Raw genomic sequence first — 138,987 nt, 5'->3', positions numbered from 1 at the left:
GTCAGATGGAATAGAAAAAAAGAAAAAAATATACCAATAGAACACGAAGATAAAAAAACAGCATTAATCGTCGGTAGTATAGTAATAGGTATTATTGCATTTTACTTTTTAAGAATATAATTTTTCGGGTTTAGGGGGTGTGGGTCCGAGTCCCGCCGGGGATAAAAAATATTTTTTTCTCGTGTCAAATCATTCTTCATTCAGAAAATAAGAAGAAAAAAAAATTTTTTTTTTAAAGGTGCCATTATGTGCGGTGTCTATTAATTTTTTTTATTTTTTAGGGGTGTGGGTTCGAATCACGCCGGGGGATAAATTTTTTTTATTTTTTTTTTTTTAGGGTGGTCTAGACTCGCCCAAGTACCGCACGTTATTTTTTAATGATTTTTTGGTTAGTGGGTATCAGTTTGTGTAATTATTTCATTATTTGATGATTTTGTTTGCTTATTGTTTGGATTGTGGTAAATATGTTAAATTATTGGGTTAGTGGAGGTGAAATGTGGTTATTATCACCTAAAAAGTAAAAAAATTAATTAAGGTGGTCTAGACTCGCCCAAGTATCATACTACTTACGCACCAGGTACAATATGCTTTGTTAAACTGTTGGAAATAACATGTGAAACAACCATATTTTCGTTTCATACCATTACAATGGTATACATGTATATACGTTTACGTATTTCTCCTGATAAACCTTATCAAAGAGGCACATAACGCCTCAGAAACGAATATATTTTACACTTTCGAAAAGGCACACAAGAGTTTCACAATTTTTTAAGTTAATGTTTTAGGTTGATTGTTACCTGAAAAGTAACCTAATTGAGAAAATTTTCGTAAATGAAACAATATGTTAACAATCATAATGATATCAACATTTAGTTTTTTTAGCAATAACAATTCAAACTTGCATGTCATTCATTTTTGATTCTTAGAAATGATGCAAATTTTGTATTGTGCGTAAAACCAAACATAAAACCTACAGATAAACAAAGCACCAGTTTAAAAGAACTTAACTGAACAGCTAGTTAAGCAAACCCAGGATGAAGGAGCTTTAAAATACCTTACAAATCGTGTAACAATGCTTGAAAAATTTGGCCGAGCTTGGTGCACTGCCAGAGAAAATTAAAAACACCCGAACAGTATAGCCGTAGATCTTTGATCCGATTTCTTAACGTCAATACTACCAGTTAACCACAGTGACTAAATCTGCAAAAAAGCACATCCCGTCACTACAACAGTTCCCCTTGGTACCCCTTCAGATCCAAATGACCCGAACACCAGGCAAGGAAAACCACGTTACGATGACATAAAACTTGACATATACAACAACAAAATAGGTGTATTACCACCAATTACCGAAGATGATATCTCACGTTGCCATTCAGTAGGACAGAAAAAAATGGTAAGTTCCAGCGTCTTTGCAAAATTAATTCAGGAATGAAAAAATAAAGCACAGGATATTTTGTCAAAAACTTAAGCTTAAAAACAAAGCACCTATCAATTTAAAAGTTTTTCTTGTTGACGATTCGACACCAAAATGTCGACAAAATGTTTTAGCCCTAATCGAGGCTAGAAAGGATGGTGTTTAAAAAAATAAGTAAGCATTTGGGTTTCTGTTCAATCCGGTGACATAACACTAACATGCATTTTAACAAGCTTTGTGATATATTTTCTTGTCTTATTCTCCATCTCGACGTTGTCCCAAAGTCACTTACATCCCTTAACGTCTGCATTTAGCAGCAAATATTCCATGAATTCACATCTTCCTAAATTTTTTCATTCAAATAGAAATTACTGTTGATTGAAAGTCAAAACCGGTGCTTGAAACAGTCACTCCGCACTTTGTACATAGTCAGCTGTTTTTGCACGCTATTTTGTTTTTGTGTGCCAATAGGTCAGACATGTATGCGTTATTGACTTAAAGGTTTATCACAACACTATATACGTTAATGATTGTTATAAATTGTTATTAATTGCTTACCACCAAAAGTGCGAAAATTTCATGAACTTTTAATGAAACCATATCATTATGTTATACTGTCCTAGGATGATAATTTGGTCTTAACGGTACATGGGAAAGTCACTTGAAAGTCTGAATATTATCCGTGAACGGAAGTGTCAACAACTATATATAGTTTCATTCTAAGAAGAATGTGTACCATATTGTTACTAAAAGTCATTTTGTATGACCAACACAAATCTAGTGCCCTGCACTATAAATGTAAGTGGGGAAAAATAACATAAGCATTTTTTGCACATTATTGAATTTCATATATTTGTTAATGTATATTATTTTAAGATGGTCATGCACATATTCGTCACTGTCATGCAAATAAAGATTATCATCACAGTCTTTGGGAATCTCCAGTTTCCTGATGCAGTACAGAACAGTGTGATCATAACTGCGTAGGCTCAATAATTGTTCAACCATGAACACTCGAGACTAGTTGGACTATTTAACAAGGAATTCCTAGTTAGCACTTCATTTGAATCCCCTGTCAGTAGTATAGGGCCAGTCAAGAACATTGTGTTGAAGAAAAATGTTAAATCTAGCTGTATCAGCTTCAAACAAAACGATCACACTTACCCAGCAGTGAAAACCTAATCAATGGTGATATTTTGATGAATTGAAGCTCCTTCATGAGACTTAGGCAACATATGACTGAACATTCCAATTTATTAAAATATTGTGTAATGTTTAGCTATGACATACAATCAGAGCTATCATACTTCATAAGTTATTAAATGTAGCTTACCTGACAGTGGTTTAATGTAAAGTAATAAATTTGGAAATTGAAACTAGAATAAATTATTTTTATTATATATAACCCCCTTCTGTTTTCACCAAAAGGGGTTTAAAGGTTGACCACTTTCTGTATGTCAATGAAGTCTGAATTCTGATATTACGCAAAAGGTGCAAAAGCAAGGTTCATCATATTGTTATCTGATATAGAACCATATGGAGATTTAGCATGTTATTATAAATTATGGTCCTAAAAGGGAGATAGTATAGTTGCTGCCTTAACAACGTGTATGTACGGTATGGATTTATATCAGTGTTCATTCCATACAGACTTGTACTTGTGGGGAAAAAGGTTGGCCATTTGAGGAAAATATGTTTCCTATGGTGTTTTTGAGATTTTTAATGATTAATGACACAAGAGGGCCAATATGGCCCTAGATCGCGCACCTGACTCATCGAACTCATCCAAACAATTACCTAGACAAACATGAAAGGTGAGTTAAAAATATGACCACTAGAGTGTTAACAAGGATTATCCATATCTTAGCAGTGTGACCTAGTTTTTGACCCCAGGTAACCCATATTCGAGCATGACCTAGAAATCATCAAAACAAACTTCAGACCAATTTCGATATTTGGATCAAAACAGTAGCCACTAGAGTGTTAACAAGATTTTTCTATTTTAAGCTCCTGTTTCCTCGTTTTTCATCCGAGATCACCCATGTTTAAACTCATCCAAGCAATTACCTAGACAAGCATCCTGACCAAGTTTGATGATAATTCAGTCAAAAGTGTGACGACTAGAGTGTTGACAAGGTTAATCTCTTTTTAGCTCCTCTGACTTAGTTTTTCATCCGAGATGTACAAGAAAAAAACACACACAAAAAGTAACAACATCAACAAAAATAAAACACAAAGAAACAAGGACGACACATGCATTCACACTCGCACTCATAACCGTATTTTTTTTTAAGAAATAGTTTCAAAAGCATCAACATTATATAAAATCTAAAGCATGATATTTTGGCTTGAATTATTTACTTATATTTACTTATTATTTACTCCAAAAACAGTACTTTTCAGTGTAGAAATAAAATTATCTCAGCTGACATTTTTCATTTTTAAAATAAAGACATACATTTTCTAAAAAGACTCCAAACATTTTCAAACTTTGGCAATCTATTATTTATGATTGCTACCTCTTTATCAGTCTTGAGCTTTTGTGTTATAAAGTTTTTGGCTGCAATCATTGATAAAGAAAGATCAAGCATTTTACACTGATAAATATACATTTTAAAGTATACTAAAAATAAGTTTTTTGCGTTAGATAAATCATCCTTTGCATTATAGCCAAACATCATTTCTTTTATACCCAAAGATAAAAAAGGTGCTTCATATATTTTACGAAATTCATTTATAAATTTTTTGACAATGGGACACGGCCAAAATAGATGTTTAATGCTTTCAACATCATTACTACAAAAAGAACATAAAGGACTTTCTTTATACTTTATTTTGTATAAAAGATGATTAGTTCCAATAATTCTGTGTAAAATTCTTGTTTGGAACCATTGCAACTTGGCACATTTTTTAATTCTAAAAGGCATTTCGATATAATTTTCCATTTATTTTCACTAAAAGCTTAATTAAGGTTATTTGTCCATTTTTCGATACATGTTGGTTTTTATTTGTTTTTATTTAATATATTATAGAAAGGTTTTGCTCCATTTATGTCTGATATAATAACTTTAAAGTATAGCGGTATGTCTGGGCCAATGCTTTTCTGTGTGATGTTATAGGTTATATTATATTTATTTAAAAATTGCTTTACTGATAATATCATACCGTTGAAAATTAAGATATTAGATTGGACATTGTATCTATTAATAAATTCATTATAAGATAAAAACTTTCCATCAGGTCATATTAGGTGTTCTATGTTATTAACTCCAGCATCGAATCACGATTTTAAATATACGCTTTTTGAACCAATTAATATGTTATTGTTATAAAATAAAAGATGTTTTACGAAAGAATGATTTTCGATTGGAATTAATTCAATATAGCGTGAAAATGCTGTAAAAGTGCCCTTCCAAAAAAATTTGTTTGTTTCTTTTGCAAGTTTATCAAAGTAATGGTTTCCGCAGTGAAAAAACTTTTGCATATCTATTTTGTCGTAAAGAATACTTTTCCAACTAGCATTTGAGATTATTCTTTTAAACCATAATATTTTTAATGACATGATAAAGGCAGAAATATTTATCATCTGCAATCCGCCCTCATCATGGTTTTTTACAATAATGGAAGACTTAATTTTTACATTTCCTTGCCAAATAAAGTCATAAAACATTTTATTTAATACACTGATTACATCTTCAAAAAGGTTTGGTAATGAAATGAATAAATGATTTAGAGATGAAGTCAAAAGAGATTTAATGACAGCAATTTTATCTATTGGTGTGAGAATTCTTCTTCTCCAATTTTAAATAACCTTTCGGATATTTTCTATTCTTTCGCTATAGTTTAAATCTATTATTTTACTTAAGTTCATTATGAAAATTTATGCCTAACATTTTAAATTGATGTTGATTCCAAGACAATTTCTATCTTGTTTTTATACTGTTTTGAGAATATTTCATTTTTCCTATCCACACAACCTTAGTTTTATCAAAACTAACATTAAGTCCCGATAGTTGTGCAAAATCTGACAAGATTTCCAAAGATTTATTTAAAGACGGACTTGATCCATTTAAAATCATTGTTGTGTCATCTGCAAATTGTGACAATTTATGTTTTACATTGTTAATGTTTATTCCTTTAATAATCTTATAATTTCTTATTTTTAAAGCTAGAACTTCAGCACATAATATAAAAATATAACATGAAAGAGGATCTCCTTGTCGGCAGCCTCTACCTATTTTTACAAAATTTGATAAAAACCCACATTGATTAACAGCAGAAGTTGCATCTTTATATAGAATATCAAACCATTTTTTTATAGACGGACCAAAGTTAAAAAAGACAGAGTATTCTTTACAAATGACCAAGAGAGTGAATCAAAAGCTTTTTCAAAATCTATTAAAAAGGAAAAGTCCAGGAATGTTATTTTCTTCAGTATACTGCATGATATCATAGATAATACGTGTATTTTCTCCAATATATCTTCCTTTGATGAAACCTGGTTGATCGTTATATATTGGTTTATCTAGAGTAAGTTTTATTCGATTTCCTATGCAACCTGCAGCAATTTTGTATACGGTATTAAGAAGTGTTATAGGTCTCAAATTTTTCACGAATTGTTTAGGTTTATTTTCTTTTGGAATACATGTTATTACACCTTGTGTTTGGGTTACTGACAATTTATTTGAAGTATAAGCATCATTGATAGCTCTTACCACAAAAGGACCTAAATTTTTATAGAAAACCTTATAAAAATCTGCACTAAAGCCTGATGTCCCCGGGCTTTTATTATTTGTCATATTTTGTAAAACTTTACTAGCCTCTTCATGTCACAGGTTCATATACGTAGTACGGTACATGTTTGTATGTGTTATTGCTTGTCCTTTAAAATGTCCTATAGCTTTAATTTTCATCATACTTTTCATTCATCCCCATATTGATCATAAACGAACCACCATTACGGGCTTTCTACTTCATTGATTCACTACACTACGCATGCGCACTATTTTGAAAGATTTTGATGGCGAGAGCCGCGATTCTTTACTGCTAATAAAATTATTTTAAAGCACATAATTTGTGTATTTACAGGTAAATTGGTAGATTGTTTTGATGCTCTGATTCATTCTTTCGATTTTGTCATTCATCATTTTTTTTGATATTTTGTATTTTGCACTATTTTCAAAGATTTTGATGGCGAGAGCCGCGATTCTTTACTGCCTAATAAAATTATTTTAAAGCGCATAATTTGTGTATTTACAGACCCTCTGTCCAGGTCCAAGTACTTTAACCACAGCGTCCATCAGAAACCCCTTATTCTTTAATCAACGGGGGACTTGGGCTGCCACAACGCTGGAGTTACTTATGGGTCGATAATTCCGGGAAGAACGTTGAGCGATGTTCAGTCAGCCATTTTGTTTGTGTACATATACATGTTGGAAATGCAGGATGTAAACAAATGGTGGAGTGTAATAAGTTTTATATTATTTCAACGTCAAGTTAACGCATCGGCAGTAATTTATTGTGATATTCGGAAATGAATTAGACCAGATATTTTGTGTGCACAATTGTTTTCTTGTAAATTATTAGCTAGAACTTGATCGATTTCTACTTTCGTTTTCTAATTGGTACCATATTTCGCGAATGACAACACGGATGACATTTTCTATTGGGAACGTTTAATTATTCATAGAAGAGTGATACATTTTTAGGAATTTGGAACTGTTTTTTGAGTTTCTGGCTTCAGTGAATTTGAAGTGTTATTCAATATAAAATAGGACTTAATAATCTAAATAGAATTTATTGTCTGCATTGTATATTGTACATGTCATGTTATTTTTTCTATTTTTGTGTTCTCAATATTTTATTTAAATTTCAGATTTGTCATTGAACTGGTTGTTTATTTTGTGTTATATTGTGTCGTGGTCCCTTGAAAGAATCACAGTTGAAGGGTTGTTCATCTTGGCCGAAAGGATCTTAGCCATGTGTTCTGTAACAGTTCTTTTTTCTGGTGATTGGTGAGAATTTACTAACATTTCCCCATCATAATATGCCCTTTAATATTATAGGGATTTTTCTTACATAAAGACCTTTTCTATTTTCCTATATGCATATTAATCTGCCCTTTCCTTGATGTCCTGTCTCTATTTGGATAATATAGCACTATTATTTATGTTTATCTATTATTGGTGATGTTTTGGAAGGGCCAGCTTTGGAAACAGAATAATTTTAATACAAACCTGGGAACACGTATAGTTTGGGTCAGTGGTACTGGTAAGTTATGGTAGTTTAAAGTGGTAGTCTTCAACCTGATCATCGGTTGTGAGTAGCAATTTAAAGTAAGAGTGCTTTGGATGGTAAAGGAACTATATTGCTTCTTCTCTTGACATCAAGACAGATTGTTGATATTTCCCTCTTTTGTTAAATTGAAAATGTGACTCAAGTGAAATTTTTATGCCTTGAAGAATTTTCTTTGAATTCCTAATCATTACAAATTATTTATCATTTAATGATTTTGACCTGTCTTTGCCCTGTCCTTTATATGTTTGGGGTCCGACCTGGGCTCCCTTGCATTGTTTTTTTGTTGCTGGGTCATATGGGGGTTGCGTTCATTGAACGCCGCCTTTTTTTGTTGATCTTGTTTATCATATTCTATAATATTTGTTTACAGGTCAATAGATGTATACTCTTTTGATAATATATGCACTGCTGTAACTGTATGCTGTTAGTGTGTATATTGGAGAAAAGTAAACTGAACTTTAGCATATTCAGATTTAATAAAAATGTGTCTGTTGCTGTATATTTTAGAGAAATAAAATTTTTGTTGTTTGTTTTATTCAAAATCTGACATCACGTTCAGATATTAGTATCTATTTAGTAACATCCGCTGTGGTTAATTCTTTAGTAACTATAAAACAAAAATTTATTCCGAACTGTGCTGAACTGGCATTTGATAAAGATAGTGTAATTGGTACTTTCAATAGATAAGAGGTGTAAATGTGTACTTTGTGAATGGAATTTGCAAACATCTAAATTTACTATTGATATTAAATTTGTGTCGGCTTATTAAAAATTAAAACTAAGGTGTGAATTTTGGTGAACATATTTCATAGATTTGGGAATTATTTGCAGAATAGAAATTAATTAGAGTTTGTGCCATATTGAAGTACCATTTTTAGGCTAACTAAAGTATGAGTGTATTTTGATAAGTGATCTATTTTACATTTTAATACGGTGGGCAGTGTAAAGGAAAGAATTGTAATAATTTCTATTTTGGAGTGTAAAATTACCCATAAAATTAGACTGTTATGACTAATATGATAAAAAGAGAAGTACTTTGTACAATAATATTGAAACCTACTTGATTTTTACTTGTTTTGAAGTGATTTGTTTTTTGGGTGTTTAATTTGTGTATGCAGAGATGGACTCTACTAAATACTCTTACAAACATTAGGGGAAGAGGAGTTAGAGTATTATTATTGAACAGATTGAGCGTTCTGGTAGATATGGCTGTAAAACCTATTACTTCTAGTACTGTTAACCTGTCACTACTAGCACTCCTGTTTCCCTCTCCATTAGCTTTTACAAGGGGATGCTACTCATACACACAATTAGAGAGTACAACAACAGACATTCAGGAACAGGCATACATCCTCAAGTGGATAATATTTGTCCACCTGCACGCCCTCACCCAAAAATCCTTATACCTTTGTATCCACCTTCTTACTTGGATACTTCTTTGTCTGTTAGTCATTCTCGTATTCAAAACCTACCCCCCAAATTTGCAGGTGAAAGTAGGCCTGGCGATTTGTGATTTCGAGGTCTGGAAATATGACTTGCGTGCATTGTTTGTTAGAGGTAACTGAATGTTATCCTGACCATATTCTCCATGAAGCTATTCGTACTAGCCTTGAACGGGGGGAAGCACGAACTGTTCTCTTGCATTTGGGCGAATGGGCTACTATTTCAGATGTTATAGCTGAATTGGAAAGCTATTTATTGCTAATGTGTCCATTCTGAAACACCTGAAAGAACAATTTTATTTTGCCAGACAGGAGCCTAATGAGTCCGTTGCTGACTATAGCCTCGGTTAGAGCAGATTCTTACCAATGCCAATCTACATTTTAGATAGATATGCCAAAAATGACATGCTTCGCAAATCGTCTTTTGGTCAGGGCTTCGGAATGATGAACTTCGTAATGTTTCACGTTACAAGTTTGAATCCATGCCAAGATTTTTAATGTTCTTCGTAGAGAACTTAGGCAAATTGAACAGGATATTACAGCCCGTAAATCTGTTCACTTTTTCTTCACCAGCTGCCACTAGTGCACCTAAGTCATCATCTTCTTCGCGTAATTCTTCATCTGGTATATCTTGTTCTGTAAAGATGTCCGTGGTTGAAAGTAAGATCCTTCAGCAGTTTAGAAGAAATATCCACACAGATGAAGAAACTCAATACCAGAGTTGAAACTGTGGAGAAAGAAGTTTGCACAGTTTTAAGAGGAAGGCTGAGCCAACAGCTAAAGCTACCCTGGAGCACAATCTCACTGGTCTGATAGAGGTAGATATAATAGATCAACCACCCCATCAGTCAACGATAAAGCCAAGGAGCCGATACCAAGTCTTTAAACGAGCAGAGACCTTCACAGAAGGGCCAGTAGAAGGTCTTGATGAATAAGAGCTCTACACTTGTACCTTTAAGTTGGTAACTTCTAATACTCTGAAGTCAATGGGAATTCTTACACAGCTCTTATTGATTCAGGTTCCACATGGTTACAACCGGGAGTGAGTCATTTTTTTCAAGAAATCTTGGATTTTCTTTCAAGCTTTGCTCTTTAGCAGACTTTTGCTTCTTGACATTTCTGGTGCTAATGACTGTAAAGTTCCTTATATTGGTTATATTATATTGGATCTTTCTGTACCTTCATTAGACTCATCTTTTATTTCAGTTTCCAGTGTTAATTGTTCCAGACACTACTTATTCTGCCTCTGTTCCTCTTATTGTTGGTACAATGTCATACGACATCTTTACTCATCCAGTAGTCAGAAGGATATTGCAGATTGTTGGCAACAAGCTTTCTCTGCTGTTTCCTGTCATCAGTCAGTACGTGTAAAATCTCTTAATCGTAGATCTTTCACAATTCCGCCGTATCAGACGATTACAGTGACTGGCAAGGTTCGTGATACTGGAGAGATGATTGTGGGTGTAACTGAAAGTCTGACTCTTCTCATTATCTAAGTGTTTGTCCTAGGGTTTGTGAATGTTAGACCAGGGAATGCTTTATCAAAGATTCCAGTTAGAATTTGTAATCTTTCAGCAAGACCTGTAAAGGTTGGCCCGAAGACGGTTTTATGTAATCTGAAGCCAGCTGAAGTTGTGCGTAACCTTGATCCGTCAGAAGGTTCTATTCCTAAAGATCACAACCAAGATAAATATCTTGAAGATTTAGGTATCAACATCCCTTCTGATAATCTTTCCCTTGAAGAACAAACCCAAGCCACTGAGTTTCTTAACAAGTGGAAATATATCTTTTCATCATGTTTAACAGATCTAGGGTGTTCAAAGTCTGTCGAACATAAGACCGAGTTGTCTGATCCTACTCCATTCAAGGATTCATATCGAAGGATAACCACCAGGGTTTTAATGAAAAAAGTGCAAAGACCCAATTTTCCAAGGGATATGTTAAAAGCTGGGCGATTGGGCCCAATCAAAACAGTCACCCCTTTCCCTCAAAATGTAGAAATTGGTCATAAAAAAGAGGGTTTTCCTCCGTTTTTGAAATAGACCCCGTCGTCTTAAAAATTTCGTAAAAGTCAAAAGGTTTGACTTTTGTTCCCCCGAAATAGATGGAAAATTAAACACTCTTTCGGGTTTTTAAAAATTTCCCCAAGCTGATCTACGTTAGGTTCCTGGCAAGGGGCCTTTAAAGGGGAAATCTGAAAAAGCTAAGCCCGGCTTTTTAAGTGGGGGTCCCCTTGGGTTTTTTGGGAGGGGTGGCGGAGGGCCCTTTGGCTTAAAATGCCCCCCAAATTTCCCAACCCCTTTTATGGAGCGTTGAATGGGTGATTTGGGCCTTTTGAAAGAATGCCTGATCTTAATTTGGATGACGTCAATTATTTTCAAGTGACAATGTCCAAAAGTTATTTTCAAGAGAACTTGAAGCTTTTTTTAAAAGGCTTGATGAATTTTGGTTTTAAATTGAAAAGGTTCAAAGTGGAAAGTTTTTTTGAAGAAGGTGAAAGTATTTTAGGTCATGGTAGTTCAGCATGGCGTAAGACTGATCAATTTAATATTTCGCAATTAATAATTGGCCTGTTCCAAAGTCTTGTTAAGATTTCTCGTTTCCAAAACTCTGTTAAAGATTTCGCTTTTCCTCGGCTTCTCTGGTTTAATTACAAGACGCTTTGGGTTCCAGGGTTCTCACAATTAGCCAAAACCATTTGAATGAATTTTGCTTTTAGGTCAGCCTACAAAAAAGAAAGGGCAAATGCATTAAAAACGTTGCGCTGCTTAAGCCAGTGCTAGGGGGCGTGGACGGTAACTTGCACTTTCCAGTACCGTCCATGAACAGGCTCAATCAAACCGAGCCTGCAACATTTTCAATTTTGCCGTGTTGGGCTTTCTTTAGGGATTCTGTATTTATCTATTGGATCTGGGGTCAAGATCAGCAACAGTCATTCGAGGCTATAATTGAAAAATTAACCTCTGCACCTGTTCTTCCTATGCTGATTTTTCCCAGCCATTTATTGTCAATAGAGGCCAGTGGTCTTGGTTTAGGAGCTATCATATACCAGAAAGTAGATGGCATGGAACGAGTTGTGGCCTATGCTAGCAGAGGTTTACGTCCAAATGAGCGAAACTACCCAGCTCACAAACTCGAATTTCTTTCTTTAAAATGGGCTGTGGTAGATAAGTTCCACGATTATCTGTATAGGGTAACCAATTTCTGGTGCGTACAGATAATAACCCTTTAAACATACGTTTTTCAAAACTGCCAAGCTCGATTGCTCAATCTCATCGTTGGTTAGCATACTCTTTCTGCTTAAAAAATTTCCCTTTAAAAAATCGTCGGGGAAAACCCAAAATATTGATGTTTGATATCTTGTCTAAGTTCCCAAAAGGGTATTACAAAATGTGTAAATGAAAAAAAAAATTTTTCCTCTACCCTAAATTTAAAAGGCTTTTTTTTAAGCTGTCTTGCTGATTTTAGGAGTTCTGTAATTGATGTTTTTTCTTTTTTCTAAAACAAGTTTTTGAAAAAAACCCAAGCGATAATGGGTTCATTGAAGGGCCCCCTTTCCTTGTTGATCTTGTTTATCAAAATTTTAGGAAACCTATTTAGGGGCCCTTGTTTGGGCCATGTTGAGCAGTAAAAGGATAGTTCTATTTCTAGAGCCCCTTGATATTGTAAAGCCGGTCTAATTTGAACAATTTCCAAAACCCCTTAAAAATGAATTTTTTAAGACGTATTTGGGGAAGGGCCCCTTCTTTTTTTTGTCAAAGTTTGAATTTTGTATGGGAATGGTTTTTTTTTGGGAAAACCCCTTTTTAAAACCCGCGTGTTTTTTCCAAGTTTTTTTCATGACATATTTTCTGGATTTCCCATGATGAAGCAGGCCCCCGGGGCCCGGGGATCCAAACCCAAAATTTTAAATAAAATTGGGTTTCTTTTGGGCCCAGGCTGATAATTTGTTAAATTAAAGCGTGTGCGTGGATGCCCAAGGTGTTTCTCGCAAGTCTTTTCGGGTTTTTTCCTGCTCCCTTTTGGGTGTCTGTAGATCCTCATTACCCCTTAAATTTGGGTAATGTAGAACTATCTCTCTCAAAGGAAACATCAGGGGGGATATAGAATTTTCCTTTTTAATAAAGCCCATTTTCCCCCAGGTTTGCAAGGAAATTTTCCCAAAACGAAAATAAGCCCGGCACTTTTAAAAACTGTTTAAAGTCCTGTTTGGAGCAGTTTGTAATGTCATTACGGTTTTTTCCCAGCGTTTGCACAGCGACCAGGGCCGTAACCCTTTGAAAGTGCCGTCATACAGGAACTGGTGCAAGTTGGCCAAAAATGTGGGAGAAAAGCAGAACAACGCCGTACATCCGCAAGGAAATGGAATACCGAGCGTTTTTAACCCAGAGCTCCTAAAACATTCTCGCACCTTGGAAGATGAACCCAAAAGGTGAATTGGAAGGCCCATGTGACCTTGCTCTTGTCCACGCGTACAATTCCCGACCGCGTCACGAGAAGTACAGGGCTCACATCCCATTACCATTTCCCCATGTTTTGGACGACATCCCTCGTTTAGCTGTTGATGCTTTTTGGGGGTCGAACCCGGAAATGCTGTTGGAAGATTTCAAGCCACTCCAATTTATGTTTCCAAGACTTACAAAAACAGGCTTGACTTCGGCCTACAAAGATCCCTTCTCGAGATCAAAGAAACAAGCCGTCTCAAAAAGGGGCGTTCCGGATCTTAAGGTTCGCGAGGCAACCCTTAAAGGCCAGGTGAATGGGTCTTGTCGCGAATGTTTGGCTTTAAAAAGGGCAAAAATGAAACTTGCCTGATAAGTGGGGAAAAGATTAATCTTGTAATAGCCAGTAAACGAGGATTCCTGTTTTACTGTGGAAGAAAGGAACAAAGGCCGAGGTCCTCCAAGCGGTTTCCATAGAAATTTTTTCCCTTCCATTTCTTTTAGGGACTCCACTTAACGTCCAAAGGAATATTTTCCTCCCATGAGTCTTGAATCCCCCTTAAAATAGGTCTGTGAGGTTCATTAAAATATTCAAAATGTCCGGCCCTCTTTAAGTTCTTCCATGAGAAGTATCTTATTCCACAGCGAAGGAAGTCTACTTTAAATCCCTGTGCAGAACCATTTTATCCAAATCGTCCTACCCGTTCCAAGAAAAAACCTGCATGGCTGTCATCCACTGATTGGATAACTTAATTATATTGCTGAAATTAAGCTATAACACTGTTTGATATACATGTATGTTTGTGTTGATGTTTATACAGGTTACTTATCTGTTTATTCTAAATTTACAGGTAAATCTTTAAGCTGATAACATATGAACATATTTGATGAATTTATGTATTATCTATTATTTCCAGGTACGCATAAGTACAGGTGTGACTGTATATTATAGTTATCCTTATATAGATGTACTTTGAAATAATCATCTGATATGTTGTTGAACAGTGTGTGTTTTATTTCAGATGAGAAGTTCTCGGATACACTAGTAGAATCTTTGTACTCTTTTGTTGCTTTCAAACATTTTGTGCCACTATAATTCGTTAGTATAATAGATTAATGTTTGTCATAATAGAACATTAAGAAACAATCAAGATTGGATCATAATAAGGAATTATGATTTAATCTCAATGATTTCATGAGTATTTTAGGCCTGAATCTGTCTTGATGTCGAGAGAGCAAGGTGGTTCATTTACTATTGATTACTGTAGTGTTATTACCAGATACATAGTAATGTAGTAATTTAAATAGTTTTTGCGAACGGTATAGTTTCTATAGTACTTCTGAAGTAGTACCATGGATACTGCTGCTTGGTACGCAGTTGTGTGTTTGAAATGTCGGGACGACATTTTTCCTGTGAGGGGAATGATGTCACAGGTTCATATACGTAGTACGGTACATGTTTGTATGTGTTATTGCTTGTCCTATTAAATGTCCTATAGCTTTAATTTTCATCATACTTTTCATTCATCCCCATATTGATCATATACTAACCACCATTACGGGCCTCTCTATCTAACTTTCTACTTCATTGATTCACTACACTACGCATGCACACTATTTCGAAAGATTTTATTGGCGAGAGCCGCGATTCTTTACTGCTTATAAAATTATTTTAAAGCACATAATTTGTTGTGTATTTACGGGTAAATTGGTAGATTGTTTTGATGCTCTGATTCATTCTTTCCATTTTGTCATTCATCATTTTCATTGATATTTTGTATTTTGCACTATTTTAAAAGATTTTGATGGCGAGAGCCGCGATTCTTTACTGCTAATAAAATCATTTTAAAGCGCATAATTTGTGTATTTACAGACCCTCTGTCCAGGTCCCAAGTACTTTAACCCACAGCGTCCATCAGAAACCCCCTTATCTTTTGGACTGCGACTAACTTATAAATATATTGGATTCCGATTCACTTAAAACCGGTGCTTCTATATTTTCCACAAATTGTAAAAATTGATCATTTGCATCAACTTTTGCTGAAAAGAGTTCTATAAATATCTACAAATTTCTTTTAATATTAACTTTTGATCATTAAGAATACTACTGTCTTCTTTTTGAATCTGTATAGTCTTAGTTATGTAACTATGTTTCTCTAAACCGCACAAAAAATGAAGGTTTTTCTCCTTCTAACGTCCATTTTGCTCTTGACCTTATAAGATAACCTTGAAGCTGAATATTATTAAGTTTTTTTTAACTATTTTGCTATTCTTGCAATCGGTTAAGTTTATCGTCTGACAAGTTTGATTCGATTTCATGTATTTCATTTATTATACTTTTTTCGTCATTTCTTTCTTTTTTCTTAAAATAACTGCTGAAAGATATAGCTGTCCCTCTTAGTTCCATTAAAAGTGTTTCTAAAAACAACTGATCGTTTATCGTAAACTGAATTTCATCATTTGGTATTTTCGATATATTTTCAAGGTTATATATAGGTAAAGCATACTGTTTTTTTATATCATCTATTTTTGTCTGTATTTGTTATTCAAATAATCTATATCTTTTAAAAGGGAATTATTATGTTTCCATAGACCTTTTCCGTGTATAAAATCATTAAATTTTATTTTCATTATTACAAATGAATGGTCTGACCGATAGCTTGTCGCAATTGTAATATTTTCTACATGAGGAAAAATTGTTTCAGTTACCAGGAAAAAATCAAGGCGTGCTTGATGTAGTGGAGTCGGTTTACGCCAAGTGTATCTGTTAAAATTTTGAAAAAATTCTCTGAATGGATCAACAAGATTTCGCTGATCAATATTTTGTGATATAAAATTTCTAGCTTTATTATTATTTACAAATTTATAGTTGTAATAATCTTTTTCAGGATCTAGAACTAAGTTAAAATCTCCACACAAGATATAAGAATCGTTTCCTATTCTGTCAATGATATCAAACAGTTCACTGTATAAACATGGTTGATTTGTATTTGGACCGTAAAGATTTATAACGGTTAAACTTTTTTCCTCAATTGTTAAGTCTAAAACAATAAGGTTTCCTTTGTTATCAATATGTTTGCTATGAATATTACATTCAATATTTTTGTTAAAAAGAATTGCAACTCCCCGTGAATTGGATGTCCCTTGGCTCAGGAAACATTCACTATTCCATTCACAGTATATATTTTATACATATTTAACGTTAAGTGTGTATCTTGTTACAGTAAATACTGCAATTTTTCTGCTTCAAAAATCTAAATAACTCAATTCTCTTTTTTGAACCGATAAGACCTCTACAATTCAAAGATATGATATCTAGGCTACTTGAATTCATCTAAAACGTATATTTGAAAAAGAAAAAATACATGTTTCAAGGAAGGTAATGTGAGCAAAACACAAACATAAATAAATCATTCATACATACATAAACAGTTACAGACACACACACATATATACAAAATAAACACAGAAAGGACAATTGTTCCCAGTATAAAACGTGAGAAAAATAAATAAATCACTTATAGACTGGATATATTTTTCATTTTGTATACATGCAAAAATGTGAGAGTAAAATGAACCCAGATGACTGGACTATTCTTTTTTTTTCTTCTGTATATAAACAAGTGCTTGAAAGACACTGTCTTCTTTTAACCAGAATAATTTAGTTCAAATAAATAAAGCTTAAATCAAAAATAAGTAATCTGACAAATCGAGCTAATAAAAAAATAGAAGCGTCTTATATTTTCTTAAAAGCTTACTTTTATTTCTTAGAAAAATAAAAGACATAAAAAGAACAATGGTAGACAATTTACTTTGAATACAAATATATATATATATATATATTTATATATATATATATATAGAAAAATGCAATTTCTAACATAAAAAAGTTTCATTGTGAAAAAAAAGAGAACAGTTCCCCCCAAACCAATATATATTGATTTTGGGCATCATATAATTAAGCATACAGTAAATGCTAAGTGTTGATACCTGCAGAGATATAACTTTAAGGCATAATATGCAATTTTATAAAACTGACTTATAAGTATTTATGCATTTCTTATGTGCTGATTGAATAGAGTGTTCAGGAGAAAAAATAACAAAAACAAAACTTTTTAAAGCACAATGTAAAGTATATCACTAAATTAAAGTTATATTGAAAATGAACCTCAAAGTAATGCCTTTGCGAAAAAGCGAAAAACAAAACGAAACAGAAAAGATCTATGTTCAAACTTGACCAAGAAATCATCAAAACAAACTTTCAGATCAATTTCCAGGATATTTGCCACTAGTGTTTACATGATTTTTGCTATTTTTAGCTCCTGTTACCTAGTTTTTCATCCGAGATCATCCATGTTCAAACTCATTCAAGCAATTACTTAGACAAGGATCCTGACCAATTTTGATGACAATTGAGTCAAAAATGTGACTACTGGTGTGTTAACAAGGTTTTTCTACTTTTAGCCCCTGTGACCTAGCTTTTCATCCGAGTTGACTCATGTCTAAACTAATCCGAGCAATTTCCTAGACAAGCATCTTGACCAAGTTTGATGATGATTGAGTCAAAAATGTGACCATTAGAGTGTTAACAGATTTTTCTATTTTTAGCTCCTGTGACCTAGTTGTTCGTTCATTCGAGATGACCCATGTTCAAACTGATCCGAGCAATAATGTAGACAAGCATCCTGACCAAGTTTGATGATGATTGAGTCAAAAATGTGGCCACAAGAGTGTTAACAATGTTTTTTTTTCTATTTTAGCTCCTGTAGAGATAACCCATATTCAAAACCATTTGAGCAATTACCTAGACAATCATCCTGACCAGGTTTGATGATGATTGACTCAAAAATGTGACCGCTAGGGTGTTAACAAAGTGTTTTTATTTTTTAACTCTTGTGACCTAGTTTTTCATCCGAGATGACCCATGTTCGAACTCATCCGAGCTATTACCTAGATAAGCATCCTGACAAAGTTTGATAATGATTGAGGCAAAAATGTGACTACTGGTGTGTTAACAAGGTTTTTCTACTTTTAGCCCCTGTGACCTACCTTTTCATCCGAGTTTACTCATGTCTTAACTAATCCGAGCAATTTCCTAGACAAGCATCTTGACCAAGTTTGATGATGATTGAGTCAAAAATGTGACCATTAGAGTGTTAACAGATTTTTCTATGTTTAGCTCCTGTGACCTAGTTGTTCGTTCATTCGAGATGACCCATGTTCAAACTGATCCGAGCAATAATGTAGACAAGCATCCTGACCAAGTTTGATGATGATTGAGTCAAAAATGTGGCCACAAGAGTGTTAACAATGTTTTTTTCTATTTTAGCTCCTGTAGAGATAACCCATATTCAAAACCATTTGAGCAATTACCTAGACAATCATCCTGACCAGGTTTGATGATGATTGACTCAAAAATGTGACCGCTAGGGTGTTAACAAAGTGTTTTTATTTTTTAACTCTTGTGACCTAGTTTTAGATGACCCATGTTCGAACTCATCCGAGCTATTACCTAGATAAGCATCCTGACAAAGTTTGATGATGATTGAGGCAAAAAATATACCGCTAGAGTGTTAACAAAAAAATGTGGACGGACCACGGACATTCAACGATCCTAATAAAAGTTCACCCTGGGCTAGCAAAAGTGAGCTTAAAAACACAATGTCAACTTAGGAATGATGTCTGTACTTCACACTCTTGCCCTGAATATAACTAAATGCGTATTGAAGAGGTTGATAGAGACTTTTGAGAGGAATTGCAGTGTTCAAGAAACAAAACTCTACCTTGCTTTATGTTTTAATTATCTCACTAAAATTAAAAATGTTTATTTGGTGTTTTACTTCCAAACTATCACTGAAACTACACACAGTTGTACGGACACGAATTTGTCCAAGTGTCCAAGAACCACAACTACATTGTTTAGTTTTTTTACATTATCTCCCTTTATAATACATGTACTTATTAATGCTTGTCCAGAGAAAAACTTTAAAAGAGTTGATGGAATTTGATAGAAATTTTACACAGCGTTTTAACACAACATTCGAGTGAAAGGAAGTGTAGTTTCAAAGAACCACAATTTTTCCTAGCTTAATTATACAGTTATCATCTCTTATAATACATCAAAATTTAAAATAATGGTTGTCTGGAGTATATCTTTTTTAACTCTCAATGATATCTCAATTAACCTTAGCACAGTTGTAGAGACTAATGAGTAGGAGTGCGTCAAATAACCAAAATTATAAATTACAAAGTTTTTGAATTATCTCCCTTTATATTATTTTACGATACTTTTTCAGAAAGAGGATTAAAATATAGGAGGAATTTCATTCAAACTTCACACAGTGAAATAGATAAACATGAGAAGTGCAGTGTACACAAACCATCATCAGTTTAAATTATATGGCCACATTTATAAAATGTGATGCAAAAAAATGACCATTTGAGTGCTTTCTTGATACTGAAGCAGAAATATATGTATGTCATGTTTTGCTTACCTGACCACGAAGTGGTTAAGGTAAGGTATAGTAATTGGGCTATATCCGGCGTCCATTGTTGTGCGTCGTCAAGATTTGGGTTGAAAACACTCTAGCAGTGATAGTTCTGATTTTTAATCAAACTTTGTCAGAATGTTTGTCTCAATGAACTACAGGTGAAGTACAAATATGGGTCATCTCGGGTCAAACACTAGGTCACAGGAGCTAAAAATAGAAAAAGCTTGTTAACACTCTCGTAGCTGCAGGTTTGATCCAAATATCCCGAAAATTTGTCATTTAGGTCGTTTTGATAAATTTCTAGATCACGTCGAATATGGGTCACCTAGGGTCAAAAACTACGCCCCATTGCCCAAAGATGGAAAACCTTGTTAAGACTCTAGAGGTCACATGTTTGACTCAATTGTTATCCAATTTGGCCAGGTTGCTTGTCTAAGACATTGCTCAGATGTGGTCGATGGGTCAGGGGAGTTATCTACTGCCATCTTGGCCCTCTTGTTTCATAGTTTTGCCTCCGTTTATTATGTCATGTGTTAAAAATAGTCGAGGTGCAGTTTCCTCTTGAAGCTCTTATTTCAGTTGTTGCTCTAGTCAAAAAGGGCCAATAACAGTTTGTGATGGACCTACATTTAACATAGATATTGATATTAAATTTGAACATGTATGTCATAAAATAAGTGATTTAACTAGTATTCATTTACCATTGTTTACTGATTGTGAACTTTATAGTTATCAACCGGCAACCTCCTTCACTCAATGAAGTATCTGCCCCCGAAATAGTAAAAATTGGTAATTTTGATCTTGTGACGCACCTACTTCAAGTGCGTCCCAACTGCAGTGCCTTCAGCACTTTGAGAATACAGGGGGTTCCGTGTGTCCTAGTTTTTACATATACATTTATCTGTATGCTTTTACTGCTTTTACTGAGCGTTCAGGTTGCCATTTTATGAGCCCATTGTACGATTTTGGTCACGTGATCATCCGCAGTGTTCATGCATCGCAAATAAAATAAGCGACTCTTGTACTGTCCCAAGATAATAACTTGAGCCTTCGATTACATAACAAAGATTAATAACAATGCGAAAAAAGGTAAGGCAGATTGAAGATTGAGAGCCTTGTCAACATGGCCATCCCCCGCCGAATGTGTTTGCTCATTGGAAGAATGTATAGGCAAGTTGCATGTTATTGTTATGAAATCTATTAATAGTAACAAATTGCTGATAAGATATACAGGTAACTTTCGGGTGGTTGGCAAAAAATATGGTGGCTAATAAAATGCAAAATATAGTAATTTTATATTTACAATAACAAACTTATTTTTTATGAAACAGCTTAGTATTTTATATCATTAGAAAGGTCATTTTACTCATATTTTAAAAATTAAAAAATAAATTTACAAAACGCTTTCATTTTTTCTTGGTAAAGAGTTAAACTTGGTGCTAGAAAACTATTGAAATAACAGTTAAAAAATAGCTGAGCATTCTTTTTTAAAAGCAAAAAATGAAAATCCGCTTACATTTCAAAAATATGAATGTAAAAAACTTTCAAATGATATAAGAATCTAAAAAATCGATCCACAAATAAAAAAGTTATTAGAATTTAAAAATTCTAGTGCTATATAATGCATATAAATATTGGTTCTTCTTGCCAACCGGCAAATCTGCTAAATTCTGGTAGCAGGTGCTTGTGATGTCATCAGTCAACTTGCCTATATGTAGTAGAGCGGAATAATTCTATTTTAAGAGGTCTTTTGGTAATGAAAACTGATGGCTATAGTGATTACAGATTTGAAACCTTATGTAAATACTGATGGCTGAAAATAACAAAGGGCAATTACTGAAAAATAATGCAGGGTAGGTTATCATTATTGTGTGCTGCATCCCTCCTCAGTAAAATCTATCCACCTGAAGTTTCAAGTTGATACCTCAAATACTTTTTGAGAAAAAATTAAAGTATGAAAAAGAACAAAGGGCAATAACTCAAAAATTATAAAAGATAGAGTTATCATTCTTGTGCAATGCACACCTCCTGAGTCAGAGATCTATGCACCTATGAAGTTTCATTTTGATATATCAAAGGCTTTTTGAGTTATGCTCTGGACAAAAATTAATTTTGAAAAATAACAAAGGGCAATAACTCAAAAATAATGCAGGGTAGAGTTATCATTCTTAAGCACTGCACTTCTCCTCAATGAGATCCATCCACCTTTGAAGTTTAAAGTTGATACCTCAAAGACTTTTTGAGATAAGCTCTGGACAAAATAGCATGAAAAAAAAAGGGCAATAACTCAAAAATTGTATAGGGAAGAGTTATCATTCTTGCGCACAACATTCCTCCTCAATAAGATCTATCCACCTATGACATTTCATGTTGATATCTCAAACACTTTTTGAGTTATGCTCCACTCAGGTGAAAAATTAGGTATGAAAAATAACAAAGGGCAATAACTCAAAAATTATGAAAGGTAGAGTTATCATTCTTGTGCACTGCACACCTCCTGAGTGAGATCTATGCACCTATGAAGTTTCATGTTAATATTTCATAGGCTTTTGGAGTTATGCTCTGGACAAAAATCAATTTTGAAAAATAACAAAGGGCAATAACTCAAAAATCATGCAAGGTAGAGTTATCTTTCTTGTGCACTGCACTCCTCCTTAATGAGGTCTATCCACCTATGAAGTTTCAAGTTGATAACTCAAATACTTTTAGAGATATGCTCCGGACAAAAATGTCGGACGGAAGGACGGACGGAAGGACGGACGGAAGGACGGACGGACGGAGACTATTTCTATATCCTCCGCCGAAATTTTTCGGCGGGGGATAATAAAACACAAACTTAAACGAGGCGTTTCCGTGTTTCTTGATAGTGTGTGTGTTAACATGTTCGAATCATAGGTATAATGACATCTGAGAGTTTTTATATAACTTTTTTCTTATTTCCAAATAGTGTCAAATGTGTGGGATAGAATATTTGTGTGCACTTGTGTAAAAAGTTGGAGGATAATTTCAAACGTCAGAAAAGCGCATTATTAAAATGTAAAAAATATGAAATAAAGAGTGTAAATATTGATCCATGTATATTAAAAAAATATTATTATTTCGTAATCGCAGTATGTTAAAATAATTCGATTTTTTAAAATGAAATAAAAAAGAAACAAAAAAAGGAAGGAAATGAAATAGAAATTAAAAAGAACAAATTATATAAAAACAAAAGACAAAGTACCTAAAATAAGGAGAAACACAATAAAAACAACATCATTATAACATGGAAGTGTGTAGTTCGGAAACCTATGAGTTCAAATCAAATCAAGTTATATTGACGTTGATTTACCACCTGAGCCATCATATATATTCAAATTATAATTTCTTTAATAAAAACTAATAATAACTTTCATGTTACTATTGTTTCAATCATGAATCATCAAAATGTTAACAATGTTCATAAGAATGAACTGTATTGTAAATTGTGCATACATATTGAGGTCTTGTTTAAGGCAACAAAACTATATTGTAAATTTTGCAGTTCCTTATAATGCCATGTAGGAGTGATTTGTACCACCTTAAAACACCCAACTATGATATTAAATGTAAATGATCAATTTCAGCAAAGGAAAATGACTGTCATGCCAATTGACAGAAGTATTTGAAGTATGTTCTTAACTATACTTTACTATAGTAACCTGTGAGCGTTTTGGTTTAGGTTTAACTATATATGAACAAGTCTTGGGCTATTTCAGTGTGTAGATTTGAAATGCAAACTACACAATTTTAGTTTCAAGTCTTTTCCTAGACATTTTGGGAAAATTACCTAGCACTGTTTAGAAAATATTGCATCTTAAAATCGCTTGATTGGGAAAAATATTCGTAACAGCAGAGTATTCTGAATGATACAAAGATAATTAATCCAACAAATTGAATATCGTTCAAAACATAAGATATTATGTCTTTTTTCTAAAGCTTGGAAAAATAAGCATATTTGCCACTGGGAATGGGTCTGGTAATATGGCCTGTGCTGACACTGGTAAAAAGACATGTGTTTTCATGAATAATTTTTTGAAAACAGTTTGATTTATGAAATATACATCAAATTTTTTACAAGAACCTGTTGTTTGTGATTATTTTCTTCATCACACCATATTTAGTAATTCAATATATTTTCAGGAATAAGAAATTTATTATGTGTTTAACTGCCGGCAGTATGGCAAATCGTATAGAAGATGGTCAGCTTCATGTCGTCAAGAGCAGGTACACAAGTGGAAGGCACCCCATTAATGTATGGAAGCCATATTTTTCTCAATAATCTGATCGTATTTTTAAAGTTATTATGTGTTTCAGTTGTTTCAGAGCAAACAACCATGGCGGATCAATTCTGCATCAGGCAGTAAGTTCACGACAACATCTGAACTTAAAGGGACACCACTGAGGTTTAAAAGCCTAAAAACATAACATTAGAATTTCTTACATAAATGAACTGGGGCGCATTTAACAGAAATATATGCAAAGATAGTTATATACGTTATAGTAAATCGAAAATCGTAGTTTTATGCTTTTCTTAGTCTAATTTTTGTGAAAAGCGTTTAAACGCTTTTCATTTTGGGTCATTTTTTACAATTTGAATAATTATTATGGAAAAACCAAGTGCACGAATGATCTGAAAGTTTGCACAAAGATTTGTGGTCTACACCTAAATCAAATGGTACATTTATCTGGAAAAAATATTTTCAGTCCCATCATGTCAAAAAACCTCAGTTGAGTCCTTTTAAGCAACACAGGTTATTCACTCAATAAACTTTATTGACGTTTCTGAACGTGACAAACGTGACAAAATATAATTATATGGGCAAAACAAAGTCTGATGACCTAATAAGAGGCACTGTTGTGACAATGACTAGAACAAACAATAAAGCTTCACTGAGTTTGATTTGATATTAAACACATTGATCAGTGATTACTCAAACCCTGAGTTTATATGTAGGCTCTTCCACAAGTACATTTGTGTTTCTTTTTTCCGGAATGGGAAGAAAGGTGATCAGCATTGCCCTAGAACAAAAAGCTTTGGGCAGATGCTGCAAGTTAGAGTGTGTAAGCATGGAATAACTTGTGTTGCTCAAGCTCTTTCCATCTTAGACATTCAAGCCGTATGTAGAATATCAGACAGCACAGTACTTATGTATGATAATCAATTTACATGAACAAACCTATGTTTTTTCAATTTGCCGAAATTTAGGAACAGTGTCTCACAGCATTTATGGGATACCTTTTCCTTGTGTAACTGCTCCTGACGACATAAATCTGATCGTCTTCTACACGATTTGTCATAATGTCGGCATATAAACACATCAGAATTTCCGATAAAGATATTGAATTAATTATATGGTGTGATAAAGTATTTAACAATAATTTAAGCGCAATATTAAAATTTTGAAGTATACACAATACATGTATATATTCCATAGATATACGTTAACGTTAACGTCTGAAATTAAAAAAAACTGACATTATTTTTAAAATAAGTGTCAATAATTGACGATATGGTATGACATTTTTTGTTTGTAATTGAAACATAAATTTTGCTGGTGAAATAAATTCTGTATAATGTACATGTTTGTATTTTTTTGGAAATACTTTTAGGCTGATGTAACCGTGTGTTATCATGATAGCAGAATACTATTAAAATGAGAATTTAAAGCAAGCAAAATGAATTCATTTAATTAAATACTTCTTCAAACCTTTTTTTCACTTTCAGATATAATATTTGTACGATTTCAAAGACAGGAAGCGTAACTAAATGAAAAAATTGACGAAATAGGACAGGCAATAAAATCGTTCGACCATTGTACTCATTAAATATGGTTCGACCAGTGTACTCGTTTTTTTACAAAAGGTGCACAACTCCGTTACGCAACTTTACAAAGGATGGAAATTGTTGATGACGGGCAAACTTGCAATTGTGCACAATATGTCATTGCTAATTTTGCTCAAAATGCGTTTCTTTAACCGAAAACAACGCATTTCAGTACCTGTTCGCCCAATGTACTCATCACCCAAAACAACTTTTTCGACTTCCAGGCCTAAACAGAGAGAGCCACAAAGTAACCAATATCAGGACAGTACGTGGTTTTTATACAGGGGTTCCGTGCGGCCTAGATGTTCATATAAATCTAACATTAACTGTTTGCTTAACTCAATAACACTGCTTTTACAGAGCGTTTTAGCCGCCATTTTATGAGCCTGTTGTACTATTTGGGTCACGTGATCATCCGCAGTGATGCATTCCAATAAGAAACCTTTTACAATTAAAGTTGTTTTTTTTTTTCTCTGGTTTTTGTTTTCCTTTTTTTTTTTTTTTTTTTTTTTTAGTGAAAGGCTCCTTTTTTGTGGTATGCTATGCTCAGTTTTTTGTAATTCATTCTATTAAAACCAATTATGCTCTATACCATCTTCATTTCACAATTATGCAAATACCAGTTATTTATACATCGTGAGTATACACCTTTATGCAGGCGTCACACTGTCCCGAATTTGGCATCAGATGGACACACGAATAAGGAAATGTTCAAATTCGGGTCTGATCGTAATTACATCGTGCCATTCGTGAGGGCATCTTTTGCCATCGTATGATCCCCGGCTGAATATTACAAGCTCCGGCAGCAACTTCGTGAGCGGTTCCAAAATCTTTGGCATGCCAAACAATTGCCCGAAGACATTGCGAAGGTTCATTTTCGTGTTGAGTTCGTATGTCAAGTTTGCCCTTCGTAAGGCCATCGTGAAGCCATCTTGTCAAATCGCGTAGTGTTCGTCTTTTCTTCGTGTGATCATCGGTGCAATCTGGCATTTTTAGCCTCAAGAAGTCAAAACGAAGTAAACACGAAGATTCCCAATAGTCTTAGAAAGGGAACACGACTACGTGAAGCCCCCGCAATACCGTCGTGTCACCATCGTATTTTGGTACGATGTCATCGAGATGGGACCATGATGAGGACGAAGAAGGCAATTTTTAGTGTCTCAAGCTTTGCATGTTTATCATGTTGGACATATAAACGGCAATACCATCTTCCTCATCTGTCAGTCTTACACATCTCTACAGCATTGCTACTTTAAAGACACATTAGAAAATATGATGAGGGCCACAGGCCCACCTTGGGTGGTATGCTAAAGTTTTATCAAATATGATAAACAAGATCAACAAGGAAAGGCAGCGTTCAATGAACGCAACCCCCATACGACCCAGCAACAAGAACCAAGTAACACAAGAGGACCCCCCAGAAAATCGGACAGGGCGCAAGGTAGAGCACGGATAGGCTTGTCACTTAAATGATACATAAGACGAAGTAATGGTAAACGACAAGGAAATAAAAGAATACAAATAAATGATTAATTTATTAAATAGATAACTAGGGGCAAAAGGGAAATACTTACCGTAGACGAGAAAACAACAAGGGACACCGACAAAAAGTGTCCCAAAAACAGTATGAAATAACAAATACATATATTTGAGGAACAAAGAAGGGCACCGCCTTGGACCGGTCAGCAGCATAAGTACTGCTGGTGAGTTTAAACCGGTTAATGGTGCACCAAACCTCTCTCTTAACACACCATGCTCCTTTAAACGAGACGGTGTAAATAAAATGAATTCTCGCCAAATGAATTTATAACAGTTGTTATGGTTTCAAATGGTAAAATAAGTAAAACAATGAAATGATCATGTAGATACATATAGAGGAATACCCATATGACCATAACAAAAGTACTCAATATTTTAAAGGAAGACAGAGTAACAAAAAAATTCACCTACGAGGGCCAGACGAAGCAAGGCAGAAGATGAACATTAAGGCGATTCAGTCCTAAAGGGCATAAAGAACTGTCCATCATAGAGTATCCCACTTGGTCCTTCAGATGTCCAAAAAAGGAAAGGACCAACTGTTAAAGTGTTGAACACTAAGCATGCGGTATATCCAAAAAGTAGGGTCAAAACCTCTTTTGGTTAAACGTTTAATGATTTCAGTAAAGGCAACAGAAAAATTACAATGACCAAAGATCTTGCAAAATTTGTAAATAACATCTCCATTAAAATCATTTTTGAATCACTACTGAATTTTGAGATTAAATCAAAGTTACGATTGTAAAATTTTGTAAAATATAACAACAAGGGACAAAAGTGTCCCAAAAACAGTATAAAACATAAAGAACTGTTTTTGGGGTACTTTTTTCGAAATTCTAAACTTTCACGTAAGTAACTGTTATTTTCATACTTGTTGTAATTATTAACTAGCCTAGTTTCTCTATGAAAAAATATATATATATTATGTAATTCTTTTCGAAAATTATATATGCTATGTAAAATAATTACGTTTATACATACATATGCACATGTTTTATTGTATTACTTATTGTTATATTATGACGTTTCTTTTACGCGCCAAATGTGACGTCTATTAACGTAGGCGTTTGTTTTGTACGTTTACGTCATTTTTCTTTATGTATCAACTGAGGAAGCTGAATAAAGCTTAAATATGTTTTGATACTTAATTTGTGTTCGTTTTTTATCCAATTGTCCTATGTAAAATATTTACGTAATTTATAATAGCGGTAGCCCTGTTTGAGTAACTTGCTAGTAATGAAAATATTTTGCTTGTTAAAATCCTTCACGTTGCTAAAAGCTCTACCGAATCTTATTTACTGAGATGCATATACCCCGTCAGATATTGCATGCGGTACGTCTCCATCTAAATGTGCATGAATAGTTTACTTAACCATAATCAAAGTCATCACTTTTATCATATGTTTTTGTGTGAATAGAATTGTTTTTGATAGAAAAATGAAGAGCCAAAATAAGATAAAGTTTAAACGTAGTTTTATTAGCTCCCAATACTATCTGCAACTGAAATTTGCCGCGATTGGCCGTGGGTTGTATACCACCCGAAGGTGAAGGTCGCTTGACGCATTCGTATCCACGTACGAAGGCATCTTACTCAAAGTACGACGTCTTGCACCTATCCTGTGACATTCGCGTGTCCTGCTGGTAAACTACTTGGTACAAAATTGCGTCTTTGAGGTGACTTCGTGTGTGTATCGGATGCCATCGCGTGACCTTCGGTAGGAATCGTGTGTGAGTCGGATGCAATCGCGTGACCTTCTGTAGGAATCGCACTTGTTTCAGCTGTTGAGAGACTGTCGACCAATTTCGGGGCTATCTTCGCACGAAATTAAAAAATCCATATTCGTATGCCCATCTGGTGTCAATTTCGGGACAGTGTGACGCCTGCATTAGTAATTACATCTCTTACTGGTAAAAGTGTCAACTAAATCTTTTTTTAAAACATGGTTTACCCATTTCAAACTTATGTTTCAAAAATAAGTAAACCATAGGATATATTAATTTAGTTTCTACTTATACATGTAACATTAGTTTATTACGCTGTTAAATTATGAAGTGACTGTGTATATTATTAAGTAGAACCTGTTGTTATTATGTATACTTCTACTTCTTATTAACTATATAACCTGAACTGTTTATTGATAATGTGATGACAGGCGTTCTTTATTTTGCCTTATAGCCTAGTAAAGTTTACTCTTATTATACATTGAACACTACAGCAATCGCTCAAGCACTACTTTTATTATTATAACTTTATTGTTTTTATCTTTTGTTTTCTTTTCAAGTACGTTCCTTGTTTAAATTCAGGTTTTTCAGCCTGCTTTGTCGATATACATATTTTGACTATTATAACCTGAACTGTTTATTGATAATGTGACGACAGGCTTTCTTTATTTTGCCTTATAGCCTAGTAAAATTTACTCGTATTATGCATTGAACACTACAGCAATCGCTCAAGCACTACTTTTATTGTGCCCCCACTTTAGTGGCGGGCATTTAGATTTACCCTTCTCCGTCCGTCCGTTCTCTTTTATGTCGCACGTAACTTAAAAAGTATTTGACCTAGAGTCATGAAACTTCACAGGAATGTTAATCAGCATGTGTAGTTGTGCACCTAGGTATTTTCGTGTGGATTTATTTAGTACTTTGAGAGTTGTTGCCCTTGACATAGTAAAAATTTGCAATTTTCAAATTGTGTCGCACGTAACTCAAAAAGGATTTGACCTAGAGTCATGAAACTTTACAGGAATGTTGATCAGCATGACTTTGTAGTTGTGCATCTGTGTATTTTCGTGTGGATTAAATTTGTATTTTAGAGTTGTTGCCCTTGACATAGTAAAAATTTGTAATTTTCAACTTGTGTCGCATATAACTCAAAAAGGATTTGACTTAGAATTATGAAACTTTACAGGAATGTTGATCAGCATGTGTAGTTGTGCAACTTGGTATTTTTGTGTGAATTTATATAGGACTTTTAGAGTTATTGCACTTGACTTAGTATAATTTTGCAATTTTCAACTTGTGTCGCATGTAACTCAAAAAAGATTTGATCTAGAGTCATTAAACCTTACGGGGCAAGGTTGTTCAGAATATGTAGTTGTGCACCTGGAGTTTCGCTTGTGGGTTAATCCAGTATTTGTAGAGTTATTCTCTTGACTTAAAAACCGTTTCATTATGTTGTTATTTGTTCCTTGAGTGCTTGAGTTAGAATCAACCAACTTTACAGGAATAATGATCAATATCACTGTGAAGCTATGCACCTGGGACTTTGCATGTGGATTTTTTTTTTAGTTTTGTTAGAGTTATTGCCCTTGACCTACAGTAGTAAAAAATTTGCAATTTTCAACTTGTTCATGGATAGCTCAAAAAGTATTTGATTTGTAGGCCTGAAAGTTTACTAGAATGTTGGTCAGCATGTGAACTTATGCACCTGGGGTTTGTTTGTGGATTTATTCAGTATTAGTATTTGTAAAGTTAACTTAGTAAAAGATTTTTAGTTTTCATCTTCTGGCACATGTTATCCAAAAAATATTTGACCTACAGTCATAAGATTGACAGAACAGCGGCGTGTGGGTGCACTCGTGTCCTATGGACACATTTCTAGTTATTATTACTTTATTGTTATTATCTTTTGTTTTCTTTCCAAGTACGTTCCTTGTTTAAATAAAGGTTTTTCAGTCTGTTTTGCCGGTATACATATTTTGGTATTTTGTAACATAAATATTACCGTTTCTATTTCTAAAATACTATATTATTGTTGTTTTAACATATAAACAGCTGAACTTTATATATTCTGATATCTTTAAGTTACGTATTACTCTTATTAATAAGTAATCGCTGATTGGTTTTTAATGTAAGTTTTCTTTCATTATATTAATTATCTTGATATCGCTTATGCATTTTAAGTGTAAGTTTGCTTTCATTATACATGTACTAAATACGGCTCGTATGATAGCATTGAAACCTTGTAATCGCTGCCGCAATTTTAATATAAGTTTACTCTCGTTATTCATAATATTATAGCATTGACGCCTAGTATATATTGATGCAACTTAAAATATAATTGTACCCTAGTTACACGAAATATTATAGCCTTGAAGCCTTTTAATTTCTTGTGAATTAATTAATTTATTTTTGACAAGTACTATCATGATTTGAATACATATGTCTGGCTATAAGGCTAGTTATTGCCGATGTTCCTATATTGATATGTAACTTTGTATCATATCATATAACTGTTTCTATTTCCATATTTAATAAATGTTTTGAATATTAACAAAGATAAATTGTATATATTGTATCATGTTTAGGTAATATATTCATTTTTCTTATATTATAATACACAATCCATGTATAATATGACTGTATTTCCTTGCATTATAATTGTTTCTAAACTGTATATATTCTTAAATGAATGTAAAGGTAATTTATTTTTCTTTCTTATGTAATGATTCATGATTTCAATATTGATGTGTATGTGTCTCTAAACATTTTTATTATAATCATTTCCTTGCTTTCTGCAAAATGATACTTCTATCATACATGTTCCTTTTTTGTAAAGTTTTTGTTTGCATGCTTCAAAATCACTGCTGATACAGTGAACACATTGTTTAAAGAAGAGTATTTAATCAATTATCAAATAAGTTCCGATATATCATATTATCTCATGAAGTACATCATATCTCATATAATTATATCAATTTACATCTTTCACATCTATTCTTAAGTTCATTTTTCTTTCTCAAATATACTTCTACATATGCTCTCTTTCCTTTTCCTTCATCTACTCACAATCACTTTTTAACTCGTTTATCTAAAATCATAGTCTAAATATCTTCAACTAATGTTAAACGAATAAATAATGTGTACACTCTTCTTATTAACGTGTCTTACCATTTTAGGTCCTGACGACAGAATCAATAGTCAACAATTAATATAATACTGCTGTTACTTGTCCATACATGTATTTCAGGTTGTTTCCTGTATTCGTTATAGCTATATATATATATATATATATATATATATATATATATATATATATATATATATATATATATATATATATATATATATATATATATATATATATATATATATATATATATATATATATATATATATATATATATTAAAATAATTAAAATAAAGGGGGAAAAATTGAAATTTAAAAAATTTTTTGGTACTTTTTTAATTTTAATTAAAACCTTTTTTTAAAACCATTTTTAAAAACCCAATGAGCTTTTTAGTTTTTGGGGTTTTAATAATTTGTTTAAAAAAAGGTTTTTTTTTTCTTTTTTTTAAAAAATTGTCATTTTCCCGTTTAAAATTTTTTTCTTATATAGGGGGAAAAACAAAAAATTTACCCCTAAACCCCAATTATTTTAAAATTTTTAAATTTTATTTTAAAACTTTTTTGGAGTTTTTTTTCAAGTTTTTTTGTTCCCTAGGGAAAAAAGGTTCCTTTACTTTTTTAAACATTTTTAAATTTTTTTTGGCCAAATAAAAATTTTTAAAACATTTGTCACAAAATTTTTGAAAAATACCCCAAAAATTTTTTAAAACCCAAAAATTTTCTTTAATTTTGGTTTTATTTTAAAAAGTTTTTACTTTTTACAAAAATTGTATTTAAAAATTTTTCCTTCTATTTAAAAGGAAGGCCCTTTTGTTTTTAACCCCCCTACTTCCTTTGCACTTTAAAAAAAACGGGTTTTTTTTACATTTAATTAAATTTTGGTCTTTGCCCAAAAATTTTGGAAGGGGGTTTTAAGTTTTGTTTTTTGGGAAATTTTTTTTTGTTTGGGTTCTTTTTTAACTGTTTAAATTTTGCGTTTTCTTTTTTTTTAAAAACCACTTTTTCATTTTTTTAAAAACTTTTTCGTAAAATTTTTTTTCCCCCAAAAATTCCGGAAATTGTTTGGGGGAAAATTTGGTTTTTTTTTTGGTTTAAAAAATTTTTTTAAAAACCAACAGGGGAAAACGTTTTGAAAACTTTTTATTTTGTTTTGTTTTTTTTTTCCATTTTTTTGGTTTGGGGGCCCTTTTTTAATTTTGGGTTTTTAAAAAATTTTTTCCCCGTTTTTGAAATTTTTAAATTTTTTAAATTCGGGGGTAATTTCTTGTTTTAAAAAGGGGTTTTTTTGTATTTAGTTTTTTAAAGGGGCGCTTTTTTTTGGGCCATTTTCTCCTTACTATGTTATATTCTTGGCCCAAAGGGTTAAAAGGGGGAATTTTTAAAAACTTTTTTATTTTTTTTGGGGAAAACCCCCCTTTTTTAAAAAGGGGTTTGAGGAAAGTTTTTTTTTTCCCGGGTTCGGTTTATTTTTTGGGAAAAGTTTTTTTTTCTTTTTTTTTTAAAATTTTTTTTTGGTTCCCAAAAATTTTCAAAAAACAAAAAATTTACTTTTTCTAAAAAGGGGCTTTGGCCTGGGGTTTTCACTTTTTTTTCTTTTCCTTAAAATTTTTTGGGAATAGGGGGGGTTTTGGTTTTAAATTTTTTTCTTTTTAAATTTTAAAATTTTTCATTTTTGGTGTTGATTTTTTTTTTCCGGGGGATTTTTAAAAAAAAACCAAATCTTTTCCAAAAAACCCTTTTTTTCCAGTTAAATTTTAAAATTTGTGGGTTTAAAAAAATCTTTTCCCGGGTTTGTTTGTTATATTTTTTTTTCTTTAAGGAGTTTTTTTCCTTAAAAAGTACCCCCAAATTAATTTTTTAAACCTTTTTTTTTTAAAAATTTTTCCGGAAAAAAATTGGAAAAATTTAATTTACTTTTTAAAAAAAACAGGTTTTCTAATCCCCAAAACGGGGGAAAAGGGTTTTTTTTAAAAGGGAACATTTTTTTCCCTTTCTCAAAAATGGGGAAGGGGAAAAGGGGAAAAATAAAATTTTTTTGAAAAACCGGGAAAAAAGACATTTAAGAAAAAAAAACAAATTTTATAAAAACGGGTTTTTTAAAAAAAATTTTGAAATACCCCCCAAAAATTTTTGGGGGGAAAACTGTAAAAAAGTTTTAAAATTTGGGCCCCCCAAAAAAAAAAAAAAGGGAAAATTAGGTAAACGTTTTAAAACTTTCCCCATAGGCAAAAAACCCAAAAAAACTGAAAAAAAATTTTTCCAGAATTTTTTACAAGAAAAATTTAAAAATTTTTTAAAAAAAAATTTTTTTTTCAGGGATTTTAAAATTTAGCTTTTTTCCCTTAAAAATTAAAAAAATTTTAATTCAAAAAAGGGGGGGGAAACCAATTTTAGGGGAAAAAAAAAAAAAAAAAATTTTTTTAATTTCAAGTTTTTTAAACCCCAAAAGCTAAAAAGGGGTTTTTCATTGGAAAAATTCTTTTTAAAAAAAAAGGTTTTAATTTTTTTATTTTTAAAAAAAATTCAAAAATTTTTTTAAAAAAATTTTTTTCTTTTTTTTAATTTTTGAAAAAAACCCCGTTTTGCGATTTTTTTTTAAAAATTTCCCAATTTTCCGTTTATTTACCAAAAAAATTTTATTGATTTTAAAAATTTTAAAAAACCCCTTTAAAAAAAAATTTGTGGCCATAAAATCTTTAAAAACTTTTTTTGGTTTTTTTTTAACCCTCCCTTTAAAAAAAAATGTAAATTTAATGAAACGGGGCCAGTTTTAAAGGGGATTATCCCCAAAATTTTTCCCTTTAATATTAAAAATTTTTTCAGTTTTTAAAAAAAACCATTTTTGTTTTCCCCCGGGGAAAAAAACGTTATCATTTAAGGGTTCCCCGTTTTTTTCAGGGGGAACTTTTTAACCTAAAGCTGTTCTGAAACCATCATTTTTGTGATGGTGGATGAGCAGTGGCTATGCTTTCATGACTGTACTGCTAGGCGCTGTGCCGTAATTGGACTGGCATATCGATGTGGTGGTATGTGTGTATATATTCTCTCATTTCTATTAATTTATCTGCACACTTGTATCTTAAGTGATCCCACGCAGGGGAAAGTATAACTGTATTGAATTTAATTATCTCCCTTTATATATACTTTATCTGTCTAAATTCATTGTATCCTACGGATCTACTTGATCTTACGTGATCCAGTTGACTTTCGGAAATAGATATATAGTTCTCTGGTCCCAATCAGTGAAGAAGACAATAAAATGTCATCGTTGATTTGTGAGATATGTTTACAGAGAACAAACTCTATATATGAGAATGTTGAGCTTGTTTCAATGTGTAGTGCAGTTTGTGACTGTATATAAAGCTGTTCTGAAACCATCATTATGTGATGGTGGATGAGCAGTGGCTATGCTTTCATGACTGTTCTGCTAGGCGCTGTGCCGTAATTGGACTGGCATATCGATGTGGTGGTATGTGTGTATATATTCTCTCATTTCTATTAATTTATCTGCACACTTGTATCTTAAGTGATCCCACGCAGGGGAAAGTATAACTGTATTGAATTTAATTATCTCCCTTTATATATACTTTATCTGTCTAAATTCATTGTATCCTACGGATCTACTTGATCTTACGTGATCCAGTTGACTTTCGGAAATAGATATATAGTTCTCTGGTCCCAATCAGTGAAGAAGACAATAAAATGTCATCGTTGATTTGTGAGATATGTTTACAGAGAACAAACTCTATATATGAGAATGTTGAGCTTGTTTCAATGTGTAGTGCAGTTTGTGACTGTATATAAAGCTGTTCTGAAACCATCATTTTTGTGATGGTGGATGAGCAGTGGCTATGCTTTCATGACTGTTCTGCTAGGCGCTGTGCCGTAATTGGACTGGCATATCGATGTGGTGGTATGTGTGTATATATTCTCTCATTTCTATCAATTTATCTGCACACTTGTATCTTAAGTGATCCCACGCAGGGGAAAGTATAACTGTATTGAATTTAATTATCTCCCTTTATATATACTTTATCTGTCTAAATTCATTGTATCCTACGGATCTACTTGATCTTACGTGATCCAGTTGACTTTCGGAAATAGATATATAGTTCTCTGGTCCCAATCAGTGAAGAAGACAATAAAAATGTCATCGTTGATTTGTGAGATATGATAACAGAGAACAAACTCTATATATGTGAATGTTGAGCTTGTTTCAATGTGTAGTGCAGTTTGTGACTGTATATAAAGCTGTTCTGAAACCATCATTTTTGTGATGGTGGATGAGCAGTGGCTATGCTTTCATGACTGTTCTGCTAGGCGCTGTGCCGTAATTGGACTGGCATATCGATGTGGTGGTATGTGTGTATATATTCTCTCATTTCTATCAATTTATCTGCACACTTGTATCTTAAGTGATCCCACGCAGGGGAAAGTATAACTGTATTGAATTTAATTATCTCCCTTTATATATACTTTATCTGTCTAAATTCATTGTATCCTACGGATCTACTTGATCTTACGTGATCCAGTTGACTTTCGGAAATAGATATATAGTTCTCTGGTCCCAATCAGTGAAGAAGACAATAAAATGTCATCGTTGATTTGTGAGATATGTTAACAGAGAACAAACTCTATATATGAGAATGTTGAGCTTGTTTCAATGTGTAGTGCAGTTTGTGACTGTATATAAAGCTGTTCTGAAACCATCATTTTTGTGATGGTGGATGAGCAGTGGCTATGCTTTCATGACTGTACTGCTAGGCGCTGTGCCCTGATTGGACTGGCATATCGATGTGGTGGTATGTGTGTGTATATATTCTCTCATTTCTATCAATTTATCTGCACACTTGTATCTTAAGTGATCCCACGCAGGGGAAAGTATAACTGTATTGAATTTAATTATCTCCCTTTATATATACTTTATCTGTCTAAATTCATTGTATCCTACGGATCTACTTGATCTTACGTGATCCAGTTGACTTTCGGAAATAGATATATAGTTCTCTGGTCCCAATCAGTGAAGAAGACAATAAAAATGTCATCGTTGATTTGTGAGATATGATAACAGAGAACAAACTCTATATATGTGAATGTTGAGCTTGTTTCAATGTGTAGTGCAGTTTGTGACTGTATATAAAGCTGTTCTGAAACCATCATTTTTGTGATGGTGGATGAGCAGTGGCTATGCTTTCATGACTGTTCTGCTAGGCGCTGTGCCGTAATTGGACTGGCATATCGATGTGGTGGTATGTGTGTATATATTCTCTCATTTCTATCAATTTATCTGCACACTTGTATCTTAAGTGATCCCACGCAGGGGAAAGTATAACTGTATTGAATTTAATTATCTCCCTTTATATATACTTTATCTGTCTAAATTCATTGTATCCTACGGATCTACTTGATCTTACGTGATCCAGTTGACTTTCGGAAATAGATATATAGTTCTCTGGTCCCAATCAGTGAAGAAGACAATAAAACTGTCATCGTTGATTTGTGAGATATGATAACAGAGAACAAACTCTATATATATGCGAATGTTGAGCTTGTTTCAATGTGTAGTGCAGTTTGTGACTGTATATAAAGCTGTTCTGAAACCATCATTTTTTGTGATGGTGGATGAGCAGTGGCTATGCTTTCATGACTGTTCTGCTAGGCGCTGTGCCGTAATTGGACTGGCATATCGATGTGGTGGTATGTGTGTATATATTCTCTCATTTCTATCAATTTATCTGCACACTTGTATCTTAAGTGATCCCACGCAGGGGAAAGTATAACTGTATTGAATTTAATTATCTCCCTTTATATATACTTTATCTGTCTAAATTCATTGTATCCTACGGATCTACTTGATCTTACGTGATCCAGTTGACTTTCGGAAATAGATATATAGTTCTCTGGTCCCAATCAGTGAAGAAGACAATAAAAATGTCATCGTTGATTTGTGAGATATGTTAACAGAGAACAAACTCTATATATGAGAATGTTGAGCTTGTTTCAATGTGTAGTGCAGTTTGTGACTGTATATAAGGCTGTTCTGAAACCATCATTTTTGTGATGGTGGATGAGCAGTGGCTATGCTTTAATGACTGTTCTGCTAGGCGCTGTGCCGTAATTGGACTGGCATATCGATGTGGTGGTATGTGTGTATATATTCTCTCATTTCTATCAATTTATCTGCACACTTGTATCTTAAGTGATCCCACGCAGGGGAAAGTATAACTGTATTGAATTTAATTATCTCCCTTTATATATACTTTATCTGTCTAAATTCATTGTATCCTACGGATCTACTTGATCTTACGTGATCCAGTTGACTTTCGGAAATAGATATATAGTTCTCTGGTCCCAATCAGTGAAGAAGACAATAAAAATGTCATCGTTGATTTGTGAGATATGATAACAGAGAACAAACTCTATATATGTGAATGTTGAGCTTGTTTCAATGTGTAGTGCAGTTTGTGACTGTATATAAAGCTGTTCTGAAACCATCATTTTTGTGATGGTGGATGAGCAGTGGCTATGCTTTCATGACTGTACTGCTAGGCGCTGTGCCGTAATTGGACTGGCATATCGATGTGGTGGTATGTGTGTATATATTCTCTCATTTCTATCAATTTATCTGCACACTTGTATCTTAAGTGATCCCACGCAGGGGAAAGTATAACTGTATTGAATTTAATTATCTCCCTTTATATATACTTTATCTGTCTAAATTCATTGTATCCTACGGATCTACTTGATCTTACGTGATCCAGTTGACTTTCGGAAATAGATATATAGTTCTCTGGTCCCAATCAGTGAAGAAGACAATAAAAATGTCATCGTTGATTTGTGAGATATGATAACAGAGAACAAACTCTATATATGTGAATGTTGAGCTTGTTTCAATGTGTAGTGCAGTTTGTGACTGTATATAAAGCTGTTCTGAAACCATCATTTTTGTGATGGTGGATGAGCAGTGGCTATGCTTTCATGACTGTACTGCTAGGCGCTGTGCCGTAATTGGACTGGCATATCGATGTGGTGGTATGTGTGTATATATTCTCATCATATATATATATATTGTTTAAAAGAAAAAAATATATATAAACTAAAAAAATAAAACTTCACATATAAGGACGTTTTGTGTTTTTATTACTATAAGTATGATGTAAGAAAATGCAAGTTACAAACAGTATTGAATTAAAAATGAGATGTACATACGCATTTATAGAAACATTAACTATAACTGTCCTTTGTGTGTGGCTATACTTACTTATTTTGATAGCCTGTGATGTCCATAATATCCCTGGCCCTGAATCATTGATTTCAACATGCTCATACCAATTTCAGTCCGATTTTAATAATATTCAGCATCACCTTTCATTCGTCCATTTAAACGTCCAAAGCATTCATAATAAATTTGACTTAATTTATTCAGAACTTCATGAATTTGATATACTGACTTTCTTTAAAACTTGGCTTTGTTCGAATATACCTACCGAAGATCTTGCTCTTACATCATCTTGATCTTACAAGATCGTGTACAAAATAGTTATGGAGGAGTTATAGTATATATCAAAATAACTTACATTACACCAGAGGACGTGATCTTGAACTTAACTTTCTTGAAAATATCTGGATTGAACTTATTCTTAAAACAACAAACATATCCTTTTTGAAGGTTTTTAGCGAGCACCCAACTCGGATATAATTTTCAACGATCATATTGAAGACTCAATTGCTCTTGCTGTAGATACCAATATAACAGATATAATCATAACAGGAGATTTTACTTTAATGCCTTAAACAATATATCAAATACAAATTCCAGCATTTACACAACAATTGCTTTGATACTGACAGAAACTGCAATAAATGAATGGAATAAACTTCCATACGATGTCCGCAACCTTCTAACTCTCACATCATTCAAACAAATTTTAAGAAAACTAACAACACACACGTGCACCTAACTATTATTTTTTCTGATGAGAGAAAACTTCAAATTTTTCATACAAGACTTCGAACAAAATTAGTTCTCTAAACTACATTTTGTTTTTGAAAAAAAACATGACTGAATTGCCTTTATGTCTTTTCGGCCAAATAGAAAATAAGTTTCATTTCTTCTTCGGGTGTAAACAATTCGACACAGCTCGACAAAAGAGACTTCGAATCTTAAATAATGTTGACATTGATTTAAATGTTCTACTTTTAGGCAACCCAGACCTCACAAACCAAACTAATGACATAATTTTTCACACGTACACACCTACATCCAAGAGACAAAAAGATCCAATAAATAATATAATCATTTTCAATCAAATTCATTCAATGGAACATATACTTTGTTTCTAGAAGCATTTACTAACATATCAAATTTTGTGTTTTCTTTTTTTCTAATATAAAGTCTTGATTTTTGTTCTTTTATATTATATTCAGATTGTAAAATATGTAATGATTAAAGCGCCTATTTTATGTGAATTTCTCACTTAGGAGAAGAATTTCACAAGACACATTGTTTTTTTATCATAATATTATAATCCTGTTTTTGTTTTATAAATATTTGAATTGCTTCTTTCTGTACATTGTGAATTGCAACATGTGAGAGAAATGAAATATGTTAAAACTAAACTAAAACAAGACATCGGAAAGGCTTGATAATCATAGCAAAGCTGTTTCGAGTAGATACTGCTACATGTCCCTGTGGAATTAGGTCACCAGTATTTTTAGAATAGCACTGACGCATTTCCTTCAAAAAAAGAATCCCTTTTTGACTCCGGTTGATCTTCGTAAATATGGAAAGAGTTCGATCTTTGGTATGTGTTTTACTTCATTTATTTTTTCTTCAAATTTCTTTACAAGATCATTCCGCCCTACCTTTTTTAGGAGGCTTGTGATAAAGTTTTCTGGAAAAAAAATCGAAGGTAAAGTTTTTTGACCGTGCTAAAGACATAACTGTATTTTACTTTATCAATAGTACGAGTATCGTTAATTTTTGTATCAACTTTTTATAGACAATTACTGTTATAACAATAATAATAATAATAATAATAATAATAATAATAATAATAATAATAATTAATATTATTATTTTTTCTTTTGATAATAAATATACATGTTTCTTGGGTCATTGAAACCTGGGCTTTAATGGTTTTCTTGTTTGTTTGATTTTGTGTGTGTGTTTTTTGTGTTTTTGTTTGTTTGTTTGTTTGTGTACTCATAGACTTTTTCAAATGTTTTCAAAATATAAGACTACTTTTTTTAATTATCTGCATGATTTACAAGCTACATGTGCATGTTAAAATAGTTTACGGATAAAGAAAAATTATATAGCAAAACCTATGTCTACTCCGGAAGTGGTTCTGTTGTATTCCATACATATGATTCCAATCAAGAACAGGTTTTGCGATTGTTGCATGTGCTTTGTTATTTCTTTTTCTTCATCTGACTTATATTTTGATTGTATTGCAGTTCTCTCTTCGTCTATAAGATCGATGCTCAGCGTTTTGATAATATCGACAAATTTCTCAAATTGTTCTGGTGACAACTCTGTAAAATAAATATCATAATGCTTTATGTATGTAAAATTATTGTGTTTACACTAAATATTTATTGACAGGTTCATAGATACACAAATTATTAGTATTATAAAATAAAGCAACACGTATTTATTTAAAAATAGACATTGCATCAGCGCATGTACTAGTCGACATGCAATACAAAACTTTTAATGAAAGTGGCTTTCACCAGCCCAACTTACCTTTCAAGCATATTCGTACAGTTTGCAGAAGATTAACCTCTGAGGCATTTCTGTATGAGAGATACCGGTGAACATCAAGTTGCATTCTAAGGCCCGACACCAATTCCTTTTGCTCATGTAAGGCAACATTGAGTTTCTTTATTTCAATATCCCCCGCGTGTTTGCCTTGATTTTTTACCAAAATAATATTTTCTCCCAGTGAACATTTCACGGGCTTTCTTAGAGTATCTTGAATATTTATTGCAGAGATCTCCTTGTTTAAAATGGCATCATCCTCTTGAAAAGAATCTCTTTGTACTGTTGTATATGTGTTAAGAACAATTTCCAATTCCATCAATTTAGATTCTTTTTCGATACGTTTTTGTCTTTCAGCAATTAATGTTTTTTCTGTTTTAAGAAGTTTGTTCTCCAAATCCAAAAGTCGTAATTCTCCTTTCTCTAACTGTTTTCTTTGTTCATGATATTGGTCGTAAATATGCATTATCTTTTTTTGTTGGTCTGTTTCATTTTTTTCTTCGATACCTTGAACCAAAACAAAAAGTTATCAAAAAATGAATTATGTGAAAGAGGCCATGGTCATGTCAATATTAAAAATTGGATGGAAGAGTGATAAGCAAAAGCTAAAACAAAAACTGATGTGATGAGTAGTCCACCATGTTAACTATCAAATTAACATGTTCAAAAGCTTTTAAATAGTGTCAGGGGTTGGGAGAATTTTTAACAATGATTCATTAGTATGATTCAGTTACTATCCAATTCTATTATACAAATGAGAATCTTTTTTTTTTATTGAAAAGTAGAAATAATACATGCAAATCATTTATAATAAAAGAAGTATACCTGAAATGTTGTAAACTCTTTTGTCAATATAAATAATATCAACGCCTATGTCAAAGAGTTGTTTGAACTGTGCCTTCCTTTCAAGCATGTCTTGAAAAATAACAACGTATGTTTCGGGGATAAAAAGTGTGATGCATAAACTTGATGCAGGTATCACACCAACGATTCTAATTTGATAATGTGGAATACACAAAATGCCTGCAACTTTATCTCTGAGAGCCTGCTGTTGAGCTGGTTCCCATTCATTAAGGTCTTTCCCTGCCAGATGAAATCGTACTCTTCTGTACCCAGATTCTGCAAAAGAAAAATGAAAACAAAGTTATGTCTGTCTTCGTTTATTTTAATAGAAATTAAAAGTTAAGTTTAAGATAATACGTATCTTTTAATGCCTTAGACTTGCACATCTTACTGAAATACTGTATATGGGAATATATATGCGCACAAAAATTTTGCGAATGCCAAAAACGTGGACATTTTGCGTGCGGGAATATTTGCTTTTATTTGATTTTTTGAATTTAATACTGTTTTATAATATCATTAATGAAGCGTGTTCTTAACAATAAAACATTTCTGATTTGTTGATACCACACTTCAACGAACAAGCGATTAACAATTTATTTCATTACCAGAAAAGTCAAATTTATTTATCAAATGATAAAAGAAAGTTTGCCTAAAACGAAGTTATTTCTGCGAGATCAAATATTTCGAAAATTTCAATTTCCCAAAAAAATGCAAATACTTCCACGTCGCAAAATAAACCCATTTAACAATACCTGGTTGGTCTTCTGCTTCATAAAAGTAAAGATTTCCCTCAGATCTATTATACTCAATCGCCCTTTCAATGAGTTCCCTGTTGCCTTTCATGTATAAAATTTTTTGCAGATATAGAAGATTGTCCCTGGATATATATTCTCTCTCTCTTAAGATTTGAAAAAAATGATAACATGATGTGCACTTTTTTAATGTGCCTTTTGCAATAGAACCTGGGCCATGTCCTGAAAAATCAATAAATTTACACATTATTTATACGACCGAATTCAGTTATGTATTGTTTGGCAATAATTACCTGATACTTAATAATTTTTGGGAGGTTGTTCGTAAGTTTCCGTAATTCACTATGATTTACGCTAACAATGCAAGTTAAATGCTAGTATAGATCTCGATACCTAAATCATTTAATTCTGCGGAGTACGGAGGAATTGTAAGCACGTAATTGCACGTTAAAATTTTGGACTGAACAGATTTTTTTTATTTCTTTTCGTTATATGAAACATGAGATTATTCATTGTTTGTTTCTAATTAACATTTTTTTAATTTCATAATTTTGTAACGATATCTGGCGGTTATATCCTCCCTTTTATACCGTCAAAACCTCATGTATTTAATTCATATTAATTCATATTTCTGCAGAAACGTTTAGATAATTAATAAAATAAAGGAAGTACAAAAAACATCTTTTAAATATTTCTTTCATAAAATAATGATTATCGATTTTCTGTTGATACTACAGTCATTTTCGATTCATGAAATAAGAAAATCTGTCTTCTTTTTCAATACATTGTATTCATGGACAAGCTTTATTACTTGTCAAACCCGTTGAAGAACTATGTGTATGTGTATATCTGTGTTTCCTAAACCTGCTGAACGTGAAAGGAAACAAGTTTTCTTATTTTTAGATATGTCAAACATGTCACAAAATCGATATAATTGCGGACTTACGAAAATACAATTTTACACCCTAAGATCGAGTGATGCAACGTCTTATACGAATGCACTTGATGCAATATTGTCTATGTATATTTCTCACTATATCTATCATTGATTTTTGATCGCTTGTGTGTTAATGTAAATTTAATATCTATGGAAAATTCAAGTCAATGCATATAAGATGTAAGAGCTTCAGAGATTTTGATGATAATTTGCTAACGAAATCACTCAAAACAAACTACTGTGTTAGAACAATCTGTTGATTATCACTTACCTCTGAAAAGACCTTTATACCTCTCTAATTGATCAGTGGTTGTCTGCATTGCAATATCGTCTAATAAATGGTTTAACTTCCAGTCACTAGGAGGATCTGGAATGCGTTTAAGGATCCGAGATGTCCTCTGTACGTGTTCCATTTCGGGTATCTTGACTTCCGTCTGTTGGTTAGGTTCCCCTATGGGTACCTTGACTTCCGTCTGTTGGTTATTATTTACTGCTTCATCAGTGTCGTCGTGTGAAACCGTTTGAACGCAATTCCTGGCGGAAATTGCTGTTGCATCAATTTCTGTTTCATCTTCCATTTCATTTGATTTGATGCTCTTGAATCAGACCAAGGCCTACAATTATATTTGAGACATAGGAACAGCTGGCAATGAAAAGACTAGAAATGTGTCGTCACGCCACGGATGCCCCCACATGCAGCTAAAATTTCAGATGTTGTTATATTAAGTTCCAAATTTGTTTTCATAAACATTTTTTTCATTTAAAGTTCAAAGCCCTTAAAACTATTCAATGTTAACACAAACATTTTTATACAAAGTTCAAGGCACTGAAACTATTCAGTGTTAACCTTTAGTAAATTGCTAATTGTATATGTGTAGCCAAAATAATTAATACATACATTTCCACAAAAGTATTTGTGCTGAAACTGAAAATTCAAAAATTTTCAAACATTCAAGAGAGATAACTTTGTCAAAAATCATTGAACCACGACCAAATTTAAAACTTGAACTGCTTATTCCTAAAAAGTATCTGTTTATCAAATTTAAATTGAATGTGTACAAGCATTGGGGAGATAATTAGCGGAAACTTAAAATTTCTGATTTTTTTCAAGAGGGATAACTCGGTTAGCTATTATCAAACCATCACCAAATTCGAACTTGACCAGTGTATGACAAATCAATATCTTAAATTTGAAAAGTACCAAAATACCTAATTCATTAAGTGTACCCCCCCCCCCCTGCATTTTACATATAAATACGAATATGTACAACTGTTGGGGAGATAATGAAAGGATACTGAACATTACCTTTTTTCAAAGTTAAAAGGACCAAATTCTATATTGTCCTGCCGTTCCTTTTACGTATCCATATGTCAAATTTAAGCATCACGGGTAAAAAACGATAATAAATGAGGAATATTACGGCGACTGGAAGTTTATCTATATGAACGAGTTAAGGTCTAGAGTTGGAATTTTTTTTTTCAATGTAATCTTAAAGAACAAGATGTAGATTAATTCTTAAATTGTATAGCAAAAGCAAGGTGTAAAATGAATTAAACAGATATTACGGAATCATTCTATATATAGAAATTGTGATAAAGAAAAAAAGGACAAGTAAATTTGGGATCAGACATGATATCGTTAGGTCATATTGGTATATACATGCACATGTTCTAAGTATCAAAAAATTTAACTTATCTATAGCATCGTTCGAAGACATTTATTGGATGTCAATAAACCACATGATATATTTGGTGTACCCGATGAATATGTTTTAAAGTTTATAGATAAGAAATGAATTCAAAATTATGTTTATGGATTAAATATACAAACATCCTTTCATGAAATAAATCTCGCTGTAAAACAACAAAAAAGATTGTGGATAAGCAGGAGCCATTAGCATAGCACATAACACATTGTCTGGTCAAGCCAAAAAGCTCTAATTATATTAGATAAATTATATTCTTAAGTAAGTTTACTTAAATAACCCCAGCCATAACTTAGATTTGTTTGATAAGCTTGAATTTGAAAATTGAATAATTGGTCTAAGGTATGCTGTTTAGTCAATGGTTTATCGATTAAAAAAGTGCATTTAAAATTTTGAAAAAGTATATTTTAGGTGTAAAGAAAACTACACCTCAACCAAATCAAGAAAGCCTAAATGTTCAAGGATTTTTCAGACGTTTTCCCTTTTACATGTGTCTATGCATAAATTACAAAAATAAATATAGAAATTGAAAGATCTATAGCTAGGCTGCATATTATCCCTTTTTTAAATAAAAACTATGTCACGTGTGGTAGTATAGAAGTCTACGAATTTGTGAAATTAATTGATAAAATGAAAACGATTGAACTACTTTATTGGAGTACCAATTCGCACCTTGTAAATTGAGGAAACTAATACTCTTAGAAATCTTAGGAATATACGTATATCTGAAATGCTTTAAGGTAGACCATGGGTAATGCATTACCTCCACTTTGAAGAGTATTCAAATAGGCTAGAATTGCCTGTAAACTTCATTGAAATTGAGGGGCGTGGATTCAAACCCCAGAAGGGGCAACTTTTTTTCTTTCTTTTTTTCTTTTTAACATTATTTATGTATCTCTCTGATCCCTTATGGAAGAAAAAAAGTTTGATTTAAATTATGTAATTATTTTAGGTTGTTTTTTTTTTTTTGTTTTTTTTTTTTTTTTGCTAAATAATGCTAAAATTTATAGCAAATGTGATGTGATACCAGATATTTTCAAAGTTCGATAAAATAAAAACTACACGTCAAAGGTATTTTATATTTTGCATGATCAACTAATATACATTTGAGAAAATTTAGGCAAACTTTGAAAACAGACCCTTATTTCGATAAATTTTAGGGATATTTTGAATAAGGCATTTTAGATAGGGAAATGGTAAAATTAGTGTTAAAAGTGGAATTGGGTAGGGTAACATTTTTATACATATTAAGAACATTTTGTTTAGAAACAAACATTTTGCTTGTGTAATGTGTTACCTGAATGTTATTGTTTGTTTCTTAACAATGAGCAATAGAAAAACATTTTTTATAATGTTGATATTACAGATTATTTACAGTTTCCTCATTTCTGAAAATAAGCCCGTCTAATGGCAAAGTCTTAGTTCAGAAATATATCCATAACTCATAAACCACAGGGTAAATTTTATTTAAATTTTGCATACAGGTGACCTTGAAGACATATAACTGTCCTATGTTGTCATTTTGCAGTTCCTTATGGTGCCCATTACCCATGGTCTACCTTAATATTCGAAATTATATCCTCTATGTGAATCAAAAGTAATCAAATGAACTAGTATACTAGTATATATATATAACAATACATATGACGCACGACGCGAAAAAAAACGGTCTTAATAACATTTTTTTCGAAATTTGGTTTTTATCTCATTTTTGTTGAGATTTTCTTTCTGAATAACATAGTGAAAACTATTTTTAATCAAATGGTTATTTGTTGATATATACCTATTTAAAGAACGTCATATATTTGAACACTTCATTCACAAATGACGTCGAATACATTAGTTGACGTTTATAAATTAAAGAATTTTAAAGTGGCAATTTTATTTATCTTAAAGCAACTCAATTACTTTGATCTAACTGTAAAAAGTTAGTTTCAAAGTTTCAAAGTTTATTCCAGAACTTAATTCATGTACACACATAACAATATGAGCTATAGCATATAAGCCTACATTACATAAAGAGGCAAAGCAGACACATGAAAATAATAATATAAATACAATTCATCTTAACAAAATGGAGAAGGACACGCATTTTCAAGGACATGAAGAACAAATATGTAGAAATCTATTATCAAGTTTTTTTATTATTTCCTTAATAAGTAAACAAAAATTACTGTATTCATTACAATGAGTTAGATTCATATTCATAATAGAATTAAAAGATAATAAAATTTGGATGTCGTACATAATTACGATCTAACATTCTGTTTCTAAGTACAGTTAATTCATTGCATTCAAAGAGATAATGGAATTCATCTCCAATACTTCCAGAGCTGTTACAAAGTGAACATTTACGTAAATTTAAATCTTTACCATTCCAATTTCCGGTTTCAACAGGAAGCCTGCTGTTTGTTGTTACATATCTTAGTAAGTGTTTTGGTATATTTGTTAAAAAGTGTTCGAAATGAAATATTTTTCTTCAAATAATTTATACTTTTTACATTTACTCGATTCTGTACAATGCCACTCATTTCGAAATAAATCTGACAATTTTTGCTTCACATTAGCAACTAACCGCTTATGATTAGGAAACATCTAATAGGTCCATACATTGGGGTTTGGAAAAGAAAGCAACATCGATAGATTAATAAATAAGAGATTTCTCGCTAATTGCGACTATTATCGTTGCTGAGCAACGTAATGACAACACCAAGGAGCGTGTCATACACGGTTTTAATCATTATCATGCTGAATTACTTCAATCTTGACAAAAACATTAGATTTTTTTCAAAATATGTACTGAGTGAAAAACAAATATTGCAGACCACGATCAGAAGGTACAGGTGTGTTAGTTGTTTTTTGTATGCACCGGTCGCATAGGTTAAATCATCCAGTCAGCAGACAATTTGTTAAGTATATATTCAATACAAAGAAAGAAACAAACATAAGTATATAAGTCTACGTATTTCAACGTTTAATATCTTTACGGCTATGAAAAATAATAAATAAATAGTTAATTTCAAAATTCACGTTCACTTTTTTATTCTTTAGAACATAACAGTGTAGAAAATTGTAAAACAATTCAATAATGCCGTATGATGAACATAGAAACAAGTAGTTTGAATATGTATAATCACGAAACTGGTATAACAGTGCACCTAGATCACTGATAATAAGACTGATTGTCTTGACTAACGAACGCTCGCACGCTTCGCACCAAATATCTGTTGTTCCCTTTTGACACCCCAAGGCGTAATAACTCATGGACGGACACCTGAACTGAACCAGAATCCAGGTTAAATCGAGACTTGAATCAACTGTTTCTCGCTTTCGGGTGTTATTCTGGCCATCATCGCACCCAGTGTGTCTGTCTGGAACCGGATGTGCTGGAATTTTCTATCAAAAGAAATATCCGTAATGACAACTGTTACAAACTTATTACCTAATATGCCTACAATATCAAATGTTAATTTGTGCACATTTAAAATATTTTAGTTAAAAGAATGGAACAACTTGGACAGCTCACGTGACTGAATTTCACATATTGTTAGTTTGTAGTCAGTTTGTAAAAATAAAAATTTAGACCATCCTAACCTATAAATTTAATTTAATTATAGAAGAATGATATAGAATTTAACTAATGTTAAAATCTTTTACTAGATTAGGCTTAAATATTCTCTTTCAGGACCGTGAATACGTTCTAATTACACGGTATGGACATTTTTGACTTCATGCTATTATAAAAATGTAAGTTAAGTAAATAAAATTACTGGTAAACGATTAATACAAACAATACACCTTTACACTTTCATCTATAAGATATGTTCTCTTTCTATAGTACAGCAACTCCGATTTTAAAGTAAGGCATTATTACAAATCGTTTAACCGTTATATCATTGTAAATAGTTTGCTATAAAAGACCGAGTGTATCGTCAAGGCAGGAGACTAATTAACTTGATTGCAATGTCCAGTCTACCATCGACAGCACAGCGTCTGGTCCGTTTGTTCCTTTACCATCTGGATCTATCGTTTGACCTTCGTCATTCAGGGAGTTGAGTTGTTGTAGGATGTCATCCAGTCTGGATGTTACGCAGGGTTAAAAAATATATTTGGCCCATCTAGTGAGAAAAAGGAGGCAAACTAACATTATGACTGAAGGGACAAACTTTTCTTCAGTGTCACGTGTGACAACACTACGCCGTATACCCTCATTAACTATGAAATAACAAAAAAAGAGATCCCTAGTTAAATATAAATTAAAGTGTCATTATTCCTATCCAAGTATAAATGGTGAGTGAAAAGGTCAAAGTCAAAACGACTTTAGATTTTTCCATAATAGGTTTCAATTTTAAATTATAGATAATAGTCCATGTGAATAATCAATAACCCACATGAATCACAATAATTTCTATAGATATCCTTCGGAATATGTCGTTAATGCTCCGTTGATAAAAAGAGTGGGGCAGGGATTTTATATTTCAGGCAATTTATCATATTTTAGCCTTGGCAATTTTCATAATCAACTATTGTTCAATGGCCATTATAATAGTCACTCTTTTTTAAATATATAGTCAATTGTTACAGCGCTAATCGCGATTGATCTCAGTGCCGCGTTCGACACTGTGGATCATGATATACTCGTTGACGTGCTACAGAAGCAGTACGGCGTGAGCGGTTCAGTGCTCAGCTGGCTTGATTCATACCTTCGTCCAAGGGGCTGTCGCGTGTGTGTCAACTCGGCGGTCTCAGCTCCACGGCAACTAGAGTGCAGTGTCCCCCAGGGTAGTTGTTTAGGGCCTTGGCTCTACCTAACGTATGCGGGAACCTTGTTTGACGTGATTCCATCTGGATTATCGGTGTATGGATTCGCTGATGACCATACTGCAACCAAATGTTTTAAACCGACTGAAGAAAATAGTGAAATTTCTGCAATCGCTGAATTAGAAAATGGTGCGATTGATATCAACAACTGGATGAACGCTAATAAACTCAAGATGAACTCATCGAAAACAGAATTCATAACATTTGGAAGTTCTCAACAACTCGAAAAGTGTCACCTAAAATCCATTTGTATAAACGGAGATAAGATCAACTCCGAAGAGTCCATTAGATATTTAGGCGCATTTCTAGACCAAACACTAAATTTCAAGGAACATGTCAAACGAAAGTGCCGTACTGCAATGTTAAACTATCTTAGAATAAAACGTATCCGAAAATACCTCACCAAAGAAGCAGCTGAAATACTAGTAATAGCACTCGTAATGTCACACTTGGATTATTGCAATGTCATTCTTTATGGTGTATCCGATTTTGAATTGAAAAAAATGCAACGTATTCAAAACATGTGCGCTAAGTTAGTTCTGCAACGAAAGAAATTTGACAGTTCAATGCAAGCATTGTTCGACCTTCACTGGCTGCCCATCAAATCTAGAATCGAATATAAAATTCTGACTTTTGTATACAATTGTTCAATCGGTCATGCTCCAAAATACCTTTCTGAACTCCTAACCAAACAAGTACCAAATACCCGACTACGTTCAGCTAAAACCTCTGAGAACTGCTACGTTATTCCATTCAATAAAAGAAAAACATTTAGTGACAGAAGTTTCGGAACTATCGGTCCAAAATTGTGGAATCCGCTGCCATTAGAGTTGAAACAATCTAAAAATATTGATGTATTTAAGAGAAATCTTAAAACACATTTTTTCACAAAGTTTGAATCACTATTTTAAAATCTGAAATGAGATAAACATGAGTAACGTATAACTGATGACTGACAGTGTGATGAATGTGCAATGTAAATGAATGTTTTATTCTTTTTAATCTATTTGTAATCAAGTTACATGTATGTAAATAATCTTATATCATGCTACATGTATATCAGTTTTATCATTTTAAGGTCTCTAAAAATTTTTAAAAACATGTTAATTGGAATTGTATGTTAAAGCTTTTATTTCATTTGATGTTGATTCTTATTATATTATATGTACTGTACAACGCCGTTGAATATTGTTAAATAGAAACAGGCGTTTAATTAAATAAAAAGTTTCAAGTTTCAAGTTTCAATTGAACTCAACCAGACAGATTGAGCGTAATGTACCTTGAAGATAGAGGTAAAAACAGCGCATTTGAACCGATCTTTATAATTACGGTAAAATAATCATGATATAACCTGAATAGGTAACATATGGTACTAGTTAATGCTTTTTAATTCTTTAATTAATGTAGGGAGACACAGGCAAACTTTTCATTTGTACGATTTGAATTTTTCATTCAATATTCTATAAATGTCCTCGAAATGAAAACACTAAGCAGTCAGAGGAACAAAACGTTTCTCTTTGTAAAGAAAAAAATGGTGGTTTCCCAACTAGACTTCAAAATAGCTGTTATAGAGAGCTATGAAAATGTTAAAATATCTGTCAAATGAATAACTAATACTTATTTCAATCTAACAATATCCAGAATATCTGTAATTGTAATGTCCAGAGGGTTTTCCAGTTATATGATTTGTTTTAAAACTACTCGGTGACTCTGTAGGCGTCTTAATTTCGTTCAATATATGAAAATATAATTACGCTTCAAACCTAAAATATATAGTATTTATAATATAGAAATTCATGCTAGGACTTTAGAGAATGACATTTGATTTGAGTGAACAACATCAATTTACTTTTTTGTAATTCATTTGTCAAAGTATCCCTTTAATTAATACTATAAAAAATATACTTTATAGATACTTATAGATACTTACTTCAAACTCCTCCTCCATCTTATAAACTTTCCTCAAATTCCGACGTTGGGTTAACTTTAAAAACTTCAATAACACACGATAAAAAGCATTTCCGTGTTAACATATGTTTACGCAAAAGGAGTGACGTCATTTAAATCGCTGTAGTGCACATTTATTGGCCTGTCATTAAGACCGTTGTTTTTCTCGAGTCGTGCATTATTATATATATATCGTATGTATTGTTATTCCACTCTTGGTACATGTATGAAGTTATTAGTAACATAGATATGTAGTCTATATCATCAAAGTGAAACAAGTGTCATGGTAAGAAATATAAGATTTTTTATCATTATTATTTAAATGTTCACATACTGCGAAATCATAATTATTCGCGGACAATTATGTTCATTGTTTTCGGGAATAGGTCAATCCACGAGTTTAAGATCCAACGAAATTTTAAGCACCTTCTGTACCAATATTTAATATCATTGTAATTTTGTTTAAATTTTAACTGATTTGATGTAATGATTTATTTTGATTGCTTTTGTTTTGACTCTTTTTCAAAGTTAAATGTTTTTGTAAATTGCATAATTTTCAGACAGTATAAATACGCACGTTTATTGCACCTTATTTACATATGCATTTTTGTTTATATTAATAGCTAGTCAATCAGCATACATTTTAATACATATGATGTGCACAAAAGTAGATCGTTTTAATTTTTCAGTTATACGTTCTAATAATAAGTTGCCATTATGACCTTCTCCTGAAAAGTCATAATTTACTTGTAAATGTGATACTAGATTTATTGACATATGCACTGTTGATTATCTTTTTTTACAGTCATGCTGATTTTATATCATCAAGCTTTTAAGACTTTTTGGACAAAAATTAAAAAAAATAAACATTCCTTTTTTATGTTTTGAAATGTCAGGGTTTAGATTAAAATTAAGTAATGGATCATTTTACAATATTAAAGTTACTCTACAATCATTTAAATATTATATCTGACGACTTCCTTACAATGATAGTTTGCTATTTCATATATAAAGTGTGACATGTAAAAATCTGCCTTTAAAACATGTGAATTGAATTACCTAATATTCACCTATATTACAGCTTTAAGTTTCTTAAATAAATAAGAGGAATAATATTTAACAAGCGAAAATAAATAAAATTAAAAAGCACATTTGACAAGATTAAAATAATATATTTATATATTTATCTCTATACAGCATATTTAAATACCGACAATAAAGAATAAGTCTGTTTCAGATTCTTTTGCTTGAAATGTTTTTTTTCGTTTAAATATCTTTGTTTTTAGACTTTAAAAACATGTAGCTCTGGTCAGTATTATGCTCACTTGATCATTATGAATTCGGAATATTTTTGTTTTATATTGACAGTTTTTGAAAAACAATATTTTAAAGTACTGAATTGATAATTAATTAAGAACATTTAATATGTTTTAGGGAAATAAAACTAAAAATACTATTCTATATTTAAACTTACCTGTTCAACTAAACCTTCCTTTAACAAACTCAATATAAAATAAGAATCACTTACAATAAACAAACTTTAAAAATACCTGTCTTTGTAATGGAGCACAGTTAAGTGGCGTGTATATAACACATACAATAGGATATTTACATATTTTGCTTTTAAATGAGACTAATTATAACTTAAAATTTAAAATTTGAAAATAAGGCCCCTATCTCTGGTACTAATTGGCACACCGTCAATTAAGTCTATTATACGCTGATCAATAAGAAAAATTCAGTGTCTTTCATAACAATCGATATTGATATGGTTTGTTTTATTTTATACACTAGGTGGTAAATTAGCAGATAGTGGAATGGAATGGACGAAAATGTAATTTCCAAAATAAAAACTAAAAACGTGATTCTCTATGAAAATAGTTTACATGTAGAAGCGACAATATAAGTGAAGCCTTTCAAAACTTTTATTATGGAATAAAGTATCATAAGCAAACATATTCAGTTTTATTTAGTTTAAAATAGCTTAAGAATTTCTGTATGATATGTCTGTAGATCTTTATAATATTTCAAGAGTAAATCCTTGACTTTGAACAAATTTTACTGATATAATTCAACAAACAGTATTCACATGTATCTAAGCGCATTAGGCTAGGGTCTTTTGGTTACACTGCGTTTAGGAAAAAGAAATATTGAGAAGATATAATTAATTCAAACTTTTCATGATCTATGAATATGATAACAGAAACATTTAAATGTGATTTCGAAATTAGAATGTCAAGTAATATTTTGTTCAAAAACGTACGGATTGATAAACATTTTGTCTAGACTATATTTTTATGGTAAGCAAATAAAAGCATTTATGTACAATTCATGAATAATATATTTAAAGGGTGTGCTATAAGAGTTAAAGTTAAATATAAATTTAGAAGGATAAATTTATAAAACAAAAATATTATGTTAAGCATTTTCTATGCAGAGAATCTTTCAATTAAGAGTTGGCGTAGGGGTTTCCTTCAATGACGGATTTCATAACGAATTCACAGACAGCGTGACATTAATACAATATAATATTAATAATGTAGTGTTTTGACGTCATTCGCATTTCCCACTGAATGAAATTCAGAGAACTTCTAGAAGGAACAAGGAGAAAGTTGACTATAACAAGTTAAACGAGAAAAAACAGTTAAGGTGAATGAAAATGAACCTGATAAGGAAATTACGACTCGGGCACTAAACTTTAACCTCGAAACCGAACGGTGAAAAAGTTCTGTCGACCACCATGCGGATACATTTGACGACGCTAAATCTACTAAGTTGCCAGCATCAATAACGATTGGGGGAAATACCGAGCATTCTAATAAAAAGACGGTTTAATCACATTCGGTTGAGTTAAACGAGAAACAACGAAGTTAAGAGGAGCAGAGAGAGCGTAGGTTTGGCGAAAACATGTTTACGACAACCTTTGTCACTTTATGAGAAAATGCCGTTGTCAACTTAAGCAGAACCACTCTCTCTTTCTCTTCTCATTCTCAAACCACTTTGTCAAATCGGAGTGCGTCGCCAAGTACGTTTACCCCTCTGGATTCGATGTTCATTTCCAAGGATACGCAAAATAAAAAGACAACTGGCAAGAAGACATGTATTGTAACTCTTTTTTAGTTACTATTTTTATCTTTTTTGACATACCAACGAATCATTAAAAATTACGAAGATTGATTCCTATATAAAGTAACTGTTTGCAGAGAACAGCAATGAAATATTTAGGACAACTTGGATAAGTAGAAATGTAAAAATCAGAGTCTTGTACTAAATCATATGATGAATTTAGTAAATCTTTTTAGTCGTAAGACGCATGAGTACCGCTCAAGCCGGTGCTAGGGGGCGTGAGGGATGTTGCACGTATTCATTATCCCTCATGTACAGACTCAATCAAACCGAGTCTGCAGTTCTCTTGTAATTAAGTTGTGATTAATGCTTCCGAGGGATCACTTTGTTTCCAGATTTTTATACTTCAAAACAGCAGGTGTCAAGTGCTGTGTGGCAGCTGTAAAAAGTTGCCCTGTACTTGACTTCAGTGTTGTTATATTTTTCTGGTCCTTCGGGATCATTGATGCCAGCACTATTAATTTTTGAGAATTGAGTACCGCTCAAGCCGGTGCTAGGGGGGGGGCGTGAGGGATGTTGCACGTATTCATTATCCCTCATGTACAGACTCAATCAAACCGAGTCTGCAGTTCTCTTGTAATTTTGTTGTGATTAATGATTCCGAGGGATCACTTTGTTTCCAGATTTTTTAGGATATATTCTAGAAAGAAAGTATCTTATAATAAAAGAAACCATGTTACTACATCGAAATCGTCAGACATGGTTAAGAACAGACAAATATTTTCCTAGTCCAATTTGAGACTTGATTTCGCTTTTAGAAATGTTTCCTTGAACTTTTAGAGTTTAGCTTATTTGTAGCAGGAGAGTTGTAAATAAATGTCTTGTAGGACTGGTAAAACTGAAAAATTAGGAAGTTTGAATTTACAAAATTATTGAATATGTATTGGAATACTTTATATGAAGACGCAGTCTTAAAAGCAATATAATTATGCTGTTTTTTGTTTGTTTTGTTTTTTGAAACAAAATGAATGCTGTCCAGGTATTCAAAAGACCTTTAACACTTGACTGGCACGCCCGGGGTTTTGATAAGTGGGTGGCTCGACAACACGCGTGTAACCCCCCAAGGAAGTGAATATTTTAAGCAAACATATTGACGGAACTTCACAAAACGCTTGAGCGTGGACTGCATTGCTTTTCCATGCAGTCTTATAATCTGTTCTATTTAATTAATGTTGATGATATGTTGATTTTTCGTAGGTACATTCAGAAATGGCAAGTTAAAATCAGTGAACTTTTTACAACAGTTTGTTAATAATTTTGTATGTAAACACTCTTGTCCACGGCTTAGACATCCCTCGTATATACTACACTTTACAATTATCAAACATTAAATTGAATGCCTTTGGCAATTAATAAACATGTAAACATTATTGTATTTCTTTAGGTTCACACATTGAATTGGAATAAATAAGTCGACATGAATTATCTGAAGGTAAACAGATTTATTCTTTTTTTATTTAGATAAAAAATATCTTAACGCATTAAAAATACTTTAACGTTGTCGAATTTAAGTGTTATATTACGATTATTGTAAAGATATTATGAATTTTACGCATTTATTTGAATTGGTTACAAACTTCTTATCACAGCAAAGCCAGCGCAACTTGTTTTACTTAAAGAATATTAAAATCAGAAAGAATTTTAAATCGGGTCATAACCGTTCTTATTTTGGGAAGTCAAAAAAGTGTTGAAGGAACTCAAAATATTGCACTATCATGTAACTGAAATGTGTGACACGTGCAAGATAAAATATTCTAACAGGACCCGCATTTTTCCGTATTGCATATAGAAGAACCGAAAGAGTGTGTTATTATGCAATAAAATTACTGTTGCAGTTCTATATTTAGATATGCGACGTTATCATTATACACGTGACGTAACCACTAAAAATCTGACGCGCTGAAAATAAGTAAGTTACTCTAACAGGCGCAATTTTGCTTAATATCAGGTACAGCACCCTTTATATAATGATGTCGTGTTAGAATCGAAATTATATATCCAAATCGGTGATTTTATCGCTGGATAACATCACTGTTTATCGTTCGGATGCAAATTATTATATAATTCCTCGCATCCGAATTCAAAACAGTGAGGGAAGCGGTGGCCTAGTGGTTAAGGTGTCTGCCTCTCAATACATGATTTCGAGTCCTTCTCGGGTCACGACCATGTTTCTTCATATGACACAAGTACTAGTTAGTTCCATAACGGACTCGAAAGTGATTAATATAAGTTCTATGAACTTGTTTCGCAATCGAGCTGAAATAAATATGTTTAAACCAAAACAGTGATGTTATTGAGCGATAGAATCACTGTTTGGGATATATTATTTCTTAAGTATACTATATTCATTGCAGTATAATGCAAGCAATGTTTAATTTCATGGTTAGACACCTAGACTGATACACATGTGCTAAAAACTGCTGAAAAACAACGTTTAAATTAGGTTGTTTATAGATTGCAACTGACGTATCAACACCAAATATGTAAATTTACTACGCTATTCTTTTAAAAATTGTTAAGATGTGTAGCATGTTTATAACAAAAATAATACTTAACAATAAGATTTTAATTGCTCACAATACAGGGATCTTTACATGATTGTGATTGTATCGTTATGGTTAATTGTTTGTTTGTTTGCAGGAATACACTGTTTACATGAAACAATCACAGTAGCATATGCATTTAATATTCACCATGACGTTGCATAAAATGTTAAATTTATGTACCATGTCATAAAACATTTTTAAATAGCAAATAAGTAAGTTGCTATATGAGTCCAAGTAACTTTTGTTTATAATCAGAAATCGTAGCATGATAATTCAAACTATAATAAAAAGTGTTTGTGTCGTTTTAAAATAACTACTTATGTCATGCAATTTATTGAGATAAAGGAATATTATTAGTTTTATAATATAATTTCACACACTTATGCACACATTATTAAGTTGAAACGTTCACGTGAATTCTTTTGTGCTTCTTTGCAGATGAATATAGAAGTGTTTCTGGTCTTTGTAATGCTTATCTGTGAATGTTTGATACCAACTCAAGGCAAACGAAATAGGAAAGACAAGAGATCACTAACTGTAAGTACAAACTAGAAACTGCAATATTATAATGTTGTCTATTAAATTGGAAATGGTGTTTGCTTTAGTCTTGTTGATGAGACTGTTTGAATACTAGTTTAAACATATTTTATTTCAAACATTTTACACATACAAGATTTACATACAATGGTGAAATAATACAATACAATGCTGAATACTAGATCCAGTAGGTATAACAAGTATTTCAATTTAAACGAATTAAAATTCATTGAAATTGAAACGTCTTGCTGAAAATATTACCGTATACAACCATCAGCTGCTAGATGAAGAAAAATGCAAGACAAACATCTTCCTGAAATACAAAGTATATCTAGGAAATGCTGTTTGTAAAGAAAACAACGCTTCTTCACTCTGATAATAATGCCTACGTGGAATCTTTGATCAATAGCTACAAGATTTGTTTTTCAGTTTTATAAAATAGAGAAAGCAGTAATCCCTAAAGAAAGTCCAACACAACATAATTGAAACTGTTGCAGGCTCGGTTTGATTGAGCCTGTTCATGGACGGTACTGTAAAGTGCAAACTACCGTCCACGCCCCCTAGCACCGGCTTAATCAGAATTCAACATTTAACATGAATTGGTACAATTTTGACTTTTGAAACATCCGCAGATGTGTTCATATGGCGGTTATCATGGAACCTTCAATGTGACATGCTAGTGCCATATCATGATAAGCGGCATATGGTCCCCACGTAAAAAATGCGTGTGCCCTAAACGAAAAAACAATGGGCGTAACTAAATAAAATCGAATTTTGAAAGGGTATCAGAGGTTATGAAGCCTCCATATCAAAGATAATACGTCAAAAGACAAATTTAAAAAACAGGCCACATATCCTAATGGTGATTGAACAGTATTCAAGTGAGGAATACTGGAACCACCAAACAAGAAACAAAAAACGAATAGAAATAACTAAATTACTATAAGCACAACAATTATGTCGTGCTGAACGATCTTTAAGGATCGGAAATATAACATCTCTGATTGAATATACGGGGTGACTTTTTACAGCCTCCACACGGCACAAACAACGCTGATGTAACGATAAAATAGAGAAAGCAAGAATCCCTAAGGAAAGTCCAACACAACATAATTGAAAATGTGTTGCAGGCTCGGTTTGATTGAGCTTGTTCATGGACGGTACTGTAAATTGCAACTACCGTCCACGCACGCTAGCACCGGCTTAAGCAGAATTCAACATTTAACATGAATTGGTACAATTTTGAATTTTGAAACATCCGCAGATGTGTTCATATGGCGGTTATCATGGAACCTTCAATGTGACATGGTAGTGCCATTTCATGATAAGCGGCATATGGTCCCTACGTAAAAAAAATGCGTGTGCCCTAAACGAAAAAAACAATGGGCGTAACTAAATAAAATCGAATTTTGAAAGGGGATCAGAGGTTATGAATCCTCCATATCACAGATAATACGTCAAAAGACAAATTAAAAAAGCAGGCCACATATCCTAATGGTGATTGAACAGTATTCAAGTGAGGAATACTGGAACCACCAAACAAAAACAAATAGAAATAACTTAATAACTATAAGCACAACAATTATGTCGTGCTGAACGATCTTTAAGGATCGGAAATATAACATCTCTGATTTAATGTACGGGGCGACTTTTTACAGCCTCCACACGGCACAAACAACGCTGATGTGACGATAAAATAGAGAAAGCAAGAATCCCTAAAGAAAGTCCAACACAACATAATTGAAAATGTTGCAGGCTCGGTTTGATTGATATATAAAAGTTCTCTTTTGGCAGGTATTGACATTCAACACAATGCTTCATGAATCGCGAGAGGACTTGTTTGAGACCAAGGCGTTACGGAAGAGAAATCTAATTCAAAATCTTAAATCATCGAAGGCGGACGTAGTTTGTCTTCAAGAGGTAACTTAAAGTTATGTACATAAAGCTGACTTTCATATACATGAATTGATATATTTCACATACTAAAAATAATTACATCTCGGTACCCTTTTCTGTAGAAGATTAAATCAAAACATAATATATGATACATTTCTTTACAATATGTGTGGAAGTGATAAATTGGCTGAAACATATTATGTTGATTATTCTGTTGCCTTGTATGTCCGAGTTTTATTGATTAAATTGTGCGTTCTCATATATCAAAACATGAAGTATGTTACAATAGTACAAGAAAACTGAACTTTTGATAGTTTGCCTTTCTTTCCAAACTATTGAAATTGTTAGTAAGTTAGAAAGTCACGTTTGTTCCATATACAAGTATAATACTAACGGTCAGTCTCATTATTTAGAGCTATCGAACACGTCATGAAAATCTTTATCTGTAGTGTTTTCGTTTGAAGTTATGAACAGGGAATTAAATATTTCTATATCTCACCCAGTTTCAGACAGTCACATATAACTTATATCCTACTGATATTTTTTCATATCTCATCGATAAAGAATATTAGGATAAAGTGTTTAAAATAAAAAAAAATTATGACCTATATGTATCAACACAGGTATTCTTTGGTATAGATTTAGAGGATATTGTTAAGGGTTTGAGGAAGCAGTTTCCCTACTCATTCAGTGGATTGCATGATGACGTAAACGACTTTCCATCCCAAGCAAGAGGAAGGCGACGTAAGAACAATACACGAATACTTTAATTATAAAAATACAACAATTCGTCTTGATCTCTTACAATAACAGTTAGCAAACAAGAGATGTTAAATTTAATATTTCAATATTTCACGATTACATACTTTTGTTTTTCTAAAAGTGAATAAGTTACAATTTTGTATTTAAACATATTATGAATATTTGAAAGTTAATGTAATTTTGTATTTCTTCAACAGTTTTATGGAAATATTTTGTTCTATAATCATAGTAACATTGTCCTCACATATCATTTGTCTTTGCGAGATAATCACTCATTTAATGGTGTATGACGTCATCTTCTTATCGGATATCATTTGTGTATCATGCTAGAATAAATCCAATGTTTATATTATTATCACAGGACCACCGTGCGACCATAGTAAACTCGACAAATTTCTAACATGCGCAAGAACAACTAACTGCCTTACTACTCCATATAAAGGAGAGTTGAACAATTGCGTAAAAGTACATTGTGTGCAAGAGATTTCTGAGATATTCAAGAACGATGATTCTGATTGTTTGAACTGTTTGGCTTCGTCGGTGAACAACATGCAAAAGTATGTTTCCAAAATATGCAAAAGAGTTAAAGAAGATAATATCAAATATTATATCTATAATCCAAAAGTCAAAATATTCAAAACAGTTTGAGAGTAAACCCTTTGCTAAAAATTTAATCTGTTGATTGAAATTACAATTGATTGAAAGTAACAGCCTAAAGCAAGTAATATACTATGTTACTTCAACTGATGAACAAGATATTCCTTTATACATGAGTAATCAAAGAAAGATCGCATTCGTGGTGATTTACAAAGTTTTCATAATACTGTTTATCCAAAACAATTATTTTATCATTAGAATTTTAAAATCAAATTGCAGGTGTTCATCACCAAGGCCGGTACAAGGTGGTCGGGCGATAAATAAAGGAGGTCTTGTACTTTTATCGAAAAGAAAATTGAGTGATGCAACGTTCAATGCCTATCACCCTGAGGCAAAATTGTTTCGGACAAATGGATATATAAAAGCAGATGTAATATATAAGTAAATAGTATATTAATTTGAAACGTGTATGAAAAATGGCACAAATTTGTTTGAAATAAGATTTATATGGTCTACATAATATTTATAAACACACCAAAATTATAAGCAATTTTAATACATTAATTGTATGTATGTGTTAAGTACGTTATCTTTTATTCATATATATATTCACGATTTTCAACATATGTCTTAATCTGAGATGCGTGCATTTCACATCCTTAGATTGACATTCCTTGATTTTTATCATCATAAATTATTTGAAACAATGGCGAGCAAGACAAATGATACAAACGATACAAAAATCTTGAGTTGATTGCGTCAGAAATTTCATAGTTAAAACAGCACTACTAAGCCCAGCTCATGCAGCACTCAACACCTAAATATTAAATGATGTTTCTTCAGAATTTAAGAACATCCGCGATTGTGTTGAATGTTAAGGTCCTGACATACTAGACTGCGCTTTTACTGCGGTTGCACGGCGTTGTTTAATTTAACAAAGCGCCGTGAGATCGCAAAAAAGTGCAATATTTTTGACGACGTGGAGTCTTCATGGCGTCTTCACGGCGATCATGAAGATGCTACGAGTTTTCACGGCGTTAAAATGGCGATTGTCTTCATTCTGAGAGCGCTTCTACTGCGTTCTTTGCGTTTCCACTGCGCTTTTACGGCGCTCACACCGCTCTCGCGGCGCTCACACTGTGCTTAAAAAGTTAAGCTCCGTAAAAGGGTGTTGCGTTGTAGGAGATGCTACTGAGTTGCTACGGCGTCCTTACTGCAATTCCACTGCGCTCTTATCAGAACACCGAGTGACGGCGTTTTTTTAAGCAGGCTCAAATTGCGCGCCGTCGTCGGCGTTCTATGCGAAGCCACTACGACGCTATGCCGATGCTGCGGCGATGTTTGCGATCTTACTGCGCTCACCTCGGCGTTTTGAATTTCTTTGGATGCCGTGAGAAAGTCGTTCTAGTGTGACACGGGTTTAACATTTCATATCATTCGCATCGTCGGAACCCACGGTACACATTCCGTATATATTACATTTAATACTGGTATACGGTAAATAGCCTGGGTTACCGAGGATGTACTATTCCATAAATACCTAAATGAACGAATAACTTGCACTAAACCAAACAAAATGTAAGCGTATCTACATTATTATCGGTAAAAGATATAAGATATGTCTTTTATGCTCGTGATTTTTCTAACAATTATTAGGTTAATTATCATTTAGTGGAACGTTTAAACAAGTCTTACTGGTGGAACAACATGTCAGACTAAAAAATATTTTCTAACCTTTTGATATATTCAATAATGTAGGTGATTAATCATACATGCTCAATGTCACCACTTTAATTTGAGGGCTCATTATGTCTCAGAAATGCTTTTATTATTATTTCTCAAAAGTTTATACGTGTTCGTATAGTTTTATAGTACCCAAAATAAAACTCATTGGCTAATTACATGAACCATCATTTTCATTATGTATTGCATTTTGGCAATATGTGCAGTTTGCGTATAAGTAATTTGTATGGAAGTCAAAATACTGCAGTCACTTTGTTTATATTTTGCTACTTTTATGAAAAATTATTCCACAATTATTGCTAATTTCGAATTGCTTATTACGCTACAAGCATCTTACATTCTTATTTAAACAAAATCATGTTTGCCCTTTCTAAAGAAGTAAAAAGTTACTTGTTTCTGATGTATAATATGCCTTTAACTATAGTAAAAGTATTAAGTATTTTATGATAATTTAGAAATATTTAAAGATTTGTTTAACTCCATTGACAGATAGATGATGTCGCAACAGCATTCTGTACAAGTCTTAGTGATTCATACGAATGGTTTCTTGAACGTAAGTTTATTGTTTATATCCCCTAAAATACCTCATGTGTAAAATAATTTGTTTACCTAGTAAGATGATTTTATGAATGTATGGATAACACATGCATTTTTTTCTGTACAAAATATATACATAAAAACACCAGCAAAAGGCAGTGTCTGCATTCTCAATACAGTATCAACAGGCAGTTCTACGCTGTCTAATTTCACTGAGATACAAAAATCTTGACACCACCGAAAGGTAGACAATGTATACCTATTTGAGCGGATGTAGAAAAAAGTCTAAGATGTAGTCGTATTAGATCATGGTTCCCTTTTTGTGTCGCCTCTACGGAGTAGTGGCGACATATAGGGATCACTTCTCCGTCGTCTGTCTGTCCGTCTGTCTGTCCGTCCGTCTGTCCGTCCGTCCGTCACAAAACTTGTCCGGACTACTCCTCATAAACTACTGGTGCAATTTCATCCAAACTTTACAGAAATGATCAGTACCAAGTCTAGTTGTGCATATTGTCAGCATTTTCCAGTTCATTGATTTTTGTCAGAGTTTCGCCCTTTTATAATTTTTAATTTTAAAGTTTGTCCGGACTACTTCTCTTATACCACTAATGCAATTTCAATGAAACTTTACAGGATTGATCTGTAGCTCAAGTCCTTGCGCATGTTGCACGGGTTTTCCGGTTGAATGATTTTTGGCTGAGTTATGGCCCTTTGATAAAAAGGTGTTTTTTCTGTGTGTTGCTAGATACACAAAAGCTTGTCCGGACTACTCCTCATAAACTACTGGTGCAATTTCATCCAAACTTTACAGGAATGATCAGTACCAAGTTTAGTTGTGCATATTGTCAGCATTTAACGGTTTAATGATATTTGTAAGAGTTATGGCCCTTTAATAATTTTCATTTTTAAAGTTTGTCCGGACTACTTCTCTTATACCACTAATGCAATTTCAATGAAACTTTACAGGATTGATCTGTTACTCAAGTCCTTGCGCATATTGCACGGGTTTTCCGGTTGAATGATTTTTGGCTGAGTTATGGCCCTTTGATAAAAAGGTGTTTTTTTTCTGTGTGTTGCCAGATACGCAAAAGCTTGTCCGGACTACTCCTCATAAACTACTGGTGCAATTTTATCCAAACTTTACAGGAATGATCAGTACCAAGTCTAGTTGTGCACTGTCCGTCTGTCTGTCCGTTTGTCACAAAATTTGTCTCACCATGAAATTGGCCATCATGAGGCGACACATGTGATCACTGATTGCTCTTGTATTCATTCTTAGGCAAAAGGAAGTATACCAGTCTGTTAAAAATCAAAATTAATGATTGAGGAAGTAATTAAAAACAGATGTTTGTATATCTTGAAATATTACATTGGTTTTAATACAGTAACTATTATATACTGAATCAGGTTCTGAATGTATTAATATTGTTATATTATGTTATAGTCGACATGATAAAGAATGGTACATTTTCGTCGTACAGCGAAATGAACACTCATCAAACAAATACTCTAATCACAAGTGTCCGGGATACCAAGACTGCAGTCATTCTTGGTGACTTCAACGCAGGTTTAAGATACGTGAGTGGACAATATACTAAGCAGGCCGGTAATTGAAGTTTAAGAAATAAAATTATTACCATCATTTGACTTCTCAGAAGAAAACAAGTGATGCTTTTTTAAAAATCATACTTTTTCTTCTGAAATTACATCAATTAAATATACAACACAAGAAAAGCTATTAGATATATACAAAGTTTAACATATAATATTTTTTTAGTTTTATTTAGTGCTTTAAACAACTATCAAAGTTATTATATATTATCATTTATTTTTTCAAATGTATATTTTTGCGATATATATTTTCCGTTGTATAATAACTTTAAATGTGGTTCATACAATTTTATGGGACGGGACACAATAAGAAACAGTATTAAATCATTTCCTTTTGATAACAAAAAGATGCCTCATCTTCGACTTGGTTCTTAGACCTCGATTAAACATGTATATATAATTATACAAAACTCTCATCTGTATTTTCCATTGTTTATTTATGTGGTGTCACCTCCTTTTCCTTTTAGTTCTTATGCTGTAAACATACTCGTGTCATGAACGTCATGATCATGAGCTTTAGTAACCTAATGACTTAATATTGATTGGGGGACTCATCTAACATACAGGTATATTTTACAATAACACCAGTAAAGGATATATTGACGGTGCTTTGGGTTGAAATATGTTGTACTTCCCATGAAAGATTCTGTAATTTAGATTATTTGCTTTCGTTTTCACTGCTTCCATCTAAAGAAATTTGAACAGACGAAAGCCACATATTGAAATATATTTAAATTTATACTTCAGAGAACTACTTGCGTTTTTTAAAACGTTTTCCAACAATGCCAGCCATACAATACACATATCGTAAACAGACACGATCATCCTATAGCTATGTCAGGGACCATGTCTTTGTGAAGAACATGTTATATCGTAAAACAGAAGTAAGTTTCGTTTCACGCGCTGTACACGCTTCTCTTTAAACATAGTTTAATAAAATATGAACAAGCTTGGTTGCTGCTTAAGTTGTTTAATGTATTCGTATAATGTATATAAGTCATTCACATAAACCATTAGGTCATATAATATGTGTGTTACATGAAGAGTTTGTTGCGTAATAGCAAACACATACAATGTATCACATAATTTGAATAACATCATTATCATGATGAGAGAAATACTTTCAATGTATGACTTAATTAACAACCCATACATCAAAGCTTCGTGATGGAAGATTGTTTTGCCTTTTATTGAAATGACAAAAATTTTGCCTTACAGCACTTTTATAAAACATAAGAAAGAAATTAAACTATTAAAGGTCCATTATCTCTCAGTAATGTTATCAGTTTTATTTCCCAAAACCTGTGTAATTATGGTATTTTGTTACAGTTTACAAAAGCATATTCATTTTCTATATACATGAACTCAGGTGGTAATTGGTATAATTATAGTGAAATAGTATGGAAGTCAAAATACTTCTTTGTTCGTATTTTGTTACCTTTACCACACATAACCGCATGTCTAGCACTATTGTTTCAGTTGTAAAACATCTAACAATCACTTAATCCATTTTTCTCAACATTGATGTTTGACATTACTAAAGAATTAAAAATATGGATTTCTGAGACATAATGTAGTCGTTTATTTTAATTTATAGTGATTTTGTTATGAATGCAAAATATAATTATATTCTAAATGTTATATTGTTATTTTACAGAGAGTGTTTCTTCATGAAGAAGATGAAAATGTTCGGATCAGTGATCATGTCGGGGTACAAACGCTCATCGAGCCACCTTGCTAATATGATATAACTTATCTATGCTTGTTGAAGATCATAAAATCTTAAATAAAATGCATATTTTGCGACGTATTATCAAACGTTTGCACTCATTTATACATACACTATTGTTGTCATGAAATGAATTGACTAGTACAAGATAATAAGGAGGCGCAGCTGTATGTTTAACTCACGCCTGCACAGTGTGTGTCAGTCGTCTTAAAAGTTTTACATAATTGTCATGAACATGGATATGGGCAACGTGATATACTAAATATAAATAAGGAAACAATATGTATTAAAAAGTTTTCTGTAATGTTTACTGCTGAGAGGAAAGTCATTTCCCTTACTCAAGGTATTCATATGTATCATGTGACCTATATTGTTTCTTCTTAAATGTAAAACTTGCAAGTACTTCACGCGCCATTGCAATTTAACAAATAGCAACCGCGTTTCTTAACACATGACATAACGTCAAAACTGCCAGTTTAAGTTTCACATTGGCACATAAATCACTACATAAAAGTGCTATTACAGTTGTAGCGGGATACATTGTGCATCACTCTGATGACGTTTATAAATAGTTAATTACGATGTACATATTCCGTATATACTTAATACGGTAAATAGCCTGGTTTACCGAGAATGATTTAAAACAGAAATATTTTATGCCATAACTTTTGAACAAAAGGGAGGAACATTTTACTATGGATATATAGCTACACGCCAGGAAAAACTGTTTTCACAATTTTTAGTGAAAGCCACCGTCTTATGTATGTGATTGGCTAAGCTCAAATCACTTCACAAACCTCACGTGACTATAGGGAATAGCACGTGAATGCAAAATGAAGGCTACTTAACCTACGCAAAAGAAAACTGTTTTAGTTTAAAAATTTCTTTTTGTGACAATACCAAACGTAATTCCATTTTTTTCGGAAAGAAGTACATACAATCAAACATATCCTTGCCTCAATACTATTTCAGGTTTTATAGATTGTGAGTATCCTACTTTCACTTTACTTAAATATATAGAAAATATATCACTTTTTAGATAGTTTTTTCTAAATAAAATTTTATCAAAATGTTGATAAAAACTTGTGATGGCAATGGTCTATGTAGCGGCACAAAAGGGGACCATATTATTCAAACATTTGTTCACAAATCGTTTCGTACCATCAGATTTTGCATAAGATATCTAAACCAATATTTGAACATTTTTATCGTATCTTACGATTACATAGGGACAAACGGTGGCTTCAATTCTGATGCTTCAACCTTTAAATGCAGCCCATCAGCCACAATGGGGAACACTATTTGCGAGGGCAAACAGAAAACGGATTTAAATGAAACGCATTCCATTTGTCTTCAAGTATGAGCAAATGCTCTGCCTATACATAATATGAACCGCATAAAAACGTGTTAAAGAAATAAGTCAATGCCACTGAATCTTTATAAAATAGCGACATTTTGTTCTGAGCTGTAAGTTGTGTGAACAATAAATTTCTAAAAATTGATTGTTATAATGGTGATTGACTAACAATTAATGATAAAGATTGTTAAGGATACAATATATAAAAAACTATCAAAAGTATTAAAAGACTGTCCTACTCTTTTTTAAGAATTGAGCGTTACCGATATTTATATAATTGTCCGTTGGTCACGTGGATTAGTGGTTATTTAATTATTGTAAAATAGAAAAATGAACACCGTATGGCGAAATGTCAAGTTATTTTTATTTTCAAAGTTCACTGACCACTTACACTTGGATGGCCATAAAGTCCCTTTAATGGATTTCAATATTAAAACTTCTTTTCTAAAAGTAACCAGAAGCATTTAATTGTAAGATTATAATAGTGTTTAATTCTCTCCTGCGAAAAAGTTCCCAACAATTTCCTGAACAAACAAGTCACATCATCACGAACATGTATTCGTTATTTGACACATTTGGAAGTTTCGTGTCAGATGTTCAGATTTCATATTTAAACACTAACGCACCCTTTAGTTTTCTCTTAATCAATGTTTGTACAAGCTTACCAAGGAGTGAAAGGCTTTAATACAGTTGCTTTGTGCGTAAAATATGTATAGCTTGTAATCTTGTTAGATTATTAGATATCACTACAGGGGAGTTTAAACTTAGTTTGGGCGTTTTAAACCTCACTCTTAGCCCAAATATATTCCGAGACAGTGTAAATAAAATGAATCCCCGCCCTGTGAATTCTAACAATTGTTATGGTCACATTAGAGATTTTAAATAAAACGCATAAATGATCAGGTAATTATATACAAAGATGATACAGTAACAAATACCATAACTGAAACGAAGTACTCGATGCTTTACAGGAATGCAGAACAACATGAATATCGCCTACAAGGGATCGACGAACCAAGTAATAAGACGAAAATTTAAAACAGTTCAGTGCAAAAGGCTTTATCAACTATCCATCATAGAATCTTCGACTTCTCCAGATGAAGTGAAAAGGGACAGCGTGTCGTTTAACTGATAGAGGATTGAACACCAAGAATGCGATATGTCTTATAATAATTGGTCATAGCCTCTTTTAATAAAACGTTTAATGAATTTAGTGAAAGCAGCAAAAATGTATTATGATTCGATCATACATCATCTCTATAGAAATCAGGCTTGCTAGCACCTTGTCGTTAACAGTTTTTAAAATACAATTCAAGTTCAAAATTAAATGTGAATTACTATCATCATGGTAGAACTTTTAACAATATTTACGTTATTTATGGTAGCGATATACTTATTGAAGATTTTCGGATAATAAATAGATTACGCTAATTAAAATTATCTACACGACAGCACACCTGAGCAAATATTTGCTTGAGGCACTTTTATATCTAAATGTGGGTAGTTAACTATAAAATCAACCTTTTTATTACAAATTTTAAGTTACTTTCATAGTACTGTTATTGATAGAAATGTAAATATCTAAAACAGAAGCTTGCTTTAAATTGATATTTATGTAATGTGTGAATCCTGTTAATAAAAATAAGTTCTTTTTCATCGACATGGACATTAAACTTAGAAATACTAGAAAGATGACTGTATGCAATATCCATTTCAGAAACAAATGTTGTAGAATAAGCATATGTGCTGTAAAGTTCGTTTTGTAAAACATTTATATTATGTAATGTCATACGGTAATTGTGTAATTGGGCGCCATGTTAGCCGAAATTAAACCGAATTTACAGTGGAACGCTAACATTATTTTCTAGATGTCGTAAAGAAAGTCTATGTTTAGTATGTAGAAGATGTTTATTTCTATAAACATATTGATACGTGATGCCATATTTTAAAATATATCGTGCTTTAATGCAGCATTTTGCCACGACACCATTTAACCGAAAATACTAGATCAATTCAGCTATCTACCTACGTAATGCTATGACATCAATAACGGAAGGAATCAAATATGTGGTATTTTAAGATATAAATAACGAAAATTCGTTTACTTTATCAGACTAATGATAATATGGCCAAAATCCTAAGTATGGTATTTGAACTTTTGCAGTCACAACTAGTTAGTCAAATAGTTAAACTCGAAGTCTATGTAGGACACAATTTTGCACTATTGAGTATGAAATTTTGTAACGGGTATAATATATTTCTAGGAAATAATTGAAATCTCTGTGTTTGTAAAGTAAATAGAAATTGAATTGATAAAATTCTAACTTGTTTCTGCCTTTAATAAAATATCTGCCCCACTCGATTTTTATAATTAAAATTGAACGTTACAGGTAATTTCCAACCGATATTTATAAAACTTTACAGTAATTCATCGTTCATTCAAAATAAATAATCAACATCAATAGGAAAATGTCAAAATGTAAATTATTTTTTATTTTCTTCGGTTCACTCACTAAATACCCTTGGATGGACATAACGTAATTGTAAGGCAGTGTCTGCCATGTTCTTTGATAGGCCAAATCATGGATTAAACACAATAGGGGATTGAATTAACACAACCAAATAGGAACTTTGTGTAAATAACATTTTCAATAAATAAACAAATGCTCAAAACAACAAGTGACGAAAGTGACGACAAAAATCTAAAGGTTTTAGATAATAACATTGCTTTTTAATTGCATTATTAAACAAGTATAGAATATTTACTAATGAGATAAGATCTTGACATAACCAGTGAGCGCGCACGGTCAATTTTAATAGCATTTGTTAGCTAATAATTGTTGATGTTTATTTACCTTTCATTGAACTGGTATTTTGAGGTACACATTAATGTTTTTACACTTCAATATAGCTTAAAGCATAATTAGTAAAAGCAAATGATGGACATACCACTTCTAAGTAGGGGTGTATATTATGCTTTAAAGTGATAATCTTATGACACCTTCTAACGGTAATGGGTAATAATGCAATTAAAATACCTAAACACCCTTCTATTTATAATGTACAGGACGGTATGAATATTCTTTACAAAGGTCAAACAACGTTATAGTAGCAACGTTGTATACATAAAGAAAACGGATTTCATACAAACTGGCACACTTAATTGTAAGTTATTTTCTCATAATCTATCTACCTTATACACATAATTCCACCAACTGTGGCCCTTCATTCATTTTGTTTTTTTATAATTCTTATTCTATCCTTTTGCTGATAAATATTTATGCTACAAATTTCGTCTTTGAACAATTTATGCATTATTTTATTAGCTGTAGAAATGTTATCATTTCTGTATCAATGGATAAACAACCAGGAATCTTTCGTCAATAATGTAAATGTTTTCCTGTATATGACAACATTAACAATCTCTCCCAAATTCATGCAAGAATCTATATTTTAATCTAAAGACATAATAAATTCAAATGCATCTACATCTAATAGATTCGATAACTATCGTGCAAGCAAATGATCTTTTTTCGCATATAACTTACTTAATTATACTGAAACTTTGTTCTTCCTTTAGATGTTGCTGTTGAAAGTTGCTTTGATTTATGTGCTAGCTTGCTGTCTGTATCGTGACGTTGATGCAGAGACCGTAAAGGTGAATATTTTATATATTTTTTCACAAGGATGAGTATGTTTGGAAAAAATGACGTGATACCTAAATTGTTTTAATATTGTTTTCTATTTTTGATAAACGAGAACCGTGAATATGTTATATGCTGTAATACCATTACTCATTAAAACTTTCGATACAACGGGTGGATACGTTGAAATTCACGAACACATTTGACAAAATTTATTTCCTAACGGATATAGTTGGCACGAGCACCTGAGTAGAACCACAGACATTACCTAAGCTAGCTGGATAAATGTTTCTTAGCATGTATAGTCTCTGGCTAAATTCGACAGGTAGTTTGAAGTCAGGATCGATGACAACTCGGCCAAGGACCCCACTGATAGTAACTCCTAATTGTGGCTACTGTAATATTATTTTTGTTCAAAATCTGTATACAATATTCTGATAAGAATTTGCATTGATAGATGCATCGATGGACATTATTCTGTGCCGATCTGTTAGCTATCCAATATCGATTTATTTAATTATTAATCAAAATACAAAGCATGATCTGCTATCAGTATAGCCTGGTTAGATTACACAAAACTGCAGGTTTTCCTGGCTCTTGATTTGTGACAAGGGTTAGTTTGAATTGGTTCCTGAAGGTTGGAATTCGTCGTAAAATGGTGTCTAAACGCTCCCTTACATCTATCCAATTCTACAATTCTAGTAAACTGTATTTACTTTAATGTGAAATGTTTCCCTCAGGTATATTATGTGAGTAAATTGGGAACAAAAATATTAAGTGTCGATTTCCCAATAAAGTCAAGAAAATTCATAGTTTTTTGCCAAATGACGCATTAATTTTAAGTGTGGTAATAAATTAGGTACGTTGCGATGGTTCTCGTGTTTTTTTAATCCATCTACCGCTACAATGTTGTTGCTAAGACCATTTTATCAGTGAAATTTAAGAATTTTCTCATTTTCATGCTTAAGGTATGTTCTGTATGCAGTACGTCCGCTTTGAAGTTTATTCAAATCAGTTAGAATAACTGTCAACTGCATTTAAACTGAACGCGTGGGTTTAAACTCCATAAGGGCCAACTTCATCTTATTTACATTGTTTATATACCTCTCATATCGCTATTTGAAGGAAAAATGTGTTAATCTTACATGTCTTAATTAAAACATTTTATGCTCAATAGGTCTTAACCTACAACACTTGGCTACATGAGTCGGATAATGAAGCCATTGAAAACAAAGACACAAGAAGGACAAATATCATGAAGAGTCTAAAGTCTTCGAATGCAGATATTGTTTGTTTGCAAGAGGTTCGACATTTATATTAATTTAAATCTATAAAATTCGATAAACAATTCTATGAAGATAATCCGTAAGAGTTGTGGGGAGGAAAAAATAAAGGTGATAAGAATTGATGTATGAAAACCTAATGCATCAGTCTTAATACTGGCAAGTTTCCTTGCATAACAAATATACTTAAAACTACTTAAGTCAGATAATGGAATAAAATGCATTGTGTTTGATGTGTGTTGCTTAACTTAAGTTGGAATTGGGGTAGCAGGAGGGTTACTATGTCTGATTTAGCTGACAACTGTTTTGTTACTTGAGTCAATAATAGTTGAATTTATTTATTTATTTATTTATTGCTCCGATTTACTTTTATTTCTAGAGAAATTTTAAAGACTTTTTCATAAGCAAAGGTATAAAAGAAATCTTTTTTATCTACTAGGTTTATATCGGAGAAGATATGGAATTTATAGTCGACGGCGTCAAAGATGTGTTTCCGTACTCATTTAGCAACTTACATACAGGTGTAAGCAAATATGAACCTCAGGCAACAGTTTCAAGACGTACGTATATAGCATGAAAATATGCAGTGTTCTCTTTTTAATCGTCAAATCAGTGTTGTACCATGTTGAGACCATGAAACAACGCTACATTCAGTCAATCAGGATTGTAGTATTTCAAATCCTTTAAGGTTGTGTTCAACACGACATTTTTATTATGTTTTGGGTTATCTAAGTTTCGTGATCGATTTTCTAGTTTGATGGTCCCAGTTCTCCTACGTGGAAATTATTAAATCGCCCGATGGACATATTGCAAACATTCTAAATTGGTCGTCTGACAGCTTGTCTGGGATATTCATGCTTCATACTAAGTATATGATCCCCTTTCAAACATCCATTTTGTATACCTACGCTTATTGAATTATTGTTTGAACACAATATTTTCTCCTAGCTTTAGGACCACTTTAAATAGAATGTATTAATCTCTCACTTTGAATGTTTTCTGTTGCCTCCATCTGTCACAATACTTGTTCAGACTGCTTCTCTACTACTGGTTCAACTGCTTCGAACTTTAAAGAAATTATCAGTATCAAGTTGGGTTTTGCATTTATCGATTCAATGAGTTTTGTCATAGTTTGGTTGCTCAAGTTCTTGTGCATATCTTGCGTGCTTTCCCATTAAATAATTGTTTTGCTAAGTTGTTGTTAAAAAAGCGCGTTTTGTCCTATAAATGGTTTAGCGTCCCCAGGTACACAGTAGCTGAATTATGCAATTGGCTATCTTTGGGCGTCACATGTGATGCCTGATCGCTCTTGTATATTTTATCGGGAGCGGAATGAATCTATCAGTATGAACAATCAAGGACAAAATATGGTCACACCAGATTATAACATAAATTTTTTATATATTTCTTCACAAGGATGAATGCAAATAAATTGTTAGAATTATAGAACAGAGACATTTAGAACAAATATAAACTACGCAAGGCAACGGTCACAGAACGCAGCCAAGAACCCGGAACAGAAGAGAACAAATGGTGAAGGATGGGGAAAGAGACGCGCTAAAAACATATAAAATAAAATAATGTTCACAAAATGGGGATATAAAAGAGCGCAAATAAAACTCTAATACGGGGAAATTAAACGACGCGGTACGGATGTAACAGCGCAAGCAACATAAAGGTTGTTGAAAACAGAAAACGATGGATGGTAAATATAACTAATGATTACAACAAAAACAAGACAGGACACCAAAGGGCGACTCACAATACACAACATACGGGCGTATAACAGTTAAAAAGGCAAACCTGGTGTTGCGCGTTTAACCTCTCACTTACTTTACTCCTCACTATGCTCTTATAGGACTAGACATTTTAATTATATTAACCGTGTAAAGGAATATTCTAATTCTATGCCGTGGTGACGAGATAAGAAACGAGCATTTGTCACATTACCAAGTTTATCCAATAATACAATTCGTGGTGTCATTCTTCCGATACACTTTTACTGACTTCCTTTAGTAAATCACATTAAATTCACCAATTTACATATTTGTATAGTTTTGCTTCTTTTTAAGAGCCACCATGCGATAACTATCGTCTTGAATACTTGGCCACCTGTCTTGAAGATAATGGATGCAATGCAATTACAACTTCAAAAGAAAATGCTGAATGTGCGGTAGAGTATTGTGGTCTCCGTGCCTATGGTATATTCTTTCTAGATAGCCAAGAGTGCATAAGCTGTATAGCAGCCTCATGGTTAAATCTTGACAAGTAAGTATAAAGTTTTTTTCAGTATTGTATAAGATGACTTAAAAAAAGAAAAACAAATAAAAAGACAAACAGAAAAATCAAATGCATGTTCTTTGTTCTTTTACATTTTATAGAAATGTTTGAATTTAAATTATTAGACATAGGTCCGATATTTAATAGACATTTTCTCAGGTTTTAGTCAGATATTGCGTCCATTTTGTATTTGATTGGTCAAATCATCTTGGAATTTGTAAATTTGATATTTTATACTTAATTTCTGAATTCAAACACTGTCATTTCTAATAAATAATCTACATATTAAAACTGAAAAACCAGTTATTCATACCGTGTTTTGCATGAGTTTCTGCATTTACGTATATTTTAAAAGAAAATATGGACTTTTTTATTTTGTTTAGATTTTCCTTTCAAAACTAATAGATAGAAAATTACATTAACGAACTATTCCAGTGTGTTGCTTCACACTGATGACAGTTTTGAGATGCATTTACGAACTCCAATGGGTTCGTAGGAGCACAGCGCTACAATCTACCTTTATGGCACCGCCAAGCCATTTCTGATGCCGACCCTACTTTTCCTTTTAGAAAAAAAACTAACGCAGTCTGTTGGAAATTTCAAGAAATAAGAAACGACGTTTAAACATGAATAAGAAAAAAACACTGTCTGTCAACCTTGTTTCTTTTATAGTCTTAGTACCTTATGCATTCAAGATATATTCCTGGTATTTATTACCACTGTTATCCAATAAACCATTAGTTTTTCGCTATGAAAGAATAGAAGTCATCTTTAATAGTGTTTCTCGAAACAAATCAGGTGCTTAGACACAGAGGCAGTTGTTGGTGGCCGAGCAATAAATGTAGGAGGTTTGGTTCTGTTGTCAAAGAAAGAAATTAAATCGGTCTCTTACACTGACTTCCACAACTCAACTAAGGAGACGTTAGCAAGAGGTTATATTGAAGCAGAGGTAACGTTTGATAGATAACAAACACCTATTCACTTGTAGGTTATATTGAAACGGAGCACAATTAAGTATTGAGGTAACAGTGTATATTTAAACATTGACAACAATTTAACAAACATATGTTGGATAACATTGAAACGGAGATAACCTTATAACGTATAGCATCAAAAGTGTGGTAACAGTTAATATTTCAGCGGCAATAGCTTTTTAACACATACATATGTACGTTGTTTTTTAAATGATACAACATTGTCTTAAATAAAGATTGTAATAATACTGAATATCTTGAAAAAGGTAATCCCTAGGAAGCATTACAACAGCAAAATTTCATAACATTGCAGACTCGGTTTGATTGAGATTTAAACTATTTTTTAATAGTTTTATTGAAGTTGTGGTACTTATTGAAGCTGATGGTAACACTTTAATTTACGAATATTTAGATTTGAAGTTGACACTAAGCAAATGTTACCTTGAGAGAAGATTAATACAACATTTCATTTTTATTATGCCAATAGTACTCAAACTGTTGTGTTAGTTTGTTTATATGCATCAGGGGTATCGTCACATAAGTAAATAAGTTGTATGAATGTCATTGAGCCATGTATAACTTCATATTTTCTAAACTTTGAATGTACTTAGCACTTACATGTGTACTTGTTAGTATTCATAATTTTCTCATTATAACTGTTTTTGTTACATCATCATTGCTTATTATATATGGTATTGAGTGAAAGAAGACACTTTTTTATATATATATACAGAATTGATCATTCAATTCGATAAATTCTTTAACACTGTCCTGTTTTGACTAAAATCAAATATAAAGGAAATACCGAGATGCGTGCTAACAATATCATTCAATGCAACATTAAACAATTTTAAAACCATCTTTTATTTCTGTTCTGACTGTTCTTGCTGATGGTCATGCTCTGTAAAACAGATCAAAGATTTTGCAACAGTAGTGTGCACGCACTTGAGTAATAAGAAAACAGATGTATACTTTGAAAGTAAGTAGATCTACCTTTTGATATTAGTATGTATCGATACGACCTGTTTGAAAAAGGGATTCATTGTTTTCCGTTTTTGAGAAAAGTTATGTAAATCATAAAGTCATGATAATTTTAAAAGTATAGTAAAGTATATATGTTATCATTTCATGACCGTTGTACATCAATCGTGAACTAAAGTTTGATCAATTTTTTTTGAAGACCTTAAAATCTCCTGCTTATACTGAACATGCTTTAGACAAAAAACTTCTTTTTTGCCATTTTTAATATCATTACTGCCTGAATAGCGAGCAGTACAGACCATGGTGAGACAATCTCACTTATTTTCGTCTGCACTGTTGGCAGACTTAGTTGTCGACAGCAGGACATGTACTTATGTTTTAATAATTTTGTCAATATTAATGTTATATTTTCAGTGGACTATTTGAATGCAGGCATAACATCATATAAAGAAATGAATACAATTGAGGTAGAAACTCTCATAGAACGCTTCAGCAGCGTCAAACCATCAGTTGTAATGGGTTCGTTCAATACAGGATTCAATAGATTCAAAAGTATAATATGATATAACTTTATTATTCAGCTCCCATCTATTGTTCGAAATCATCCTTTTAAATGGCTTGTGAAGAACTTACGAAATATTAAATCTAATAGGCGTTTGTTAATTTCGACGATATGAGTATATATTTTTTTTTTTCATTTTTTTATTTTTTCAAACTTGTCAATGGATTTAAATTTCGTTGAACTTCTTAGTTAACTTTATATTGGACTTGTTTCCAAAAGGTCATGCATTTTCTTCGAATAATTCTCATTACTATGAAAGAGTTATATAATGAAAAGGAGACAAGTCAAATTGAAATGTTTTATACATGTGTGTATCTTATGCTTTTTTTCTAAAAGAAGATAATTCACTAGCTTGGAGTTTGTCAAAAAGTTTGTGGTCGTGAGCTAGAGAAATGATCTGAGCATATAATATTGTCATATTATTTTTTCACACAATGTATATATTGATGACATTAAACCTTTTATGTTTTCAAAAACAGGTCATCCTTAATTTAAAAGAAGCATTTAAGAGAATAGCTAACTGTATTTTAAAGTTTAAAGCAGCCATGTAAAACAGTATATAAAAAACATTATGCGATGGCATGACTTCTGTCACAAAATTGATGCAATCATTTGTTTCAAAATGCAAACTTATTTCTGGCTTCAACAAAATATGATTTTCAACAAGCATGAAAGTCAAAACACTTTCTTACATATTTTTATTTATTTTCATAAAAATACCAGCATTTTACACAAAAAATATTTCATATTTATTTTCATTTAATCGACAGAAAACTATAAAAAGCTCTATAATGCGTTCAAGACGAAATCTGTGACGGAATACACTTACATGGATCCTACAGACGCAACAAATGTGGCTACTATTGACCATGTCTTCGTGAAGGGACTTTCTATAAATAAATCGAAGGTAAGAGTTAGTCGGACGCAACTTCTAGGACCATTCTGTCATGCTTCGTTTTAAGATATTTGTAATTATCGAGTTGTTCCAAATGCATGTTAATGCCAATGATAGGCAGGGTGTATATTTATTTAAAAGAGCCTTTACTTAATATATAAAACACATGACTTGTCGTTTTGGGCTTTCTTTAGGGATTCTGTTTTACTATATTTTCTCAATTTCATTAATATTATAAAAGATAATATTGATATCTGTATGGTATTTACTTAACTAAGTCATCTTTGATAGTTAACACAGCATAACAAAATATTTATATTTATTTATCATTTGCCTTTCTTATTTCTCTAGTGATGTATTTAAGCCACAATAGCACAATAATAATTGGAAACTTCTTATTAAAACTGCCCTTGTAATGTTTTACAGAGAGTGTTTGTACCTGTGAAGGGGGAAACTTCAATGAGTGATCATGCTGGTGTGCAATCAAAACTGAAATTGAATTGATGATTTCAAAGGAAGACTGCTGTCGAGTTACAGAAATGACAATATTCATTATTCTCCATAAATATTCGATTATTATTTGCTTTGTTTTCAAGAAGCGGTAAAATATGTTACAAATAATGAGGACAAGAATAAAAGGTACAATACATATGTATTCAGTTATCTTTATGTATAGGTGATTGAGACACATGTTAATGTTACTAGTAATATTTGTTAAGCAGTGAGGTGAGACACATGTAATTGAAGTTGATTTTTGCAAAGTCAATGCCACTTAGGTTGATTTAATATTCAAAAATTGTCCCATGCATATCTCACACATGCATGTAGAAAATTTAATGTTAATCAGAAAAATTGTTTACCGCCAAGACACGTAGTGCTCTGCGCATGAACCAGGTCTCTTGGACAAACGAAAAGGTGACTGTTTCTTTAAAATAATATTTGTACGGAGCAAAACTTCAACATGCATTGAAGGATATTTATTTAATGTACACATATTTTCATCATTTTGAGGCTGAGTATTTTATGGGGCAATATGTTGGTTATATAGTGGAACTGACACCTGAGAAGTCATATGACAACTTTCTATCTCAACTGGAGAATGAAAATTGGAAATGTTACTTAGAATATTATTCCTCATCTTCTCATCATTATCTTCAGCTTTTAAGAAAGCATGCACTGTATGTAAAAACAATTACGGCAATTGTTTTATCCATATTCAAAACACCGCACTAAAACGATGCAACCAAGTTGTTTATTCCGAGTGATTTCATGAAATGCCTCTATATTAAAGGGAATAATTTAAACAGTATAATGAACCGATCTGAGGCAAATTAAAGAAATGAATAGATAAAGATGAAGATCTTTTCAAATCATTAAGGCTTAATAAATGAAAAAAATAAGTGATAATGGAGTGACTCACCAATCTTTGAATAAATGATGCAACAAGTTTAAATAAATTAAATGATATATGGTTTGAAAATAATTGCCAAATGTCTTGAACCCCATCATCTTGGAAATAAGTTAAGCTCATCAAGCATTTTAAAACACAGTACAGGATTGGTGGTTTCTAGTATTTATATATTTACATGATATATGAATGTTGAATAAATTGTGTTCAAATGAACAAATGTTTGAAAAACAAAAATGAGACAGTTTTAATTGTATATTTATCGGTGATGAAAGTGATGATAAAATGTAGAGGTTTTAGATGAAGATTTTACTTTTTAATTGCAATATTGAGAAAGTATTTGACTTGTAGTAAACAATATTATAATATGCGATACGATCTTTACATTACGCATGAGAATTACATTGTTCTGCTTATAATTGCTGCTATTTATTACCTTTGACTGAACTTTTGTTTATCACCATTAATAAATATTTTTGCACAATTACAACGCTTCAAGCATAATAAGTACAAGCATGTATATGTATGTAATGGACAGCCCTCTTTAATACGGGATGCATTGTTGTAGTCTTGTGCTACTGTGGTCATGTTATGAAACCGATAAAATAAACTAGGATCGAGTCATATCGGACATAATCCTTTTTACACGTATCAGGTCAGCTCAGACCTTTTTGTATTAAGATTATCAAATGTCTGGTGCTCCAAATATACCTCTTTTGTCTGCACTACGCTGATAAAATGCAAAACAGAGTAATTTTATATAAATAATTACACAGTTATTTTTCATGAAACAATGTATATTTAATATCATTTGAAAGTTCTCTTCAATTCTGGAGGAAATAAAAAGTTAAATTATCATTTACACATAAAAAAAAAATAATTTTCAATTTTTTTCTTGGTAAAGGATAAAACTCTGTATTAGAAAGCTATTGAAAATATAGTTAAAAATAGGCGGGTATTCTTTTTTTAAATCAAAAAATGAAAATCAGCTTATACATTATATTTTCATTATGTTAATTTAAAAAACATTCCAATAATGTAAGAATCTAAAAGAAAATATCCACAAATAACAAAATAGTTTTTGGAATTTAAAAATTGTGCTGCTATATAATGTACATGTATATAAATGTGACTCTTTTTGCCAATTAATAAATCTGCTAAATTCTGGAAGCAGGTGCTCGTGATCCAGTCAACTTGTGTTTTGGAAAAGAAGATCTTTTCAAATAAAATGAATCGTTCTGAGGCTCGTTACAGAAATGAATAAATGGAAATAAAGTTATTTTCAAAACAAAAGAATTTGTCGTTGTTGAGACGAATTCAATTTATAATTGATTTAAAGTCACTTGCCTCAAGATTGTCAAATGAAGTAAACGGTAAATACTGGTCCACTTAGATTTAATGTGTAAATGCAATATTACTAACCTCTTAATTTTGAAAAGGGAATTGACAAAATCGCAATGAATTGTTTTTATTTATCTTTGCATATATACTCTATTACTAAAGCAGTAGCTGATATATACAGTAAAGGAACGAATGCTTATTCAACATTGTCACGTGTTACAATAGTGTTTGAGAAAAAGCTCGTGATGCAGCATACTTATTCTCCGGGATCGTATTTTAATGTTAGTTAATGTGTAGGCTGATATAGCTCTAACCATGTGTCAAGCTGATGTGATTATAATTTATAGTGTCAAAACTTACAACAAAATATCAAAACCAAATAGTTTATTCGTTTCACTCTATATCTGATACGATCACGGACCGCGTGCGTTCCGGTTTACTGTATTCAATATTGTCTTCTGCCAACCCGGATAAAAAGAGAAAAAGGGACATAATAAGCAGAAAAGTTATTTTTCTCTTAATACGGGATTATTTTTCATCTAGTGATATGAAAATTATCATATTGCATTCGTGGCTACCGCCACATATGCAATATTTATTTTCATACCACTCGAACAAAATTTGAATATGGTTGAATATGACTTGCAAAAGATGCAAAGAATACAAAATAGATGTTAAAAATAATCTTGTTGACAAATAAAAAAGGATTTTTTCTGTTGTATTGACTTCAACAAGTTCGATTCAACAAGTTTTGTTTTTTTATATAAAAATAGATAATGCTCCTGAGTATCTGATAGAATGGTTGTCTAAGTTACCAGACCTATGTTATGGTCATCCGATCCGATCATACATCTGTCTAACATTGCCAAAAGGATAGTTCTGAAATAAAATGTAAAGGATAGTTCTCGTGTTATAAAATAAAAAAAGTGCACAGGATAGTTCTTGAATTTTCTAGCAAAATTGGTAAGATATTCAAGTTGTGTTCAACTAAAATTCCTTCAACAAAACATTCTACTCTACATTTAGATCTCATTACTATTTCTAGTTATCGCATGACCGCCACAACTTGCCTTTGAAGATCGGCGTTCTCTAAATTTCAGTATTGGAAAACTTTGGGGTGCTCTAAATGAGGTATCAGTACGCTTTGGGGTGCTCTAAATGAGGTATCAGTACACTTTCTCGCGCATGCCCAGTTTATTATTTTATTTCAAATAATAAAGTGACATACCTGAAAAAGAGCAAAACAAAACATTACACAGTTTACAGACTTTTTAAAAAAAATATTTATATATCATCTCGATCTTCTTTTTTTTCAAAATCTGAAAATGCAGTTATGATAAAGATGTTGACTCCAGTAAAAAGTAATCGCCATATTTATGCATCCTGACCTCAGGACAAATCTGAAACAATGATCAATATATTCATTTTTTTTTACTTTAAACAATGCCTTCGTTTTACAGGAGATTCTGACCAGTAAGCCATTCAGTAAATCACTACACGTATATGAACATAAAGTAGTGTTAAAGGCACATTATGCGTCAGAAATGCTATCATTTTTATTTCTCAAAATTTTAAATATTTGGTGTCTTGTTTCAAGTTCCACAAAAAATACGTATTTGCCATATCAATGAACTATCTTTGCATATTTTGCTTTGCTGGCAATTGGTATAATATAATTATAATGAATTAGTATTTTGTATGGAAGTCAAAATACTATTTGTTTACAATTTGCTATCTTTACGACACATTACTGAATATTCAGCACTACTTTCTTCAGCTGTTAAATATCTTACATGTTCTAAATTCATTATTAAAACATTATTTAACATGTGTTTTACATTTTTAAAGAATTTAATAAAAAAGGATTTCTGAGGCACAATGTGCCTTTAAGTAAAAATCACAACATTGTCGTTAGTTAAAAAAATACGCGTACAAGATATACCTCTGAAATATACACCGGGATACTTATCGACAATATTTCCTAAATTATATTATTTGAAAATGAGCTGGAAAGATGATTATTATTTCGCATTTAGAAAAAATGCATCAACTTACCTCGTGAAATGGTTATTTATGTCCAGTTCCTTCAACGGCATCTAGAGAATGGGTGTATTTCTGTGAGTATTTCTTAAAATATTTATATGTTTAAATAAAGCAAATATTATGAGAGAAGAAAAAAGTCGTGATGGTCATGCGATAAAACAGTTACAGAATAAATACTCGGACTTCACCGGCTGGTATCAGCGCATGGGGCGACAAAAGGGTCAATCATGGAAATTAATCTCGACGTTCCGTCTCGATTAATTTCCTATGATTGACCCTTGTTGTCGCCCCATGCGCTGATACCAGTCGGTAAAGTCCTCGTATATATTCTATAACTATTACTGAACATTATATTTTACACAAGAAATTGATAAGTTATAACTTATGTCCTAGATAACGAGACTATCAATAACGTTCACGTTCCTGTACGTTTACTCATGCACGTGAAAATATCGAAAAATACACAAAGAATCTCGATCTTATCAGGTAACCTCAGTTTAAGATGTTCAGTACGTGGTGAAAATGATAAATGATGTGTTTAATTGATATTATTTTTATAATGTTCATGATTGGTTTTTATTATATATATATTAATCAAGTATTTATATGATGTAATTGCCTACAGACTGCGAAGATATTGGTGTTTCTAAGTTCCTTTTCCGAAACACGACATGTTCATTCAGGAACAAGTACATTTTACAGGATTCCATTTTTCAAGATTGTTGAATCTTAGCTATGATTATTCTGTCAATTGTAACAAAAATACGATTTGTTTGGATAGATTTTCAGTGCTTTTCAGTATTTCCCTGTGTACATGTTTTTTTTATAAATCTTTGGATTTATTACACAAACAAACGTTCTAGTTTATAAACTTCCTTTGCTCAAATTTCGTGTTGCTTAAACTTTATTTGTTGAAGTTATCCTTCAACATTTAGTATATAAATTTCTAACACTCCTCGTGATTTTGTCACAAAAAAGAAAAAACAGGTGTTAAACTGCCAATATACACTGGTTAGGGACTACTTGTATATGCGGCTGTTATGTTTTCTCCCTCGATTATATAGACCTTTTTACAACGCGAACCGTTGTTATGAAAAGTATGACAGGAAGTAGTATTTTACCGCGCATGCGCAAGCTGTGTAGGGCAAAAAGAGCATCGCCCTACATAGAAATGTAATAGAAATTACGAGTACGTTTAAGGTTGAAAATCATATAATAGAAACACAAAAGATACCTTTATAGCTTTGTGGCCAAGATTGTCATAAACAGGCATGGAGAAGACATTGTTTAAGAATTCCTCTTAACGATCACGGCCCTGACATTGAGATAATTGTTGTGGAAATATATATATATATATAAGCAAATAAAGAAGTCAGTTTAATTGTTGTTGAAATCCTCCATATAAAAAGCCAAAGAAATTTTATAATATTATATATAAAATCGAGGTTAATTATCATTCTGAAAATAAGTCAGAACACATGATAATGCATTTTTAGTTTTCAGATTACCTAATTTTATCCTTTATCCGATTTGACTGTGATGCCAAGCAAAATTGTTTTAGGTCACATAAAAATATTTAAATAATTTTTCAAACTCTTGAGAAGTTAAGATGGGTGGTGAAATAACACACATTTTATCCGGTTCCTCGTAACACATGAAAATGCACGTCACGTACACTGTTTCTCATTTCACAAAATTAATAAACATTGATATGATTGGTATAAATATAAGTAACTTAAATTACGATTTTCATAATATTAAGTGATTAACTATGTCTATAACTATAACGTCCCGGTTGAATGATATTTTAAATTACCTGGCAAATAACAACCGGTCACGTGCCAATCTATTTGACACTTACTGCCTTGCCAAACCACAAAGGAATACCAATTGTGTAATATTATGTAATACAATACATTGGTAATAAAATTTATTTTTGACACCCTGCTGTTTCAGTTTAAATTACTAATGAAAAAGTCGTTTAATAATACCTTGAACAGATAAATTGGGCAATGATGTAAACACAATACAATCCATTCTAAGACGTAAGTTTTTATTTTTGAAAACATGATAAAGTTACTTTTTTATTATTATTTCCTTTGTTTAATAAAATTTTTATCTTAGCAACAGTAGGGTGAGAAAACGAACAGCGTTATACTAAAATCGGCACCGGATGTAATTTCGCTTGAAAAATAATAAAATTAATGATCTTCCTTATTTAATCTTGTTAAAGTCGAAATAATATCGGTCTGAGCGGTGTTTTTCGGCTATTTAACACCGGTTTTGTCGTTTTGATGCTTAAGAAATAGCATCAGCCTGAGAGGAGTATATCGGCTATTTAACACCGGTTTGGAGTTTTGATGCGTATGAATCGACCACGAAGGCCGTAGGCCTGGTAGGTTAATTTTTTTCGCATCAAAACAACAAAACCGGTGTTAAATAGCCGATATACACCTCTCAGGCCGATGTTATTTCGATTCTAGCACGATAAAATAAGGAATATCCCTTATGTTATTTTTCAAGCGGAAATAACTTCCGGTGCCGATTTTCGTATAACTCTGTTCGAGTTTCGCACCCTGCTGTTGCGAAGATTTAAAAATTATTAAGCAATAGAAATAATAAGAAAAAAACGTTTTTTATCAAGTTTTCAACAATAAAAACTTACGTCGTATTGTGTTTACATCAGTGCCCTATTTATCATTCTTGTATATATGAAATAACGTCAGCTTGTTTATGAATGAAATGTTAACTTATGATGACGTCATTACGCTGTTTACGGATTGGCGCCGTTTTGTCAAAATATCTATTAACTGATATGAATCAAATATGTGGCGTTAGTGTATGTTAGATATTATTTCGGTATTGTATGAAAAGAAAACATTATAATAACTAAAAATATAAATAAAAATGCTTTTTATTGTTGCATTATAAGCCCTTGTAAACTATAAAACAAAACAGCCGCATATACAAGTAGTCCCTAACCAGTGTTTATCGGTAGTTTAATACCGGTTTTTTCATTCACAAACACTTGGAGTGTTAGAATAAAAAAAATAACCACTCAGGCCTACGCCCTACCTGGTTAATTTCTACACATCAAAACTCCAAACCGGTGTAAAATAGCCGATAGATACCGCTTAGACAGATATTATTTCTTAAATTAACAATTTACATTAAGAGTAAAAATGAACTGCAACGAAATTATTGATATATTTGTATGTGAAGTTAAAATGTGATTTCAGACCCCAAACTCAATCCCATCTGTTCAACCCTTTTAGTCTAACTTAGAATAAGATTACTTTTGATAGCCGAGATGTTCTGATTGTCCCACACTTTCAGACATTTAAGTAGTTGGTGGAGTTATAAACTACTTTTAGGTCTATCTGAAGTTATACAAACTTTTTTCGTTTTTGAAACCAGGGCCGATTAATAAAGTGTTATAAGTAGATATATTTTCACCATATCTGTTTGCATTAAATTTAAGATAAAAAGTTTTGAAGTAGTTTGTTGATTTTATACTATCCATTATCTTTTTAAATCTATTTGCAATATTTTTTATGTGGTGTTTTTAATATTTCTCCCAAAATTGATCAAACGTAAACAGATCAAACGTAAAAAGAAGTAATTGGGACACATTAATAAATACTGTAAAATTGAAGTTGTCATACTTTGAAGGAACATCAATATCAATATACTTATATTTTAATTTTTTACAAAATGTTGTTTGTTTTTCTTGGCTGCAAGAAATCATTGTGTCATTTTTATGCAAGCATTGCTAACATTTTTAAATAAATTATATTGAAAACTTAGACATAACGTTTGCAAGCTAACCAGTTTTACTTTTGCTTCTTGTTTCAAATATCAGTGATGATATCGTACGCTTTTTTGCTGAAAAAGCGAAAGTTAAAATTGAAACGTTTTAACATATAAAATAGAGTTTATCTCTATGAAGATATCCTGATCAGCAAATTACGCAGTTTATTCTAAACTATCAAAATGTATGACTGTCGTATCAATCACTTAAATGTAGTATATTGTAAAACTGATTTATCTGCGTTTATTCGGGTACTTATGGATCACTTGAAATGACACTGCTTAGCAATAAAAGTATAACTTACATCAATACTATTTATTACAAGCATGCATTATATATTTTTCATGAATATTTCTTTTACCTGATTGATTTAAACTCCGTGTAAGTCTTATCTGAGACGAATGACCTATTTCAAACTCCACCCTTTATCAGTCCGGCATTTATTTTCTCACTCTCATATCTTACATAAACAGACTTAGTTGAACAGTCCAAATATTTTATTAGTTTTGGAAAGGTCATTGATCTGATCTAAAGACAAAATATGGATTTTAGGACAACAAATACTATGTACTTAATTATTGCATGATGAATACAGAGTAAGTGGTTGATTTTTTGGCTTTTAGAAATTAAAACCTATACTGGAACGTTTTTGTATATATCAACGTTCACTTATACTTTAAAATTATGATGAATACCGTTCGAAATACAAAATTGTATAAAAACCTGTATCTATATGTTGTATTGTATGTTACATATCAAGAAAAACTTATAATTATCCTAAATAGAGTTAAGGATCGATCAGACCAAAACACTCTTACTATTATCGTTTAAGATAAAGATTTTTGATATATTTCAGCATTTGTTTGCTTTAAAACGAAATTAATTTTTTTATCGGAATCCTAACATTTATAAGTAGACTGCATTTGTTGTTTTCAGGATTATACTGACTATTATCGTAGTTGTGCAAGCTCCAACTTTGTCGCAGCCGTGTGATTCAACCTACGAAAAATGGCAACCATCATGGATACCAAAACCAAGAAATGATCTACTGTGTCAATTTGAATGCACACGTTCGACACCTACGATAATTGCAAAGAAAGGATCTGATAACTGTTGCCCGTGTCATTCTTGTGCAATATGGGAAGGAACGGAAAAGCAGCTGTTTATAGAGTATGTATCAGTGCTAGGCACAAGTTTAGTTTTGTCCAAACAAATAGAAAAAACTCCGGATCATGGTGTGTATGAAATAAAACACAGACACTCTAAAATGACAGAATTGCCAAGTAATATTTGCAACTGGAACACTAACATAACGATCAAAGGAAGATTTTCTGAAGAATTCGAGGGTTTAAAAGCTATTTGGGGAAGCATTGTAAAAATAGATTTCAGCTATAACAAAATAGAAAGACTTATAGATTTTAGTTGCCTCAAAAGACTGGATGAACTTAAGATAAGTAATAATAAGTTAACCTATGTATCTAACTCGTCATTTACAACTCTTTCTAATTTAAGATTTGTTGACTTCTCATTCAACAAAATACATAGATTAGATCCTGGTGTTCTTACCGCCAGAAATTTGTATTTGTTTCGTGCTGACTTCAGTCATAACAATATTAAAGCACTAGACGTCTCTAACACACTTACTTTATATCCATTTTGTTACATCAGTTTCCGCTTAAACAACATGACAAAGCTAGTCAATGAGTTAAACTTTGCATTAAATATGACGAAAGTATACGGTCCAGGGAGAATGGATTTTGCAGAAAACAGATTCACCGCTTTTCCAGATTTTAAAACTTTGTACCATCTAGACGAGTATGCACAATTAGGACATTTCCTTCGAGTCCAGTATGATTTACATAAAATTCCTATTACATGTGATTGCAAGGTCGAAAAATACATGACGTTAGCTTACGATCTCAGAAATAGCCTATGGCCAGGATTTATGGCTTTACCGTGTGCTGGACCTGACGATCTTAGGGGCAAAATCATTGTTGATGTAAATCCGGAAAGATTTATCTGTAATATATCTGCTGATTTTGGCTGTCAGACGCCGCAGTGTAACTGTACTGACAAACCACATAGTAATACTTTGTTTGTGAACTGTACATATGATAAAGGCCGAAAATTTGGTTCTATACCAACACTTCCAAAGTCTAATTATTCTGAATATATTTCATTGGATTTTTCTGGGCACAACATAAGAAGTATCTCAGATTTAAAGCATTTGTCTAATATAACAATGTTAAACGTATCAAATAATAATATTCTAGAAATAGATAATGATACTGCAAAAGCTCTTGAAAACGCAACGTTAGACATATCAAATAATCCAAATCTTAGATACCTACCTAATGTTTTCCTCGCCTACCGTAATGTATGTTCAACAATAATGACAGGCCTCACAATATCTTGCGATTGTGACTCACGATGGATTGAAGAATGGTTACATGCTAAAAAATGCTTAAACGAGCAGTACCTGTTTGACTGCGTATTACCAAATGGAGAGATAAAACCTGCTTTGTTGTTTCGGGCAAATGATATTGATTGTTTTTACGATCATTTTTCTTTCATGGACACTCTTAACAGGATTGTTGTGGGTACAACGTTTTCCCTTATTGTTTTTGGAATATTCGCATACATATTCCGATATGAGTTACTAATTATATGTGTGCGTTTGAAACAAAGCAAAAGAGCCGAGATATTGCCACGGTATAAATATGACGTTTTCATATCCCTCGATACAACTAATGAGAGTGTGACGAACTGGGTTTTTGACAAACTGAAAAACAGTCTTATAGTCGCTGGATATAAAATATTTATACCAGAACAAGACGTCACATTCGGAACTGAAAGAAATTCTGAAGTCATAAAAGCAATTAATGAATCATGCAATTTTCTTATTGTCCTCTCTGAATTCTATGTACATGAACAAGATGACGGCATGCGACCATGGACAGAAAACGAATGGAAATTTTGTTGGCACAACTACAAAAGGGACAGAAATAAAAACATAATTGTTGTAAATTTTGACCATTTGTCTTCATTTGACGTTGACCATCTACAAATAAAAGCATTCCTCCGTGTTGGATGCACAGTTGATTTCAAAAATCAGAACAGAGACATTATGGAAACTATTTACAAAATATTAGGAAAGCCATTTGATTTAAATCTAATTAATAACCAATGTTCTGAGAATAGAAACCGTAGATATAGGCATATTGAATTACCTGTTCCATCTACAGATACATGTTCTGAAGCACAGAAGGAAACACAAGTAAGGGATTCCACAACACCGGAACATATAACTGAAAACGTGCATTTCAATGAAAGTGTTACTGAAGAATTGAAACAGACCCCTCATATCCCGTTATTTAAAAGAAACAATTATGACGAGAACGACAATTCTCAAGAGTCTGATGTGTATATAGTAAGCCGTGAAGGATCGAGGGTGTTTCAGGATAGCCTTATATTTGTACTGGCAGATAAAGATGACAAAAGTAATTCCAGGCAATTCTCCAAGGTATTTCCCTCACTGGATGATGATATAAATGACTCTTTTTTATCTTCCAGGAATGATTTTATTTCAGATACGAGCAGTTTTGGAAGCTCTTCCAGTATGATGACAGCAAAAACTGATATTTCAACAACTACTTTAACGTCAGACAATATGACGGAAATAAGCTCGGTTTAGGATAACATTGAAACATTTGGGTATCATATATAATTTGATGTCAATCTCAGATTGAGCGATGATTTACCATTTTATCATTGTCTTATTTTTGTCAATGAAAGATTCAATTTTAAGATTATATCTTATGATTTTATAAATCTTGATAGATAATAAATATGCATATAAAATAGGGTTTTATTCTTAAGTCAGTGCTAGGAGGAGTGAACGGTAGCTTGCAATGACCACTACCGTCAACGACTTAATCAAACCGAGCTTTTTACATTTTTTTTCTTTTTTGTTGTTCGTTTCCTCTCTTTTTTACAATATGCAAATATGTACTTACTGAAAGTGTGATTGATAGTATTATCCTTTTATCATTTTTGTATATATTTTTGCAGATGAGTTGTTTTGGGTTTTCTTTTTCATATATCAGCATTATCCTTACATATATTTTGTATTTGATCAAATATTTTAATCGGAATGCATAGATAAATTTGAGAAAACCTTCTGTATTTCTACCTGTTTTAGCGGTTAGAAGAATAGGTCAATGGGATCAATATGTTATCTGTGTTCAAGTGTTCAATGATTCGTTTATTAGTGATAAACTTTCAACTTGTGATAAAAGTGGGTCCTGATTTGGCGAACAAGTAATGTAAGACCATTTTAAGTTTCTTTATATAATGATATAATTTGACTTAACCTGCCTGACATGAGAAAATAAAAGTTTGAAATAAATTGATAATGGAATATCATTTATGTATTCTTTTGTTAGTATTGTAAAGAAAAATAAAGTGAATACATCATCCATGTGTACGTAATTCTTATTCATTAAAACCTTTTTGAAATACATTTTTTCTCTGATTTTCATGCGATAGATTCTTTGAGAAAATTATGCAGCAGGCTTCTGGGTAGCTTGAAAACCATGGTCGTAAGATAATTCTAATGAGTTTCAAAAATAGTCTGAAATTGTCGTGGTAACGCGCTGGATTAGTAATGTAGGCTTGCAGGCTCGATCCTCCGCTTCATCACTAACAGTTATAATGGTCTTTGGACAGTAAAAAGGCGAGGACCAACGACTTAGAGCATGCAATAGAATCAAGGCCGCCATTGATAATGCTATACACGAAACGAACGACTAATCAGGGGCGTCGAAGATATGGGCAACCGAAATGTGACTGTAAATAACCTGAAAATGACACATTTGTTGACCATACATTCTGAAGTAACACTGACAATTGCTTCACCAATACATGCCTGATGTGCCATTTTGCTTTACTGGTGCTTTAAAACATACAAGGATATGTTTAATTAAAAAGTAATTATAGTTACTGTAGTTAGATTGATTGTTTAAATATTTGACAATATTAAAGCTACAGTCTCACTTACATCCCGGCAGAGCCCCGGTAGACGTCCGGGGTGATCCGGGAACGATCGGGGTACGACCGGGAACAACCGGGGTACATCCGTAACTCTGCCGGCAACGTCCTGGATGATCCGGGAACATCCGGCATTCGACCCCGGATGGAATAAAATATTTAATATCACCGGGGTGGTCCGGGATGATCCGGGAAGGTATAGCTTTGCCGGCGTCATCCTTAGCTCTGCCGGGAACGACCGGTGTTATACCGGGAAAGCACCGTAGCTCTGCCGGCACAAACCGGGGATGATCAGGGGTATGATATAGCCAGTAGAGCTACGGTAGAGTTACGGTAGAGCCCCGGTATATACCGACAGAGCCCCGGTAACTATAGGCAGAGTCCCGGAGGATAAAGGTTGAGCTACGGTTGATCCCGGTAGAGCCCCGGCAAAGCCCCGGTTCATTTCAAAAGAATAACGACAATTTGCGATGATTGCTTTTGTTCTTATTAAAAGCCTTCCCATTTCCCTTCTATCCAGTATGGCATAAGGATTTTTCAGAAAATCATCATGAATTACTATTCTGGAACAATAGATATTATATTAAATAAAAATTATGTATCAATGTTATCATTTTCGGGCGTTTTCAATCCACCGGGGTTCTACCGGGGCTCTTCCTGGATCGTCCTGGGCTCTGCCGGGGCTCTGCCTGGATCGACCGGGGCTCTGCCTGGGTCAACCGGGGCTCTTCCGGCGTCATCCGGGAATGACAGGGGAAGCATCGGCATGATCCGTAGCTTCACCTGGGCTCTGCCTGGATGATCCGGAGCGCATCCTGGGTGGTTAGTAGGGAACTACCATAGTGCTGCCGGGGTAAGTGTGACCGCAACAATAATTTCATCCCGGATCGTCCCGGATCATCCCGGTAACTTACCGGGATGGTCCTGGGCTCTGTCGGGAGTAAGTGAGACCGAGGCTTTAAGCATTCAAACATAGGTTGTTGCACATTCGGAAATATGTTTGAACAAAAAATCTAAACGTTGTTAGATTGAAATGTGTTTTGAATTCATTGATCTGTATTTAATATCAAAATGACAGGATATGAAATGAAAGATATAGTTTTCAGTTATGTATGCAAGATGAGTGTAATAGATATGTGTAAGGATATAAACGCTTCGAAAGGGATACCAAATTAAAGATCAACTATTACCATAAAAATGTAGACTAACAAGTGAAAGCTTTGTATTAGAGCTAGATCACGTTAATCAATAGTTCATCTCAAAATAGAAAATTTATTTATCTGCTCAGATTTCATATACATATACATGTATATCAAATGCATTAAGGCGAAATGAAAACTGTATAACAGAATTTATTTAAACTTAGCATAATATAAAAAATATGATAACAACAACATTTAATTCGAAAGATTTGGGTCACCGAGCTCTTTAGCGATATCTGCCTATTTTTTTTTTCAAGTCATGTCAATTACAAATAACTAAATTAATACAGTACTGTGAAAACGTTGAATTTTCTATTAACTTATGTTGTTGTTTTTTTTTCATTTTATCCTTTAATTTTGTCATAATCCATTATATACAATAAATCCATTAACCATTGTGATTCCTTCTTTTCGTGATATTTTGCACAATCATTCCAAAGGAATACGACTATATGAAAGGCAGAAAATATGTTGACCTTACTGACCTTTAATGTGAATTGTCTGCCCTTGAATAAAGCAAATTATTTTACAATTCGAGACCAGATAACTCGAAAACATAATCTCTATTCTTTCCTTTTACAATGTTTCTGTAATATTCTAAGATTGTGCAAAGTTTTGCACAGTTTTTATTCCTTCCACCTGTATATCAATTAGAAAATGCAAACGCATATTGTTTAAACATATATTATTTGAGAACAAATACAATACAAGATATAAACATATATTCAACTTCATACATTTTGGAGACGAATTCATATCTTAAAAAGCTCTGATCAAAAAGCATGAGACTTTTTCAATATTTTTGTGCTATAATGGATAGTTATTCATGAAAACGACAACATATTATACTTGAGTCAAATGATCAACGCTGGTTTAACCCATTACCCGATATACACGCCTTTTAACGCCTTATTTACCCCCCCCCCCCCCCCCCCCCTTTTTGTTGTCTCAAATGGTAAAAAAAGCCTTATTTAGGCCACAACACTTTTTTTTGAAAATTGTTGTTTAAAAAGGTTATCACTTTTTTCGGCGCCGCCCCCTATCCAAAAGATACATCAGGGGGTTGCCAGAAGGGGGATATGCCTCAATCCATTGAGAAGTTGCAACACTTTGAAATCAATTTTGATGGAAAAAATCAACGCAAAATAGTTTTTTTTTTTTTTTTTGGCAATTTTGAGATATCACCTCACTGCCATGGTAACAGGAAATTTAAGACTGAGCATGTCGTTACAAAGGCAATGGTCCAGTCAACATTTGTGCCAAGTTTGATTAGTATTGAAGCAGTTTTTATAGTTTAATAGCAATTTGAACTTGTGACTGACGGGAGAGTTTTCAATGAAAACAGCCATTTTTCACAAAATGCTCATGCATTAATGGGTTAAAATATAAAGAAGCTGAAGCAAACAAACAGTATTCCGGTTGTTGCAAGGAACATGTTTACATGCCTAGCTGGTTGAGTGGTTATATTTTACTAAGATAAGAGTGATTAGTAAAAATCGATCATCAAAGGTTTATTAGTTTAGCTATAAAATTTGAATAGAATGACAGACCTATCTAAGGCTTGTATTGATTAATGATACATTTAAATTTTGAGTGGTTAAGATTATTTGAAGGTTTTATAGATTTTACAATGATTAATTAAATGACCTACTGGTATTCTTTGTTTTCTTACTTTTTGATATAAGGCGGATTTTTTGTAAGCATCATCATGTGTGACCTTGATAAATCAATGTCCTCTTTGCATACACGGCCAAGAAATCACATTTCCTTGTCATAATTATTATTTATATTATTCTGTTGCATCACGTGTCACTTAACTAAGATTGCTGATTGATAAACTCGCGGAATTCTCCTCTTAAAAATTTATCTTTTTTTATCAAATCACATGAGAATTTGTATAGGTCTAAAATATTCTATTTACATTTTCATTATCAGGTAGGGTGGGGGTAGATAAACACTTGAAAAGAATAAGTTGTATCCATAGCAACCACTGTTTGATGACTTGAAGCAATCTGATATTTCACATATTCTGACATAACTAACAATATAAAATTACTAGACTAAAATAAATAGTTTAATTCAATTCTTAAATGATTTATTTTCTAGTTTGTTTGTTACAAACTTACAAATTATAACTCTTGACACATATAAAGACGTGACACACTCGTCCATAATTCACCGTGCATATCCAGTAACGAAGGTAATCGTAAAAGTAACGCCGAATCTGTGCAACGCTATTGCCACAACGAATAACACAGTAAGCAAACAAACCAAAAATCTTTATTCAAAATTGAATTAAAAGAAATGAATTAGCGCATAAGACTGATACGACATTAAACTTTGCCAGCATTACAATTTTTTTCAGGATTGTGTTCACTTCTTTAGATCATTCGTGAGAAAGACAACCTAATTACCGTTTTGAAGGTGACTCTTGTGTTTCGTCAAATAAATATGTACATTTAACATATCTAAAACTTTATTTTTTCATATTCTGTTTACCTAAGGCATTTGTCAAACTACAAGTGTCGTACAACAAAAGAGGCAAGCTGATAAAATAGGAGTTAGCTACTTTTAATGAGATAACCACCGTTGCTTCAGTGATTCATTCACGAATTCGGCGTTACCTTGTAAAAATGGTCTTTATTACGTTCTATCTGCTAAATTAAGCGTAATATAACACGAGTAGATTGAAAAATGTCTCAGGAATACCGAATATAAAAATTATAAAGTAATATGTAAGTTAATTACTGCATTAAAAGATAGTAACGAAACTTAAAATCGCCATCAATATTCCACTCAGGTCGTCATTTTCACGGATGATCTTAAAAAATAAAAATTTTCATGGAAAGCATCATCAAAATGTCATACAGGTGTTCACTATCACAGGCACTATTATTAGTTATGTCATTGTTTTCTGAAATTTCTTCCGTTGTTTCGTCATAAAAATTATTCAGAGAATTCATAGTTGGCTGATTGGGTGCACTAAATTGCACAATTCTGCGTTACGTTTGCACAATTTCTGCGTTATTTGCACATTCCTGCGTTACTGCATATACACGGTGTAATAGTTTTTTAATGCATTTAACCCTAAAAATGCTAAATATTTTTAAAAAAAAAACGTATACCTCTTTCAATTTGGACGTATCAATGTTCATCAATATTAATCATTCATCAATTTGAGGGGAAATTTTAGAACAATGACTGATCGGAGAACTCAGACGATGATTTTTGACGCCTGGTCTTGGAATGCACTGTTTGCACTGGTAGATGCAGACGCCTACTAGAAGGCTAAGGGTTGCCTGACAATGATATGACATTTTATTCAAATTCAAAATTAAGATTTAAAATTAATCATGTTATCATTTAACAGTTCTAAAACAAAGGAATGTTTAAGAAATACATATATTATATATGGTATTCGGTATCATTATTATATTTGCGTGACTTCTCTCAAAGACTCCATAAAAAATGGATGTGGAACTTCAATATTTAGATTGAATTGATCTCAAGGGATCTCCTTGACCTATTTTTAAAGATAATAAAATACAAGATGAGTAATTTGGTAAACTTGAGGTGACTTGTTAAAGCTTACAATATCGGACAGGATGTTTCACAATTGAAATCAAAGCTCTGAAATGATAAAATGAACAAATTTCAGTCAGTGACGCTCTGAGTAAATAATGTTTCCATAGCTTATCTTTTAGTGGTGTTATCAGTTGATAAGCTTATCATGATCTTCACCTGTTTTATATAAGATATAATCAGTTTTTAGAAACTTGGAAGTAAACGCGAGATTTGAATTCAAACATTTTAATCGAAGCTCTACGTCGAAACATGCCCTTCAAAACTTTAAAATTAGACTTCCTATTCCCCATTCTTGGCTTGGTTATATATAATGAAAAGAAGATAACGATATTTTGGTTTGTCGTTGGACTTGCATGTTATCATTCGTATTATTTATTTATTTTATTTATTTATTTATTTATTTATTTATTTATTTATTTATTTATTTAAATAACTGTATTTATTTATTTATCTGCTTACCTACTAGTTTACATACTTTACTTTTAGGATTTCAGGACAGATCATGTTTCGATAGTTTTCAAACGTCAAAGGCATTTGATAGCTTAAATTATAGTAGTCTAGTCAGATGATATACTAGAATGAGTAAATTTCGTCTTCAAATTTTGATATTTTTCTGAAAATCATTTGACCTTACACTGGATTAAACTGACAGATAATCATGAGATTGGTTTGGGAAGCCGGATTGTAAATGTTGGCTAGTTAAGTCTACAACTTGAATAATGAATTAACTTCACTTGGACAAAATGCACTCTTTCCAAAACACTTCAATGCATATCTTTTAAATATGGACGACATTAAACAGATAAATTTTGATTAATTACATTAAATATAGAAATAGAGTAGTCCCGATACAAGTAATGTAACTAAAAAGTGATAAATACAAGTTAAAACTAAATTAAGAACTTCGGGTGTTAGCCAGTTGAGCTTTTAAAAAAAGGAACTTTAAATTTTAAGTATGTTTTCATCTTTTATTTAAGGTAGTATACCCCTAATGCATAGCCTCCGCATTGAAGAGTTTCCAAATAGGCTAGGCTAAAATTACTGTCAACTGTTTATGGTGAATTAGACATAATGTCATTAGTCTTACAAGTGAAAGCAAAAGTTTTGTGTTTCAGGAGTAAAATATTAATGCTAGAGAAAAAAAGATACCATGTAATATAAATATCTGTATAAAACAATGTTGTCTTTGTCCTCTTGGAATATTGTTAATTCTAAATGGATATTTTTTTAAAAGAAACGCTCAGTAATCTTGGTATGTCAGAATATTTTCATTTACAGAAAGTATATTATATTAATCAGTTTAAAACTATTGTGAAGCTTACACTACATGATCATTTGGTACAAGATTAGCATAGTATTATTGATACATCTTCTAATTGCTTAGTGTCTCGTACATATAAAAATACTCGTTGTTTTGAAAATATCTAGATGTACTTCCATTTGACATAGGCAAATATTGTAAATTTAGAACAATGAATCACTTATTACCTATTGAAAAAAGGCAGACATTTGACAATTGATCATAATAATAGGCTCTGTTCCTTATGTCCGTATCAAGCTATTGGTAATGAATTTCACTACTTATTTGTATGTTCGTACATTAATGACATAAGACTTTAATCTCTTTTCCCAGTTCTTATATTCATCCCAATATTTTTAAACTTGATCGACAGATTGATGAATAGTTGTGATAAAAAATCTGCTAAAATTATCTTTATTTTGTAAAAACATTATTTTCAAATTTAGATAATTAATACTTCTTATTCTCCGATTCCATTTGTTACAATGTAAAATACAAGTTGTATTGAATTCAGTAGTTGAAATGAACAATATGATCTCCTTTCTTGTTTTCTTAGCTAGTCATAGTCAGTCATAATTATATTCTTTTATTGTGATATTAGTGATTTTTTACTGTTATTTTTCTGTTCGTATGTTTGTTATAAGCAGATGCATAGCATATGCCTTGGTTTGATAAAAGCTGAAACTGCATTGAAACTGAGTGGCGTGGGTTCAAACCCCAGAAGGGGTAACATTTTTTCTTTCTTTTTTTCTTTTTAACAATATTTATGACAATGTGACAATGTGTTTATTCGTAATATAAGGCCTATGTATCTCTCAGACCTTTAATGGAAAGAAAAAAGTGTCTGATTTCTATTATAGAATTGTTATTTATTGGTATTTATTGGCTAAATAATGCCAACTTTAATTGGAAATATGATACCAGATATTTTCAAAGTCTAATAAAGTAAAAATTACACGGTAAAATTATTTTATAGTTCTCAAGATCAACCAATAATCTTTTTTGTAATTGAGGCAAACTTTGAAAACAGTCCCTCATTGTGGTAAAATTTAGGGATATTTTGAATAAGGCTTTTTAAATAGGGAAATGGTCAAATTATTGTTTAAAATGGGTGGAGTAGGGTAACATTTTTATAAATATTAAAAAAAAAAAACAACATTTTGTTTATAAAGAATCATTTTGCTTGTGTGATTTGTTATCTGACTGCTATTATTTGTTCCTTAACAATGATTAGTAGAAAAAAAAATGTTTCATAATGATGACATTATTAGTTAATTAGAGTTTCCTCATTTCTGAAAGAGCCGTTCTAATAGCCAATTTTTAGCTCAGAAAAATGCCAATAACTCATGAACCATACAGTAAATTTTGTTTAAATTTTGCATACAGATATCTTTTAATGCATTTAACTGTCCAATGATGTCAATTTTACAGTTCCTTATAGTGCCCATTACTGGTATACTAACTTAAGAACGATTTCTTTTCACAAAATAAATATCAGGAATTCAGATCAATTGATTTTTTACTAAGAATCATAAAGTGTTAAATGATAGAAAAAAACTGCATCTTTGAATAAACTTGAACACATTACAGTGTACAAAGGAAATTTAAAAACTATGTAGAATCTATATACATGGATACTGCATTATCTCTAATCTCTTTTTTTCAGTTCCTAATAAAAAATTATATTATATTTAATATATTGTAAATATGTATTATATTTTTGTACAAAAATTATTCCTATTGTAATATTCTATTATACTTTAACATTTATCTGTTTGAATATTTATATTAAAAATATTTATAAATAAATATGAAAATATTTAGTGGTGTTCAATCTTAACATATACGGATCCGTACGGGAATGTAAATACTGGAATTTAGACAATCTCAAAGAAAAAGTGACAATTTGTTGCAAAATGTCGTTACCACCGCTTCCACCACAATTAAAAGCAATCCAGCACTATTTAAAGACTGCTACGGAACATGATAAAAGAGATCCAGTGGTAGCGTATTACTGTAAGTTTCATTTCCCTAAAGTATTGGCTACATTTTATAAAGACTAAACTTATTCGGATAAACTAAATTTCGGATACAATGTGAGAATTAGTCATAATTTATCTTAATCACCTTAACAAAATTAGCTTTTAGATATACAGCATTTTAGTTCGAACTTAGAATTCGAACTGGACTTATTCCTGTTTTTAAGGGCAATCTGGATAAGAACCATATAAGGCTATTTATGTTTTAGAAGTTAAACTTGTTAAAAATTTTCAAAAAAGTGTCCGTTTAAGCAAACAGCACGTTTCGGCCCCAACATGATCCATCATAGCCTGGAATCATCCTGCAGGTATTCTTGGTATTTTGGCCAAATTCAGCACAAATTCTGTTTACTTTACGTTCTTAATATAATGGTTGTATGGGATGCATTATACGAATTAGTAACGATTCGCCACACTAACGATTTGCCACATAACGATTCGCCACAGAGTAATAACGATTCGCCACAGTTAAATAACGATTCGCCACAGTATGATTATAACGATGATTTTTTTAGTAATCAACAAACTTTTTCCTTTTGTTTTAATAATTTGACAATGACAATAATTTAATAATGTTTCTTAATACAAGTAATATGAAGTTAAGGCCCCCATCGAGGATTTTCAATTTATCAAAGTAACATTATTACAGGAGTACATTAACAAGAAAGTAATTATATGTTGAAATAATTATTGAATTACTCATAAACATAATTATATGTCAATTAATATTTATATATAAATATATAGTTCATATATTATAATATATGTCAAATATTTAAACAAAGTATGGTACCACAAAGTATTGCAAAAACAAGTGTTCATACGAAAATTGATTTACGATAATTGATTAAAAAACATATGTAAAACATTTGTCACACCTTTAATTTAAACAAGCCAATCACCTTAGGATTGTTGTAGAAATATTTAAATGACGCCGAAATAATCCTTTAATTATCTGACAATGTATTCAGATTTCAAAACAATGCGGCAATTAAGCTTATGTTTGTTTACAAATTAATTCGAGCGAGCCGATGTATGCCGATTAAGAGGGTTTAAATAGTAATTTTGTTAATAAAATATTTGGTTTTCGTGTGTTTTTATTCAATAAATTGTGTATTTAGTGTTATTAATTTATGTAATTAACAAATGAAATATAAAATGGAAAAAAGTTTTCCATCAACAGTTTGAAAACAGATGTGAAAAAAATTTGTATTTGAACACGTGGCGAATCGTTATTTAACTGTGGCGAATCGTTATTACTCTGTGTCGAATCGTTATGTGGCGAATCGTTAGTGTGGCGAATCGTTACATTACCCATTATACCTGTATGTGCATTTATAAATGAATTGAATTAAATTTCTGTCAAAATTTATCCTGATGAAGACCTCACGGTAGGTCGAAACCGGTAGATAATAAAATAAGATAAACATCTCTGGTGTTGATGTGTAATTTTCTTCTTACTTATCCTTTCTTAAATTGGTGTTGTTCAGTGATATTTCTCACTTAATTGGGAAGAGTCCATGAGTGAAGTTAGCCTCTTGATTTCGGGTCAATTTATCACTAAAATTTCTGATTTGGGAAGTAAAAAGCTGGTTAAAGTTAAGATTTTTTGGGAAAACTGCAGGATTTTTAAGAAAATTTAGATTTCGGAAGAGCTTTTTTTAGTCTATTATATAAGTAGGAAAATCACTGTAATGTTGTAGGAAATCCCTTTTTACTTGAAATTCATATTCTTGCCTTAAAAGTCCAAACATTATGATAGAATTTATAAATATGTTTTCTTTAAAATAAAAACTTTCAGGTAGATTATTTGCACTTCAAAATGGAATGGAGATTGACAAGAAATCACCAGAATGCCGAGCTTTTCATGTTGCTTTGATGGACTATCTGGAAAAGGTTAAGAATTTTTATTCTATGATCTAAAAAAAACCTTACCATTTTAGCTTTTCTGTTTCGATGAAAAAAGTCAAGCTATTATGAACATTTATTGTCATCGTTGTGTATTAATGTTGGGACTTATTTTTTTTTTTTTTTTTTTTTTATTTTTTTTTTTTTTGAGGCCCCAACTGAGTAACCCCGTTTATTTACCCCGTAATAGGTATGAGAGGGTCGGGGTCATCCCTCTGATACCTTACATGATATATACATAATATTTAAATCATCATCTATAATAATATTTTTTATATAATTATAATATACATTATATTCAAACATTCAATCAATTTTCATATAATATGTATAACAATTATGTATGATAATGTATTATGCAACAGCTTCAAAACAAACAAAGAATATTGGTTTGGGGTAAATTGATTTAGTGTAGCCTTTTAGTTTATTAAAGTTCTTACAATTTGCCATCCTTCATTTACATGTTTGGTCAAATTTGTATTTTTGTAAATATTCCACGCCAATTTAAGACTATTTCTAAAAACCAGGTATTGTAGGTAACACGATTTTTCTCTTTGACAAATAAATATATTCTTTTCAATTCTAAAAACAAAATATCATATTTAAAATCATTAACTTCAGAACCTAAAATAAATGATTTACAATTAAAATTATCATCCAAATTATCTATCTTGTCTTTCAGATATTGAAATAACAATTGAATTTTTGGACATTCCCAAAATAAATGCAACAGAGTTTCCTCTTGGCAATTGCAAAAAAGTACACATTTACTATTGACAATTTTCATTTTTGAATAAAAGTGAGTTTGTTGCTAAAGTTCTATGAATTATTCTTGTCTGAAACCACTGAATATAGGAATCTTTGGTACATTTAAATACATAACTATATATTAAATTCCAATTTATATCAAAATTTGTAAAAAATGAGTTCCATTTTTTCTTGACATGTTGGTACATCTTGATTTTTAACTAGAATATCATAAACATATTTCTTTTTTGATATTTTGTGTAATTAAAATAGGTTTTATATAACAACTCATAATAGGGTATTGAACATTAATAAAATCTTTACAAATAGAAATGTTAAGCTTTTGTGTATATAATAATATTGCTTTTTTCAAACTATGATATTGTAAAAAATTTACTTGTTTTTGTGTCACCTGCTCTAAGTAAGTTAAATCTACAAAATCGCCTTGGGGATTAATAATATCATTAACAAATCTGATTCCTTTTTCATAAAAAATTTTGATATAAAAGTATCTATTTCCTGCTAAACAAGTTATGATTGTAAAACAATGGCATTTGTAACACTTGTTCTAAACTGTCCTATACAAAGTTTATCTGTAAAAATCATATAAGCTTTTAAAACATCTATCCAAAAAGCATTTTTTAATTTTATCAATTGTCAATTTACAAAACAATTTACCTGTGCTAAACACTTTATCAATATTGAATAAAGCCATCACTAGCTTATAACATTTACTGTTACTATTACTAACATATCTTTTAAACCATTTTATCTTTACAGAATGTATATAACTATCAATATCAATCATATTTAGACCACCTTCCCTGATATGTTTTAATAACTACTGATTGCTTTATCTTTTGCTTTACCTTCCCATATAAATTTATAAAATAAGTCATTAAGTGTTTTCAAAAATGCTGAATTAGGTGTTGGTAAACTTGTAAAGCAATGAGTGAATAAAGGAAGGAGTAATGACTTAACAACAGTAATTTTTCCTATAGGTGTTAACATTCTTTTTTTCCAGTATCCTATACTATTTTTTAACTTTTTTGAAGTTTTTCATTAAAATTTAACTCTATCATTTTTTCTAAATCAACATCAAATATCAAACCTAACAATTTAAACTGTGTATCACCCCATGTCAGTTTCCATTTTGTCTTAATAGATCTTGTACTGTATTTAAGAGAGCCTATCCAAATAACTTTAGTTTTTATCAAAATTTACTTTCAATCCTGAAATTTCTGAAAACGTGTTTAATAACTTTAAAACAGTATTAAGGGAATTTTCTGATCCATCTAGCAAAAGTGAAGTATCATCAGCAAATTGTGTAATTTATAATTTCTTCCCCATCTATATTATACCTTTAACATCTTTACATTGTCTTATTTTTATTGCTAAAATCTCTGCACATAAAATGAAGATATAAGGTGAAATAGGATCGCCTTGTCTACAACCTCGTTTAACTTTAAAAAACTTTGATAAATATCCATTTAAAATAACACAAGTTTTCAGTATTATATAAAAATAAAGATATCCATTTTTTAAACATAGGACCAAATTGAAAAAGTTCTAGACATTTCTCTATAAATGTAAATGATAACGTATCAAATGCTTTTTTCAAAAATCTATCATCATTACTAAAACCTGGTATATCATTATCCTCAGTATATTTCATAATATCATACAATAATCGAGTGTTCTCACCAATATATCTATTTTTAACAAATCCTGTCTGATCCTTTGAAACTAAAAATATCTAAAACAAGTTTAAGTCTATTTGCTATGGAACCTGAAGCTAATTTATAAACTACATTTAATAAAGTTATTGGTCTCCAATTTTTTAAAAATTGTTTTTGGTTTTTTTTCTTTTGGAATGCATGTTATTGTTCCTAGCTTTTGATTTCTAGAAAAAGAATTAACAGTATAAGCAAAGTTTATAGCTTTTACAACAAAATGTCCAATTCTATTCCAAAATATTTTTAAAAAAATTTGCTGTAAATCTGTCACAACCTGGGCTTTTATCATTTTTTCATGTTTTTTAATGTAAAAGAAACTTCATCATATGAAAGTAGACCTTCAAGATTCAATGCTTCATTTTGAGACAACTCGATAACATTACAATTTTCTAATTCCATATCAATCTTAGATTCTTCAGTTATATCAAATTTTTATATAAATTTTTCATAATAACTACATGTCTTTGTAAGAATATCTTTTGATCATATATAAAGGATCCATCATCAAGTTCTAGAAAAGGAATAATTTTATCTGAACAATGTGTTTTTTCTAAGTTTAAAAAATAACTAGTAGGCTTTTCTCCAGATTCAATCCATTGTGACCTTGACCTTATCATAGCACCTCTTATTTTTCTATTTCTTAATTCAGTCAATTCATTCTGTAAGTGTAAAAGTTTGTTGTCTTTATTTTCAATTGTCAGGTTTTTGCTCTATAAGATTAATTTCTTCAATTAACTTTTTTTCATAAGTATTTCTTTCTTTGACCTTATAAGAGCTGTAAGATATAGTTTTACCTCTTATTTCCATCAAAAGAGTTTCTAAAAAAAGTTCATCATTTATAACAAAAATTTACATCTTTGTTTTTTGGATCTAAAACATAGTCTATATTGTATACTGGTAAACAATATTGTAATTTTACTTCATCTATTTTTTTATTTATAATATCAAGGAATTCAATGTCATATAACAGAGCATTATTAAAATTTCCATAAACCTTTTCCATGACTTACAGAACTAAAACAAAAATCTAAATATATTATTGAATGGTCAGATTTATAACTAATGTCAATATCACATTTTCATACATACTGATATAAACTATTTGATATAAGAAAAAAATCTAGTCTACCTTGTTGTATAGGGTTGGTTCGTCTCCATGTATATTTTTCATATTACCATGCAGTTCTCTAAGGGGATCAATGAGGTCTTTTCTTCAATAATACTTATTAAAAAAATTTCTTGCCTTTACATTATTGTTTTTTGATTTATAGTTATAATAATCTAAGTCAGGATTTTGAACAAGGTTGTAATCTCCACAAATAATTAGAGAGTCATTATCATCAAACGAATCTAAAGTATCAAAAATGTTTTTAAAGAAACTAGGACTGTCTATGTTTGGCGCATAAATATTAACTAATGTGAAATTTATAGAATCAAGCATTATTTGTAAAATTATGAAATTTCCTGAATCATCAGTTTTAACAGAATTAATTTTTATATCTAAACCTTTTCTGCATAAAATAGCCACACCTTTGGCATTAGACCTACCATGGCTGTAAAAACATAAACCATTCCATTCAGAATAAATTTTCTTTTCAATTTCTTTTATAAAATGTGTTTCCTGTAGGCAGAGAATATCAGCTTTTTTGACTGAAATAAATCTAAAACATCTTTTCTCTTGATACTATCGTGTAAACCTCGACAATTGTAAAGAGAAAATATTAAGACTACTCATAACTAATATTTACAATAATACATTCAACACTATATCTACAATATACATAGCTACACTTAAGTAAAGTAAATACAATATGTACATGGACCCAGAGAAACACTTCTAAATAACATATTGACCTCAAAAATATAAAAAAATGTGCTTGTATATAAAGAAAGAAATACATTTTGCCAATAAACAAGTAAAATTTACTTATGGAAGAAAAATTTTTTTGTAGAAGATGCATAATATGTTTATGTTTCATCTAATTATATCAAAAATTGAAACATTCTTTTTCATTGTTATTTCTAAATGAATAACACATTCAATGAATGAAAATTATAAATTAGAGGATATCAAAGATTTTCTCATAAACGTGTGATTCATTCTCTTAGAGATGTATAAAACAAACAATTTTCACTTGTTGTGGTATTCACAAGTAAACAAATGAAAAACAGAAACAAATATTTTATTCATAAACAATGTAACAAACTGAATTTTCTGTAAATTATATAGAACAGAAAATATGTTTTAATTAGACTTTGTTATGCAAATAGATAAATAAAACAATTATAACATCATGTGATCATGGTAACATAAAGTGTAATATGAAACTTAGAGTAAATAATAGACAAAAAATAATGTTATAAGTAATAAGTCAATATTTCTCTATCATAGCAGTAATAGAATTACTACTGGCAACCTCACAGGATATTGTATACCATATTTTACCCAACGAGTCTAACCATCCCACTGAAAGTAAAACTCCCTCCCGATAAAGGCGAGGGATAGATGTTTAACCAGCAGCAAAACTAAATACTTACTGGACAGGTTTTTTTTGTAGATAGAGAAATTGGAATTCTTTACAGTATGATGACATTAAAGTGATACATGAATACACACAAATATCATATGATAATGAATCAAATAAAATTTCTATTTAGAAAAGATGAAAATAAAAGTAAGTGTTTATTTCATCCAATATTTCACTCACAAGTTTTATGAATATATAATTACCAGTTCAAAATAACAAGTACTTTATTTAAGATATAGACCATTTATTTAATAAATATACCTATTGCCAGATCAAAATAACATTATTGTATTTAAAAAAAATAGAAATTTTTTTTACGTATAACGTATATTATACAAGAATTTATAAATTGTCAAGGTTCTTCAATCCACAAATCTATTTTAAGCATTACTTGGCAAATAGGATTTATCATTTATAGCATGAAATGGCCTTATATGATAATACAATTTTTCCAATATTCTATAAATAACTAAATATTTACATGTATATAGGTATAGCATGTTATTAAGAATTAACTAAACACCTGCTTAGAAAATCACTTAGTTAAGAATAAATATATTAAAAAGCTACTTAAATGTAGCCATTTTTGCTTATATCAACATAAGAATTTATTGAAAAATAATCTAGAAATATGTACTTTTTAACTTTTTAATTAATTGTCTTTAATTGCTGGACACATTAATTTTTTGAAAACAACTGAAAAAAAAAGAAATCATTATATTTTGAGTCTATAATTACATATATATTTCATCTGTTTCTCTTCATCCTGTCTATGATACATTTATCTTGTAGATGTTGTCTTTACATGGGTCTTCTTTTCTCTGAAAAGTTTTTATCACTTCATTAATATTGTCATACAAGTCAAATTTTTTATTCTTTCATCCATTTCAGTTAGTCCATAGACAGATCCATTAAAGAACCATGCACTTTTATTGTAGGGGTGCAACAGTAAACGGTTTATTAAACCAGAGTTTAATGTTGTTACATCATCTACCAACTTGTGTCCAGCGTCTTTCATGGTTTTCCTTTTCCTCATTATTTTGGACTTGGCATCATTGTTTGATTGTGTTTATTAAGACAGGTCTTATTTTGTGATTCCTTGAAGGTAGTCTGTGGATAGCTGCTATTTCTTCTTTCTCGAGTTTGACATCTTTTTGTTGCAGAAGGTTTATTACTTTATCTGTCAATATTTGGATATTTTCATTTCTATCTTCAGCTATGTCCATTATTTTTATGTTATTTTTTCTGGAGTACTGTTCATTATGATTTGCTTTTTTGTTGGCATCTTTGACAGCTTTTTCATTTGAGATTATTCTTTCTTCTATTGTGCTTAGCCTTTTTCCGGTCTCTGTCTTTGTTTTTGTCAGACTTTCCTTCAACATGATTATTTTCAAACTCAAGTGAACTTATTTTGTCATTTAAACTCTTTAGTTTTTTCTTGAATCTCTTTTTTATAATGATTTCCATTTTTTGCTGTAATTGGGTCATGGCATTTGTGATTGATCTTGAAATTATTGATTCTATGTCTTCTTTTTTTATGATACCTTTTTAAGTCTCCTTTAAGCTCTTCAAGATTTTCTGACATTAATCTAGCTGATTTTGTATTAATGACATATTCATCGCTGTCATTACTTAATGTGCTGTCATTACTTACTTCTGAAATTGCTCTTTTTAGCTGGAGGTTGTTTTTCCCTGTGTTCCCCTTCATTGATGTTTTAAATTTTTGTACCAGTAGTGTTGTCCTTTGACCCTTGTCCTGATCCTTGACCTTTTACTAGACATTTTATCAATTATTATACTTGCTGTCAAAGTTTACTGTTAAACAATTATTTAAAGTGTAGTATCTATTATTGTCCAATTGTATCTTAGAATTCCTTTGTATGTGATAAATTATAGTCCAGTTTTAATCCAGCTTAATCCATTATCCTTACAATCACAGGTAAAAAACCAGGTAAAATCAAGTCTTACACCATGTACATAATCCAAAAAGCAAATGATTTCAAACAATAGAAAAAATTTTCTTTATCAATATCTCCATAAATCTTTATTTATTTTTTCATTATATTCACCATCTAATGCACTATTTTTTAAATTTCCATTTGATATAAAAATTATTACTATAATATCACTAAAACAACATATTTTGCAGAAAAAACTTCAGAGCAAATTATCTGCACATTTTAAACTGAAAAGCCCTGAGGCAAAAAAAAACTTGGGACTTATTCTTATACAATTTTTAAGGTATATACATGAAACTTGGAGTTGTTAGACAAGGGGCATAAATCTGAAATCAATATTTTAACTTAGAATATTTATGAAAACATGTTATTAACAGATGAGCGTTAACACTTTGATGTGCTCTTGTTAATATTTTATCATTGTATGATTATAAATTCAGGTAAAGACCGGAGTTGATTCTGAGGCTATTCACAATGAGGTGGTTGGTCAAGCACACATGGAGAATTATGCTCTCAAAGTTTTCCTTTTTGCTGATAATGAAGACAGAGCAGGTAGATTTAACAAGTAAGTTCATTATAATTCCTGCACCAGATATATCAAAATTTGATAAAATAGTTATGTCCTAGGCCTGGAAAATGTGTATGTTCTTTTCAGTTCCTCTTTGTTAGCTCAATAGAATTGAAGGTTCGTGGTGAGTTATTAGTATCAAAGGGGGATGCTCAGTTGTCTGTCGTCATGTGTCAACAATCATCTTCTTCTCTGAAACTCCTGGGCAGATCTACTTCAAATTTGGTCTGCAGCATCCTTGTGACAGTCACACTTAAAGTTGCTCATGCCATTTCAATTGGCCACTTTTAGGGGTCAACAGAGCTAAAAATAGAAAAAGCTTTAAACATCTTCTACTACTAAATTTAAAGATGGATGATCACCAAAATTTGTCTATAGCATTCCTAGGTAGTCTTTTATCAAGTTTGCTCATATTAATTTGATTGGCTCCTTTTAAGGGCCGCTAAAGCTAAAAATAGAAAAACCTTTAAATGTCTGCTTCTACAGAACTAATTGATGGATGATCACCAAACTCTCTCTGTAGCCTTCTTAGGTAGTCTTTTATCTTTTACTGAAAAGCAATTGTTTCTGATGGTCAACTCAGGGCCATCATGGCCCTCTTGTTTTGTTTGATATTTGTACCTTGACTGTTAGAAGAAAAGTGGGACATTCCTACCTACCCATGTATCAACGTCATTGTCATCGTGACGTCTGTGTAACACTTATTTTAATTTCTTGTACAAAATCATATATATCATTAACTACTAAAGATATTTGCTTGTAACTTCACACATGGCTTTGAGATTAAAATAGGAAGTTTCTATCCAAGGGCCTAAACCTCACCATGGATTTTGACAAAAAGTAACTATTTTTTAATGAGAAATTTTGGGTTAAAGTTTTGCATGTGGCATCAATCTTTAAAACTTCTGAAGGTACATGTATTTACTTTAAAATTCATCCTGTCATGAGGATTATAATAGGAGGTCACTAAACATGACTTAGGGATCATTACTTGTTGTCGCTTACAATCCTAGGCCCCTAACTTTGGCATAGAATTTTACTTTGTGATTTTAGAAAATTACAGCAACATAATGCAACATAAATCTTTGATAATACTGAAATAATTCACTTTAAACTGAATACATGTTTTGAAGATCATAAAAGGAGATCACAGTTCAAGGCCAATAAAAGTCTGACATGGATTTTACAGGAATTATGGCACTTTGTACTTTGAATATTCTTGGATTCAGTTTTGTGTGCAACATTAAATTTTAACTGAAACTACTAATGGTTTTCACTTGAAACTTAGTCCAGGCTTCAGAGATATGATTGATGGTCACTCTCCAAGAACCATATCTCATATGGTGTCTGGCATGGATTTTGGATGAAAAATTGCTGTTTATAAATTCCATTCTTAATATCAAAGATTCATAACTTTTATTGTCTAGTAGTATCAAGGGGGTTAATCCATGCGCGCGCATCCTTAAAGTTCTGATACCGCGAACACTTCATCGGCGGATATTTCGAGGAAAAACGAGTGGTGTGAAGAAATCAGAAAAGGTATGAATTTAATTTGTTTTGCAAAAAAGATGTCCTAACTTCTAGTTTTTATATACAAAATGTCTTGAAGTAACTCTTTCCTGTTTTGCCAGTATTTCGCGTTGAATGCGATTTTGATTCTGGATAGTGCGTACACCCGGCGTTGAAATGTTACAGAAAATGAGCAAATATCGGTTAAACTGGCCGTTTAAAACGGCTGGAAGTTGTTTTGATGTAGAATCCTTTTCAAAAATATATTTTCAACCTTCGTTCCAATTCATTTTTACTAAAAATGTATTTAAACGCACTATTTACAGAAAACAGAGATAATGATATTGCGTACACTCAAAAAATATCCAGATACTGCGTACACATAACTATGCAATTGATAGAAAGAAGCAGTCTTAGGTTTATAAAACGATAAAGGGGATTGCATCGGTGTCCCGTTTTAATCTAATTCCTAGAAAAATATTTAGAATAACATTTATTTATGCAATTTATTTAGGTATTTATGTAAAACCTGGTGAATAATTGTCTATCTTGATAATGTTTTTATACTCTACATTTTAAAATAAATTACTTCTTTTTACAGTCAAATGTATATCTTATTTCAGAAAATGAATGTGTGTCGATTTTGTGGTGAATTCTTTGACAGTTAATCTTTTCTCAGACAGCATGAGGCAGACATCGGCAAGATGGCTTTTCGGAGTACCAAACACACATGCAGTACGAATGTAAATGCGACAAATCGTTCAAGACATCTCATGATTGAACAAAGAAAGAGCCAAACAAAGGAATTCAAATGTGATGAATGTGGCTTGGCCTTCTCTAATAATAAAGATCTTAAGTATAAATTCAGGTATATATGCAATATTTACAGACACTCCAAAATGCACGAAGGGTGAACATTGTGGGAAAAATTTCCAAGCAAAGCAGCTATTTCGTCCCATCTCTCATATGCAAGTAAAGATCCTCTCAAGTGCAGTATTTATAATCAAAGAACAGAAGGCTTTGAATTTGTTTGGGTCTCAGAATGTCAGAAAGGTGAAGGTTGTATGATTATAAACCAATTTGTTTTTGTATAGTGCAACCAATGCTTTCCAGTGTTTTAATTGTAGTAAATTGGCATACGACTAATTGCAACACTGATATTCATTTCAATGTTTATTTGACTTAAACAATTTAAAAAAATGAGTTGACCTTAACTGGGATTTGAAGTTGCATGTAAACGGCCTGAAGAAAACCATACTATTCTAAATGAGGGTTTCTTACTCTTATTATTTCGACGCTAAATCTGTTGTTTAACACAGATGTAAATAATCATGGAGCTTACTATAAGCATGTATATCTATTATTAAAGAATAAAACAACATTAGAAATCTTCGACCATTCGGGAACTATTTTGCTTGAAAATTAATGCGCCTGTCATTTGACAATCTTTACGCAGTGATCTCCCCTGAATTTTTTGGCGTTAGTGTAAATATAAAGGGAAGTAACCGCTTAAAAAAACGGACTACTTTCGGCATTTGCAATTAACAGCATCAAAATTCGAAATTCGCTACCAGTATTTGTTTGGTCTAAAAAACTATTCAGTCATACCAAAACTGTTAGGAACACATGAAAAGAAAACACAGTTAAAACTTCGTGGAACATGAACGCATTCCAAAGAAATAACTTGCTGCAAGCGTTTTTAGTTCAAGTTACAAATATATGCTATTTTCTTGTGCAATTTTATTTACCATGTTTTTTGCCCATGGAGTGTCTGTAAAGATTGCATTTATACCCGAATGCTTTGCCTACCATTCCACATTCATGACGTTTTCTCTTCTTGTGCTTATCTTTGTGATCACTAATATCTTTATTATTAGAGAAGGCCAAGCCACATTCATCACATTTGAATTCCTTTGTTTGGCTCTTTCTTTGTTCAAGGCGTTTTATATCATGAGATGTCTTGAACGATTTGTCACATTTACATTCGTACTTGCGTTTAGAGGAATGACGCTGCATGTGTGTTTTGTAATGGTACTCCGAAAAAGCCACTTGACTACATATATCACATTTGAAGGGACCATTTTGCCGATGTCGTGCCTCGTGCTGTCTGAGAGAAGGTTCACTGGCAAAGAATTCACACATTCATTTTCTGAAATAAGATATACATTTGACTGTAAGAAGTAATTTATTTTGAAATGTAGAGTATAAAAACATTATCAAGATACATAAATACCTAAACAAATTGCATAAATAAATGTTGATTCTAAATAATTTCTAGGATTTAGATTTTAAACAATTCTTCAAACAGGACACCCATGCAATCCGCTTTATCGTTTTATAAACCTTAGATTGCTTCGGATAAAATGTACTTTCTATCATTTGCATAGTTATGTGTACGCAGTATCTGGATATTTTTTGAGTGTACGCAATATCATTATCTCTGTTTTCTGTAAATAGTGCGTTTAAATACATTTTTAGTAAAAATGAATTGGAACGAAGGTTGAAAATATATTTTTGAAAAGGATTCTACAACAGAATAACTTCCAGCCGTTAAAAACAGCCAGTTTAATCGATATTTGCTCATTTTCTGTAACATTTCAACGCCGGGTGTACGCACTATCCAGAATCAAAATCACATTCAACGCGAAATACTGACAAAACAGGACAGAGTTACTTCAAGACATTTGGTATATAAAAACTAGAAGTTATGACATCTTCTTTGCAAAACAAATTAAATTCATACCTTTTCTGATTTCTTCACACCACTCGTTTTTCTTCGAAATATCCGCCGATGAAGTGTTAGCGGTATCAGAACTTTAAGGATGCGCGCGCATGGATTAACCCCCTTGAGTATACATGTAATTTTCCAAACAAAAATCTTCCTCTTTGTTTTTTTTTTTTTTGTTTTGTTTTTTGGACTTTAACCAGACTCTTTTTTTTTAATAATAGTCAAGCATGCTGTCCTACTCTAATAGTCAAGCATGCTGCCCTACTAACAGCTATTGATTTGCGGGAGTCATTGATGTTGATTGATACAATTATTTTCCATGTGATTAAGTAATCAGTTACTTACACAGAGAAGTACTTCTATTTCAGAAAACTTTAATCTAAATACTATAAACTACCTACTAGTTTCATAATTCATTTTACATTTTATTTTACAATCTAAGGATCAAGTCATTTATGTAAATGAATAATGAATCTCTTTATTTTTATACTTACAGGAATGTTGTAAAATCATTCTATACAGCAGGCATGTTGTTTGACACAATGTCTGTCTTTGGAGAATTAAATGAAGATGTATGTATAATTTAATAATAATTTTCTTATTTGACTGTTGGCTGCTTGTTTTCTTCTTCACTTTCAGTAAATTTAAAGGTTATTTGCCATCACTAAACATGGATAGTATTTCACTATTAATAACATACTCAGAAATAAGCCATTAAATTTTGTTATGATTTAAAAGGAATGATTTTTAGGTGATTGTCTACCATTAATGATATAGTGATTTTAATTCAATTGTTAAAAAAAAATCAAATAATATGATGTTGTGTTTACATTGTACCTATACATGTATATTAAAAAGGATGTATATAGAATCTACTTTGAATCTTGCTGTAAGCTCTGGTGAGTAATACCAGGCAATCATTGCCTACTTTCCTTTATATTTTGAAAGAAAATTTTTTTTTAAATTGATTGTACTTTGATATTTGTAGATTGACAAAAATAGGAAGTATGCCAAGTGGAAGGCAGCTTATATACATAAATGTTTAAAGAATGGAGAGACACCGATACCAGGCCCTCAAAATGAGGAAGGAGATGAAGGTATGTACAATAATATATATGCAGAAATATACAGATACCGTCTCATGCATTAGGGGTTTGTTTGTTTGTTTTTCTGTGTTTACACATATTTTTTCTTTTCTTTGTTTTTACGCCCACACCCATTTAACACATGTCATATCTCAGTGGTCAATCCATCGAACTGGCTCTCGATAAATAACCATTAATTACCAATTTCTTTGCAAGTGACTGACTACCTATCCGACATGATTTCTGTTTATGAATCAGCGGTGAGGGACAAAATACCATAATAAATTTATTACCATTAGACTGAATGTATGAGATCAGTTGTCACTGAGAAATTACGCCTTACCTGAGGTTCGAACCAGTTACCACTGGATTACTTATCTAATACACTACTTATTGAGTTCAGTGGTTAGATCCTTATTGTATTAAATTTCTATACTTGAGAATTGTGGATTCCAAATCTAAGTTCTCTAAACCGAATATTGTTTACAGTCATTGAGTTTTAGTTGTTTGTCAGATTCAATAAAAAATGTCAGCAGTGTTCACCAAATAACTTGTGTGTTGACTCCAAATCTTAATGTTTAGTGTTACAGTCCGACCCCGGTTATTCAACAACCCTTTAGTCAAATACCCGGCATTATTTCGAAGTAGATCGGCAGTCCCGTTTTTATCTCTTTATAAATCAGTATAAATACAAGCGTTTTCTTCGAAATGCATTATCCGAATACCTCCTATTTTTCGAAGTAAAATTTTGTTCCCGATTATACAATTATGAAAGAATTTCACACCTATTATTCGAAGCCAGACTAATAATTATTCGAAGCCAGACAAATTAGTGCAGATCCACTTGCTGACCGGTCGACTTGTGAAAAAATATCAACAGTCATGCGTGTATTTAGACAATCATGATAATTATGCTTTGTGTGTTCTTTAATCAACTTTAATTAAAGAAAATGAAACGCTATCCACCGTGTCCGATGTTGTTACTGTTATTGCTTGAAGATGACAGCAATAATTTTCATACATACCATACATGTATATGTGAAATTGTCAAAACATCCAAAACATTTTTTTCAGTAATTGTAACGCTACATGAGAGCCTAGTCGAAAATACCAGAGTTTAGCTGTAAATACCGTAGTGAAAACACGGCCATTATCAAGGCTTTGCATGAACGAAACCATACAAATGTAAATTTAATGCAAGTATTTATGTCTTCAATGCCAATAAAATAATTTTTACGCATCTTTCCTTTAATATTTATTTTTCTCATTTGATTGCAGGAAGTAAGTTTTGTAAACGGTAGTTTTGCTATGATTGGCCAAAGTGGAGTAGTTTTCATCTATCACAATATTCCGATTTCGATTATTCGAACCTATCGATTATAAGAAGTAAATTTTCAGTCCCATACACTTCGAATAAACAGGGTTGGACTGTATTTTTTATATTGTTCAAGCCTTAGCCTAGAAATTTAGATGACAATTGAGAGTTGTGTTTGTGAAAAATCTGTTCACATTTTATATCCTTTAAAGTTACATTAAATAAATATGTAAAAATATTTTTCCGTCGGCCTAAAAAATCAAACATTCAACAGTTTCATTAACCTGTTTAAAAGTTTTGTTGTAAAACTCATCAAATATTGTTCATAAATTAGGATTTCAAACGGGAAACCCCACGGTAACACTAAAGTTCGTATACGAATTTTAACATGCAAATGAAGACTATAATGAGCTCGTGTATGCGCTACGTCACAGTTTTATAGTTGCTATCCGGAACACAGCAAATGTGATATTTTCTTGTGCAAACACACTTTAACCGTTTAAGCTTCACGGTGCACTAAACCTGTGGTTCAGTAAAAGTAATCATCTCGTAAAAAGATTAAATTTGTATGAAAACATCCGTTACAATGCGGAAATATACCGTTAAATTAGGACTGCCACTTATAGTCATGTTTGTTGATATAATATTGATGTACGGATGATCCGAAGGCGGAGTTTCTCATGCAAACAGAAATTGTACTTCCCATTTCGCCACAATGAGGTTACCTATTTTTATGCTAATAAAACTCATTTTGGTTGTTTGGACACCAAAATAAGACCTGGAGTCGATATAAAACCCAATTTATTAATGAAATGTCGCTATTTAGTTTTTTATGAAATTTATTAAATGTAACTTTAACTTTGTCTGTTGACCTGTTTTTGAATTTTTTAGTTATTATGCTCAAATTTGACCTGTAGCATCAATTTTGTGTGTGTCATTGAACTTTGACCTTTAGCAATGATAATAATCATGAGGTTGCATACTCCTTTATTTTCAAATTTTGTCACTTGTGCACTTTAATGCTTGAAACATAACTTTTGCATTGGATGATCACATATGGCTCAGTGACTTTATTCTACATAGACATTGATGACTTGTTCTATGACTACAGTATTTTTAGATGCCGAAACATTTTGGCATATAATGTTACGCCCAAGGGTCACTTGATTGATATATAGGAAAACACATCTCAGTCTTATTGTGTAAAATTACAAAGCCTAGAGCTTAGATATTCATTGGCATGTAGCATCATTTTGTAGATTTCTACAATACATTGTAGTTATAGTTATCATGACCCTAAATTCAAAATTTGCTCTGCCCAGGGAGTCACTTGTCATCATGAAGACTAAGATTTAGGAAAACACATCTTTTTGTGGATAATTACTATGCCTCTGTATTTGGCATGTAGCATTGCCAAGTTGACCTCAATAAAAGTTTTATGAATTGTGCACTTAGGGTAAAAAACGCCTCTTCCTGGGAGGCCATATAGTATCATAAGAATACTTAAGATAAAACTTGATAGATGAAAGATTAATTTTGATTACTCAAACAAATTTACATTCGCCTTGACAGCCCTCTTGTTTCAAAGGTTCTGGTGTTATTAAAATAATACATAAAATCCATTGAAACAATTATTTGTGAATTGATTTCAACCAAAAAAATAGTCATAAATTATAATTATATTATTTAAGCTGGTGGAGTACAACCTGGAGGTGCAATAGGATTTGAACAACCTGGACCTTCTCAAGGTTATGCCCCTCCTCCAGACCCGTCATCATACCAACCTGGCCCGACAACATCCTACCAACCTGGGCCATCGGCATCAAATTCTCTGAATCTGCCTGGAAATAACACATCACCTAACGGTGCACCTACTGGGACTCACGCACCACCCTCTACGCCACAGGATCCCCAGAATGCAACAAGACCAGCACCACAACAAGCATCGTTTAACACTGACTGGAAACCACCAACAAACTCAAGTTTGTATTATTATTTTTTTTTGTATATCAAAAAATTTAATTATACATGTTTATAGGATTTTTTTTAACCTTTTGACCCCAACACTGTAGGTCTGTTTGATAGCAAGTTTACAGTTTATAATTGTAATAGAAACAATATATGAGCCGTGTCATGACAAAACCAACATAATGGGTTTGCGACCAGCATGGATCCAGGCCTGTCTGATCAGGATCCATGCTGGTCGCTATCAGTTTCTCTACTTGTTATAGGATTTGTAAGCGAACAGTATGGATCCTGATCACACTGCGCAGATGCGCAGGCTGGGTGGATCCATGCTAGTCGCAAACCCATTACGTTGGTTTTTTCATGACGCCGCTCATATATATAGATAGAGAGATGTTTAACGCAAGTTTGTTAATTAAGGGCATAACCTATGCAAAGCAGTGAACTATTCATTTATGTATTGATATTTTACTGATTTGTATTACTTAGATACAAATATGTTCTCCAAATACATTACATTCGCCTTTATTGAAGCAAAGAAAAATGTGTTCAAGGAATGTCCCTGGCTGAGTGGTTAAGGTTGTTGACTTTAAACCCCTTGCATATCACCTCTGTAAGTTGGAATCATGCCAAAGTCTATGGGTTCTTTCATATGAGGAGCTGTCCAACGTTAGTGGTTCTACTTGGGCGCTGTTTGGTCCACCAGTAAAGCTGGAAAGTTGCCATATCACTTACACTGTGTTTTTGCAATGTAAAACCCAACCAAAAAAACAAATGATATAAATGTGTTAGAAAATATACAACTCTTCTTACTAGATTGTAATCAAACAAGCCAGATACATAGCACTATTTCCACTTTTTAAAGATTTAAGTGCTTTGGAGTTTTTGCTAAAAGTAGCCTGTATTTTTGAATTCTCAATTTGGGTTGACAAGTGGTATTTAACATTTATTACATGCTTTTATTACATGGTTTATAAAAATTTTATCAGTGAAATAAAAAAAAAACTGATACTTCACTGTTTGAAGCAGTGAAATCATGTTTTTTCAGTGAAATACCAGCGTGCACAGTACTGGAAACCAACCTAATGATGTGACGTCATAAATGACGTCGCATTATATTGTTATTTGGCAAGCTTTTCATATAGTATTAAAATTTAAACATTTCTTTGCATGTAATAAAAAGAAAATTTGTTTATTTTAGTGTAACACCAAAAGTTCATATTTTACTCGTGACTGTGCCACAGTCACTCCTGAAATATACCATTTGGTGCTCACTGGGTGAAATATATTCCGATCTTACACTGAATTAAATAAATACCCTCAAATTAATATAATTTTAAATTTTAAAACCCAAATTTTAACAAAAATTAAAAAACGTTTTTTCATTACAAGAATTGTACAATGTTTGTAACACCAAAATTATTTACTGTAAAAAGGGGGTATTGATTTTTTCCGGGTGGAGTATTATAGATGCACAAAGAAACAAAAGGCTATGAAATTTTGTAAAATTGCAAGTAGTGACTACAAAAATAAAGTTTCAAGTACGCCCAAGACATCTTACCAAGGTTTTAAAAGCTTTTAACAACCGGAAAAGATAGTTTAAAAATTGTGATATATATCATGTTTGTTATTTTTGTGTTTTTGAAGCTTTTTTTTAATGCACTATATTTTCTGAAAAACACCCCTGTTAAACAATGTATTTTTTGGGCCGGGGTAGTCAAATTTGTCTTTTGTATGTCAAAATTTTGGGGAATTTTTGGAAATTGTAATTTTTAAATAAAATTTTTTGAAATTTGAAAATTTTTATTAGGGGGTCGGGTTTTTATCTTCTTGTTTTAAACCATTTCATTAAATCTGAAAAATGTTTTTTCCCATTTTGTTTAATGATATTTGAAAAAACATAGTTTATTTTTTTTAATTTTGTACAAAGTAAAGAGTTTTTTTGCCTTGTTGGGTGTATTACAGTGTTTTAAAGTACCCTTCATTGGGTATTTATTTTTTTAAAATTGTTTTTCCTTTTTGGGTAAAGGAATCAAAAAAGTCTTTTTCAAATTCTAGTTTTTTGTTTTTGGTTTTGTTAAACCCCCTAGGTTTTTCCCGGGGGACTTTTTTTTTAAACCTTCCGTCGCCCGTCCTTTCTGTCAGCCCCCTCAGTCCGTGGGCCCACAAAACGGGATCCCGCGATAACTTGAAAAGTACTGAAAATATTTTTATGAAACTTGGTATATGGATAGATGGCAGTATGGAGATTATGCACGTCTTTTTCTTTTCTTCCTATGTTGAAAATTCTGGTTGCTATGGCAACAAATATGCTGAATATATGGAAAATTTTACACATAAACTGGATCCAGTGATAACCCAAAAAGTACTGGAAATATTTTTATGAAACTTGACATATGGGTAGATGGCAGTCTTGAGATAATGCACGTCTTTTTCTTTTCTTCCTGTGTTGAAAATTCTAGTTGCTATGGCAACAAATATGCTGAAAATATGGAAAATTTTACACATAAACTGGATCCAGTGATAACGCAAAAAGTACTGGAAATATTTTTATGAAACTTGACATATGGGTAGATGGCAGTCTTGAGATAATGCACGTCTTTTTCTTTTCTTCCTATGTTGAAAATTCTGGTTGCTGTGGCAACACATAGACTGAAAATTTGGCAAATTTTACACATAAACTGAATCCAGTGATAACTCAAAAAGTACTGGAAATATTTTTATGAAGCTTGACATATGTCTTGAGATTATGAATGTCTTATCTGTTCTTCCTATTTTGATAAAATATCAGTTGCCTTGGCAACAAATAGGCTTAAAACATGGCAAATATAACAAGATTTGTGATTAGTAAAAAAGAGCTGAAAATTTTTATGAAATTGCATGTTTAATTCAAGAGTTATCTCCTCTTTAAGAATTTTGCTTTTAAAATTTTATATTTTGGTAACAGGGATTGATCAAATATTAACTTTAGAGTGTCCTCAGTCCGTCTGTCTGTCTGTCTGTTCATAAAACTGTTTCCTGTGATCACTTTTTCCAACAAATTTACTTAAAATAGAGAAAAATTGAAACATTAGTGAATGGCCGATGGCCCTTCAGAATGTTGATGGGGTTCTAACCGGTAGGGGACTTATGGATTGCTTGCAATACTATGATAATTGCTTGTTGATTTAAGTCTTTGAATTTATTTTGATGGAAACAAACATAATGTCATTGTGACAAGTTTATGTATAGGTATCTCAAAAATTAGTGTGATAAACTGTTTTAACAAAGAATTATTTGTAACCTGAAATATTTATTCATTATCTAGAGATGTTTTGTAGTATTTTTATGCCACCACTTCTTATTGAGTGGGACATATAGATTTGCCCTTGTGCATCCGTCTGTCAGACAAGCTGTGTATCTATATACTGACAAAACAGTGGAATGTATCGGGGCATTTGTGTCCTATAGATATATCTCATTCTCTATTTTGCATTTTGACAGACTGAAATGTTTGTAAGTACATTTAATTCTAATGACAGATAAACCTGTCAAGTGTTTTAGCATCCGTCAAATGTAACAATTGGGTAATATATTAATATTTATTCTAAATAAAAACATTCTTGGCATATCTTTAATTATATTTTATTTTATCATTATGTTTTATGTAACGTATATATGTAATTTTGATATTTTGATTTTGTAGTAAAGCATGTTATTTACAGACAGAGACAATTTTGTTTGCATTCTCATTGAACAGGCCAGCAATGGGGTTTTCTCTCTTTATTTGGAAGAGGCCTTGGGCTTTTCATATATTGAGAGCGAAAAAAGTCGCTAAACTTGCTAATTTTGGAAAATATTAACCTTTTATTTTATGCTTTTCAGTGGATTACTGATTTATCCGTGAAAATTATATTTGGTAATTTCACAGTGAAAATTATCAAAATATAAATTCACTCTTTTCAATGACGAAACTACTTCTTTAAGATTTTCCCCATGTGGTACCACAATTTTATTTTTGCTGACCATTCTCACAATGTCAGGGTGTTTAAAGAAAAAGCAAAGCTGAAATTGATAAATAACTTAAATGTAAAAAGTAATAAAAAGAAGAAAACTTACTTCTATTCAGTCAAATTCCAATCACCAAATTCTGTCTCTAAATTTTTTTGTTTCATTTTTAGTCTGAAAAATACATCCCATGCAAAACTGCTCTTGATGATATTTGGGCATATTAAAGTATCCTACGAGCAATAACTGCCGTATGCTTTATGAAAAATTGAAAAGCATTGACAGCCATCACTCAAAGAATAAGTAAAACAACCCAGCGTTGTTGAGCAAGCTTCCAAGTTTTCCATTTTCCTGAATGTTTTCACATCTGTCAACACTTAGTTTTTGTCTGTTACAATCCTCAAATAAGTTTTCTTTCTTTTAAAAAGGTGTATGACTAACAAATCCAAATTATATCCCTCTGAATCTTACACAATGATTATCTTCCCATGAAATACACAACTTTAAAAAATGGCTGCCGCTTACAATTTACAAAGCCAGGTCTAATATAAATTCGCAATAAGTAACAGAAATATGGATGGATGGTTGGACTTTTTCTCCTACAAGAATTGTGTGTTTTTATTATTAAAACAAGCGATCATTCATATTTTTTTAATAAAATGAATAAATATCACGTCATTTAACGTTGATTGGCGGACTTATTTTTCAGCTCAAGACTTCTTGTTTTGAATGAGAAATTCCGACTAAATGGGGCTCACAATGGGGGGAAACAGTTTTAATATTAACGTTAAAATTATGGAAATTTCGTTTTAACTTGTTTTTAAGTATAAAATAAAAAGAAAATTTGTCTGTTTGTTGTGTAAGATGTAATTTTGTTTCATCTCGTGAACTTTAAAAACAGTATTTTCACTTGTGGCTACGCCACTCGTGAGAATACTGTTTTTAAAGCCCACTCGATGAAATAAAATTTCATCTTACACACAAACAAACAAATATCCTCTATATGTCAGATAGGATTTTTTGAGTAATTTGCATGATTTTAAATAAAAAATCATTTGTCAAGAGGACCTCTTTTATAAAGGCCTCTGTTATATAATTTCAAAAAGCCCTGCGGGTTGAATGTTAAGAAATTCAGAATTGTTTTAAATTAGACAGTCTGTTGTAAATTGATTGTAGTTTGTAGAATTTGTGATACTTAAAAAGAGTAGGGTCTGGGTGACATTTATCATGTTAAAGAATGGTCACACTATCCAAATTGGATAGTAGACAAACATGTAAAAAGTCAAAGTCTGCTTCTTCACTTTTCTTGTCACATCATAACATGTGTATGCTTCACCATCAGTTTATTTTTTTTTTTTTTGGTATTATGAATGTTAGTCTTATGAACGTTGTAAGTTATGTATATCTCAAACTGTTTAAAGATACATAATTTGACAGTTTGAATTAATTGTACTATGTATAGTATTCATACTTTTATTTCGGATCTTTTATATATGAAAAACATACAAAAATTGTGTTTACTTCTGACTGAAATGTGTTTGTTTTTCTTGCACGAGAATTTCCATGGTTCCGCTTTCAGTGATAGTGACACTGAGTAGGTCATTTAGTGCAATGTATTTTCTGTGACGACAGCCCGTGTTTGATTTTTTTTCTTACCTATGACATATAGCACTTTTTACCTCGACTATTCAATAAGAATAAGTAAGAGCAATGGTGTCGGCGTAACCACTAATGTTAAAGTTTGCGTTTTTTTACTTTGAACTTTAGTTAAAGTTTGTGTACCATCTCAAATATTTTCAAAGTCCATTGACATATGGTTTTGGAACTTTGCACACTTGTTCATCACCATGCCCGAAAACTGTAGACAGGAGAAGGTAACTATAGCAAGCATTTTGACAGAATAATGCCCATTATTCAACTTTGAATTTATATTTAAATTTGCATACCACCTCAGATATTTTCATATTTCATTGACATCTGGCTTTGAAACAAGTTTAAATTTTATATTTAGGGTATAATGGGACTCTCTCCAAGGCCTATAACTGTAACATGGAAATGAAAAAAATATGGACCTTTTGTGAACTTAGAAAATTTTACATTATCAAGGCTCTCTTACTATGAAGCACCTGAGACTAATAAATCTTTCTGTCCACAAAGCACTAAAAATAGTGGAGCGTGCTGTCCTTTTTTTTTTAAATTCGTTTATTTAAGGTCGCCGCCGGAAAGCCCATATGGGCGACCGTACACTCAAGTCGGGCCATCCTAGAGCGTCCCGCCAAGATTTTTTCGTCGATTTTTTTCCAGCTTTATTGGTGGTGGAAGACCCCAGGTGCCCCTCCGGGCATTATTTCAGGCACGAGCGGGCACCTGGGTAGAACCACCGACCTTCCGTAAGCCAGCTGGATGGCTTCCTCACATGAAAGATTTCGACCCGAGTGAGGATCGAACCTACAGCGGTGAGGGACCTGGAATCTCAAGTCAGAGACCTTAACCATTCGGCCACACTTGAAAGGTATCAAGGAAAGTGTGAGAATCATTCTCAATGCGTCATTATTACCGGTTTTGGGCGAAAATGAAAACAAGCCAAGTGTCAGAATAATCATGAAGTTTATATGTAGATATATATCTTACAACGAGTTAATATTTCCCTACAGTGATATATTGTTGTAGATGAAACAACGAGTTAATATTTCTTTACAGTGATACATTGTTTTAAATAGAGTGTAAATATCATCGCTGTATGTATACATGTTTAAAGGTCAGATCGTTTAAGCTAGCAAATATGCGCGTTTTGAGAGAGATTTTACATCAGTTAGGAGAGACACGCTGATAGTGGGTAGCGGTTATTTTTTTATTGAGAAGAGAATTTTGTTGTTTTGTATGAAGTTTTGTTGGTTTGTTGAAGTGACTGAATATAATTGTGGTGATCTTAATTGATCAGGGTTTATTGGTTGTAATTAGTTGTTTTGGTTGTTGAGTTATATCTGTTTGTGAAGATATAATTGGTTGATATTGGTTGAATGTTTGGTATTGTCAAGATTATATTAGTTGCTGCTTTGTTTTGAGGATATATGTAAATATTGGGTGCTTTAGTTTGCTTTTCTGATGCTGATTAGATTGTGTGAAGTTAATATTGTTGAATGAATGTTTGTGGTTTATACTGCATCTTAGAGTTGTAAAAATAGTCATTTCGGTGTTCTTCATTTTGTGGTGATTTTATTGTTTTGTTTGATCATAAGTTGTTTAGAGCTTGGGCTCGCCAGGTGTCTAGTATTGTTTCGTATAAAAGACGTATACGTGAAAAGATATTTCATATAAGTGGCTGATAAATGATGTGTGTTTGTTTTGGGTGTAAATAATGATCAGAGTTCTTTGTTTTGGGTGTAAATAATAGTCGGAGTTTGTTGTTTAAATGTATATATTGATTTGAGATAGAAAAAGATAAAAATACCTAAAAAATAGTGTTAACTAAACAATTACATGCTAGTTTTCCAACTGAGAATATTTCACTTTTATGTCAGGCGGTGCTGCCCAACCCCCAATATCTTGGTAATTGGTTCCAGTACTTATTACTGAATCTTTCCTTAGATTAAATAACATCAAGTCAGACATCTCTCCTGACACCAAGTGTATGGGAAGTGTTTTAAATATTATAAATAGCCGGTATGCACACGATATGATGTAAGTACTCTGTTTAAATTCAGCTTATGTTGTTACAGGGAAGACGGATAAACTGCCCGATTTCCTTTGTTTTTGTTTGAAAATCATAGATTGTCACCAGAACAAGTAAAGCAAACATGGGAAAATATGAAAACATATAGAACAATAAAGTAAAAAAAGTAAAGTATATAATACTATAGTTTTATCATCAACATTATGTAGAAACGATAACGTAAAAAAACGATATAAGAATATCCGTATTTCCATTGAGATAATTATAAGATGAACTGAATAAAATTGCACCATATAAATTATTCTGAGTTCAAATTCTTTTAAAAGTAATCACAGTATTGGTATTTAACATATCTCATATTTAGCTCTCTCTCTCTCTCTCTCTCTCTCTCTCTCTCTCTCTCTCTCTCTCTCTCTCTCTATATATATATATATATATATATATATATATTATATATATATATATATATATATATATATAATATATATATATATATATACCATACATATATACACACACGCACGCAGGCACGCACGTACGTACATACATACATACATACATATAACAGATGAAACGCTATTCCTAGAAACCCTAAATATGAGCAACTACAACATATTGAGCTAGATTGTTAATCTACCAGGCATGCATAACGAACAGTAAAAATGAAACAAAGAATCACTGTATGTAAACAAGGGGTGAATATCGTTATGTTTATAACACCAACATACAGAAAATTAAAAATAAAATTCGACTCTACTTATTATGTTCTTTCACTTTTAACCTAAAAAATATGGCTGAGATTTTGCACCTGTCATTTCCTGGAGTAGACTGTTCAAATAACTGCACCAAAAATATGTAAATGTCTTTCGGTCAAACATTTTATTAACTCTAAAAAACAGTAAATCTAGCACTATCCAGAACAAAATGATTGTGCCAGAAGATTTTTTTTTACACTAAAATTAGGCGGACTTTCCAAAAATGGCACCAAATAACGGCAATCCCTTTTACATCTTACGTTGTATTTTTACTTTGCCCTCATTAAGGACTTTGGATTATTTTACATAAAAAAAGTTATCAAGTGGTATTTTTCTCAGGTCTCAGCTGGTATCTAAAATAATGCACAGCGGGGAGCCTAAAGTCTTCTTATATAGCAAAGTTTAAAAATGTAATCAATATGATTACGTGCTAGCGTTCACTTTTGACATCAATTATTAAAAATATGCATCAGAAATGTTAACTCTGATATTTTAGTCACGGTAATTCTATTTTGAAGCGACAACAAATTGCTCGTTCCTGACTTACTTATACGGATTAGCCCAATAAAATCACGTTCCGCGCATTAAACTAAAGTTTATTAATCATATTAAGGCTAACTGAATTACATTTTTTAGCGAAATATATTGTGGAGCATTAATTATTTTAATACAAACGGAAATTTTCAACTTCTTCAAAACAATTATATCAACGTGATGTTATTTGTTTGCAATATGTTTCTATTTCATATCAAATAAGATGTTTTTTCGTTTGTTTGTTTGTTTGTTTTTTGTTGTTTTTTTTGTTGTTGTTTTTTTTATAAAAACGGTTAATTTCTTAAGAATGTATTTACTTTTTGGATACACCTTGTTTTAATCAGATTAAACAGTTACATAAGTTGCTAGGATTTTAGCTAAAATGCAAAAAATAGGTCAAAATTCATTGTAGTGTTCTACTATATACTACTATAATTATAAAAAGAACCATAATCTTTTTAGAAAAAGTGACAGGCATATCTTTCTTATTCGTTGACCTATATCGTTTCACTTAATAATTATGCAGCGAAAATAAGATTATTACAGAACCCGTCCCAATGATCAGAAGGTTTTTAGCTAACAATTTCTAATAATTCCCGTTTGGAAACCTACACAACTTGTACCTACAGAAAACCATACTGTGATTATAACTAAACTTGTTGATGGCATACGTGTTCTTGATGACGTCTTTTGTTAATTAAATGTTTTGATTAATTTCTTGATGACGTCTTTTGTTAATTAAAAGCTTGGATTAATTTTGGTCAGCAACATAATAGGTTATAATTGATCACTAGCAAAACAGCATGTTTCTTAGATAATAAAAAACAACATTCCAGGAAGTCTGCTAAAATGTTTCATATTAAACTACCATGGTGTAATATCTGGTATAATAGTAAAGTGTTCTGCTTACCTTGAAACACTTTCCCTGTACGGATGACCATTTATATCTCTCAGATTCTTCGGATTTAACTTGCCGTTCTAATTACCTTCTTACAAGATGGCGGCTAGGAATCGTTCTCATCTTGCCCGGACTAAATCTCGTACCTTCCGGGAACGGTATGTTCCGGATTACGGTTACACTACCATACCTCACCACACTCCCCCCGACTTTAAAGATGAAGTCCTCTCACTGGAAGTGCGGAAACCCGAGATTCAAGTCCACTCCTGGGTTTCAAACCAGTACCCACAAAACCGCCTTTACAGGCGTTGACCTGTAAACACAGATTATAAGTGGGCAGGCATTAGCCTGTGCAACAGTAATCTGCCAAATGCCTATCTGACAAGTTATTGACAGATAGCTTAACTGGATAACTGATATCTTAGATATCTTACCTTCCTGGGCACTGTTTTAACAGCGGCCAGCGTCCAGTTCCTAAGCCGATTGCAGCTTACACCTCCACACCAAACCTGAGTGTTGACTACAGATTTATGGAGCTACTTTTTACACCACAGCAGCCACATTAACACAGAAGAAGAAAGCAACAAACTTAGCATTGCACATTTGTACTTGTTAATATCCCAGGCTTCTGTTATTTCTCAATAAGATCTCCAAACAGCATCAAAGGCACCACAGCTTGCTTTGGCTGTAACCTCTGTTTTCCCTTGTATCTTCAGAACAGGACCTGTTGTGCCAACCTGCCCATGACCATCCGTCTTCATGCTGCAAATGCAATTCCACATGTCGTCACATGACTTGCACTATTTTGACCCCTGCCATTTTAGAAGAACATTTTTTTAAACCTGGCCCTGGTTACTGCAACACCCCCGAGACCACCTGATGGTATACCCAGACTTATTTGAAGAACCTTTTTACATATTGGGAATTTTACCTTTAGTATTGCCCATGTTTTTTAATAGAACTTATTTAGTTAGTGGGACTTAGCCCCAGGACCTACTAGAACTATTTAATGACTTTGGCAATACTAAATACCCAGCACTAGCTTTTGGAACTAGCACTGCTGGCGGAAGTTACTTTACAGCTTTTAGCGAAAGTTGTTTTACTACTTAAAACTGTGCCCTATTTCCCCTTCCACCACAAGAGCATCGATCTGTATTCTCAATATCTGCTCACAATTTTACAGCATCTTCAAACACACTAAACTTTAACACCATTGACCTGATTCTCTGCGTGCAACCCCAACATTTGGACATTTGCTTCCTTGTGAACCTTTGCGACCCTTGTGACCTTGGAATTGCCGACGATACAATGGATCCGCAAATCTCTTCCAGATTATCAGCATTATTGCGATGATACCTTATGACTTACGTCAAACTTCATCTTTCGCACACCTCGTGATACCTGGTTATCGACATTATTGCGATGATACCTTATGACTTGTCATGGTCAAACTTCATCTTCACACACCTTGCGATACCAAGAGAATTGCCACATCTACGTCCCTCATGACGAGGTCCAAGTCAACCCGTGCGCAATGATCACATCCCCCACAAGGCAGTTTCCTCAGTTTGACCCCAGAAACATACTCGTACAATGCCCCGATACCGGTATTCGTGACAATGCAGCTTTGACATGCTTCTGACAAACACATAGGATTATGTTGCTATGGAACAACCCTCCTCGACCTGGCTTAAACTGTCTGTGTTACTTCTTTCCCAGCAATAACCAAATGAGCCTCGAATCGAACTATTCTGCAACACACTAGCTAATGTTTCTTTACATGCTGTCTACATCGAGAATACATCCAACATGGAACTTGGTCCATGACTGTTTCCTTCACAAACCTGGTCTCACTCCATGCTTAGCATGAAATGACGCTGGTTTGAGACTCTGACGCTAACCGGAAGAACTCATACTACCTCCTCCCCTTTTTATTTGTTTTTTTTTTATTGCAGTGAGGGGCAGTCAGACTTGAAATGACCCTCTTTCCCACAACCGAAACAAGTTCTTCTAGGCCATCTGCTTCTTCCTTGAGAAGTTGTCTCCTCATCTAGTTTCAGGACCATGTTGTCAAAACATCTCTGAAGCTTCTCAATTGCCACTTCCAAAGAACTCAACTGAGATGGAGCAGCGTTGGCTTGCGCAACCTCAGAAGCTTCTTCTAGGGCAAACACATTAGCGCCATCGTCAACAACTTCTTTACTAGCCCTCTTCTTAGAACGGCCATAAACTGACTGATGCAGGTGCTGATACCAGTGGACTTTATTCATTGCCTCCTCCATGGTTGAAGGTCTATCCATGGCTACGGCTACCGCGGCATCTTTGTCTACCAGACCCTCACAAAACTTGCTCACTGTCTGCCTATTGGAATAGTATTCAGGCAGGTCTTTGAACGCATTTGTCGCCAGGGTCATGACCCTATCTGCCCAATCATCAAGAGACTCCCCCTGCAGCTGTGAAGATTGCTGGAAACACACTTGGGCTGTTTCAGCAGGTTCCCTGGAACCAAATCTCATCTCCAGTTTCAGTTTCTGCAAGAGCTTCCGATAAGAAATATCGCCATCTCTCTCCACGATGATTGCATGATAGTCAGCGGCTTTTCCAGTCAGGCACCAGCATAAACCATCAAGGCATTCGTCTGACGTCCAATCGCATGCTTTAGTATAACGAAAGAACTTCTGCTTAAATGCCAGCCAGTTTCCCTTTCCATCATACTGCAACCTCTTCGGCACACTCCGAATAGATGCTGCAGTCCCGGACTTTTTCGGGCTGTGCTTAGCTCTAGGTGGCGGAGAAGATTGTCTACTCAGTCCAGATAATTCATCACTTGAAGAATCATCATACCTAGCAACTGCGTTTAGCTTGGGACGCGCCCCACCTCTCAAAGACTTTGAGGACAGGGGGTCAACCGCACTACTTGCATTTTTGGCGCGAATGATATCTTTGGCTACTTTCAAGACTTTTTGTACCTCTTGCCAATCCTTTCTTGAAGGAATCTTGTCGGGCTCCTCAGCATCTTCATTGAAGTTCCCTTTTTCTTGAACATCCAACAAGCTGTCCAAAATTGCTCGACTGTCCCCTCCTTCACCAGAACCTTTCCTCGACGAAGATGGTACTTCAGGTAGTGTTTTCCCCCAATCTAATGGCAACCCCTCACTTGGTGAAAAGTCCAGCAGAGCTACTTCTTCTTTATCTAAAGTGCGCTCTAACATGTCTTGCAGCACTCCGAGTGTTATATTCCCTCCACTATTACGGATTGTAATATTAGACTCAGCTATCCTTGAACTTATGCCCGGAATCCTTAGGAGTTCCTCTTTCGAAGCAAATTTAATACAAATTTTTTCGCTGCAACCTGCCATTATTTTTATTCTTACTTGGTAGCCCAAAGATATAACGACGACTTATGCAGGAATTAGTTATAATTCGTGCAATTGGATTCAGTGAAGTTCAGCTAAAGTATGTCAAGTCAATCAGTCGTTAGACAGCAGACTTGCAATTATTTTACATTCGAAATTATTTTAATGTATTACAGACAATTATTTCCTTCCCGAAAAATAATTTACATTTATTAAAACAATTCAGATTAAAATTATGATAGAATATTTACTTAGTAATTCAAAAATCAATAACGAAAATAAAATACAAAAATCTGACCTTGTTGTTTATAAATACAATGAGGATCTTTGCCTCTAATTGTAAAATTAAATATATAGTGAGACTTAGCCTTCAACTATATACATACAAACAAAAATCAAACAAGAGTAAATCTACTTTGTGTATTGACCTTGAAAAACAACAATGCAAATAAATTCAATCAATTATACTGAACCGCTGAAAATATACCAAAAATTTAACCAAAATATTATTCAAAAAATATTTAAAATATAAGGCTGAACTGGCACAGTTTTCACGTGCGAAACTGATCCAGGGCGGAAGCTTAGCTTTCCAATACGCATGCGTCGTAAGTCCGAATATCCGAAGTTTCTAAACTTACCAAAAGAGTACTCTAAATACTCAATTTTAGCAAATTTCCACATTAAATCATCTAAACGTACAGTGCTTGTTCAATCCAAACCAACAGTCCCTTTTCCCCCTCCCAAATATTGGAAATACTTAGATTTCAATATTTGAAAACGAAAGTTTTTATGGTTGAGAAAATCGCTGGTTTACCTCCGGATTGCGTAGAATTCCTACGAAGTTGACGTGAATTCGAATAGTAGCTGCCACCATTAAAGTGTTCTGCTTACCTTGAAACACTTTCCCTGTACGGATGACCATTTATATCTCTCAGATTCTTCGGATTTAACTTGCCGTTCTAATTACCTTCTTACAAGATGGCGGCTAGGAATCGTTCTCATCTTGCCCGGACTAAATCTCGTACCTTCCGGGAACGGTATGTTCCGGATTACGGTTACACTACCATACCTCACCACAATAGATTGGGAATCTGGTATAAAAAAAGATAGAAACAACTGTTATGCATGACGAGCAATGGTTGCCAGTTAATTTGATTTTAAAGCGAGTGTCAAACATTGAACAAGGAGAATGACTGATCCTCAGTTAAAATAATCCGAGGCACAGTAAGATATTTTCTAATTACAATCGAAACAACATGACTATAAATGCTGTGAAAATTGTTGGATAGAGTTTTGTTTTTATTTGACTTAGAACTAGTACAGCATTTTATAAGTACATTATGAAAACTTCTTGTTTTATAATAATGCCATTACATTTTGTATCTATATATATTTTCTTTCAGTGTCCTCTAAATACTTTAATTTGGCCTGAAAATCTAAGGTAAATACGCACAATTATTCCACACGAGTGTGGTCAAATTGAGACCATTTTTACATACACATAAACATTTTTATTATGTAAGATGAACTAAAAGTGGAAAATTTTAAACTCCATATCTTAATGGGACAATGAATAATTGCACTTAGTATAATTTTTAATTTAGTTCGGACAATATTTCTGTATTATCTTATTTATGTTTTCCGTCTAAATCTCCTGCCGATCTTGGTTTGATTTTCGAATTTTATGTCTTTAAGACCGCAATTTATCTCTTTTTATGTCACATAAGAATAAATTTTTTCAAACTTCGGTGCATGTGATGTAGAAAAAAAAGCTTACTAAAAGTGCATGTGCACTTTGGTACTTATTATGTCACACAATGGTAAGGCAGTGGTTTAAGAATTAGTTAGCAAAAAATTATGTTGTGCTTATTATAATTACATTTCAAGAAGTACAAAGGCGTTTAACAGACTAATGACACTCTATCTTGACTACATAGAACAAACGGGATAATCCAAATTTTCTTCGTAAAGTTCTACTGAAATTTTGGTTAAAACTATTTGAATGTCCTACATTCATGGAACAACATGGAGTACATATAATTTATATGACTCTGATTTGGTATGTCTTTACTTTTTTACCTCAATCGGTTTCATCAAATTTAAGCAAGTTTTTAGATTACAATAACAAGAATGTATTAAATTAATGCCGAATATTTTCGTTATGAAATCGACAGACCATGTGTCTCACATTTGAAACAAAGATCCGTGACAAACCCCACTGAGATCTATGATTTGCATGTATTAAAGCCATAAAAGTTCTTTGTGATGTCTTTTACAAATATTAGATAAAAATGTAAAAATTGATACCTCGATAAAACAGCATCTCACTTGGAAAACTTAGATTATTTTAGCAAGTCTGTTGGGAAAATTCATACATTAGTATCACGGTGTTATATATTGTGAAGAAATTATATAATGATTCTGGGATAAATCAAGATGAAAACAATGGGAGGACGAACAAGAATACCTAGTTGATTTGACTGATTAATAAATTTTACATTATGAATAAGGAAATTAATGGAGACACCTCTCTTGTTTTAAAAGAAAATGTCACCGCAGGATATTATTTTATTTACAATCGTAATAGCATGTCTGCAATTGGTGCGAAAATTATTTGTACACATTTATTAGCAATTTATTGTCAACATATTCAGGTGTTTGATTAAGTACTAAACAAAAATATATGTATATGTGAAATTTGTCCTATAATTCCCATGCAAACGTTCATACAATGATTGTGTGTGAGCACCGCTTTAGCCGTAAAGAGAAATTTAAGGCATTTTTACTAGGAATGGACATATATTACTCGTTTAAAATAAAACTTATCATAAAACTACAAAGACTGGCTTTTATAACTCGAACAAACATATAGATCAAAGTCGAGTAGAATATTGAGGGTAGCTAGACATAAGATGTCAAAAGTGACGCCACCCTACCAGTCTTCTGAATGCGGCGTTTTCATGTAGTTTCAATGGAGTACAATCAGGAAACCATAGTCGCTTGGTACGAATATAGGGTCTTAAGATGATCATAAATGAACCGTTATATTTTTTATTTACTTACGTTTCCTATCGGACACCGATTTTCAGCCTTTCAACCTATATTATCGTATGTGAAAATCATCATGGTCTTAAAATTTGTTTGCTTTCGCCTGAACCTGTTAATCTCGGTTTATGTCATTCTGAATATCGCCTCTTTAATTCTGGTTGATACATACATATATCCGAGTCTCATCTATTGTCACTTACCTGTGCAGAAACATTTCACCCTCGTAATAAAAATGTAAATGCTTTATCAATAGTGTCTAAGATTTAGTCAAAGCCTTAAAAAGACAAGAAATTTCAAAAGAGGCACTCTGTACTAGTTATTTTTCAAGTAACTTGAATCGAGAGTGGTTCCGATATGTTTCTTAAGTTTTCACTGCAATAACGAGACAAAATGGATTTGTTAAAATTAGATTGGATTCCTTTATATAATTATATTAGTTATGAAACCTGTTTAGTAAAACTGATCTATTTCACAAGAAATTCCAATATCAAAATTTTTTAAATATAAATTCAAGAATTATAAACCTTGTCATATATTGAATATGAGTGATGATAAAAATAAATTATTCTTGATATTAGAAAAAAAGATGAAAAGTTATTAAGAAGTTATTATTAACATATCCATTATTTTCATATGAAATTTTAAGTTCTTAGATAGAATAATTCTTTTGATATATAATTCAGAGATTTTTGTTGGTCTGACGTAATAATCCGACAAGCTTCGTTATCTCATAATGGGCAGGTACCTTCGGGATAGCTTTTCCTATCTAAAAAACGCAATTGATAATAGATATCCTAATTATCGGAGCTAGAATTTTCGAGTCAATAAATATCACAATTAAAATGCTTCACATGCAAGATATGGGTGATGACAGAGCACAAACATCTCTAAGTTTGAAATGCTTCCTTAATACTTTGTAGAAGATAGAATGCAGTTCTCGAATCATTGTGAACTCAAATTGTTATTGTGTTCATATTTGTTAGAGCTCATTATATTTTCTCCAAAGATATGATTGGCTGAATATAGTATTTCATAAAACATTAATATAAAACATCAATATGATTATTGCTAGGTAGTAGCAAATGAAATTGCAAAAACAAACACTTTTACAGTTCATAAGTTGAAGCGTTCAAAGCAATTACGAAATGAAACAAATAAATAATTTTGAGCTGTATTCAAACACACGGCATGGTGATAAAAATCAATAACTTATTCAATCGAACACGTGATGTAACTTTGATAAAATATGTACTTGATTAACCTTTTGTTGACGCAAATAACTAGTCTGGAAAATGTAATACGACCAAATCCCTAAAGATATTAATGTTCGATACAGCATTATTCTTTTAGTAATTTATGCAAATGAGAAAGCTTAAATTGTGCAGTTTTAGAGTGTTGTAAGGTAACATTTCTAGTGAATCCACAAACATCTAAAACTGTTTTAATTATGGTGTTTTTCAAACCATTCCGTGTAACATAAAACGACTATTCGACCAAATTATGAAACCAGTCACTCAATTTAATTTATATGAATGAAGTACTATTATTTCTTGTGAGTAAATATCTACATATTATTATGTCTACATGTTACCACGCAGTCTCACGTTTATGTCAAAATCCCAATGTTTTACATTATCCAGGGTATTAAACTTTTTTCCAACACGACACTCAAAAAATGGCTATGGTAGGACTCCGGTAGTCTTTTAAATTTAAGTTTACTCACGATTTAATGCAATGTATTATATACTGCATTTTTGGTAATAAATGCATCAACACGAAGTGTTAACATAATTTTCAGACATTATTAAATTATTAACATACAGTACTTAAATCTTCTTCTCTCTTCCCCACGGTACATGCTGGTCGTAGAGAAAGCATGAAGGATAATTTTGGGTTTGGGTAATTTTTTTCAGCAAGGACATGATAGCTTGTGAAGATCCGAGCGCTGTTTTTTATACAAATAGGAAAGATCCAGGAGACTAATCTACTTCTTTGTCGCCGGGAAGTTAAGCTTCTATCGCACTGTACGATTTAGCTATCGATGTCCTAACTAAAGCCGCGGGAATGGGCCCTAAAATGTGACAGGGATGACAAGGAAAGATACTACGGTGCGTGAGCTCCTAGAACGAAGAAACGATTTGAACGGCGGCGCCCTTTGCTGGCACAAACAGCTCTACACGGCTAACCGTCTTCATTAGTGTCAGTGGTTAAAGTACATTTCGATGCTCATTGATCGCTGTACAGTGATCTCCCCGGATCAGAATTAGTTTCTTTCGCTTCTACCCTTTGTAAATTGCACGGACCACTTTGGCCTTTCAGTTCATGAATGGTGACACGTCCGGGGTCTGTACTCGACAGTGAAAGCTGCTGGTGCCTTGACGGGCAGATAGACCCTCATTAAGCATAGACTACATACATACGTACGTACGTACGTACGTACGTACGTACGTACATACATACATACATACATTATGTCAATTGTGTTCAAACGAAATGCATTATTTTTAAGTTTTGAACATGAGCCAATTAAATTTTGTTATTAATATACTAGTATTTGATGGCGTGCATTTCTGTTCGAAACATCAATATAGTTATTATTTATACTCATTTTACAATGCTCCTGTGCGTTATAAATTTTCGATAATATAGGGTTAATGCACGTTTTTCCGCGTCATAACGTCTGCAGAGTCCCGAGGAACGGTTGGTGCCCGAGCCCGGTAGGGCGAGGGCTCCAACAGTTCTGAGAGAACTTGCACA

General features: G+C 32.2%; 5 protein-coding genes across 5 annotated transcripts; 4 read left to right on the top strand and 1 right to left on the bottom strand.

The window, feature by feature from the left end:
• Positions 1–41,061: 41,061 nt before the first annotated feature.
• LOC132743555 (uncharacterized) lies at positions 41,062–45,304 on the bottom strand. Its single transcript, XM_060732085.1, has 6 exons — positions 44,892–45,304; positions 43,684–43,905; positions 42,911–43,204; positions 42,071–42,592; positions 41,650–41,859; positions 41,062–41,216 (listed from the first exon to the last, which is right to left on the bottom strand). The coding sequence occupies exons 1-6, from the start codon at positions 45,196–45,198 to the stop codon at positions 41,062–41,064; spliced, it is 1,710 nt and encodes a 569-aa protein (XP_060588068.1). The 5' UTR covers positions 45,199–45,304.
• Positions 45,305–61,103: 15,799 nt separating this feature from the next.
• On the top strand, positions 61,104–68,190 carry LOC132743554 (uncharacterized). The gene is made up of 8 exons (XM_060732084.1): positions 61,104–61,223; positions 61,823–61,943; positions 62,323–62,518; positions 62,838–62,988; positions 64,791–64,854; positions 66,283–66,444; positions 67,197–67,333; positions 68,107–68,190. The coding sequence occupies exons 1-8, from the start codon at positions 61,116–61,118 to the stop codon at positions 68,188–68,190; spliced, it is 1,023 nt and encodes a 340-aa protein (XP_060588067.1). The 5' UTR covers positions 61,104–61,115.
• Positions 68,191–72,498: 4,308 nt separating this feature from the next.
• LOC132743551 (uncharacterized) lies at positions 72,499–80,773 on the top strand. The gene is made up of 10 exons (XM_060732082.1): positions 72,499–72,700; positions 73,116–73,193; positions 74,357–74,482; positions 74,902–75,022; positions 76,535–76,730; positions 77,541–77,691; positions 78,629–78,695; positions 79,112–79,249; positions 80,030–80,166; positions 80,581–80,773. The coding sequence occupies exons 2-10, from the start codon at positions 73,116–73,118 to the stop codon at positions 80,656–80,658; spliced, it is 1,092 nt and encodes a 363-aa protein (XP_060588065.1). The 5' UTR covers positions 72,499–72,700; the 3' UTR covers positions 80,659–80,773.
• Positions 80,774–89,342: 8,569 nt separating this feature from the next.
• LOC132743553 (uncharacterized) lies at positions 89,343–92,680 on the top strand. The gene is made up of 2 exons (XM_060732083.1): positions 89,343–89,353; positions 89,694–92,680. The coding sequence occupies exons 1-2, from the start codon at positions 89,343–89,345 to the stop codon at positions 92,449–92,451; spliced, it is 2,769 nt and encodes a 922-aa protein (XP_060588066.1). The 3' UTR covers positions 92,452–92,680.
• A 9,058-nt stretch (positions 92,681–101,738) lies between these two features.
• Positions 101,739–120,054, top strand: LOC132743550 (vacuolar protein sorting-associated protein VTA1 homolog). The gene is made up of 6 exons (XM_060732081.1): positions 101,739–101,909; positions 103,734–103,828; positions 111,250–111,374; positions 116,111–116,186; positions 116,603–116,711; positions 119,706–120,054. Exons 1-6 carry the CDS (start codon positions 101,810–101,812, stop codon positions 120,050–120,052), a joined length of 852 nt encoding a protein of 283 aa, XP_060588064.1. The 5' UTR covers positions 101,739–101,809; the 3' UTR covers positions 120,053–120,054.
• The last annotated feature ends 18,933 nt before the right edge of the window (positions 120,055–138,987 follow it).

The sequence above is a fragment of the Ruditapes philippinarum genome, unplaced genomic scaffold (genome assembly GCF_026571515.1).
Source record: "Ruditapes philippinarum isolate M1 unplaced genomic scaffold, ASM2657151v2 ctg3875_1_1_1_1, whole genome shotgun sequence".
NCBI lineage: Eukaryota > Metazoa > Mollusca > Bivalvia > Venerida > Veneridae > Ruditapes > Ruditapes philippinarum.
This window is presented reverse-complemented; position numbering and strand designations above follow the sequence as displayed.

What these genes read in the sequence shown, in the direction of transcription:
- LOC132743550 (XM_060732081.1), top strand. Translation starts at nt 101,810, where the DNA reads ATGTCGTTACCACCGCTTCCACCACAATTAAAAGCAATCCAGCACTAT. An exon ending in TCCAGTGGTAGCGTATTACT is followed by an intron (nt 101,910 to 103,733) that starts GTAAGTTTCATT and finishes AAAAACTTTCAG; the next exon opens with GTAGATTATTTGCACTTCAA. An exon ending in AGAGCAGGTAGATTTAACAA is followed by an intron (nt 111,375 to 116,110) that starts GTAAGTTCATTA and finishes TTATACTTACAG; the next exon opens with GAATGTTGTAAAATCATTCT.
- LOC132743555 (XM_060732085.1), bottom strand. Translation starts at nt 45,198, where the DNA reads ATGGAAGATGAAACAGAAATTGATGCAACAGCAATTTCCGCCAGGAAT. An exon ending in TGTACGAATATGCTTGAAAG is followed by an intron (nt 41,860 to 42,070) that starts GTAAGTTGGGCT and finishes TTTATTTTACAG; the next exon opens with AGTTGTCACCAGAACAATTT. An exon ending in CACTTCCGGAGTAGACATAG is followed by an intron (nt 41,217 to 41,649) that starts GTTTTGCTATAT and finishes TTTTTTTTCCAG; the next exon opens with AAAACTTTATCACAAGCCTC.
- LOC132743551 (XM_060732082.1), top strand. Translation starts at nt 73,116, where the DNA reads ATGTTGCTGTTGAAAGTTGCTTTGATTTATGTGCTAGCTTGCTGTCTG. An exon ending in TTGATGCAGAGACCGTAAAG is followed by an intron (nt 73,194 to 74,356) that starts GTGAATATTTTA and finishes TATGCTCAATAG; the next exon opens with GTCTTAACCTACAACACTTG. An exon ending in GAGGTTATATTGAAGCAGAG is followed by an intron (nt 77,692 to 78,628) that starts GTAACGTTTGAT and finishes TCTGTAAAACAG; the next exon opens with ATCAAAGATTTTGCAACAGT.
- LOC132743554 (XM_060732084.1), top strand. Translation starts at nt 61,116, where the DNA reads ATGCTTCATGAATCGCGAGAGGACTTGTTTGAGACCAAGGCGTTACGG. An exon ending in CCAAGCAAGAGGAAGGCGAC is followed by an intron (nt 61,944 to 62,322) that starts GTAAGAACAATA and finishes TTATTATCACAG; the next exon opens with GACCACCGTGCGACCATAGT. An exon ending in ACAATATACTAAGCAGGCCG is followed by an intron (nt 66,445 to 67,196) that starts GTAATTGAAGTT and finishes TTTATACTTCAG; the next exon opens with AGAACTACTTGCGTTTTTTA.